The sequence below is a fragment of the Pinus tabuliformis genome, chromosome 8 (genome assembly GCF_031772625.1).
Source record: "Pinus tabuliformis cultivar Carrire ecotype Pingquan chromosome 8, CPIR1, whole genome shotgun sequence".
Classification (NCBI taxonomy): Eukaryota; Viridiplantae; Streptophyta; class Pinopsida; order Pinales; family Pinaceae; genus Pinus; species Pinus tabuliformis.
In genome coordinates, this window is record NC_142294.1 from 1035356979 (window position 1) to 1035501157 (window position 144179).

The 144179-nt window shown below is 40.0% G+C and overlaps 1 protein-coding gene across 2 annotated transcripts; it reads left to right on the forward strand.

The window, feature by feature from the left end:
• Nucleotides 1-33046: 33046 nt before the first annotated feature.
• Nucleotides 33047-96362, forward strand: LOC149238897 (ras-related protein RHN1-like). Of its 2 annotated transcripts, none has more exons than XM_089373219.1 (7): nt 33047-33396; nt 33793-33870; nt 33957-34124; nt 46678-46726; nt 46899-46972; nt 92270-92363; nt 95959-96362. In XM_089373219.1, exons 1-7 carry the CDS (start codon nt 33343-33345, stop codon nt 96057-96059), a joined length of 618 nt encoding a protein of 205 aa, XP_089229345.1. In that variant the 5' UTR covers nt 33047-33342; the 3' UTR covers nt 96060-96362. The 2 variants fall into 2 exon arrangements, with proteins under 2 accessions (XP_089229345.1, XP_089229346.1); XM_089373220.1 differs by having other exon boundaries at nt 33054-33381.
• The last annotated feature ends 47817 nt before the right edge of the window (nt 96363-144179 follow it).

Here is a 144179-nt window from a genome sequence, read left to right on the forward strand (position 1 = left end):
GTTCCATGGAGGAAGGGATGAGAGGATAGGATGCACCTTAACTCATTCCTCGTCCATTTTTGAGCTCATAGGAGTTGATAAATGAGGGAACCTTCTAGATGACTTCAAAAGATAAGAATATTCCCCAAACCCTATGTGAATTTCACTCATTCTCACCCAACGCAGGTGAAAGGAAGCCTAAGTGCTCTGCAGAGCACCCTGGCAGTGGACTCAAATGCTCTACAATGCACCTTCACAAGGACTTATCTACGCTGGTCCCTCTAGATGTTGTTTCTAGATGTCTTCGATCATGAAACTGTCTGGGAAGGAGGCATTCAAAGGGGTGACTTGTTTAGGGCATGAAGCAACTGAAATTAGGGTTTGATGAGCCCTAAAACACTGATCTGGATGTTGGGAATTGATGTGCCCAAATGGATCTGTAACAGCTGTCCCCTAAAGCATGAAGTCGGAAAAATGCCAATGTCAAATGAAATTCTTTACAATGTGATGAGGAGGTATCGAAATGGAAGGTGACCGACATCAATTACAATACATGTATCATCATATTTGATTTTACATGAATTTCTGAGGGAAGGCATACCCATGCCCAGCCTATAAACTTTCATTACATGTACATAAACAGTCATCTACAAATATAGACCCATCATAGGAATGGCCATCAATGTAAATCCATTGTACATATGATTTAGTACTCCTGAAATCGCAGCCCGGATGGATGAAACTAGATCCGGGGTCTTCTATCTCGTTCAATCGTTCGCTCAAGTACGAGTCTAACTGTGTGAATATGTAATCTGAAGTCAAACATGGGAAGACACCATCTGATTACCAACCAATGATGTAAGTTGTTAACAAATGCGAGAGAAATCGCTGATAATGACAATGATCCTCAAGGTACTGCAGCACATTTTGCATGGTTTGAATGGATGATTTGATGTCGAACACCATACAAATTCTTTCGATCAAAGGCCATTGATGTATGCCTATCGTCGAAAGCGAGAAACCTGCCATTGATGCATGCAAGCCTCAAGGTATTGGAAGGGTGTTTCTAAGTCAACTTCTTGGATAATGTGTTGATGTTGACAAGAAGCGACTCGTCGTAGGAGGGCCTTGATGTATCCCACATCAACGCACGAAACAAGTGTAGTGATTTTTAGAGATGGAATTTGACTGATGACACAAGGTTTAGGAATGACAGTCATGAAAATGAAGGTTTATGGTATTGCAAAGGATGGATTTTGACTGAATGAATTCTCTTGAACATGTTGGCGACACTGAAATGAACTGTAGCATTGACCCAAAACAAAGTGACAGATGGTATGATAGAACAACGGTGTGATAACTGTCAAGCTAACAACCCAACCCAAATAGTCACGGTGATGGAATGAAAGTGTCATGTTCAAGAGCGACCTGCTACCATAAAGTGGTTTTTCCCCCTTTTCCCATTTTCCCCAGTCATTGCTGACTAGTACCTCTTTATTTTTAGCAAGCTTGAGGAGGATAACATATGTTTGTTGTATAATTTCACCCTTTGGGCGAATCCATCGCTATTTGATGTTTTAATGAGTCTAGCGAAGGTGAAACTCGATCTTGTCTAGATGGACAAGTTTGTCGCTGATTTGAAAATCACTCGTGAGTGATCTCAGTTAATTAATTAATGAATGAAGGTATTACAGACTCATGTGCTGGTGTGTGTCTATGTTATCTTAGGCAACGGATCGATCAGATTGCAAAATACACAAACACTGGAAAATGGAAAACAGTAAGAGAAACACAGTAAGCAAATACAAGAACACAACAAATTAATAAGGAGTTCACCCAATCCTCCTGGGCTACGTCTTCGATCCAGATTTCAATGGTGGCCTTCTTTTATTGTGTCTTTAAAGTAGAGTTTTACAATGAGGAGCTCAACTTGAGTCTCCTGAAACAGATGATGCTTAGTAGGGTGGTTCTTGGATTCCCCAAGCCACTAGAGTGCACAGACTCTTCCTTACCAAGTCTCGACCTCACTGGTCTTAATGGGATGAGTCCAATCTGGTACTCAATTCCCAACAGATATCCTCACAGGGATCGCTTGAACCTCTCAAGCCTGGTTCTATCTGCTCGATCCTGCCTTAACTCTGCAGGTCAAATCGGCTCTTTGTTTTCTGCTTCTTGCTTTTACTGTCTCCTTCTTTTTTTCCTTTCCATTTTCTATCTATTCATGGCTTAAAGGCAATTTGTCTCATGACCGTTCGCTTCCTCTTCTGCCCCTTCAGATCGCCTGCTGCTTTTCGCTTGGAGTTCCTTGCCTCTACGTCATCACCACTATGTAACGTCTCATAGGGAAGTGACCACTTGTACTCTCACGAATTGCACCAGCTCTTCCTCAAACGGTTCGGTATTTCGGTTACGCTGTGTAATGATTCATCTGCCAACTCAGTGGTCAAATCAGAGTTCAGAATTTTATATACTGCAACTTAATGCTCCCTCAAGATCCAGTTTCTCATAGGGCGCAATCTTCGCCGTTAGATCTGGAGCCCCCAGATCCTACGGTGTTCACTCTTATCCCGCGGTTGACTTGCTCGGACGTTAGACTGCGATGAGAGCGGTTTTCTCTCTCATCTGCCGAACACGCGTCGTGCAATGTGGAATCACTCGTTTTCCTGCCAAATCCGCTTACGGCCCAAAATGCCTCCGATATTCCGCCGGTTTTGGAGTGCGGGACCCACCTTTCTCTTTGAGCGCTTTTCCCATGGTTTTCGGCTTCCCTTGTGACCGAGCACTCAGGGCCTTTCCATTTCGAGGGACGGCCTCCGTTTTCCTGATCTAGACTTCCTAACTGCTAGTTTGCATCCTACGCAGTCTCCATGGGCCTCGGTCAACACGCTTTGACCGAGGTCCTCGTCGTTCCTTGCTGGCTACAAACTGCCACCGTCTAGAGGTCCTTCCTGATAGCTCTTTGTTCACAAGTTTTTGAAGTCTGTCCTGATTTGATACAATCATAGAACTTTGATAATTTTCATGGATCCAATCCGGATCACGGCCTTCTCACTGAAAAAGCTTTTGGACCACCAAAAGTTGGTTTTCAAGCTCGACTAAGGGTACAATTGTCTCACTTGTCAAATCTCTATCCACTTTGCACTGCTCGGCTTTCAACCCTTGAGCCCAACTCTGAGGTACTCAACATCTCCCCTACGCGTCGTCCTTACCTTTCTGTCCAGAACTGTGTCTTCCTGTAATTCATTAAGATATTCAGGTAACAGGTCATCAATAGAAGGCAATTGACTCTGCTCTTCGGGATCCTCAACTAGTGAAGGTTCAAATAATCTCAAGCAATCTACATTCACAATTAAGTAGATGTGCATATAAGCTAATAGATCAAGGCAAAAATCATTCTCACCAATTTTCTCAATTATCTTGAAAGGTCCATACCTGATAGGCTTTAACTTTTTACCTTCACCTTGCATCCTATCCTTGCTAATATACAACAAGACTTGGTCACCAACTTGGAAACTATGCTCCATCCGATGCTTTTCATGCCTTGCCTTGTATTTGGCTTGGCTCTTTTCCAGTTGTTCCTGTACTGCCTGGTGGATCCCTTGGATCTATTCAATGAACCTAGTTTCCTTGTCCACATCACTGTGTCCCTCAACTGTGGTGTCTTTACCAAAGACAAAATCCAAAGGAGACCTTGGTGTGAAACCAAAACAGGTCTCAAAAGGAGATCTCTGTGTAGAGGAATGTTTTTCTCTGTTGTAAGCATGCTGCACATAACATAAATGTTCATCCCAAAGCTTAGGATGATTGCTGCAATATTCTCCGAGAAACTGGATCACTGTCTTGTTGACTACTTCTGTCTGGCCATCAGTTTGTGGATGAAAAGTTGTGCTTTTCTTCAGTTTGGTGTCCATCAGTTCCCACAGACTTGACCAAAACTTCCCCACAAATCAGGTGTCTCGATCAGATACAATGGAAGTGGGTAATCCAAAATGAACCCATACATGTTGAAAGAACAATTTTGTAGTTTGTTTAGCTGTATTCTGTTTATTACAAGGTATCAAAATACACATTTTGCTGAACCTATCCACAAAAACATACAGATAATCATGACCTTTCCTAGATTTAGGCAGTCCTCCAACAAAGTCCATGGAAACACTTTCCCAAGGATGAGAAGGAATTGGTAATGGAGTGTACAAGCCTAGTTTTTTGTTGCTGGGCTTGCTTTTAGCACACATAGTACACCCTCTTACATATCTAAAAACTGTCTCATTCATTTTTGGCCAATAACAAAATCTTTGCAGTTGTGCAACTGTTTTACTTACCCCAAAGTGACATGATATTAGAGAAGTGTGTGCTTCTCAAACTATCTTTACTCTTTCAGTTTGTGGAATGCATAACTTACCACAATGATATAAGAGTCGGTCCTTTACATGATAATCCAATTCTTCTACTCGTTTGCCTTGACTTAAAGTTGCATATACATCCTTAAAGTCTATATCTTGAGCATATTGTTCCATGTAACTCTCATGTAACACAGAATTATGCTTAAGTATAGTAGATGCATTTATAATGGGTCTAGATAACATATCTGCAACTTTATTATGTATGCCCTTTTTATATCTGATGACTAAATGAAACTGTTGTAGAAACCCCATCCATCTATAGTGTCTTGATTGCTGCTACCTAGTTTGGGAGTGTAAATATTGAAGTGGTTGATGATCAATATGTATTACTGTCTCTTTGCCCATTAAGTAAAGTTTCCACTTTTTCACACTCTGTACTAATGCATACAATTCTTTATCATATGTAGGATAGTTAACTACTGCAAAGTTAAATGTCTCAGAATGATAACATATGGGTTTACCGTGTTGTGTCAACACTGCTCCCATGGCATAGTCATTGGCATCTGTTTGGATCTCAAATGGTCTTTGAAGATCAGACAGTGCTAGTACAGGTGTTGTGCTAATCTTTTCTTTCAAGGTGTCGAAGGCTTTCTGCTGTTTGCCTCCCCATTGAAACACCTTTTTCAATCCTATTAATGCATGTAAGGGAGCCGCAATTGAGGAAAAGTTGGAAATGAACTTTCTCCAATATTATGTTTCTCCTAAGAAGATTTTAACTTCTGCAGCAGATTTGGCTTTGGGCCAGTTTACAGTGACTGCCACCTTAGAGGGATCTATCTTCAATTCACCACCCCCTAGTATATGTCCCAAATAATTCAAAGATGTTTTGCCAAATTCACATTTTGAGAGTTTAGCACGAAGTTTTTCTCTTTTCAAAACATCTAGTGTCTGCTCAACATGCTTTAAATGTTCTTCCCATGTTTTGCTAAATATCAGAATGTCATCCAGATACACAATAACAAAATCATCAAGAAAAGGTCTGAGTACATCATTCATTAATCTCATGAAAGTAGCAGAAGCATTAGTTAAGCCAAAAGGCATAAATAGCCACTCATACAATCCCTGCTTTGTTTTGACAGTCTTCCATGCATCTTGTTCTGCAACTCTAACCTGATGGTATCCACTATGCAAGTCTAACTTGGAAAAATGAACAGCTTCTTTCAATTGATCTAAAAGATCATCTATGTGAGGAAGGGGATAACGGTTTTTTATTGTTATCTTATTCAGTGCTCGGTAATCAATGCACATTCTCCACGAGCCATATTTCTTTCTCACCAATATGATTGGTGACCCACATGGTGATGTGCTAGTTCTGATGAACCCTTTCTCGAGCAACTCCTGCACCTGCTTCTTGATTTCTGCGTTCTCTAAAGCGGACAACCTGTACATTCCAATGTTAGGCAATGGAGCATCTTACTGCAAAATAATATCATGCACTATTTCCTTTTTGGGTGGCAGACCTTTAGGTTCTTGAAACAATATATCATACTCTGAAACAACCATTTCTAAATCATCTTTTTGTTTAGCATTACAGCCCTCAAATACATTGGTTTTATCATGTTTCTTTTCCTTTACAACCATCAGTAAGAATTGTTTACATGAATTTATCATATGTTTCATCTGCCCTGAGTTTATGAGAGTATCATTATTCTTGAGCTTATGAGCTCTTACAAAGTATTCATTCTATCTTTAACAAGTAGATACTTGTTCTCAACTCTATAGAAAATAGTTTTTCTGTCATACAAGTAATGACTTCCTAAAACAATTCCACATATATCCAAAGGAATTATGTCTAACTCAACCTCATCTACAAATGTTGAGCCAAAAGAAAACTTGAGTTTGCATTGTCTAGTCACTTGTAGTTGTGCTTTATCATTTAACCATCCTAATGGGTATGGTTTCTTGTGAGGTGTAGTCACTAATCCCAACTTCTTTACAATTGTTTCAGAAATTAAATTTACTTGTGAGCCACTATCAACAAAGTATCAATCTTTTGATGTTTGGAAATAGCTCGAATATGGAAAATCTCATGTCGTTTTCTCTCATTTTCTTCATCAATGATAGATTGTGCAGAATTACTAGTAGATGCTTCAGAATTCTTACCTTTTATACCTATGGTTGCAATGGTTATTTCATCTCCTGAGTCTGACTGCAAATCTTTCTGAATAGCTGTAGCAGTATTCTTCTTCTTGCCCTCGAACTTCTTAGGTCTCAGCTCCAGATGCAGAATCCAACAGTGCTCATCATCATGCCCATCCTTTTTACAGTGAGTGCATGAAGCCTTGCTCTTATGTGCAGTGTTAGCCTTCCTTGCTTTCCATTTCTGCTTTCTTTTCTCCTTATTCTTGCTTGCAGTTGGTTGGGATGTTCCCCCAACTTCTGGACTTCCATTCTTTCCTCTAGCTTCTATATAAGTAGCTTGAACGGATACCTCATCTATACTAGTGGGATTAAACATGAGGATAGTGTGCCTCATGTAGCTATGTAGACCACCAATGTACTTCAACAGAGTCTCAAGTGAGTCTAATGAGATTCCTAGAATCAATGCTCTCTTTCTAAATTCTTGGGTGTATCCTTGTACACTTTGCCCTTTCAACTGTCGAAGAGTTTTCCAGCTCATCATGGCTTGCTGCATGTAGGCCAATGGATAGAACTGCTTTTTGATTGCAGAAACAAATTCACTCCAGACAGAGATAGTCTTACCATGTCTCTTCAGGTCAGCTTGGGTCCTGCCTTCCCACCAAACCAAGGCAGTGCCTCCAAGGCATAGGCTTGCCAGCTAAATCTTGCTCTTGTCTGAATCAATACTCTGCACTCTGCAATAAACATCAATTTGTCTAATCCAATTGTCCAGCTTTTCTGCATTCAACTCTCCATCATATATAGGTAAATCAAATTTGACATCTAGTTTAATCAAAGATGCCTTCTTTTTATGTTCAAGGCTATTAGGAGGTGTGAGAAAGCTTTCTTCTTTCCCTTTGCCTTTTGAGTGGTCATGGAAGTGAGACTCATCTTCTCCTTTGTCTTGTTTGGAGCCTGATGAATCTTCATCCTTGTGTTTTCTAAAGTCCCTATACATTTCCTCTACCATGGACTTTATGGCTAGGAAACTATCTATGAATTGAGGGTCTGGCCCCATAGAACCTTCCTCTGACATTGTCTTTCGAGGATAGACTCTCCCAATTTCAGGATTAGTTTCGACCAACTCTCCTTCTCCTAATTTGAGCTTTGATCTAGTTAGCATTCAACAGCTAAATCCAACACAAGCTTGTCTAACCTTAACAGCCTAAAGCTCTGATACCACTTGATCTGAAAATCACTCGTGAGTGATCTCAGTTAATTAATTAATGAATGAAGGTATTACAGACTCATGTGTTGGTGTGTGTCTATGTTATCTTAGGCAACGGATCGATCAGATTGCAAAATACACAGACACTGGAAAATGGAAAACAGTAAGAGAAACACAGTAAGCAAATACAAGAACACAACAAATTAATAAGGAGTTCACCCAATCCTCCTGGGCTACGTCTCCGGTCCAGCTTTCAGTGGTGGCCTTCTTTGTTGAAAATGCAACAAGATGATGGAGCTTAGTGGAAAGGAGTCGCCTTCACTAAGTGGGCCCGCACGCTTTTTTTGGCGCAAAGTCTATTTTTAGGCTATGTCTATTTTTAGACATATGGATCATGGTCTATGAGTTGCAGGATGCTATTTGTGGATGATTGGTCATGTTGGTAAAAATAGATGGACTTCTATTTTTAGACATATGGGCGGAGTCTATTTTTAGACTGCCAGGCTAAAAATAGAATAGTCGAATATTATTAGCTCTTAATAATATTTGGATTATAAACATTATCTTATCCTCTTGGAGCACTTCAGTTTGAGCTATGGATGTGGCACATGCAGCTGTCAGAAGGAAATACGCTTTTCTTGTGAGTCAGTTGAGCTATTGCATGGTGGACTTCAGTTAGAACTCAAGTGATTGAGTTTGGTGGAGTTGATTGAGGAGTTGATGGAGTTGTGTTCAGTTTGACTTGGTTGAACTAGTTGTATTTAGTTTAACTGCAAATACACTAGTGATGAGTGATGTGAATTAATTATTAATTAATTCACTAATTATTAACTCATAAATCAACTAAAGAATACATCAGTTAACTCAGTGCATGGACAGTTCAGTGGAGACATGTGTTAGAGGTGAGTGAAAGGGCAAGACAGCTGTCAGTTGTGATTATAGTTGTGCATGAGTTTTGCACAATCAGTGGGATTGAGTAATGTCAATGAGGATTGCGTGGTTCAGCCAAGGAAATAGGAGTTTGCTTCATCCATTCATCATCTATTCTCATGCAGGATTGCGCAGTGGAGGCAGGCAAGCAGCGGAGGAGATTTGAACCTGTGATTGATTCAGATCTGAGCTAGTTTGTGTGTAACGGGTGGAGATAGTACTGAGTACTCGTGAGGAGTATTGTACTATGTATTGTTACATGTTCTCTATCATTATAATATACAGATAGTTGGGGGTTTTCAGCTGTATACTTTCCCCGGTTACATACTGTGTCGATATGTGTTATTGATGTGTTTCAATGTGCGCATGCGAATGTTTTGATTCTACAAAGTGATGATCAACGTAGAGGAGGTTATGTATTATGCATGCATTCCGAAAATAGTGTATACTCAGGACAATCTCTATGAATAAGAGTTATATTATTCAAAATTTCTACATTCTTTTATTGTGTCTTTAAAGTAGAGTTTTACAATGAGGAGCTCAATTTGAGTCTCCTGAACAAGATGATGCTTGGTAGGGTGGTTCTTAGATTCCCTAAGCCACTAGAGTGCACAGACTCTTCCTTACCAAGTCCCGACCTCACTGGTCTTAATGGGATGAGTCCAATCTGGTACTCAGTTCCCGACAGATATCCTGAGAGGGAACGCTTGAACCTCTCAAGCCTAGTTCTGTCTGCTCAATGCTGCCTTAAATCTGCAGGTCAGCTTGGCTCTCTGTGTTCTGCTTCTTACTTTTACTGTCTCCTTTTTTTCTTTTATGTTTTCTGTCTGTTCATGGCTTAAAGCCAATTTGTCTCATGATTGTTCGCTTCCTCTTCTGTCCCTTCATATTTCCTGTTGTTGTTCGCTTGGAGTTCCTTGCCTCTGCGTCATCGCCACTATGTAACGTCTCACAGGGAAGTGGCTGCTTGTCCTCTCATAAACTGCACCAGCTCTTCCTCAAACAGTTCGATATTTTGGTTACGCTGTGTAATGATTCATCTGCCAACTCAGCTGTCAAATCGGACTTCAGACTTTTATATGTCGTAGCTTAATTCTCCCTCCAAATCCGGTTTCTCATCGGGCGCAATCTCCGCCATTAGATTTGGAGCCCCCAGATCCTATGGTGTTCGTTCTTATCACGCAGTTGACTTGCTCGGACGTTAGCCCGCGATGATAGCAATTTTCTCTCTCATCCGCCAGACACGCATCGTGCAATGTGTGGAATCGCTCGTTCTCCTACCAAATCCACTTACCGCCCAAAATGCCTCCAATATTCAGCCAGTTTTGGAGCGCGGGACCCGCCTTTCACATTTAGCGCTTTTCCCACAGTTTTCAGCTTCCCTTGTGACCGAGCGCTCGGGGCCTTTCCATTTCGAGGGGTTTTGCCCAGCGATGCGCGATTAGCGCTAATCGCGCATCAGAAACGGCCTCCATTTTCCTGATCCAGACTTCCTAACTACTAGTTTGAGTCCTGCGCGGTCTCCATGGGCCTCAATCAGTGCACTTTGACTGAGGTCTTCGTCGTTCCTTGCTGGCTACAGACTGCTACCGTCCAGAGGTCCTTCCTGATAGCTCTTTGTTCACAAGTTTTTGAAGTCTTCCCTGATTTGATACAGTCATAGAACTTTGATAATTTTCATGGATCCAATTCGGATTAGTCGTTATTTGATGTTTTAACGAGTTTAACGACAAAGATAACTCAATCCTTTTCATATTTAGAGAGTTTGAAAAGGGAGAAAAAGAAAACTCCACAAGTTCTTTTTTGTAAATTAATCTCTCAAGCCCGAAAAAGCGTAAAATAATACAAGAGAGATATCAGTTCCAATTCGTTAACGAGCTGGAAAGGACAAGCGCTCGACAATCTTTTCATGTTTAGAGAATCTAAAAATAGCTTAAAGAGGAATCCAAGGGGGTTCCCTTTTCATTTTTAACAAAGCTCGAAAAAAAAGATAAAAGTGTGCTCTGTGGTCAAAGGTACAATTTACAATCGAGCATGTTGAATTCTATAAGTCAGTTGCAAAACCTACTCAAAAAACCATCAAATGGATTAAAAATATTTGTTTCATAGGCAAAAAATAGGTAAATACTAATGTTTACTTGATTAATGAACATGAAATAAAGATAAAACAAGTTTTTACCATGACATTTTGCCATTTGGAACTTACCATTCAATTTTGTGCTCTAAGCTTAGTTTTTACCTCGATCTTCACCAGCTGATTGCGAAAGATTGTGTGGATCATTTCTCGAGCCGTCCAGACCAGGTAGGAACTAAACCTCTCTACTTTCTTTTCAAGTCATTTTTTTGTCATTTCACGCAAGTTTTAGAGTTTTTTGGGCCCCCTAGGGTTTCATTTTTTTGCCCTGGGATCAATGCAGGCTTTCACATCGAAAACTGCACTGAAGAGCACCCAGATATAAGGTTGGATGCTCTACAGTGCACTGTCTCTGTGCATGGGCTGCGCTGGGCGAATTTCCCAAGTTTGATTTAGTTGTTTGCTCCAAAATTTGTCTTGTTTTTTGCATGGAAAGAATTCTAATTAAGCTTATGATTGTGTTTCAGGCTTTCATCGGATCAGAATGTCGATTACATGGCAAGAAAGAAAGCACGAAGAACAAGACATGGTTTCCCTAAACAATCCAAGTACAGTTGAGCCCCTCAAAAACTGCGAGTTACTCAAATACTTTAAGTTGTCCGAAATGAGGCAACAAATAGAACTACTGTAGTTCCTTGTTTTTGCATGGGATCCGACAGATCAGAATTTTCGCATTAGGTAAAGATGGTCCCTACTACCATTGATGATATTTACTTTCTTACCGGACTGTCGAGGCGAGGTGCCCCGATCTCACTTTCTAGATTTTCCTGTGGAGGTGAATTGGTGAGATATTATATTAGAAAGTTTTGTCAGCCAGGTACATAGCCTAGCAAGGATGGGAAAAGAAACATCAGGGATGTAGGTGATTTGCCTTTGAAAATGATCCTCTTCACAATCACAAAATTGGCTGGCAGTGTGACACTACATTTGGCGAACAGATCTTATATGCAGTATGCACTGGATTGTCTAGAGCCAAAAGTTTTCAACTGGTGCGAGGTTGTGCTTTCTTCACTAAAAGAACAATTGACTAAGGTAAAAAGTGGTAAGACGAAGAATTTTTTCTATGGTTAGATCTTAATCGCTTTTACCTTAGAGAGAATCCCATGGATGCAACCACAACATATATCACTGGGTGTAGCTGGTCATAGAGATCCACGTATGCAAAGGTGAGTCGAATTGATGGCTCGACATGCGGGTTAGTCAACAACCATTTTTTCCACTACATTCTTCAGTTGGCTCGAGCGACAACATCTTGTCATCGAGGAGCATCCATACTCAGGGATGGGTTTCCGTGGAGATCAAGATTTGATTCTACCAGTTGGAGCACATTGGGGTGCTATGGGTAGTTGTTTGACCAAGGTGTTCTTTTATTTTTCAAGTTTATAAATGTTTTTTGTGTGTTTTAAATGTTTCCAAGACTAAACTAAAATTACTCTTATGCATGCAGATGTGGGTATTGTTCGACCTGTGGGACACCAACAAGTTGCAGGTGGGCTAGCGCGGAGAAACATCGGGAGAGCAGTTCTCCAGGATTTGGATTTGGCCGAGACCTTAGTAGAGTTGCAGGATCACATAGAGGGATTAACCCTTGATATTTCGGATATCCGGATCGAGGAGTTACCTATGAGGCTGCAACACAACACTATTGGTGTTCTTAGCCGTTGGGTGAAGCTTTTGCGCATGATAGCACAGGTTCTGACCTGTTACCATGAGCACCACTAGATCTACTTAAGATGTTTTGCATGCATTTTGAGTTTTTGGGTCAGATGACCAAACATGTCTTGGACAAATTTTTTTTTTAAACTTTTAAAACACCTATCTATTTTACTTTCAGAGTTTTCTACCGTTATATGCAATCCTATTCAACTGATGATGTAAATTGAAAATATTACTTTCACATGTGTCGCAAATGTCTATTTAACACATAATTTGCTAGAGAATCGGTTAATGTGTTAAGATTTCCGGAAATATGTTGATATTAAATGTGTTCAAAATGTCTTTCCAAAATATGAACTCTAAGGAACATACAAAAAATTGTTGGATTTTGGACAGTATAAATGTTTGTTAGTTGTAGTACAACGAGTTGTGAGTCAGCCTAACGATGATTCGGCGAATGCCAAGTGAAATGGCATCAAAGATTAGTTCAATCAACACATTATACTCAGCGATGTTGTTCGTCGATCGACCGATACAAATCCCTTGGAAACTCACTAACTCGCCACTTGGAGTGAAAATAGCCCATGCTGCAGAAGACAAGTTTTGCGTACTACGACTAGCACCATCGATGTAACCAACAAAAGGTTCCGAAGACTCCGACATCTGCAACAAATGCAAAGTGGATTACTAACCAGATAAAAATCTCTAAAAGATACACACACACACACATATGCAATGAAAGCATATATACAGTGAGTTTTACTACACTTAATCAAGCATAGTAACATTTGAGTTACAACCCGTTTCAGGGCTGCAACAATGGAATCCCATTGTAATCTACTAACTCATAGACACCTTTTTCCAGAACACAGTTGATAATGTAAGGACCCATCCACGTTGGTTTGAATTTCCCTGCTCCAAGTTTATCAGTTTCCTGATTATAAAGCAAGACAAGGTCTCCTTCTGAGAAGATACGAGGCTTGACATTTCTATCATATTGCACCTTACTACGTTTCTTATGTGCTTCGTTAGCCAACGCAACATCATGACGGGTTTCATCTGGATGGATTAATTCTAAGAAACACGCTTCTTCTTCAAAAGTATCGAGTAATAGGTCAATCACTAGTTTGAGCGATGAAATTTCGCATTGTATCGGTAAGATTGCTTCCAAACCATACACCAACTGAAAGGGTGTGAATCCAGTTGCATTTCTCACCAAGGTTCGATATGCCCATAAGGCAGAGTACAAGATTAAGTGCTAGTTTCGCTTATGAACCCCTATCATTCTCTGCAACATCCGCTTTAGGACTTTGTTGATGTCCTCAACTTGTCCATTCACTTGTGGGTAATAAGGGGTAGAACTATCATGTGACAGTCCCAACTTAGCAGTCAACTCAGCCATCTTTTGCTTGCAAAAAAGTGACCCATGATATGTAACTATGGCTTGTGGTACACTAAACCGGGCAACCACATGATTAAAAAAGAAAAGAGCAGTTGTTTCGCTGTTGTTGTTCAATGTTGGCATTGCCTCGGCCCATTTGGTAAAATAGTCAACGACGATTATAATATACCCATGCCCACTGGCCAAGGTGGGGTTACATGTCATAAAGTCAATGCCCCATTTGGCATTTTGTTAGGGTCCCACCCTAACCCCCTTATTTATGTAATGGGATCACGTCATAGTTAAGAGTCAATAAAGCCCATATTAATAATTGTAAGTGGTTAATCCGTAATTAATGACGGAACCACAATTAGTTGCAAATGGGTCGTAGTATTAGATAGATGGTATTAATAAAACCCACGGTATTGGTCCGTGGTATTGCATGTATGAGTCATATATAAAGGATAGAGACTCCCTGCGAGGAGCATCGTGTCTTATTTTGTAATCGAGCTCTGCTCTATTGGAGGTTGCCCCCTCGAAGAGGCAAGTGAACATTACTCTCTGAATAATAAAATCATTGCTATTCTGTGTTTCGCATATTCTGTATTTGGGTATCATTTTGCAGGTTAAGAACATAACAAGTGGTATCAGAGCACTTTCCAGGGCCAATTGGATCTCCATTTCTTAGCAAATTTTTTTTTTGGCTAGAGACGTGTTACGGCGTCTTTAAACCACTGGATCTGTCGTTGAGCGCATAAACCTGCGGATTTGGGGAGGCATGCACGCAGGAAATACAAGAGGTGGTCACGTCTGTTGGACTCCCTTGTAACCCACGTGGGTACCCCTTCGAGTAGTAGCGCATTCGACAAAACCGCGCATGGACTGTCTTCCACGTACCCTCTGGGTATATCGGAAGCCCCCTAGGCTCCCTTGAAACCTCGCCATAGATAAACCGTCGACCATCGTGCGGCTACAGTACATCGAGAACAGCGCTCGGAGAGATTACTCGCCCGTACGATAGGGTAGTCGGGTTGTACGGCTAAGGGTACGGTTGATCCTCCTTAGTTAGAGCCCTGAAACATCGGGCCGAGTACTACTACTAGACCCTTATGTATATTGCGATCTGTAGCACCTGACACTCCTTAAGACCATAGTTCCCTTTTCTATCGGGGGATCACACATCATCTCTTCCAGATCAACTTGTGCAAAGGGGTGCAGCAGCAGCAGACATCAGTCCCGCAGTCTCGAGTTCGTAGATCAGCCATTCCGATCTATTAGATCCATCAGATCTGTAGAAGCAGTCTGTTCCGCCGCCCAGAGCTATCAGATCCGCCATTCAGATCTCTCAGATCCACCAGATCGGAGTCGTTGTGAAGGGTTCCTATACCGGGGTATAATTTTCGCAAGAATTTTGGCCGCATTGACATTTTGAGGATTTGGCGACTCCAGTATGGTACCATTCACTTCTTAGTGGAAATTTTTTTTAGGCGGTCCCCAATTTTTTTTAGTAGAAACTAGAGCTCAAGCGATGGCCAATGAAAGGATGGACAAACTTGAAGAATCAGTGCAAAACCTCCACATTCAGCTTAGCGGACTATGTAGCATGGTCGAGAAAATAATCCCGAAGGGCAAGGAGCAAGCCCACGAGGAGGAGTATAATGGCAATGGACACAATGAGGGTGAGTCTAGCCACTCTCCTCACGTCTAGCACACCCACCAACAACTCAGTCAACGACCTCCCAAGTTGGATATGCATAAATTTGACGGTTCTCACCCGTCAGCATGGATAGCACAAATGGAGCAGTATTTCAAACTGAATCACATCTTAGATGATGAGACTCAGCTTATGTTGGGGAGCATGTACTTGGACAATGAAAGGTGGCAATGGTGGGAATGGCATCAACGTTGCACTGGACCTTTTAGGACTTGGACCAAATTCACCAAAGCTCTTCAAGACCGCTTTGACCAAGAATCATCTTTTTTGGGTTGTCTTACTAAGCTCCGACAGACTGGTACAGTGGATGAATATATTACAACTTTTGAAGCCTTAGCCTTCCGCACTTGGGGTCTCTCAGATGTGTTCTACATGGAATGTTTTATCAGCGGTCTTAAAGAAGCCATCAAAGCTCAAGTCCTACTGCACCACCCTCCCACATGGACGGAGGCTTGCAAGGTAGCTTGTAACATGGAACGTGCATTAGCAGCCCAATACAGTCGCCCAAATTTCTTCGCTAAAGGTCGCCCCCCACAAGCTCACAACACGACTCAAACACTTCAGGTCCAAAAGGTGTCCCCTGCGGAAATGGCCGACATAAGAAAGCAAGGACTATGTTACTACTGTGATGAAAAATACTCCCCAGGTCATAAATGCAAGGAGCCCAAATTTTTTCAAATTGATGCCACTGACTACAGCTCAACAGAGGAAGGTCCACCACTTGAGGAACATGAGCCGCTAGAAGAAGACAACCAAAAGGACAATGTCTCTGACGAACCAGTTATTTCGTTGCATGCTTTGGTAGGGATTTCTTCCCCTCAAACTCTCAAAATCAGAGGTTTTATTAAACATCACCCAGTAGTAGTCTTGATTGATAGTGGAAGTACACATAATTTCATCCATCAAAAAGTCGCAGAAGCAGTGCATTGTTTTGTACAAGTAGTTTCTAACTTCCAAGTTCAAATTGCGGATGGAGGCACAATGAAATGTGAAGGCCACTGTGAAAATGTCAAACTTCAAATGGGGGATTATCAGTTGAAAACCCACATGTTTGCCATACACATGGGGGGTTGCGACATTGTCCTCGGCGCTGAATGGCTCCGCACTATTGGGCCAATCACAATGGATTTCCAGGAGTTATATATGAGTTTTAAGCAGAACAACTACACACATACCCTCCGTGGACTCCAGGCGGGAGCCCCCTCTATCATCAGCTCGCATAGGATGGAAAAATTGTTAAAAAAGGGTAATCATGGAGTTGTAGCTCAATTTAATGCCATCCAGCTAGTCGAAACCAAGCCTCTGCCAATTCATCCTGAGATGCAACAGATTTTAAATAACCATCTACCGGTCTTTGACAAGCCTCATGAGCTTCCACCCTCACGAGGGGAACATGATCATAGCATCACCTTGGTTCCAGGGGCCCAACCCCCAAATGTTCGCCCATACAGATATCCGTTCACCCAAAAGAATGAAATAGAAAAAATCATCAAGGAACTTTTGGAAGCAGGTGTCATTCGTCCCAGCATTAGTCCTTATTCATCCCCAGTGGTCATGGTGCTCAAGAAAGATGGGGAGTGGTAGATGTGTCCCGACTTCAGGGCCCTCAATAAGTTGACAGTCAAAGATAAATTTCCCATCCCGGTGATTGATGATTTGCTGGATGAACTCAATGGGGCTCAATTCTTCACTAAGCTGGATCTTCGCTCAGGCTACCACCAAATTCGCATGAAGGAAGTCGACATTCCCAAGACTGCTTTCAGAACTCATGAAGGCCATTATGAATTCCTGGTCATGCCATTTGGTCTTTGTAATGCCCCCTCTACTTTTCAGAGCCTTATGAACCACATTCTCAAACCATATCTCAGGAAATTTGTCCTTGTCTTCTTCGATGACATCCTCATCTATAGTTGCACTTGGGCCGCACATCTTCAGCATGTAGATCTACTCTTGCAACTGCTCTGCAAGCATAAATTATTTGTCAAGATGTCCAAGTGTTCATTTGGCATGGCAGAAGTAGAGTATTTGGGCCACATTGTGGGGCGTGATGGTGTCAAGGTGGACTCCAAAAAGATCCAAGCAATGCAAGAATGGCCTAAACCTAAGACCTTGAAGAGCTTGAGAGGATTTTTGGGTCTCACAGGCTATTATCGTAAATTTGTCCGCAACTATGGTCGCATAGCGAAGCCCCTCACCCAACTCCTAAAGAAAAATTCATTCTTCTGGAATGAGGAAGCACAACAGGCCTTTACAGCTCTAAAAAATGCCATGTGTTCCACTCCAGTCTTAGCACTACCTAACTTCACCAAATCTTTTGTCATTGAATGTGATGCTTTGGGTACAGGTATTGGGGCGGTCTTAATGCAGGAAGGGCGACCGTTGGCCTTCACAAGCCAACAACTAAGTGGGAGGAATCTGGGCCAATCTACCTACGAGAAGGAAATGATGGCCATCTTACATGCAGTCGAGACCTGGCGACCTTACTTATTGGGGCGACGTTTCCAAATCCGCACAGATAATCACAGTATTAAATATTTTTTGGAGCAACGCCTATCCTCCCCACAACAAAATAAATGGCTCGCCAAAATGCTGGGATATGATTATGCGATCATTTACAAGAAAGGGAAAGACAATAGTGTAGTAGATGCATTATCTCGCCAATTTGAGGAGGAAAGTACTCTGCTAGCAATTTCCCTCCCCATTCTAGAATGGATTGAAGAGGCTCGCAGGGAATGGTTTTCACACCCCGGGCTCTCCCACCTCATTTCTCAATTGCAGGTAGATCCAAATTCCACCAAGGGCTACTCATGGCAGGATGATATTCTTCGCTACAAGGACCGAGTCGTAATATCACCAACATCCACCGTTAAAAGTCGCATTTTGGCAGAATTGCACTCATCTCCCATTGCAGGACATTTGGGCTTTCAGAAGACGTATGCTTGCACCAGAAGATCATTTTTTTGGACAGGCATGAAAAAGGACATCCTTACTTTCGTATCAGAATGCGATGTCTGTCAACGCCACAAAGGGGAAACCGTCAACACACCAGGCACATTACAACCATTGCCCATTCCGGCATCAATTTGGACGGAGGTTTCTATGGATTTCATTACAGGTCTTCCAAAGTCAGGGAACAAGTCAGTCATCATGGTGGTTGTGGACTGACTGTCGAAGTATGCTCATTTCTGCGCCCTACCCCACCCGTTTACACCAACTTTGGTCGCTCAATCTTTCATGGATCAGATCTTCAAATTACATGGCATGCCCACTTCTATTGTGTCCGACTACGACCCGATCTTCACCAGTAATTTTTGGCAAGAACTCTTCAAGATACAAGGCACTCAACTAAAACTCAGTACTTCCTATCATCCGCAAACAGATGGTCAAACCAAAGCCGTCAATAAATGTCTAGAAACCTACCTTAGGTGTTTCACTTCAGAAAAGAAACACCTTTGGGTACAGTGGTTACCTCTGGCTGAATGGTGGTATGACACCAACTATCATGCCACCACCAAAATGACTCCCTATGAAGCAGTATATGGTCAACTCCCGCCTTCACCTACTTCGTATCTCAAGGGGTGCTCAAAAGTAGAAGCAGTGTATCAACTCCTAAACACCGTGCAACCATGCTCGCCCATCTTCGAGAGAATCTTCATCAAGATCAGAACCGCATGAAGCAACAAGTAGACCAGCATCGCTCCGAGCGCCAATTTCAAGAAGGGGATTAGGTCTTTTTACGGCTACAACCATATAAGCAAACATCACTCAAAAACAAGGGGTGTCAAAAACTATCTCCCAAATTCTATGGACCATATCAAGTACTTCAGTGCATTGGAGAAGTGGCTTACAAGTTGGCCTTGCCACCTACTGCAAAAATCCATCCAGTTTTCCATGTCTCATGCCTCAAGAAAGTGATTGGGAACAATTGCAAAATTCAGACCAGTCTACCTGAATTGGACGAAGAAGGGTCCATCTGGCTTCAACCTGAATAGGTCCTAGACACACGAGACAAGCAACTGCACGGCCGCATGATTAAGGAAGTCCTCGTCAAATGGAAAGACACCTCTCCAGAAGATGCAACTTGGGAACCAGCCACTATTCTTCAGCAGTTTCCGCAGCTTCAGCCTTGAGGACAAGGCTAGTCTTAAGGGGGAGGGCATGTTAGGGTCCCACCCTAACCCCCTTATTTATGTAATGGGATCACGTCATAGTCAAGAGTCAATAAAGCCCATATTAATAATTGTAAGTGGTTAATCCGCAATTAATGACGGAACCACAGTTAGTTGCAAATGGGTCGTAGTATTAGATAGATGGTATTAATAAAACCCACGGTATTGGTCGGTGGTATTGCATGTAGAGTCATATATAAAGGATAGAGACTCCCTGCGAGGAGCATCGTGTCTTATTTTGTAATCGAGCTCTGCTCTATTGGAGGTTGCCCCCTCAAAGAGGCAAGTGAACATTACTCTCTGAATAATAAAATCATTGCTATTCTGTGTTTCGCATTTTCTGTATTTGGGTATCATTTTGTAGGTTAAGAGCATAACACATTTGGGCCAACAAAAATGACTGGATGCAATGGTGCAGGTGGTAATCTGGTTTTTCGGTCATATATCTGGCATGTGTGACAGCTTCTGATAATAATATTACAATCTTTGAATATAGTTGGCCAGAAGTAACCAACACAAAAAATTCTCTGTGCAGTTTCATATCCAGATAAGTGTCCATCACAGGCACCTGAATGGCAATCATTCAATGCTTTCTCGGCTTCCTCATGCGCGAGGCACCTCCGTAAAATCGTATCGATACCACGCCGATAAAGAGTGTCACCAATGATTAGATAATCTTTGGCTTGGTATTGAATACATCGTTGTTGCAAGCGAGAGGTATCAGGCTGGAAAGTTTGGGTCTGGAGATAGATTAGTATATCTCCATACCATGCGTCAGATGACGATATCAAAAACAGAGACTTATCCAAAATCGATGATTCAGATGTTGAATCAATGGAGGTCGAAGGAAAGTCGCAAAGTAACTCTGCGAAAACTAGATATTTCTTTGATTTGGACTTGATGAATTGCAAATCAAATTCCTGTAAAATAACTATCCATTTTGAGTATTTTCCCCCCAGGAATTGACGTGACAAAAAGTATGTCATAGGGTTGCAACCCAAAATGATAGTTGTTTTCCGTAGCAGGATGTAATAGCGAAATCTTTGAACAGCGTGCACAACTACAAAAGCTAGTTTTTTGACATAAGAGTACTTAATTTTTGTATCGTTGAGATTACGACTCAAGTAATAAATCAGATGTTCAATCCCATTTTCTTCCTGGACTAAAACCATGTCACTGGCTGTATCTATAGACGCGAGATACAAGTAATAGTCAATTTGGTAATTTGGAGAATGCATTAATGAAGCTCTAATTAAGGTATCTTTAAGAGCATTAAAGGAAGCTTACGCAACTTGATCCCAATGGAAGGGTATCTCCTTTCTCAAAAGACATGTAAAACCTTTAGCCATTTCAGCGTAATTAGGAATGAACCTCCTCAAAAAGTTTGCTTTCCCTTGGAGTCTCTATAACTGTAAAAGACTTGAAGGTGGAAGTAAATTGAGAATTGCCTGAACCTTTAACGAATCGAGTTGAATCCCCTCTCTAGACACTACAAATCTGAGCAATCGACCAGAACCAACACAAAGCACACATTTGTGCAGACTGAGTTGTATCTTGTAGTGTTGGCACCGTAAAAATATTACTCTCAAATGTTGCGGGTGATCAGTCCGCTTTCGTGAATGAGCAGGTAAATCGTCAAGGTAAGGTTGAACAATGTGCTTGATGTCATGGAAGGAATAATTCATTGCCCTTTGAAATGTGGCCCCAACATTCTTCAAACCGAATGGGAGTTTCCTGTAAGCAAATGTGCCCTATGGAAAAATAAAAGTTGTTTTAGATTGGTCTTGTGGGCGGATATTGATTTGATTGTAGCCAGAAAATCCATCCATAAATGAAAATATTTCGCATCTGGCACATTCATCAATAATCTGGTCGATAAAACGAGTAGGATAATTGTCCTTTGGACATGCTTGATTTACATCCCTATAATCGACACACACTCGAATTGTCCCTTGTTTCCTCATGACGGGAACAAGGTTGGAAACCCAATTAGTAAGAGGTACAGGGCAAATGAAACCAACTCGCAAAAGTTTTTCAACTTCTACTTTAATTTCAACAACTTTCTTTGGATGAATAGGTCGAAGTCGCTATCGAACTGGCTTGACATCAGGGTACATTTTGATTTCGTGTTCAACAATACTAGAGTCAATGCCCAACATCTCCTCGTAAGACCATGCAAAGATATCTCTAAATTCACGAAAGAGAGTACGGTAACTATCGAGTTCTGATGGAGAACAAGATTTGCCGACATGAATGTTCTCTACAATATTAGGCTTGGTCGAAATATTAATAGAAATTGTTTCTTCAATATTTGACAGGTTTCGCTCAGATTCTACTATGTTTATGAAAACTAAATTCGAAAGGAAATCAACAACTGAAGGGTGGTTTAGTTCATTTGAATAATCTTCAATGTTACGTGGAAGATAGGAACGATGATGATAATATTCCCAAGGTTCTTTTCCTATCATCATTGATTGGATGATTCCTTCATCCGTAGAATGTATACGTGAGAAAGGATCTGAGGAAGTACCATATTCTAACGAACGGTCTACCCATACAATTGGTGAATGCGGATTTGGGTTTGCTGCACAAGCCCAAAAAATTGATTGTTATGCTAATTCAATGGGGCTTAATGGCATTACCTCAATATTACTATCAACTTCAAAATTGTTGGTAATCCTCCTTAAATCAGATGATGCGGAGGAAATCATGTTGCAAGTCTCTACTCTTGCCACCTCTGCCAAATTAGATGGTGACGGTAGCGTAAAAGTACCCATTAGGGAAGGATATTTAAAGAGACCTACTCCAACGCTTTGAAGTGACAGTGTGGGTCTGTGTACCAATGGAATGCTTCCCGTAGCCCGTGAACTATTAGAAAAGAAGGCTAGCTGATAGATGACTTTGATTCCACCCTTATGAGGGAATGCAATAGTCCGAAAGTACGTGGAAATCACAACAACCATAGCATATACCCATGGCCTTCCCAATAAAATTTTGTGATCGAGGGGCCCGTCAACTACCTCAACTTCAACAATAACTGTTTTTCCCCTAGTTCGATTTGCAAGTTACTCAAAATCCCACAAGGAGTATATGTTCTTCCATCAAAAGCTTTTAACATGGTTGGTGATCGTGACAACGACGGTGAACCGAGTGTTTTCCAGCAGCTCAATGACATAATTCAAGTAGACGCCCCCTCATCAATAATAGTATGGTGAACATTCTTATTGAGAGCTTTTACTTGAATTAGGAAGGCTAACTGCGCCGATAACTGTGGTGTATTCCCCGCATGGTTAAAAACCACAAGATTAGAATCCGTAGGATCTACTCTGCCTCTTGTTGACAGTAAAGCCTGCTTCTGGGAGGGACAATTTTGTAACACCTCGAGTGTCGACATAACAGAAGGTGATTGAGCAAGGTCTTCCACCATGTTATAGTTCTGAGCTACTCGAGCCCAAGGGTTGATGTTGATTTATGCAAAACTCCCTTTGGTGGTTTTATTGTCAATTCTGGTACAATAGGTGGAATATTTTCAGATGAAGTCGAAGTCAAATGATTAGGTTGATCAGTGGCCTGATTATTTGACGATTACGGTGGATTTCCATAATATTTGTTTCTCGTTGACACCAAAGCTTCGTTTTGTGGCTTTGTGATGGATAACATGAGCACTTGGGATGTGGAAGCATGGTCTGTCGCAACCAATTGTGTCTCTGGGTTTGGAAGCAGATCAATCAACACTGCATATGTGTTTGAAGTCTTTAAAAGTTTAGAGACTTCTGAGCGGTTTGAACAATCTCTTGTAAAATGCTCGTCATTACAGATTAGACATGGATAACGAGGTTTCCTTGCCAAAGTAGAGGAATTAGATGATTTCTCTTGAGAGAATCATCTCGTTTCTTTTTGTTTTTCCCCTTTTTCTTGCCACCTGGTTGCTTTTGATTTTTGCCTTTGTCAAATGACACGACATTAATTTTGAAAGCAAGAGTATTTTCTGATGCATTGGTAATTTGATTGGTAATGGCAAGAGTTTGACGAGATGGTCTTCCTGCCGTTTGCGTGCTCGAAGAACCAATCACATCATCACCGACATTGTTATAGACATTTTTGGGCACTGCAACCCCAATCAAACATGTCCATAAACCAAGGACTCCTAAGTCCCTAAAAGTGTTGTTCCATCCCCTAAAAGAACAAGGTCAGCTGATTGCATCATCTCCCAGAAGTTCTCCATGAAAAACTACTCAGAACTGGTCAAAGCTGGACCATCTCACCTTCTCCATGGTCAAAGTGCGCTGCATCCCACCTAAATGCACACGGGAGGTGCAATGCATATTGAAAAGCCCTTCTATAGGGTGCGATGGGCGAGAGTGGACAAATGGGAGAGTCAATTTGCGAGGTGGATGATCATGGAATCTTCCAGAAACTTCTCCTGTGACACTTGCCTCTCTGCATTCGCCCAGGGATGAGTAAGAGATCATCAATCTCCAAGTGGAATCAAGAACTATCAGAGAGAGGACACTAATCAAATCTTAGAAGCTGACTCACCTCCCTGCAATCATCTATATATGGATCCCTCATCCCAGAGATCCAGGGGCTGGAATTTTGTATCTTGTAAGGAAGTGCTGCTGGTTTCTTGGAGTAACATCATAGTGTTGGGTGATCTAAGCTTTTCATGAGGTGAAGAAGGGCTTTCTTGCTTAGAGGATGACGCTGGGTCAGAACAATTGGTTGTAATCCTCTTTGCTATTCTTGATATTAATAAAGCTATTTAAGTTTTCCTCCACATTCTTGTATGATTGATGATATATTCATTTGTGTGGTCAATATATATCTGGTCCTATATTGTTTATGATAGTAGATTTCTATTCTTGGATAGTGTTATGCTGCTTTGATTCCACAGGTGCTCTTTGAAGCTGGGTAGACGAGGAAGCGAGTGGCGGAGATCTATCAGAAGGGGGAGGAATCAAGCAAGGAACCAAGCGCAAGGCAGAGGTTGGTCTCATTTGTTGCCCTCTTATCTACTTCTCATAAAGGAAAACGAAAGTAGTTTTAGTTTGTTTGTTTCTAAGATAGCTACCAGTCTTAGTGGGACTAGCAGCTCTGCATAGACACTAGATTTCCTGATAACATGCATGAGAGTCCTTACTCGATTGTAGAGGAGGAGGAACAATGAAAGCTTGTCGGGGTGCATTGGGAATTTTGTCGTGGAGCGTGTCGAATTCTGTGTAAATCAAATCCAAGTATTGGGCATGAGAAATTACTTACTCTTCTGTGACAAATCCACCTTTTTCCACATCCTCGGTGATTGATGGCAACAAGGATTTTATGAACCACTCAGCTAAAAGTTGATCGGGAACATATGTCTTAACCATTCAACGTCGCCACTCATGAATATGATGTAATATATGGGTAGTAGTAGTTTGTTTAAAGTTGGTTAGAAGTTTCGTTCCAGTCTTGTATCTGATAGGTAACTGGAAGTGGGTTAGAAATGTAGTGGCTAAAGTCGTAAAGTTGTCGAAAGAAGCTCTTGGTAACTCGATGTACCATTTAGCAACTGGACCAGTAAGTGTTCTTTAGAAAAGACGGAGTCTAACCGAATCATCATTTAAGGAGTTTGATGAACACCACAAATGAAAGGTCTTGACATGATTTGATGGGTCTTCTCCGAGATTTCCATTGAATTTCGGAATGTCAGATGATAACTTATGCGGAATTATCGGCCACAAAGGTGCATATAAGATTGGATCATTAGTGAGCCGATTTAAATCGGGTAATTCTAAAGTTGCTACAAATGGCAACTGTCGATTCAAGTCAGGTTGAGCATACTTAGGATATGATGGAATTCTTGAGCCATAGGTCTTTGCATACCAACATAGAGCATCTGCATTTGATAACTTGGGTAGGGTTGTTGTTGAACAAACCCGACATAAGGTGGTTGTTGATAACGAGTTTAAATCTGTGGTTGTCCATAACCTACAAAGCCTTTTTGACCAGGACCTTGGTAAGCTTGATATTGTCCAAACCCATGTTGAGCCTGTTGGGCAAGTCCAAATTGGGGTTGGGATTGCAGGAATTGGGGTTGTTGAAATTGAGGTTGCCACAGTTGTTGAATCAACTGTTGTTGTTGTTGGTACAACTGTTGTTGGTTTAACAGTTGTTGTTGCCCAATAATGAAAGGTTGTCCAGGTTGTGAATAAACTATACCAATGTAAGCTTGAGTCAGTCCAAATAAGGGTATACTAACCTGAGGTTGTTTTTGAACCCCGGAAACAAGTGGTTGTTGTACAACAACCTGAGGAACCTGAGGTAGAAGGACCAGTTTGTACCGATTGAGATACAACAATTTGAACTTGTGACTGTGGTACAATAATAACAACAGGTGTTGTAGGAATAGCTGACATAGTTTGCATTGGTTGTGTTGGATACACAAGCCTTGGTTGAACTAGCATTGTTGGTTGCCATTAACAAACTCTAATTCCAGGTTGACCTAAATACTGTGGGATATTACCATATGACGGTCCTCTGGAATAAGGAGGATACGGTGAATAAGCATATTCCTCTCCATATGGTGGAAATCCAGTATTTAATGGATACATAGGTCTTTGTTGACCGAATGCCCAGCTTGATATTGATATGCAGGATCAAATTTTTGAGTTCCCGTTAGAGAAGAATGAGGTTGAATTTTGATTGAGGACATGGGTGATGACCATGGTGTAGAAGCAACCCCTGAGAGGGTTCTAGATAAAGATTGGTAACCAACCGGGACGGACGATTCACGATATAGGTGCGACTCTGGTGTGGTAGAAAACATCGAAGAGGTTGTAGCAGAAGATTCTACCGTAGCTGCATTAGATGATACTTTCTGGGATGTTGATGGTTGTTAAGCCATAGTTAGCTAACCCAAAAGTTGTCCTAAAGAATCGACGGGTACTTGAAAATAAGCAAGATCAAATGGAGTGGTAAAATGAGGAGTATTAGGGTAAATATAAAGCCCAGCTCCAAAGTGGAATGGGGTTCCAGGTGTAGAATCTTCTTCCAATTCTTCCTCTATAGCAATTAAACCTGGTGGAAGAACTTCATCGTTTGGTCCGTAAAAGATTTCCAGTGTTTGAGTTGAAGTTTCAGTAGTTACTGATGTCTGAGGGGTAACTGGTTAGTCGTCTTCCGGTAAAGTAACAACTTCTGAATGTTCAAATTCGAAGTCCATATGTTCGACTAATTGAAAAATAGTTTCAGAAAGAGGTTCCTGAACAACTTCAAGTTTAGATGTAACTTTTGTTTGAATTTGGATAGGTTCTGGATTAACTTCTGGTTGAACTGATTTAGGTTCAGAAGTAATTTCTTGTTGAGCAACTTCAAGTTGAGGATCAACTTGTTGTTGAACAAACTCGGTTACTGTTTCACTAGGATCAATGCTAATGTCCCCAGGTAATTGTGAAACTTCTCCTTCAGAAACAGATGTACCAAAAATTGTTGGAGTAACTGGAGTCTCAGTACTTACCGAAATAGATGATTCAAGTAATTCAGATGAAGAACTAGGAGTTCTTGATGTACTTGACTCAGTTAAACGAGACCGCTTTGACTGAATAAGTGTAGCTTTGAGGGGCAAAGGTGGTTTGCTCGTTGTTCTCCGCGAACGACGAGGTAAGGGTTGATGTTCCTCCACGATTGCTGATTAATTTTATTATCAAAAAAGAAATAAACAAAAAGGGGTATACTAGGCAAAAGGTTTACCAAGCAACTGTGAACTACGTAATACATCTTGGCAAACCAAGAAGTACGGGCACGCAATCTCCCCGAATGCTATGTTCGGTGTATCACAGTATACAAGGCGGCCGACTCGGTTACTTAAAGATGGATAGCAAACTAAAGTTGTCCTCCCATATATACCCGAAGGTACGTGGAGGTCCAATCCGTATAAACATTGTCTAATGCAAAACCGCATAGTGAGAGCATTCTCATATACTTTACGTACTATAACACCGCCCTATATACCCGAAGGTATGTGGATGAGCTACGATATACTCACGTACGTGGAATGAGGTATCACACTCGAGATGTATTGTAGACAATTTAGTGACAACTACTTTGTTTTAGGACGCCAGAACACATCTCTAGCCTAGAACCACTAAATGTTGTCGTTAATGACAATGCTCCATTAGGTAAATTGATGTTAAGTTTACATTGATCTTGCTTAGGAATTTGGCTTTCAAGTTCACCACGTGATGTATTATGAAATTCTTAGGAATGCAACTATCATGATAAGCATTCTTTCGATTCAATTTAACGATGAAAATCCTAGCTACTTAGGGATATAGCAATCAGATTTCTTTCGATTAAAGAGCAATGAGCACATCTAATGCAATTTCCCTACACTATTCCTATGAACACACACACAATTTTCCAATGCAACATGCATGTATTTCTTTTCGATTTCCTTAATGTCAATATGAACAAAAGGACATATGCACATACAATCAATCAATCTTTCATAAGAACGAAGACTTTTACAACAACTCTAATTCGAAGGAAGAGAAGACTTTACGACACTTTCTTTCGAATGAAGATTAATCAACCATATTCTAACTTTGACTATTGATCAATAATGACAAAGAAAACATTAAGAAACATTAATCAATCAAATCAAAGTTGGGCTAGTCCAGGAGATAGAAACTTATTTTCTGAGACATAACATTCATTGATCAAACAACAAACAAACCAACAGAGAAAAGTTGGCAAAAAAACTTTCCAAAGGTGGGAAACTGATCCTAGGAGGATCAGCGTAGCCCAAAGTGGGAGACAGTGCGCTTCAGAGCACTGTCCCTAAGCCAGGGGTGCTCTGCAGCGCGCTGGTGACAGTAAGCCATTTCAAGAGGCAATTTGACACAATTTTGACCAATTTTTCAATGCAAAGAGCTGAATTACAATCTATGAACACAAATAAGGTCTGCAAGGATGTCCTAGGAGGTGGATAAGCTACTAGGAAAGAGGATCTTTCCATAGTGGAGTCGCCCATTGTTTTGGAGAATTTGGTATCTGCGGATAAATATTAATTCCCTAGATAAGTAGCTATATCTAGAACAATAGTTTAAAGTGTTTTAGACTTTTCCTATAAGCAATAGATAAGATGAGAAGATAAGAAGACCTACTTATAGTTCTGCTTTTCTCTCGTCTCCCTTGTATCGATCCTGTCGCTCCTTCCCGTACTTAATACACTTGAGAAGTACCCAGTAAATATAACAAAAAATAAAGAACCAATCAAAGCACACGATTTATTGAATATACGTGAAAGGAATCATATGCAATTCACACATATAAGCATTATGAAACAATACAAACATATGGGAAAAAGGTTTAAACACTTTATTAGATAGAAGAAGGAATTACAACCATTGGTGTCTGATTCAAAGCCATTCCTCTAGCTTCGATTCCATCCACATCACATTAAAAGCATGACAAACTTGTAGCATTACAATACTTGCTTCAAAGCCAAATCTCATAGCAACATTATCTCCTTACAATTCAACATAATCTAGCCCCTAATCACTTAGATGAGTGGTAAATTTATAGGAAGATGAAGGAGATTTTGTCATAAATGGTGGCATTGGATGGCCTTCCATACTTAGAATTAGTTCCATGGAGGAAGGGATGAGAGGATAGGATGCACCTTAACTCATTCCTCATCCATTTTCGAGCTCATAGGAGTTGAGAAATGAGGGAACCTTCTAGATGACTCCAAAAGATAAGAATATTCCCCAAACCCTATGTGAATTTCGCTCATTCTCACCCAATGCAGGTGAAAGGAAGCCTAAGTGCTCTGTAGAGCACCCTGGCAGTGGACTCAACTGCTTTGCAGTGCACCTTTACAAGGGCTTACCTGTGCTGGTCCCTCTAGAGGCTGTTTCTGGATGTCTTCAAGTCATGAAACTGTCTAGGAAGGAGGCATTTAAAGGGGTGACTTGTTTAGGGCATGAAGCAACTGAAATTGGGGTTTGATGAGCCCTAAAACACTGATCTGGATGTTGGGACTTGATGTGCCCAAATGGATCTGTAACACATAGGTCTGTATCATATATACATCATATGTTTGTAACAAAAACTGTGTAAAAAATACTACAAAATTAGGCCATGTTGGCCCTCATATCGTGTTGTTCTATATACGAATGATGGTAATACTAGAAATGATCCTCTCCCTGCTGTTCCTTTATGATCCAGATGCCCTTGGGCTGGATCATCGCCTCCTTGGATAATTTGTCGGCAACTTGGTTGTGCTCCCTGCAAAAATGTTGGCAAGAAATAAATTCAAATCGTGATTTGAAATACAATGCCTCATCTAAAATATTACTGAGTGAGTGCATATGACAAGTGAAAAACTGAGTTAGTTGAAAACTAAAATCTAATAGGGAAAAACAATAATTATCACCCATGAGTGAATAGACAAAGGATCGATACGAAAGAAGAAAGATTCTTCTTTCACGTTCAAAAGAACGGAGGGAAGATGGGATCGGGATATTTCTCGAGAAGAAATATGAAATACTTCATATTTATCACATATTTGATAAGGATGCATTATTAAACCAATTTATTATGATTTTTGAGTCCCCAAAGATTTTTATTTGTTTGCAGCCATGTGCAAGTGCAAAGTGGAGCAGGTGATAGAGCGTGATTAATTCAACAAAATTATTTGTGCCTATGCCCAGTCCCATTTGGATATGGAAGGTGTGATTTTCAGATTTGTGTAGCAAGATGCCCCCACCACAACCCTGTTCCTGAGCCGTGCCATCAAAGTAGGCCCAAGACATACCACAATTAATGGTCTCAACAGTCACTGTACAAACCGAGGTTGTGTTATCGTCCTCAGGAATATCATGGTATCTGGATAAAATTCGAGCAACGGCCAAAGGCCAGTTGATGGCCTTGTCTCTAAAGATAATCCCATTTCGAAGCAACCATACAGACGAACAAATAATCAATGGAATACATAGTTGTTTTTTATTCGTGGTCCCCAATCACCAATGATTCCAGGCATTCACAACGTGAGTCTTGGCCCATCGGGCATTAATAAAAAGTGCTATGAGAACCAGATTCCATAACTCAATAACTGAGTCGCAGAGAAGGAAAAGGTGGTTATTTGATTCTTCCGCTTGATTTCATAAAACACATCTAGAAGGACCATGGAATGACCTGTGCATGAGATTGATTCTGGTAGGAGTTTTGTTCTTCAAGATGTTCCACATGAGTAGTCTCATTCGAGGAAACTTAGCACATAGTTACAACCCAAACCCATAGTATTATACCTCGTGGCATAACTCGTTACAACCACATCGAATATAACATGTGAATGGCAGAGCGGTGGAACTGTTGCGGTCACGGTGGATTCGGAACACGTCACGTCGTTTGTTCCCATGGTTTGAAGTGGAGATTCTGTGGCAAGTGTGTTGAACTACGTATTAAACATAGTATAACATTCTCGGTGGTGGTATCACATTAGAACCCGTGGCATGTAAAAACGGTGGAGCAGTGGGATCCTGTGGCTTGGAGCGATGATAACAATGGTGTTGTCGAGACCGAAAGGCTCCAATGTGTACCAACTCCGCGGTGGTGTTGTCACATGGTTTAACACTTTAATATTAACCTCCACCATGCATTGTAACATGTAATTTGTAATATATCCATTTGCGCCATTCCACTACATAGTTTGTTTACATAGTTTTTTGTAAACTATGACATTTTAATTTATATGCCATCACCACGTAAAAATCACCTTTTAATCCATTCAACTCATTATTTCACCTTGCAATCAAATCGAAGATGTTGCACCTTGACCTGTTGACTGTAAATGCCATGTGTTGAGCACTAAAAATTGTGACATGCATTGATTCGTCAAAAACTTCAACAAGTAGTTTCTCATTCATCCAGAGGCCAAATGCACCCATTCAAGTTGCGTTGGAGTCGTTTCTGCGAGATCTACGTAATGAAACTGCTTCCACTTGAATCTGATATCTTTGTTTTTTAGGCTTTTCTAGATCCTTGATCATAAACGTTCGAACTTGATTAGTCCCTCTCGACACTTGGTAGAGCTTGAGTTAAGATGGATCTAGGTTGGCTTTATTATTTTTTTTGTTTTTTGTTTTTGTTTTGTTTTTAAATTTAATTTAATTTTTATCTTTATGTAACTTGACCAAGTTTACAAAACATAACATAATTTTTTTTTTACAACATCTCTTCCATATTAGGTTAGGGAGCACTTTTTGACGTAATGACTCTCATGTTATTACTTTTGTCTTCTATAACTAAATTTGTGCAATCTTATTCGCAACTACATGTTTGTATCTACTTCCATTTTTTGAGAGAGCATTCAATAAGGATGAGAGGAATGAATAGGAATAGTAACATTAAGATGTTAGATCTCTAATCCAATCAATATAGGAAGAAGGTGATCATGGATGAATTGCTTGAGAGGAAGCATAATTATTAAGGTTAATTATATGAAGGGATAATATGCAATGTTCATATAAAGCATAAGGCATTAGGAATAATCATGGTGGATGTTTAGACTTGTAGAAGACATAGTTATTAGACGAACTGGTGTTATATAATCATGTATTGATTCCATATTTATTTTTAAGTACCCAGTTTCTCACACTTGCCATTCACTTGTGTCTTATATCTATCACCACTAAATCATTTAGGGTACTTGTTTACGAAGATGAACAAATCTATGTGAAAAGAGACACAAGCTCTCTAACATGGCTAAGCCACTAGTTATTTAGGGCATGCACATATAAAACATATATAAAATAAAATTGAAATTTAAATATTAAGAAAATAAAAATCGAAAAAATTAACAATGAAATATTCCTTAGAATATAGTATTTTGAGTCATTACAATAAGACTAACTTTTGAGTCATTACAATAAAACTAACTTTTCAGTCATTAAAATTGCAACTAATCCTTCTCCTTTTTACAAAACACAGACATCAGATTTAGTATAATATAAATGTATTAAAACAATGTATCTCCCACACTTAACTCATACTCTTAATTCCTACTCATAAAATTTAACTCCTAATAATAACCCATCCCCACCCAATAATATACACCTTATAAATAAATACATAAATTTATTAACCCATCCCCTCACAAACCAAGTAATATACATCTTAAAAATAAATACATAAATTTAACTCTATTTATCATTAAATCCCTTTAGTAGAAACAGGTTCAGATGTGAACAACCCTATCGTGATTAGACTATTAAGAAATAAATTTTTAAGGATATCCATTTTATTTTTAATTTTCAACTTTCACGGAAAACTTAGGACAAATGTTTTTTAAGACCAACCACGCAAATATAATAAAGAAGTCCAGGTTGCCACGTTGTGAAAATAGTGCCCTGGTCTTGCTTGGTTGCTATGCCTAATTGGGAGAGATTGAGTCCATATTTATAAGTTTAGCGTAAGCGAGGCTCCACCCTTAAAAGGGAACACCGTTTCTTTTGATTAGTAATTTTGCGGTGGGGTGCAGGCATCGAATAATTGAATAGGAGTAAATCGATTTGGAGCGGGCCGAACGGAAAACGATCGATTTGGTTTCGTGAAGAGAACAGAGGGAGAAACGATTTGCCAGCCCATCCTCTCCGTAACTTTTGACTTTTGGAATCCTGATCGGAGCATCTTCGGACGGACGTTAATGGCGACTGTGGGCAACAAGAATGTGCAGGCCAAACTTGTAAGCGTGTATCAGGTTTTATTGTATTCTTTGAATTTATCTTGTTACAATCCATCTAATTTTCCTCATTATCCATCCTAAACCAAAACATGCACAAGAATCACTAAAGAAAGTTCCAAAATATGCACAAGAATCACTAATGAAAGTTCCAGGGTTGGCTTGGGAAATCATCACCTATTTTTCTAGGGTTAACTAGTCTACAAATTTATGAACAATTGTTGTTTATGTATTGTGGAGACTTGGTAAATGATATATGGTAATCAAGGTCAAAGTATGGAGAGGAACTTTTTCGTCTAGTTATAACTATTGATAATTTCTGGGAAAATCGTAAATTTTATTTCAAAGAGTTAGCTAATGTATGAAACTTATTAGCATCTTTGCAAAATTGAAAACAGTTTTATAATATGACAGGTGCTTCTGGGTGATATGGGGGCTGGTAAATCTAGCCTCGTTCTGAGATTCGTCAAAGGTCAATTTTTTGCCTATCAGGTATTAAATATATTATATGTAATTTCCATCCGTTTTCTACAAAGATTGTAACGCTTATTGATGTGTTGTAAGTATGTGAAATGCAGGAATCGACAATAGGGGCAGCTTTTTTCTCTCAGACACTAGCTGTGAATGAAACCAGTGTGAAATTGGAGATATGGGACACTGCTGGGCAGGAAAGATATCATAGCTTGGCTCCGATGTATTACCGTGGTGCTGCAGCAGCAATAATTGTTTACGACATTACAAATCTAGTAAGCAACAAATTCATATTTCTTCTTTTCTTTCAATTTATTCTAGATGGTGGCAATACATAGATTACTGTGACAAAAGCAAATGACCTGGGGTGGGTTTGACTTTGCCTCCACCTGAATTGAGATGAAATCACGATTTATCCGAATCAATAGAGGAATCATATAGCTAGCATGCAAATTGAACCCGCTTGCACCCCATCACATATCTACCTCTAATGTATGTTATTTTGCCACAAGCACATTCACACAATTCGTTTAACTTATAATCTTCTCTTTTGAAATTTGGAAGACAGTCTATATTTACTATACTAGCATCTTTTTTATCTTTTCTCCACTCTCTTTGTCCAGTTGTTTTTCTGTGGATATCAATATGGATGCAAATGTTCAGTAGGAATAAACCAAACTCCTCCAAAATAGAACAAGAATTCCAAGTACTCATTTTCAAGCTGTTGATGTGAAGTTAGTACAATTGTGATGTTTCTTCTAGCGACAAGCCAAATGATGGTCAAGAATGTTACCGGAGAAACTTGCAAAGGTAGATGGAAGAGATAAGTAGCAAGCTTTATCATTTGCAGAAGAACAGATTTTGGGGTCTAGACTCTATCGGTGTGAGTCGTTTTAATTCAATATTATAAATTACACTATGCATGGAAAGGATAACTTGTATATTAAAACCATGATCTTGTCAAGTAAGATAGATTTCTAGCCTTAAAACAAATGCTATGAGAACCAATCTGGTCATTGAACCAGTCAACCCCCTGAACTGGAAGCAGTCCGCACTGGAAAAAAACCAGACCAAAAAACTGGTCCACCAAAAAGTACATAAAATATTCAAATTTTAAAGAGAAACAAATGTATTCATGTGCATCCACATGTATCCAAACCATTTATACACAAACAAGTAGAAGTTTTTATTTATAAATCAAGGGAGAGTGAATATAACCAAAATAGCACTTAGATGCAATACATCTCTGAACCAAAAATACATCAACAAAGAGGCTCTAGATGACCTTTAATGTCAAAAAATATATCTTGCTACTACAAATACCTACATATCATCAAAATTATTGTCTGTATTGGGATCCTAAACATATACCGACTAGAAAGTGGCTGACTACCAATTCAATTCTTTCTAAAACATATTCAAATTTTCCTAAACTTGAATATGTTTAATATGTTTAACTTGCTGTTTTGTTTTGTCTGCAAATGTATTTTTCCTATACTTGAAAGATAAATAAATTTGAAGAGCTATCTAACAAGTTTTCCCTGGAGAAGATTGAAGGGGTTTTTCTTGGGTCTAAGTTGACCAAAAATTTGTGTGTATTTTTATGTGTGGTTGCTGGTCTGTTTATATCCATATTTATTTTCAGCATGTGTTGACAGTCCCATGTGTTTTAATCTGAAAATTTCATTTCCAGAATTCTATATGTTGAATGTATGTTTATGACAGTGTTACTTGGGAGCGGGAGTGAAAATGAGTGTGGGAGCGACATTTTCAAAAGCTCCTGGTTTGGGAGCGAATCCCGAAGCGATTTTTATATAATATATATATTTTTATATTTTTTAAATTTTGATACATATATGTCAACAAAAACATGTAGAATGATGAATTAGATATAAAAAACATAAAAAAACATAGATTGATCATTGAACCATATAACATCAATCATCTAGAAGTTATAATCTTCATCAACCACGTCCACAAGTTAGTAACATACAACATATTGAGTCTCGTGAATCATGATTCATCAATTTTAAAGTTTCAACTTCAAGCTTTCAAAATTGGAAATTCAATATATAACATTTATCATCATTGATCACCAAAGTTGTACTTGTAAGGTAAGTTTAAACTTTAACCATTACAAGAAATAATATCTAACATGAAATGAAATGTTATAAAATGAATTATGAAATGAAATGAAACAACTTTCATGAAGCATCATATTTATAATTCAGAATCATTACCAATGAGTTATAATTGCCAACTTCAAGCTTCAAACTTAAATTGTCACAGTCATATATTGTTTACAAAAAATATCATTATGATATGAAAGAGTCAAGACTCAACAATTATGAAAACTAATAGAAACTAGAAAAGACAAGTAAACTGTAAATCTATTATCTACTACTTCATGTGGCCTTTGCCACGAGAAGTAGCTGATGTATGAGCAGGTCGTGGTGGTCTTCTAGGAGTCTCCTCCCGCACAGACCAACGACCAGAACCAGAAGGCACATGCCCTCCACGTGAGGGTGTAGATGGAGGCGGCGACAGCAAAGGAACAAGACTCAGAACTCAAGCACTGCTACTGGATGGTGGAGGTGGCATGGTTGTTGTTTCATCTTCCTCTCTCATAAGTTCTGCTTCTAGTTCTTCAAGATGTATAGTGCCATCCTCCAAATTATCATCCTCTGGGTGGTTGTCCCAAATTTTATATGTTGGATCCTCATAAGTCCGATCACAGTAATGACTCAACAACCTCAAGTTGTAGTGCACATAAACCAAGCTTTCTGCTCGGTTTTCATTGAGTTTGTTTCTTTTCACATTATGTATGAAGTTGTAGGTGCTCCAACACCTCTCTGCAGAAGAAGTATTTACAACATGTGAGAGAACTTTTTTTGCCAATTTTGGCAGAAGTCCATGGCCGCCATATGATTCCCACCATGTGAGAGCATCAAATCTGTTTCTATCTTCCATTGCATGGAAGGTACCAAACAAACCAGTGCAACTGAAGTATCTACCTAATTCAAGACGCACACTAGCACATTCCTCCCTGTTAGGTATCAACTTTTCTAATGCTTGCAAATATCCTGTAGATACATCTTCATCTATATGGGGTTTGACCCTAACCCCACCCGCTGGTGCAGGTTGGCCCAACCAAGATGTAGAGTGGTATTTTGGCGTAAGGACATACGCCAAGCAATGTAGTCGAACATTAAGTTTATCCCACCGTATACACACACAATCATGAATCAATTTATACAAGTTGGGATCATTGTTATGAACAATATCTTTTATTTGCCCCAACATGGTATCCATCTGCTCATACACCTCGCCAATCATTGGTTTATTTGTATCTGCAAACTGAATCATGTGATAAATGGGCTTGGTGAAATCCAATACTTGCCTCACACGTGCCCAAAACATACCATCAAGAGCGGCCTCCTCCACCTGTTCAAAACCTTGCCTGTCAGCTGCATTTGTAGCCCTTTCCTTTAATACCTGCCAGTGTGGACTTGATACCATGCTAGCCAATGACTCTCTGACCTTCAAAAGGCGCATGAAGGTGAGGTAATAGCTACCAAATCTAGTCCTCGCAATCTTCAAAAACTCCAATCTTGAGTGATTACGGAAAAGGGCATGGGTATTGCTATGATTTGTAATGAAATTTATCATTTGTTTGCCTCTCTTGTACAAATCACCAGTCCATTTGTGTTGTTCGTTTTTGTTCTTAACAATATAATGCATCAAAAGGTTCATTGTGTGAACCAAACACCCAGACCAAAATATGTTGGGGTATTTATCCTCAATAATTGCTCCCACTGCCTTACAATTAGGAGCATTATCAGTGATGACTTGGATGACATTGTATGGCCCAATACGCTCAATTGTTTCAAGTAGTGGTTCTGCAATGTTGATGCTAGTCTTGAACTTGTCTGAGTAATCATATGCTGAATGAAATATGTCACCACTAACAGACACAGCGAGAACATTTATCAATGGCTTGCCTTTTACGTTTTTCCATCCATTAGGTGCAGTGAACACCCCATGGTCAGTCCAAGAACTTGTCATTCTATTCAAAGAATGTGATATTTTTGCTTTTTCATGATCAAGTCCAACAATTATTGCCTTGTCATACCCAGGGCTCTTGTATCCTTTAGGGGCATCATTTATGGCAGAAACCATTTCGTGCCAATAAGGTGAGCGAAGAACATTGAATGGTATCCCACATGCAGAGAGAAACTTGTAAACTTATGAATCCACATCATTCCTACACCCTTCATCAAGGAAATCTGGTATGCTTCTACGCCTTAAACCTAGTGACCCTGTGCCTCGATATCCACTGCCTTGGGAGGATGTTGAAGGAGTTCTTTGTGCATGTGATTGTGAGCTTGGTTCAAAGAAACCCTTTGATTTTTTAGATTTGTATTAGGCTTCCTCCTCTTCCCTTATGTATTTGGATCTATTTGCTGCTGACACACCTGAACAAGTTTTGATTCCTATTTGTTTATCTCCATTCCATGGCCTTTTCCCATAGAGGTGCTTTCTGGCACGGGTGTATCAACCTGTGTAATTATTGTTGCAATGGGGGCAATGAAATTTAGTGGTTCCACCCCCTTTCCCTGCTTCAGGCCTATTAACATATTTCCACAATGGAGTTTGGTTTTGTTTAGTTTTTTGAGCTGACTCATGTTCACTCTCCTCCAGCTCCTCCTCGCTGGGGTTTTTCATCAAATCCACTATGACCTCCTTCATTTTCAACCCTCATTTTTCTACTCTCCAACACCATAATAACCAAAAATGGAACCAAGAAGAAGAAAATGCCAAGAAATATAACCATGATGTTTGAATTTGAAGTTTTGAATCTGCAAAATTTAAAAAAGTGGAATGGGAATAGGAATGGGAAATAGAGAAAAAAATTTATTTATTTATTTAGGAATGAAGTTTTGAACATTAAAAAAAAATTGCTAGACACTCTATTCAATATTGTAGAGCCTACCTCTGTGGCGTCCAATCTGCCCTTGCTCCTTGCTTTCTCTTGCTCTTTCACTCTCTTGCTCCTTGCCCCTTGCTCTCTCTTTGCTCCTCACTCTCTTTCTCTCACTCTCACTCTCATTACAATGATGAAATGAATGAGGGAGGGTCTATTTAACCCTCTGTCCCTCCCTCACTTTATTTCCATAGAAATCATTTTTTTTTTGTCCATCGATTTTTTTGTATCTACGCGTTTTTCCAGGCGTCGCTCACCGCTGCCAGGAGTGGTTGGGAGCGGGAGCGACGCTCCCTATATCGATTTGAAAAAAACCAGGGGGCGGAATTTTTTTTAAAGGAGCATGCTCCCGACCCACTCTCGAGTTGCTCCCGCCCGGAGCGCGGATTGTGAGCGGGATTGGGGGGGGGGCTCCCCCGTAACACTGGTTTATGAGAAAGGGCATTTAACTAAATGGGAGTGATAAGGTGAAATTAAAACTGGGTTGGGATTGCAAGAAATTTTTTAGTCATCAAATTTCAACATGGTATCAGAGCTACAGGCTGAAAATCGCAGTTTGAACAACAGACAGTAGTTTGGGACAACAAACAATGGTTTGGACAACAAATTGAAGTTTTGGACAACAAACTGATATTTTGAGACAACAAGGTGAAATTTCACATAGACTGAACATTTGGGACAACAAGGTGTGTTGGAAACTTCTTTTCTCCATTTGATTGGTTTTGTAAATTTTGGGTAGCAGTCATGGCCATGTTTTTAAGGATAGAGGACAGATTGGATGAGATATCCAACTATGCCGTTTGGAAGGACATAATTTAGGCAGTGTTTGAGGAGGCAGTAGTTTGGGACATAGGGCGACAAGTGGTTGTACCTCCTACTGTTGCAGATGAACGTGCTGAAATCACAAAAAATAATGCAAAGGCTAAAAGGATTTTGATGGATAGTTTGAAGGATCATGTGGTTCCTCAGGTGAGAGGAAAGACATATGCATATAAGATGTGGAGAGCTCTAACCACTCTCTATCAGAGTACCAATGAGAGCAAGAAGATGGTACTCAAAGAACAATTGAAGAACATCAGGATGACAAAGGCTGAAAGTGTAGTTCATTATCATGGCAGGGTCAAACAGGTACGTGATGATTTGACTGCTCTTGGTGAGGCAGTTGCACCCACAGAGTTAGTTAGGATCGCTGTAGCGGGACTTCCTAAGTCTTGGGAGGTCTTTGGAGATGCTGTTACCTCTAGGGAGAATATTCCCAATTGGGACAAATTCTAGGATGATTGTGTGCAACATGAGATACGAAAGACTGACAATGGTGGGGTGAAGATAGCAGATGAGGAGGATGTAGCTCTGACAGCCAGGGGGAAGAACAAAGAGAAGGCCAAGAAAGGGGCCTCAACAGGTGGGGCTAAGGGAAAGGAGAAGAAGAAGAAGAAAGATACGAATATGTCCAAAGTCAAATGTTGGACATGTCAGAAGATGGGACACTATGCTGCTACATGTCCTGAGAGGAAAAACAAGGGGAAGAAGAGTACTGCAGCTTCAATAGAGGTGGAGTATTTTGCTTCATAGTTTAACAAGGACTTTGCATTTCTTACTTCTACATCTAGTAGGAGTACATCATCTGATGTGTGGTACATAGACAACGGGGCTTCTTGCCATATCGCAGGTGCACGGGAGTTCTTTTCAGAGTTTGCAGAGAGGGCACTTGATATTGAGATTGTACTAGGCGATGACCACATTGTGAGGGAAAGAGCTAACCAGCCATATATTGGGTATTTAATGCCCTCAGAGCAGCACGCGACTTAACGCGATAACACGGGAGCGGGCAAATTCGACATTAAATAATATTTGCCCGCTCCCGTGTTATCGGGCTAAGTTGCGCGTTGCTCTGAGGGCATTAAATACCCAATATATGGCTGGTTAGCTCCAGCCCATTGTGAGAGCTGTTGGTGTGGGGACTGTGACCTTTGAGAGGTTGTTTTTGCCTCCTTTGAAGGTCATGGATGTTTTGTATGTTCTGGGGATGAAGAAGAACTTGATTTCAGTGTTTGCTAGGAGGAGAAGGGGTTTGACGTCACTCTCTCAGGAGGGCAGTTATTGATGGATCCTAGGGAAGCTTCCATCACTTCGGCTAAAGTGATGGAGTTCGCTCTGGGAAACTATACAGGTTCAATTTTCAGTTGGCAAGAGCATTGGTGAGTAGCACATCCGGTAGCACTCACGCTAGTACCACCAACAGTAGAGACTTGTGTGAGTTATGGCATCGAAGGATGGCACATATGCATCATGGAGCTTTGAGAGTACTGAGGGAGATAACTACTGGAGTTCCTGATTTCAGCGTCGAGCATTATGAGGTTTGCAAAGGGTGTGCTTTGGGCAAGTACACCAAGTTACCATTCCCAGCGAGCGACAACAGATCTACAGGTATACTAGACTTGATTCATACCAATGTTAGTGGTCGTATGTCTCATGTGTCTTTGGGTGGTTATGAGTATTATGTTATATTCATTGATGACTACTTTAGGACTTGGATATATTTCTTGAAGACCAAGGGTGAGGTCTTCAGTCGCTTTAAAGAGTTCAAAGCTCTTATGGAAAAGCAGACAGGTAGGAAGATTCGGGTCTTGAGGTCAGACAATGGTGGTGAGTACACCGATGGTGGGTTTTTTGACTTCTATGCATAGGAGGGCATTAGGAGAGAGTTCACGGTTCCTTACAACCCCCAGCAGAATGGGGTGTTTTAAAGGAAGAACAGAGCTATTGTTGGGGCTGCTAGAGCGATGATTCATGATCAGGGTTTGCCTTTGTTTTTGTGGGCTAAGACCTGCAATACTGCTGTATATCTTCATAACAGGAGTCCTCATAAAGTATTGCGGAATATGACTTCGGAGGAGGCTTTCATTGGAGAGAAGCCTCACGTGGGACATCTTAGTATCTTTGGATGCCTCACATATTCTTAAATCCCCAAGGAGAAAAGGATGAAGCTGGAACCCATGGCAGAGAAGGGTATCTCTATGGGTTACAGCTAGACTTCAAAGGCCTATCGGATCTTCATTCCTTCTAAACGGAGAGTGGTGATTAGGAGAGATGTGAAGTTTGAGGAGGAGAGGGCCTATTAGAGATCACGTGAGTATGATGAGAGAGAGTCACAAACTTCTCCTCAGCAGGGAGGTCAGGTACAGGGAGCAAGACCTTAGGGTTCTTGATCGACTGGTACAAGAGGTACTTCAGTGTTAGTGACATCTGGGGCACTAGTGGTGAGTTCATCGAGCACTTCTTTAGGGTGTCCACTGGTTCAAAGTTCACATGACATTTCAGCTAACACAGGCACATCTACCGGTACAGGGTCTTCGAGGACAGGTGCTGGTAGCCTGGTACAGGCACACCAGGGTTAGTTGGGAGACCTTCAGGTTCACCAGATTGGGGGGCAGAGGATGAGGTTCCCTATGGGGAAGCTTCTTCAGGGAAGAGGAGGCCCATGTGGCTTCAAGACACCTTGAAGGAAGTGGAGTCCGTTGGTCCTTCGAAGAGGGTGAACAGGGAGAGTGTGCCACCTGAGGAGTTTTGCAGTTATGAACCATGGGTACCAACATTGTTGACTTTGAGCCTAATAGCTATGAGGAAGCTGCTAGCCAGGAGGTATGGAGAGAGGCTATGGTGGAGGAGTATGCCTCTATCATTAAGAACAATGTCTGGGAAGTGGTGCCTAGGCCTAAGGGCAAGTCAGTTGTGACTTCTAGGTGGCCGTACAAGATCAAGCATGCTGCGGATGGCAGCATTGAGAAGTTCAAGGTGAGCTTTGTGGCTAGAGGGTTCTCATAGATAGAGGGAGTTGACTATGATGAGACCTTCTCTCCCGTAGCTCGGTACACTCTATTTGGTCCCTTATTTCTATTGCTGCAGAAATGGGTTGGAAGATCCATTAGATGGATGTGAAGACCGCGTTTCTAAACGGAGTTATAGAGGAGGAGGTGTATGTTGAGCAGTCATAGGGCTTTGAGGTACTTGGGCGGTAGACCCATGTATGCTGGTTGAGGCGAGCACTCTACGGACTTAAGCAAGCTCCGAGAGCTTGGTATTCAAGGATTGATAGTTACTTGCAGCAGATGGGTTTCACGAAGAGTGATGCAGATCTAGACCTATACTACATTGTTGTAGGGGATGATCCGCTCATTCTTGTGTTGTATATTGATGACTTGTTCATTACTGGGGCAGAGAGATTGATTAGTGGTTGCAAGGAGGATCTTGCTGTGGAGTTCGAGATGAAGGACATTGGGTTGATGCATTACTTTTTGGGGCTTGAGTTGTGGTAGGAGGAGGGGCATATCTTTCTGGGGCGGGGGCAATATGCTGTGGATGTGTTGAGCAGATTTCACATGGTAGACTGTAGACCTATGTCTACACCTATGATCACGAACTAGAAGAAGCTTCACGCTTTAGATTCTAGTATGGTGGATCCCACATTGTATAGTTAGCTTATTGGGTCCTTGATGTATTTGGTCAACACTAGGCCAGATATATGCTTTGCAGTGAACACACTTAGCCAGTTCATGGTTGAGCCCAGGAGGGTGCACTGGGTAGTTGCAAAGCACATTCTTTGCTACGTGCAAGGGGCTGTTGATTATGGTCTGGACTATAGGCGGGGAGATGGAGTGAGGTTGGCAGGTTACACAAATTCAGATTGGGCAGGGTGTGCTTTTGATAGGAAAAACACTTTAGGGTGTTGCGTTGGATTGGGTTAGGCAGTTGTGTCGTGGTTCAGTTGAAAGCAAAAGTCAGTTGCTTTGGATTGGGTTCGACAGTTGTGTCGTGGTTCAGTTGAAAGCAAAAGGCAGTTGCTTTGAGCTCTTCTGAGGCTGAGTATATGGCTGCTAGCCAGGCTAGTTGTGAGGCCATTTGGCTTCGCAAGTTGTTGTATGGTCTATTTGATCAGGAGTTGAGTCCGATGGTTATTCACTGTGATAATTAGAGTTGCATTAAACTCACGGAGAATCCAGTGTTTCATGATAGGTCAAAACACATTGACATTAGCTATCATTTCATTAGGGACTATGTTCAGAAGGGGGCAGTGAAGCTGGAGTATATATCGACAGATGAGCAGGTGGCCGATGTTCTCACGAAGTCCTTGCCAAGAGGCAAGCATTTCTATTTTAGGGGCAAGATGGGTGTGGTGAGAAACACTTTCCTTGGTAAGAGGGAGTGTTGATTTTTAATGTACCTTGGACAAGTGGTTTCCCATGGGTTAGTCTCTATCGAGGGAAAAGTGTCCAAAATAATTCTTTTCCTAAGTGTGACTTTATAAAGTGAAAGTAACTTTATAAGTGGTAAAGTCAATTTTAAATTATAAAGTGAAAAGTGATTTTAGACATAAAGTACAATGTAGGTACTTTATTTAATGGGTGAACTAAAAAATAGAAAGTGAGAATGAAATGCACATTTATTCTCATCCCTTGATCTAAATGAATCTAAGCCATTAGATCTTAGGGTTGCCCAAAAATCATTTAGGGAAACAAAAGGGGAAAAGAAAAGAGACACTGCATTCATTCTTCATGAGAGCAGATTGGAGAAAAGAGGCTGAGAGCTGGAGAGAAGTTTTGAAGGAGAAATTTGTTGCAACTAGCTGAAGGAGTGATTTCTGGGCGAAGCCAGGCAGGGAAATCAAGGCATAGAAGACAACAAAAGGTACAGTACGAACAACATTTAATGATGTGAGTTGCACGCCGTTCGAGAGAAGTTTTTGGATTTTTTGCTGAAAAATCCGTACTGTCCGTACAACGGTACATAAATCCATACAGTCACTACAGTTCGTATCTATACAATACATATTTTAAGCTTCAAGTGGGCATGGAAATCGGGCAAAGTGGACACAGTTTTCAAGGAGTTTTGGGCTGAAGAGATAAGTTGTATTTTGCTGTTTTGTTTTGTTTGCAAATGTATTTTTCCTGAACTTGAAAGATAAATAAATTTGAAGAGCTCTCTAATAGATTTTCCGTGGAGAAGATTGAAGGGTTTTGCCTAGGTCTAAGTTGATAAAAAAATCTGTGTATTTTTATGTGTGTTGCTGGTCTGTTTATGTTCATATTTATTTTCAGCATGTGTTGACAGTCCCATGTGTTTTAATTTGAAAAATTTATTTCTAGAATTCTATATGTTGAATGTATGTTTATGGGAAAGGCCATTTAACTGAATGGAAGTAATAAGGTGCAATTAAAACTGGGTTGGGATTGCAAGAAACTTTTTAGTCATCAAATTTCAACAAATATATTTGTGAGTAGCTGTTCTCTTTTTGCTTCTGTAGTCCAGTGTGTGATGCATAATCATGATATTTTTATGTTGAGATAAATTACCCTGCTATATGGAAAATTACTGATGTTCCACAGGGATGTTTCCGTGCTCCCTGAGCATGACAGTGTCCTTTCAGTCACAGCCCCCCACCCACCGGTGAACCAGGATGTCCCTGGTCCTTGGGGGTGACATTCCTAGGTACTGGGTATAGACATATGCACCCCCATGGAATACTTCTGGATGTTCCTCTTCTAAAAGTGACCTCCAGGCATATAAGCTGGCATAGATCTATCTTGACTCCTGATCAATTAAGCACTGAGAGAGATTAAAATATCAGGTGCAGATCTCTTGCTGCCTAAAATATCGGGGTTAAAATGCATCTATAACAGTTTATTTTTTAATTTGTTTTAATGGTTATGCAAATTAAGAAATGGTTTGCTATTTCTTTTTTCTTTCTTTTCCAAGTCCTTCCCATTTATTTCATGAGCATCTAACCTGGTGTGCAAGAGCACTTCACCTCTCTTGGTGCAAACATAAAAATATGTAATCAAAATAAAAATAAAAATTTTCAAGTTTCTTTTTATCTTCTATATGAAAGAAAAGTAGTGTCCCACTCCCAAACCCTATTGTCACTTATTTAAGTGACCCAATTCATCCCTTGATTTATTTTCACCACCTGCTTGCTAGTGGCAGTGTACCAAGGAGTTTGAAGATTGATTTATTTGAACAGCAAGCTCTCAGAAACAGAAAAGATTGGGCAGTAGCATTTTCAATCATATTCAATGTACATCCAAGTCCCAACATTCCACAAAATAAATAGTAAAGAAAATTGCTGCTGTCAGTCTTGTTTCATCTCATATTTTTTGTACTTTTCTGTTTTTGTATTTTTCACATATCTCATATGATAGGACCTTGACATTTCCTATGACATCCCCTGAAATTATGGGGATGTCCACGCATTCCCAAGATTTGTCTTCATGTTCCTTTGTCCCCATGACTCAGAATCTTGGTGGAACATAGAAAAATACTACTTAACATAAAATGTATACAATCTGCAGCACATGATATATCTGATTTTGTTTAGAAGTTATTGTCGCGCCTGAACATATCTTTCACAAAATTTAAATATTCAGAAGTTACATCATGTACTTGTAGCTTGCAGTAGACTCACTGCCAATTGGCGCTGGCTCTTGTGTTGTGTGGATGTGATAGGAACATCCCTGAAATCTGTCCGGAACATCCCTGAAATCTGTCGGGAAGGTCTTGGGGACGGCTAGCAAGTCCCCAAGTCCCCAACAGTTTGGGGACGTTTCCTAAGGGTCCAAAAGTCTCCGGAATGCAGGGATGCAGGGTATGTGAGTATTTTTGGAGGGGACGGGTCCCCATGCAACATAGTAAACCATTGGATGTAAATGTTCTTTATTTTCAGTCCAGTATTTTGTTGTTGAGCCTGTTTATGGTGTCATTTATCATAACGTGACATTATGTAAAGCTCCGCTTGTGATGAAATTTGTTATCTGATATGTAAGTTTTAAGTGGAGAAGCTTTTTGTGTAGGACTCATTCGTTCGAGCAAAGAAATGGGTTCAGGAACTTCAAAAACAAGGTGAGTTCTTTCGTAGGCACTGATGTTTTCAATAAAATTGCAATCTAGATTTTTGTTTGATTCTTGAGTTTTTAAATATTCAGCAGGTGCTCAATATGCACTGAGATATATATTTCAATTGTCTGTTCAATAGGGATTTGGTTTGTATCTAAGGTGTGAACATAATCTGCAGGTAATCCAAACATGGTGATAGCACTTGCAGGAAACAAGTCTGACATGATAGAGAATAGCAAGGTTTCACCAGAGGTATTGCTATTTGTTTTCATGTCATATGTAATTATTAATAAGATTATTTATATGAATTTGCTTTTATTGGCAGATATGCGTGATATTAAATTTACAATGGTGTAGTTAAATTGGCATGCCACACTTTTGATTCTATAAAGGTCTCAAGGGTGCATGTCAGTTGAGTAATTTTATGTGTTAGAAAATGGATGTTAAGAGATTGACATGGAGATTTGTATCCCAAACCCAGATTCTAAATTGGCAGCATGCATATTGTCTTGTGAAGATTTTGAAAATGGTGTAAAAATCATTCTTTTCGCCTTGGAATACATTTCATGCCACCCTCAAGCTGGTAAGCAAGAATGACATTGCAATATGTTTTTTTTTATAGGAATGCTGTAGCCCACCCAGTTTCAAATTCTTGCAAGGTTTAATGCCTAAAACCCATAAGAAACATATGACTGATATACACATCATTTTCTGCATTTTACTTGAAACAACATAAAGCTACTCTACTATTTAACTTTCAGCTGACTAGAGAAAAATAAGCCGGCACGCATGATTTTTTACACTCTTCTTTTGGTCAATTAGACCCTGGAAAAACCCCACTGTGGGGAAAACCAGTCCTGAAGGAGGATTTTATTTTGCTTCTTTAGAGAATTTTTACAACAAAATACAATAGAGATTCTACTTATCTCTTCCCTTGAAGCTACTTCTCTGAGGTTTCTCATGCACTGAGTTCTTGGACTGGTATTTATTTCACCCACAGTCTGCTCTCCTCAGTGAAATTTTCGGCCTCTTTACAACTTCAGAATAGTCAAGGTTCTGCTCTGTAGCACGGACTCGTTTAGCTGGGAAAATACCCATGCCTGAAGCACACATCTCCACTGGTCCACGAGCTAACACTTGCTCAGACTACCACCCAAGAAACTCGCTGTTACTTGCTCAGAACAGTCCGAAAAACAAGCTGTCATATATTCAGAACAGCCTGAAAATACGCAGGACAGGTGCGAGTGCCTAGGATTTCATGTGGCAGTTTAGAAGGAGAATATTAGCTATCTGAACGCTGGAATATTCAGACATGAAACAAATCATTAACCTGTGAGCACTGAAACTTGACAGACTACTAGGCTGCTCCTTCAGCACAGAAATGGAACCACAGAACAGTTACATAATCTCGCTTGAAACTCGAATTTCTTCAACAGAAAATGAGCCTTCAACTACAGGGATTCCTCCCTGGACAAGACACTGAACCACAGGCTGAGAATCCACTTAAATCTACTCAGGAAATAAGCTCGAAAATCTCGCTGTTCATGCCTGAGATTTTCGCCGAGTGTGCACAGTATCAAACAGATATGAGAATACTGCTGTTAACACTGATTTCCATAAGGTAATGGCTCATTCTAGCCTGGAGATACCCTCAACCTGTGTACTGATGGAGAAATGACTGTCCTCTTTGCAAATTGACTTGTTCTCAAGCTTCTAACTCGGCCTTCTAGAGATTCGATTCACTGTAGCGAGGTTCGTTGTTCTCTGCTGTGGAATTTCTCTCCAAGCTCTCCTCCCTCCTTGCTCCACTCTATGGTCTCATCTTTCCTTTGAGAAGAATAATTAGTGTCATTCTTTCCTTTACCTTTTGCCGTTCTTTTGAGAGGGAAACCTAACCGTAAAGATCAAGGGCTGAGATTAAATCTCAGTGCATGAGATCTATGGTTTAGATCAAGCCCCCACTTGACCCCTTTCTCATGATGACCCTCTCACTTAAAACACTTCCTAGTACCTTGTAATGTTTTAGTACCATGGTAACTTTTTCTCTCATAAAGCGACTTTTAAAAATATAAAAGTTACTTTAAGAACATAAAGTGAACTTCAGTACTTTTCACATAAAGTCACTTTATAAGCCATGTGACTTTAATAAATTGAAATTCTTAGTACTTCTCTTCATAAAAGGTACTTTAGCCCATTGACATTAATAAAACACATAATGTCAATAAACAAAAAGATTATTAAAGTGTCTTCCTAGGCCAAGAGGATAAATGCCTAGGACACAATACACCAGTACCTTGCCAGCTCCATCAACAATTTGCTCGTGATTAGCTCCAATCAAAAGTTGGCTCATAAAGTGTGAACATATCACGAGACGGATTTGAACCTCGGTGGAGAGGATGACATTCCTTCTCTCAACCACCCGAGCTAGACCCATTGAGACATGGGTAAGAACATATGAAAGAATTGAATAATTTATATCAAGTGGCATATTGTCAGTATTATTTAAAGAGACATATCAGAGTGGGATTAGATACCCATCAACACATACACAGACCGATCGATAATGTGAATTATTCATGAACTAGAGAGATTTGCTTATTCTTTGGGATTATTTGTATTTCTGAGTAATGTGTATAATTTACATTCTAAACTTCCCAATATTTTTTGAAATCTTCAAAATTTCTTAACCTCCCCCCACCTGATTCTACCAAACTTGTAGAACCTGGTAGGTTGTACCTATGAGCAAAACCATGAAGTGATGTTAGTAATAGCAGTGGGAAGAGGGAGGTTACTTACTTATCAATCTCATGGACTTTTGGATTGAGGCCTCAAGATGGCTCGGCAGTCTAGGCATGTTGGGCTGAAACTTTGGAGCTAGAGATAAATCTCTCCAGTCAACTCCTTTAACTACATTTAAATGTATACCTTTCTCCTTCTTTTGAATTAATAGAATAGAAAATTTTAATTGAGTGGAAACAATAAAGCCAATTTGTTAGTGTTATGTATATCCTTAGGGTTATCAAGAGTATACAAATATAATTGTACTAATAACACAGTATCTGTCACAACCTTTGCCAATGACAATTAAGATGCAACAATGAACAGATAAGCAACATCAACATAATACATCGGTTTATATTTCTCATAGGTTTACTTCCTAATGCAGTTATAAACTTATAGCACTGGACAATTAGGACTAGTATTATACTAGAGATTGCATTTCATACCATCCACAGTTCATGAACATGAAACCAGGTCTCCATACATATGGGATTTAACCCACAATCCTTCACACTACAATTGAAGTGCATATAACTGCTAAATTACTAGCTATTCTACTAGCCTACTAATCTGTCCTGAGCTTATAATCAGCTTCAGAAATCAATCAACTTTGCTGCCGCCTTGTTGTCTCTTGACACCAATCCCATACCATCCCAAATCCAACCCTAAATCCATAGGATGTGAGCCGTGTTGATTTTTCAAGTGCAATAGGAACAAGCACAAATTCCTGAAACTGATAATTACTTCTAATAATTTTGATATTCTCTTTAACACTGTCATTTTATCATTAAGCAATTATACATAAGAAACTCAACCATAGAAAAACAGTAGGACAGTAGAGATCACAATATAACAATGATGCACAAAGACAACACAGATTTTATTTTGGGAAAACCCACTTGGGGGGAAACCCAACAACCTTTTCCTTATAGAAATTATTCAATTCAACAGGAGATACAACTGATCTTTTCCAGTCAAAATAAAGTCAAACAGAGCAGCAATAGAACCCTGGTCAAACCTGATCAAACAGAGATGGAATCCCCACGTGTAAAGTCAAATAGAGAGAGAAAAGAAACTTGGTCAAAGGCTGGACTGTCTGGTCAACTTCGGCTTCCTTGTCTTGGTCTCCTTTGCTTAGATGAACAGATGATATTGTGAGTGATCCATATTTACCCAAAGGAGGAGAGTGAGTGGTCTATATATAGTGATTGATGAGGCCGAAAGGGTGTTTCTTTGTTGAGGGCTGACTTGATCATTTTGGTACCAAAACTTTCATAATGACTTCCTTAGATGAGGTATTCACAACGACTTCTTTAGATGTTCTCTTGTTGAAAAATTTCACTAAGAAAGGTTGAATGAGCTTGCTATGTTGATGTATCCATCCACTACATGTGGAAAACATCCTACATCAACATCATGCTCAACAAGTCGTCACTTGGAGCAATTCACCAATTATCCAAGTCATCACTTGGAACTTGGTCAACACTTGTGACCTATGGTGAAACCCTGGGCTATTACCATTCTTGCATGCTGATTTGAAATTTTGAATAGTAACTCTCATGCTTGATGTTATAAGGCACTCACTCAACCCACTAGCCAATTAACCCTTGAAAATATGGTCAGGTAACCCTTGACCAGGGGAGCACTCTGGGCCTTGATGTTCTTTGGGCCAATCACCCTAGCCACATTGCATGCCCTTTGGTCAATAACCTTGACATGGTCAAATACCCTTGACCCTAGGGAGATTGCCTGCCCCTTGATGCTACAACATCAACACTCCCTCTGATTGAGGGAAGCATTCTCAATTAAACTAAGCTTGTCTTTGAAGTATACAAACTTCACCCTGTGACAGAGGCTTTGTGAGAATGTCAACAGCCTGCTCGTCTGTAAAAAAGCATTCAACTACTTGGAGACAATCTTGCGATGCTACAGGAACTTGCTGTTACAGAGATAGGTCTTGAGCAGACTAGTTGAAATCATTAAAAAGATGGCCTTACGTTGTGGTTGCCACAAAAATACTTTCGAAGGTAAGACTGCTGCCTTCTGTCACTGCTTGGAAGAACCACGATGAGTTGAGGAGATCCGTTGCCTCTTGAGATTGTTTCACTTCCTTAAGGGAGTGCTAGGAACCTCATTATTGCAGGACAACCACACAAAACCCCACGCTGATAAAATTAAGCTCTAGAGGGGTCCTTGCTGTTCCAAATTGTCCTAGATTAGGTCTTGGTGCCTCATAATAAGGTGTCTGGTAAGTGGGTGAGGGTTCGCTGCCCTGGAATGATCTTAGCTCAGCCCTTGTTTTCAAGATTCGACCTCCAAATAATTCCGCTGCCTCAAGTGATAAGTCTGAACTTGTGTTTAGGGCCATTTTGCCACCCGCTGACCCTCATTATTCCTTAGATTTCCTTTATAATGATACCGCAGAGTAGTCTTTAACAATTCCATAGAAAACACAGTACGTCAATATCCTACATAAATTTTCCCTTGCTTGGCCATAAACCAAATGTAAGATGCCTCAGAAAATTGTTCCAAACAAATGAGAGAAGAGAGGATTCGCTGGGGTGGGATCATCACCAACGAAAGCAATCAAAAGGAAAAAGGGGTCTTAAAACCCTTAGAACCTCAACTCACAAAACAGAAATATCCAATCCACAATTATGAGAAAATGCTTTCTCCTCTCTCTTATTTATATATTTCTTATGGTCTCTTTTCCTTATTTTAATATGAGGGGTTACAAGTTTCCCTCCGCTTAGCCCCAATTCTAACTACTTCCATAAGCTTTTCCCCAATTACCCCAAATTTACCAAGGTTGGCCCAAAACATTGGATAACAAGTTCCCCCCTTTATCTTATTTATAGATTTCTTATGGTCTCTTTTCCTTGTTTTAATATGAGGGGTTACAAGTTTCCCTCTGCTTAGCCCCAATTCTAACTTCCTCCAGAAGCTTTTCCCTAATTACCCCAAATTTACCAAGGTTGGCCCAAACATTGGATAACAAGTTTCCCCCTTTATCAATGACTATAGCCTATGGGGTTGAATAGGCTACTTCGTTCTCCATTGGGCAATTAATTAATAGAGAACATTACAGTGCCCCTTCCTGACATTGCTTGGCCTCGAGCAATTGCAAGTTTGGGTGTTGCAAAATTTGTGCCCTTGCTTTCAAGAATGAAGAGTGCTCACTTGTCTTGTATCCTTCATTCGGGTCACTTCCAAACCACATGCCTCCATTCGAAACAAGCGATGCAACAGTCCGTGGCTCTTCTCCAACTTTGTCACTATCATGAATATTTGCAATTGCAAAAACTACCCTTGAATGCCTTAAAATAAACAAGTGACTAGTATTGAAGTTCGAGGTGATGCTAATGTTAAAAAACCTTCATAACAATGTTTTTCCCAGCCATGAAGCTTTAGCTGTTGTCTGTTAATAGACCTCACTTGCTCATCTCTTCTATATTCAGAATGATTCCTTCTATCTCCAGATTTAGTTTTACAGTTGTCACTATTTGAAATATTGAATAGTGGCTATCATTTGCCCCTGATCCTAGTAACTCTTTTTGGGAGTTCAACTTTTGCCTTTTTGGTGCCTTTAATGCTTCTTGTTGAACATTTGCATCATTATGTTGATCTTGCAATTTCCTTAAACCAAAGTTCAAGTTACCAAATTGTTAATTTTAGGTATGTTCTATGCTTACAGCAATTTATTTCAATTTTCACAGTTAGCTCAATATCTTTTTCAGATTAGCAATCACATCAGCATTAAAGTAAAGTCCAGATAGAACATAAACATAAATTGCAAAAGACAAGCCAAGACAAGAGGACACAAGATGTGGCGCTAGCCAGGGACAAACCCCAATGTGGGGAAACCCTTGATCAATTCTTCTTGTAGGTTCTTCAATAGTTCATCAGAGAGAGAGAGAGAGAGAGATAGTACATTTACAACAGAAGTCAACACTTTGACTTATCTAGATAAGAGCATAGATCATCTCTTAAGAAGATGATACATGAGATCAGTTGAAGACATGCTTCTTCAACTGATTCTCCAAGGTGACTCCTTCACCTATCATTGTGCTGCATCTCCTCGTCATGCTGCACCTCACCGTGCTGCACCCATCATCACAATGCTGGACCTCATGACCATGCTGTACACTTCATACTGCTGCACTGCTGTCCATTGCTGTACCATGCTAGTCACTGCTGTCCTATGAGGCATACAGCTGTCCCACTGTTCATTCCAAGTTTGCTTGTTGTCCCATGCATTTTTGCAGCGCTATGTAGCCTGCTGTCCCATGCATCTTTGCTGCACTAGTCACCTTGTTGTCCCATTTACTTTGCTGCACTAGTTAGCAGCACCATGTAGCCAGCTGTCCTATTTAGCATAATGTTGTCCCACTGTTAGTGACATGGCCATTCCATGTTTGCTTGCTTGCCATGCTGTCCATGCTCTTTGCCTTAGCATACCTTTGCTGTTGTCTAATAGCCTTGCCATACTGCTGTCCATGACGCTGCACTACTGCACTGCATCACTGGTTAGGGCATCACCCTACAACCCTTTATCTAGTTGTTGGCTACGGCCTCACACAACAGTTGTTGTAGCTTTCAACCTCCCTCCAAACCTTCACCACACTGCCCTAAAACAACGTCAATCTGTCCTTAGGCTTTGCGGCCTTAGAGCCCTTCAATCGAGCCCTTAAACAATACTTGTGAAGCCCTAAAACCAAGGTTGCACAAAACGGGGAAACGGGTACGAGTTTCCGAAACGGGAAGCGATACGAAACTCGACCTCCCCAAATTTTGGAAATGGGGAAACGCGAATATATATATATATATGTGTGCAATTATAAAGCATAAATGATACATTATAATTTATTACATTTAAACATTAAGATTAAATTTACATCACAGTTACTCATGAATGATCACATAATGAAAATAAAAATATCGGAACATTCAAAAGCAACCTTTATTATATATCCAAATCTCAAAATCAACGTTTATTTATATTAATATATGAGGCTGCAAGTACAATAAAGACTATAACGCTGCAAGAACTATAGAGACAAAAGACTAATCCTCATCATAACAATCCTCATCAAAAATAGAAGCAGTACAATGCTCAACAGTGGATGGTGGTGCTGAAGAAGATGATGTGCCAATTCCACTTCCAGACTTAGCCTCAATATTCAGGGCAGCAAGAGAGAGAGATCCCAATCAGGATTTTCTGCATCCACATCCCATTCTTTAGAAGGACCACTGTTGTATTCTGGACCCCTACGAGATGCAAGGCGAAGGTTGGAGTTCACATAAACAAGATCCTCTGCCTTCTATGAGCCCAACCTATTGCACTTCACAGAATGAATAAAACCACAAGTGCTCCAATTCCTTTCTGCGGATGAAGAGCTTGCCACTTGTGAAAGAATACGAATGGCAAGGTTTCGCAAATGTACACCATTTGCTCCATGACAAATCCACCACCTAACCGGATTCATGGTGCTTCTCTCCTCCAAAGTTGATATATCTGCATAATTATTTATTCCTGCAACAAAACTAGCAAATTCCTCCTTTACCTCCCTCTGTAGATGAGAAGGAAACATTCTCATAAGGGTTTTTTTCACCCCATTAGCCACCTCTCTATCCTTATGGGGTGCCTTCCTCTTCCCATTACTTTGAGCAATAAGCTCCTCATCATAAAATTTGGGGTTCAAAGCATGTGCTAAAGTGTGCAATGGAGTGTTGAAATTGTTCCACCTATCAACAATGATTTTCTTGACCAAACCAGCAAAATGATCATCAACAAACAAAAGTTGTGGAAACTCTTGCGCAATGATTTCTATAGTTTTCTCAACCATGGAATCCATGCCATCATATACCTCTCCTAAGAAAGGTTGGTCAGTGTCAGCACTCCGGAGAAGCTCAAATGCAGGGGTTGTGAACTTTAGCAAGAAATCTACCTTGCTCCACCAATCCTCATCAAGGTACAATCTACGCACCATAGATCCCTGCTCTGAATTTGCTTGTCTCCACTCAATCCAAAGTTGACTCACCACCATAGAAACTAATGCATGCTTAACCTCAACAAGGCATATCTTGTTTCAACAACTTTTAACAACTCCAATTTGGAGTACTCTCGAAATATGGCCTGAGATTGGTGGTGGTTGGTGATGAATTTGACAATCTCCCTTGCTTCCCCTGTGAGTTCCTTTATCCAGGAAACTTTGTTGACCTCCTCTAAGATCAGATTTAGATTATGGACAATGCATGGTGTCCAAAAGATGTGGTCATACCTCCCCTCAATAATTAAACCTGCAACTTTGCAAACTGGTGCATTATCCGTGATAACTGGCACCACCTTGTTAGGCCCTATTTGTTCAATATATTTTATAATAACATCAACAATGAACTGTGCATCTTTCACCTCTCCTGAGCAGTCTTCTGCCTTGATAAACATTGCTCCGTTGGGGGAAGTGGCAATGATATTTATCAATGGTCTGCGCTTTGTATCTGTCCATCCATCTGAGACTATGGTAACCCCAGAGCTACTCCAACAAGAACGAATTGGAGCTAAAATATCCTCCACAAGCTCCTTCTCCTTTTTGAGAAGCTGGGTTCTGACTTTCTCATAGTTGGGTCCCTTGTACCCTTGAGGAGCTTTGTTAATTGCCCTTATCATATCTTGCCAGTAAGGAGAGTGAACAACATTGAATGGGATACCACACGCATAAATGCACCTAGCCACTCTGGAATCAATTTCTTCTCTTGCTTGCACATTCACCAATTTAGCAATTCTGCTACCCTGAACTGAAGGGGATGCCTCTCCGGTATTTTTGGGTGCTGGTTGTTCATGTTGTTGAGTGGGACCGACTCTCCTCTTTCTTGCTTCAACTACAATCCTTGGCTCAATGTTAGATGGAGCTTGAGTAAGGTCAGCATGCCTTCTCTTAGTACCATTCGCCTCATCTTGCTCTCTTTGATATGCCCTCCTTGCCAATGGATCTGTTGATTTTGTGCAACTTGCAATCCCTTGTCCTCCTCCATGCAAAATATGTGCCTTCACTCTTGGGTAGGAGCCCTTGTACGAATTATTGCAAAGACTGCATCGCCATTCCCATGAGCCACCACCTGCACATCTTTGAAGCTTCGTCACATGCCTCCAAAGAGGATAATATTCAGACCTTGGGTTGGTCCTAGGGCTTGAACTTGCAGCAGCATTTTGGTTGGAAGCCATTGCTGCAAAAATAAATAAAAAAAAAACAAATTTGTAAATAAAAAACGTTTTTCATATTTTTGGCAGCATAAGCCGTAGAAAAATTGAAGAAATAGTAGGAAAAAACTAACAAAATGAATGTTGCTTACCCAAATTAATTTTGTCGCTGAAGCTACCCTAAAATGCCAGAAAAGAGGAGAAATATGGCTGTAGCTGAGCCAAAAAGCCAAGAATGTCGTAGCTGGAAACTTTGCACTCCAAATCTGCTGCTGAAATCTCTTTCTCTTGCTGCTGAAATCTCTTGCTCTTGTTGCTGAAATCTACTTTGCTCACTGCTCAAAACATCCTAGCTGAAACAACTGCTCTCTTCCTCTCTTCTCCTTTGCTAAAATCGCCAGTCTCCAGGAGAAACGACTTGCTGAATAGTGTGATGAGAGAATGAGACAAAGTTACTTTTATAACTTTAGATAGGCATCTAGAAGCAACTAGAAGTCATTAGGAAAACCTAATAATAAATTAGAAAACAAATTAAGAAAAAATAAAAAAAACACAAGTTAAAGCTGAAACATGCATCGCACAACCGTGAAACGCGTTTCCGGCCGTACTGGCCATGTTTCCGCATCGTGAAACGTGCCAGTATGGTCAGAAACACGTTTTACGGCCGTACCACACGTGTTTCAGCGTTTCGTACGGAAACGACCTCCTAGCCTACGTTTCCTGCAACTTAGCCTAAAACAGATCCGTTGCACCTACAACAACTCGGCTTCTCTTCCAGAACTGCCACGCTGCTCCTCGGCCTCCACACTTGCTGTTCCTCGGCCTAGTCTGCCCTGTTGTTCCTCGGCCTAATCTGCCCAACAATACACACTAGGAACAACCCTTAACTTACCCTCAAAACTGCTCTTTCTCACCACGCTGTCACCACAGCCCTTCACGTTGTCTAGGGCAGCCTCCACACTGTCCCTTTGACCCTTCATACTGCGGCTAAGGCTCCGTTGTCCACACAGCTCTTCACGTTGTCTAGGGCAGCCTCTTTCTTGGCTGCGTAGAGGCCAACGTATAGGCTAGGGCTTCTTCTTGATAGCGTTAGTGCTTAGGCAACATATTTCTTCTTCTAGACTGCGTAGATACTAGGGTTGTCCTCCTTGTAGCATTAGGGCTTCTCACTTGACTGCGTCCTCTAGATTAGGGCAACGTTCTTCTTCTTGACTGCGGCTAGGGCAGCCTCAATCCTCCAACGTCTAGGGCTTCCACTCCTAGATTTCTCTTCCACTAAAAACCCAAGACAAGTGGAGAGAAATCAAGATAGAAGTGTGTATGAGAAATGACTCTCAAGTCATCTCCTTTTATACTAAAACGTTGAGCACATGTGGGGTTTATTTGGTTGCTGGCCGACCTTGTCGAATTGTCTTATAACACAAATAAATTCATAACTCCATGAATACTTATTAGAATCAGATGATCTTTAGGTCAATCTTACACCTCTCGATGAAAGGGATCCAATAAAAATATCAACTGCCATAAATAAGATGACCCACATGGAGTTTGGCCTTAGTTGCCAATTTTAACACTCCCTCTCAACTAGGGAGAACTCCATTTGCTGATCCATCTATCCGATTGTACAATCTTTGCCATGAGTGCCCTGCACTCCTCTGCTCTGCTCTACTAAACCATGAAGAAGAAGAATTGGTCGAGAAGGTCTGATACCATTCTCTACTGACCCGAAGTCAGTTTTATTGATCCTAGATCAATATTACAAGAGAGTGTCTCAAACCACTCGTACTGATCCCAGATCAGTTACATTGATCCTAGATCAATGGAGGTCATCATAGCATAGAGAGTATGGTAGATACAACGATGTGTCCATCGATAGTACTACCATGGTCCCTAACCCCATTTCCTTGCTCATTAGCCAGATGAGAGGTACTTCCCATGAGTCCCACACTGCATGGGTAGGATGCCTCGACAGGAGAACCATTCATCCTGTCCCTAACTTGCCTTGAGGTATCACAGGGCATGACTGAACCATTCACCCTGTACACAACATACCACTAGGGGAGGGTGAGTCGCCCTATGGTCGTTGGTTGCTCAAATAAGTACCCCAAGCCCCCCGGAGCTCCCAGAGCTCAATGCATGCAACATGCAGGACCCTAATAAGAGGGTCTTTCAATGACTCTAAGTCATTTGGGAAAGTCACAAATTTGACCTCTCCCTGGGGCTTTAACAAAATGTCTGCGACCTGTACATCAATCTCAATGCGATGGAGCCTCCTCGCTCATTGACGTACCATATCCCAGATAAGGTAGTATTTGATGTCTATCTGTTGGAACAATCATAGAATATGGGATTCCTCAACAATCGAATCCCCCCCTGGTTGACACAGAGGATCACGGTGGTATCCATCATGTGTACAAACAATGTGCTGAAGAGCTTCCACAACCAAGCAACGTCACACGAGATCATACTCGTAGCTATGTATTCGGTTTTAGCGGTGCTTATAACAATCGACTTCTGCTTCCTGCTCATCCATGATATCGAAGTAGAATCCAAAGAGCACCAACACTCGGAAGTGTTCTTGCGATCCTTCACACTCCCTGCCCAGTCAACATTCGAATAATCACGCAGCTTCACATTTCCGGCAGTGTATCTCAATCCAGGAGAGATTGTGCCCTGAAGATATCTCAGAAGATTCTTGGCACCAATCCAGTGAGGCTAAACCATATATGAGCTCATCATGCTAACTGCAAAACATCTGTTCGGATGAAAGTTCACCATGAACATCAACGCAAATGAGTTTATGAAACTCAGAGGCATTTCCCAAATCAAGTCCGACATCACTACCATATAACTTCTAAAAGTTAAGATCCTCGAGGTTGTCATGGGCTTGCAGTTTATCATTCCACATCCAGAATCCAACTCCCTCTTACTTCTGCACATGAGAGGGTCTGCACCTGTCAGAAATAGGTCGTCTTCAGAAGGTGTTAAAATTGGCAACTAGGGCCAAACTCCATGTGGGTCATATTATTTATGGCAGCTGATATTTTTATTGGATCCCTCTCATTGAGAGGTGTAGGATTGATTTAAAGATCATCTGATTCCGATAAGTATTTATGAAGTTATGAATTTATTTATGTTATGGACAAATTGTTAAGTCAGCCAGCACCTTATGTAGGCTTAGAAGCCCAACAGTCATGTCTATTCAACCTCTACGTTTTAGTATAAATAGAAGAGGACTTCAAGTCATTTCTATACACACTTGGATCTCTTCCTCTCTCTACTTGTCTTTGGGTTTTAGTAGGAGGAGGGATCCCAAGGAAAAGTCGACACTGTCAAAAAAGCCGGAACTGCCGGAAAAGCTGGAATAGCCGGAATAGCCGGAACTATCGGAATTGCCGAAAAAGCCGGAATTGCTGGAAAAGCTAGAAACACTGGAAAAGCCGGAAATATCGAAAAAGCCGGAAAAGCTGGAAATGCCGGAACTGCCGGAAAAGCGGGAAAAGCGGGAACTGCTGGAAAAGTCGAAACTGCTGAAACAACTGGAGCATTTGTCTCCGAAGGAAGGCAACATGATGTATGAGATCATAGGTAACATAATAAGCAGCATGATGATATGAGCATGGGCAGCATAATGATGCATGATGACATGATGTATGGGCAACATGATGAAGATCATGGGCAGCATGATGTATGGATAACATGATGAAGATCATGGGCAACATGATGTATGGACAACATGATGAAGATCATGGGCAGCATGATGTATGGCCTACATGATTTAGATCATGGGCAGCTCAGTGATGTATGAGATCATGAGCAGCATGATGATGCATGATGCAACATGATGGTACTACACGGTAAGGTGCAGCAAATGGACGAGATGCAACACTATTATGGGTGAAGGAGTCACCTTAGAAAATCAGTTGAAGCAATTTGTCTTCAACTGATCTTTGCCGATATTAAAAGTCAAAGTGTTGACTTCTATTATAAATGTACTATCTCTTTCTCTGCTGAACTTTGAAGAACATAAAAGAAGAATTGATCAAGGGTTTCCCCACATTGGGGTTTGTCCCTGGCTAGCGCCACATCTTGTGTCCTCTTGTCTTGGCTTGTCTTCTGCGATTTATATTTATGTTCTATCTGCAGTTTACTTTACGCTGATGTGATTGCTAATGTGGAAAAGAAATTGAAATAAATTTTTTCTAGCATAGAACATACCTAAAATTAACATGGAATCAGAGCTGAGGTGAAGACAATGCCCAAGCAAGAGTGAAAGAGAAATCACCAAAAACAGTTGGGACAAGACAAAAGGATCAATGGGTTCCTCATAATTCACCTAGGGTGAAGTCGAAGTAGAGAATGTTATCAGAATGGCACAGCGGAAGGTTCTGATGACCTATCTAAAGATCACCTCATTAGGAAGTTCGGATCTAAGGTTGGAAGGAAAGGCGGATCCTTTGGTTGCAATACGTACGACCATCATGCGAAGGAGTGTCCGAAGGATAAGGACACATCTCTTGATGAAGATAACAATCATTCTAGGGGCATCTTCAATGATCAAAGGAATGACTGGTAATGCAGGTCATCAAGGAAATGGTCGACTCTTCAGAGAAAGCAAGGAACCCCAGGCTCTTCATCGGATAGATGGGTACACTCTCTAATTTGGTAGAGATGGAAACAATCGTGGAATTATACTTGGAGCTGATGCCACTTATCCCGGAAAGGATGTTGGGAATGTTATCCCTCAATTGAATGAGGGTAACTCGATTCATATACAGAAACACTTTTATGTACCTGATTGCAAGAAGAACCTGGTATCCATTTCAGCAATGGAAGTCAAAGGTTCAGGGTGGCACTCATCGATGGAAAGGTACGTGTTTGAAAATAGATTTTTCAAAGATGTTTTTGAGTTCAGGGTTGTATCAAGTTGTAGGAAGTCCACTGGGGACCATGTCCATTGACACAACATCGAAGGTCTGTGAGTGAGATGGTGACAGGAATGCCTGAATTCAAAAGAACATGAAGGTACATGTCTGAGATGTACCGAAGGAAAATCTTACAAGGGGACCATTCCCCTCATGTAGCAGGTCCACAAGTTTGGAACAACCCATGGAGTTTGAGATTCATGAACAGGAATCTCATGTATACAAAAAGCCCTCTATGGCTTGAAGCAAAACACCCCGGGCGTAGTATGAGAGGATTGATAGCTGTTTGATGAAGCTGAGATTCACTAGGAGTGAAATCAATCCAAACCATTATCCGAAGGTTGTGGATGATAGACCTCTCATACCGGCACCTTATGCGAACAGACTATTTCTGACGGGTGCAGACCCTCTCATTTGCAGAAATAAGAGGGAGTTGGATTCCGGACATATGTTTTGCAGTTAGCATGATGAGCTCATATTTGGTTGTGCCTCACTGGATTGGTGCCAAGAATCTTCTTAGATATATTCGGGGCACAATCTCGCATGGATTGAGATACACTGTCGGAAATATGAAAACTGCATGATTATTCAAATTTTGACTGGGTAGGTAGTGTGGAGGAACATTAGAGCATTTTTCAGTGCTGGTTCTCTTTGGATTCTGCATCGATATCATGGATGAGCAGGAAACAGAAGTCGATTGTTATAAGTACCACCGAGACCGGATACATAACTATGAGTATGACCTCGTATGAAGTTGCCTGGTTGTGGAAACTCTTCAGTGAGTACACATGATGAATACCACTGTAATTCTCTGTGACAACCAGAGGTGGGATTCGATTATTGAAGAATCCCGTATTCAATGACTGCTCCAGCAGATAGACATCAGATACTGCCTTATCTGGGATATGGTAAGTCGATGAGCAAGGAGGCTTCATCACACTAAGATGATGTACAGGTCGCTAAACTTTTTCAGAGCCCCGGGAAAAGACCAAATTTGTGATTTTCCCGAACGACTTGGAGTCGTCGAGAGACCTTTGTAAAAAGGTCTTGCATGTTGCATACATTGAGCTCTAGGAGCTTTGGGGGCTTGGGGTTCTTATTGGAGCAACATACGACCAAAGGGTGACTCACCCTCCCTTGGTGGTGTGCATTGGGACAGGATGATTCGCTCTCTTGTGGACAAGATGATTCACTCTCCTGTGGACAAGATGATTCGCTCCCTTGTGGGATAGGATGATTCGCTCTCCTATAGACAGGATGATTCGCTCTCCTGTGAACAAGATGATTCGCTCTCTTGTGGGACAGGATGATTCACTCTCCTATGTAGTAGGATGATTAATTCTCCTGCGAGGTCTAGATGATGTGTTCTCCATGATCATTGTGTAGCAGGATGATTAATTCTCTTGTGAGGTTTGGATGACGTGTTCTCCATGACGATTGTATAACAGGATGATTAATTCTCCTGTGAGGTCTGGATGATGTATTCTCCATGACAACTATGTAGCAGGATGATTAGTTCTCCTGTGAGGTTTGGATGATGTGTTCTCCATGACGACTATGTAGCAGGATGATTAGTTCTCCTGTGAGGTCTGGATGATGTGTTCTTCATGACGATTATGTAGCAGGATGATTAACTCTCCTGTGAGGCCTAGATGATGTGTTCTCCATGGCGATTGTGTAGCAGGATGATTAGTTCTCCTGTGAGGACAAGATTGATTAAGTTCCCCTGTCGAGGCATCCTACCCATGTAGTCTGGGACTCATGGGAAGTACCTCTCATCTGATCAATGAGCAGGGAAATGAGGATAGGGACCATAGTAGTACCAATGGATGCATCGCTGTATCTACTGTACTCCCTATGCTAGGATGACCTTCATTGATCTTGGATCAATGATATTGGTCTGGGACCAATTGTAGGAGTTGTACCTAATATGACACTGACTTTGGGTCGGTTGACACTGGTCTGGGACCAATGGTACATACTCTGAGACTGACTTCGGGTCAGTGGAGGACTGGTCTGGGACTAGTGAGAGTGGCACATACTCTGACGCTGACTTCGGGTCAGTTGAGACTGGTCTAGGACTAGTGGTACATACTCCGAGACTGATGAGTACTGGTCTGGGACTAGTGGTAGGAGTTGTACCTACTATGACACTGACTTCGGGTCGGTTGAGGACTAATCTGGGACCAGTGGTACACACTCTGAGACTGACTTCGGGTCAGTGGAGAATGGTATGACACATTCTCGATCAATTCTTCTTCTTCATGGTTCAGCAGAGCTAAGTTGAGCAGAGTAGAGCCAATAGAGTTGAGCAGAGCCAACAAAGCTAAGCAGAGCAGAGCAGAGCCAACAGAGCCAACAGAGTAGAGTAGAGCCAGCAGAGCAGAGCAGAGCAGAGCAGAGCCAGGAGAGCTGAGAAGAGCTAGTAGAGTTAAGCAGAGCAGTGTAGGGCACTGATGGCAGAGATAGTACAGTTGGACATATGGATCAACAGATGGAGTTCTCCCTAGTTGAGAGGGAGTGTTAAAATTGGCAACTAGGGCCAAACTCCATGTGGGTCATATTATTTATGGCAGCTGATATTTTTATTGGATCCCTCTCATTAAGAGGTGTAGGATTGATCTAAAGATCATCCGATTTCGATAAGTATTTATGAAGTTATGAATTTATTTATGTTATGGACAAATTGTTAAGTTGGCCAACAACTTATGTAGGCTCAGAAGCCCAACAGTCATGTCTATTCAACCTCTACGTTTTAGTATAAATAGAAGAGGACTTCAAGTCATTTCTACACACTTAGATCTCTTCCTCTCTCTACTTGTCTTTGGGTTTTAGTAGGAGGAGAGATCCTAAGGAAAAGCTGGAAAAGTCGGAACTGCCGGAAAATCCGGAGAAGCCAGAACTCCCGGAAAAGCCGGAACTGCCAGAAAAGCCGAAATTGCTGGAAAAAGCCGAAACTGCCGGAAAAGCCGGAACTACCGAAAAAGCTGAAACTGCCAGAAAAGTCGGAAACACTGGAAAAGCTGGAAAAGTTGGAAAAGCCGGAAATGCCGGAACTGCCGGAAAAGCTGGAACTACTAGGAACTGCCGAAACAGCTGGAGCATCTGTCTCCAAAGGAAGGCAACATGATGTATGAGATCATGGGCAGCATAATAAGCAGCATGATGATATGAGCATGGGCAGCATAATGATGCATGATGACATGATGTATGGGCAACATGATGAAGATCATGGGCAGCATGATGTATGGACAACATGATGAAGATCATGGGCAGCGTGATGTATGGGCTACATGATTTAGATCATGGGCAGCATGATGTATGGGCAACTCAGTGATGTATGAGATCATGAGCAACATGATGATGCATGATGCAACATGATGGTACTACATGGTAAGGTGCAACAAATGGATGAGATGCAACACTATGATGGGTGAAGGAGTCACCTTAGAAAATCGGTTGAAGCAATTTGTCTTCAATTGATCTCTGCCTATATCAAAAGTCAAAGTGTTGACTTCTATTGTAAATGTACTATCTCTCTCTCTCTCTCTTTCTTTGCTAAACTTTGAAGAACATAAAAGAAGAATTGATCAAGGGTTTCCCCACATTGGGGTTTGTCCCTGGCTAGCGCCACAACTTGTGTTCTCTTGTCTTGGCTTGTCTTCTGCGATTTATATTTATGTTCTATTTGCAGTTTACTTTATGCTGATGTGATTGCTAATGTGGAAAAGAAATTGAAATAAATTGCTCTAGCATAGAACATACCTAAAATTAACAGAAGGTGCTGATATGAGAGGTCTATCATCCACAACCTTCGAGCAATGGTTTAGATCGGCTTCACTCCTAGTGAATCTCAGCGTCATCAAACCGTTATCAATCCTCTCATACTAAGCTTGAGGTGTTTTTCTTCAAGCTATAGAGGGCTTTCTTCCACCTGCACACATGAGATTCTCGATCATGAATCTGAAACCCCTCAGGTTGTTCCAAACCTGTGGACCTGCTACATGAGGGGAATGGTCCCCTTGTAAGATTTTCTTTCGGTACATCTCAGACATGTACCTTCATTCTCTTCTTAAATTCAGGCATCCCTATCACCATCTGACTCACATCGGGTAGGGCCCCATAATAAGTAGACCTCTAGTGCTATAGATGAGATGTGACAACTAACATGGTCCCCAATGGACCATCCTGCAACTTGATACAAATTTCCAACCCTGAACCCATGAGTAAAAGCATCTTAGAAAATTCTATTTTCAAACACATACCTTTCCATCGATGAATGCCACCCTGAAACCTTTGACTTCCATTGCCGAAATGGAAACCAGGTTCTTCTTGTGATCAGGTACATAAAAGAGATTCTATAAATGAATCGAGTTACCCTCATTCAATTGAGGGGTAATATTCCCTACACCCTTTCCGGGATAGGTGGCATCGACTCCAAGTATAATCCCACGATTGTTTCCATCTCTACTAAATTAGAGAGATCACCCTTCTATTCGATGAAGTGCCTTGAAGCACTATAATCAATAAGCTAGATTCCCACAGAATCTGAAGGAGAGGGCCAATACAAGATAACGCTTCTTTATCTTATCAGAAACAACATTTGATCGTCATACCTGGGGTTCCTTGCTCTCTTTGAAGAGTCAGCCATTTCCTTGATGACTTGCATTACCTGTCATTCCTCTGATCATTGAAGATGTCCCTGGAATGATTGTTATCATCATCAAGTGATGTGTCCCTGCCATTCGGACACTCCTTCGCATAATGGCCGAACTTATTGCAACCAAGGCATCTGCCTTTCCTTCCACCCTTAGATCCAGACTTCCCATTGAAGTGATCTTTAGGTAGGCCATCAGAAACTTCCGCTGCGCCATTCTGATAATATTCTCTGCTTTGACCTCCCCCTCGGTGAATTTGAAGAGGGATGAGGAATCCACTGATCCTTTTATCCTTTCCCAACTGTCTTCGGTGATTGCTCTTTCACTCTTGCTTGGGCTTTGTCTTCACCTCAGCTCTGATACCATGTTAATTTTAGCCATGTTCTATGCTTAGAGCAATTTATTTCAATTTTCACAGTTAGCTCAATATCTTTTCCAGATTAGCAATCACATTAACATTAAAGTAAACTGCAGATAGAACATAAACATAAATTGTAGAAGACAAGCCAAGACAAGAGGACACAAGATGTGGCGCTAGCCAGGGACAAACCCCAATGTGGGGAAACCCTTGATCAATTCTTCTTATATGTTCTTCAATAGTTGAACAGAGAGAGAGAGAGAGAGAGAGATAGTACATTTACAATAGAAGTCAACACTTTGACTTATCTATATAAGAGTGTAGATCATCTCTTAAGAAGATGATACATGAGATCAGTTGAAGACATGCTGCTTCAACTGATTCTCCAAGATGACTCCTTCACCTATCATTGTGCTGCATCTCGTCATCATGTTGCATCTCACCGTGCTGCACCATGCTGCACCCATCATCACAATGCTGGACCTCATGACCATGCTGTACACTTCATACTGTTGCACCTGATGTTGCACTGCTGTCCATTGCTGTACCATGCTAGTCACTGCTGTCCTATGAGGCATACAATTGTCCCACTGTTCATTCCAAGTTTGTTTGTTGTCCCATGCATTTTTGCAGCGCTATGTACCCTGTTGTCCCATGCATCTTTGTTGCACTAGTCACCTTGTCCCATTTACTTTGCTACACTAGTTAGTAGCACCATGTAGCCAACTGTCCTATTTAGCATAATGCTGTCCCACTGTTAGTGACATGGCCATTCCATGTTTGCTTGCTTGCCATGCTGTCCATGCTCTTTGCCTTAGCATACCTTTGCTGCTGTCTAATAGCCTTGCCATACTGTTGTCCATGACGCTGCAATATGGCACTGCATCACTGGTTAGGGCATCACCCTACAACCCTTTATCTAGTTGTTGGCTACGGCCTCACACAGCAGTTGCTGTAGCTTTCAACCTCCCTCCAAACCTTCACCACACTGCCCTAAAACAACGTCAATCTGTCCTTAGGCTTTGCGGCCTTACAACCCTTCAATCCAGCGCTTAAACAATACTTGTGAAGCCCTAAAACAGATCCGTTGCACCTACAACAACTCGACTTCTCTTTCAAAACTGTCATCCTTGGCCTCCACGCTCGCTGTTCCTCGACCTAGTCTGCCCTGTTGTTCCTTGGCCTAATCTCCCAACAATACGCACTAGGAGCAACCCTTAACTTACCCTCAAAACTGCTCTTTCTCATCACAACCCTTCACTCTGTCTAGGGCAGCCTCCATGCTGTCCCTTTGACCCTTCATACTGCGGCTAAGGCTTCGCCGTCCACACAACTCTTAACACTATCTAGGGTAGCCTCTTTCTTGGTTGCGTAGAGGCCAGCGTATAGGCTAGGGCTTCTTCTTGACAACGTTGGTGCTTAGGCAACGTATTTCTTCTTCTAGACTGCGTAGATACTAGGGTTGTCCTCCTTGTAGCGTAGGGGCTTCTCACTTGACTGCAACCTGTAGATTAGGGTAGCGTTCTTCTTCTTGACTGCGGCTAGGGCAGCCTCAATCCTCCAACGTCTAGGGCTTCCACTCTTGGATTTCTCTTCCACTAAAAACCCAAGACAAGTGGAGAGAAATCAAAGATAGAAGTGTGTATGAGAAATGACTCTCAAGTCATCTCCTTTTATACCAAAGCGATGAGTACATGTGGGGTTTATTTGGTTGCTGGCCGACCTTGTCGAATTGTCTTATAAAACAAATAAATTCATAACTCCATGAATACTTATTGGTATCGGATGATCTTTAGATCTATCCTACACCTCTCGATGAGAGGGATCTAAGAAAAATATCAGTGACCTTAGATAAGATGATCCACATGGAGTTTGGCCCTAGTTGCCAATTTTAACACAAATTCTTTTTTCAATAGCTTGCACATTCCTTTTTGCTTGAAAGATTTGTTTTTTTTTTTCAAAAGAAAAAATCTTCTTCCATTGATGAAAATGAAAGAAAGTTACATATGCCATTTTTTGTATACATCTATTAGTCCCAATTATCTTCAAAGACTGTGAACTAGATCAAAATGAAGCCAACACAAAGAATAAACCATACAAAAAACAAAATGTCTCCTTGCTTCAACAAAGTTCTGAATGATGTAGCCAACAGGTCCGAACAAGGTATGCGCCAAAAAGAAACAGAACATAGCCATCAGTAGAAAAAGAAAGCCCCCGAACTATTGATAGATCTGTTGATGAGGCTATCAAACTGAATTTGCCTAGGAAAGATAGAAGCCCCTTGCTTAGAGAGTAAGTCTGCCATAACATACTGCTCATGGAAAATGTGGTAGAAGGAGATGGAATTAAAAGTAACCATCATGGATTTAATTTGCTCCAATCAGTGAAATAATGATGGCACATCAAATGTAGATTGACCCTTGGCCCAATCAATAAGTGCCTTTGAGTCCCCAATGATCGAAATCTCCTCAACAACTACCCAGGTTGCACAACGCATCACCCTCCAAAGAGCCAACACCTCTGCTCTAACATTGGTGTTATGCCCCCTGACCAGTAGAAATGGAAGGCTTGAGAAGGTTGGAAGATGATAATAGCTCCACACTGAAGCATAAAACTTCTGATACGCATAATTATATGTAAAAATATTCTATTAAAAAGATGAATAGATAGATGATGATGATTACAATGGGGTTCCTAGCTTATATATCGCCATGGGCACCCTTTGGGAAAGGGCATGATCTTATGATCGTGCCCTTTCATCTAATTAACCCTAAAATTAAATAATAAACCTAAAGTTAACTAATTTTTTACATAACATTGCCTTCCTCTCGAAAGAATGCTTTGTCCTCAAAGCATAAGTAACGACGGATGTTGTTGAAGAATGATTCATTCTCCTAGAAAGCGTCTTCTTCGGGTAAGTCCTTCCACTTGATCAGATATTCCAAGATGATCAAGGTCCCACACTTTAAAAGGTCTTGGATTAATCTCTCAAGTTCCGTTTTTTTGGTGATGTGGATATCGGTATGGCTTGATGTTGACAGGGTCTGACCCTGCCTTGACTTCTATCGTATGCTCAATTTCCCTATTAGGCGGCCTCTTCATAGGTAGGTCTTGAATTACTTTTTCATGCTTCCGAATCAGATCTTGTATCCCTGGTGACTCTTCTCTAGTCATATTTGCAGATAACATTTCTAATTGGTGACATTGTACTGCATAAGCGGGTGCTCTTCTTCGACTCAGCTTCATCATCTGAGATGATGATACAACTTGATTTTCTGGTGCTTGGAATCCGTGTAGTTTGTACTTTTGACCTCCCCATTTGAATTTTATAAATTGTACTTGATGGTTGGCAGCATAAGTACCTAAAGTTTGTAGCCATTGGATACCTAAGACTACATCTACTCCTCCTAATGGTACCGTGAAGAATGGAGACTCTAGATTAAAGTCTTGAATCTGCAAATTGACCTTATGGCATTTCCCTCCCTTTTCAATCTTTTTACCATTAGCTACCATCACTTTCATGTTTGGTAAGGGAAATGAAAAAATATTGAGTCTCCTTGCCATGGTTGCATCTAAAAAATTATGTGTGCTACCTGAGTCGATGAGAACCACTACGTTGTTCTTCCTTATGTGTCCTTTTAACTTTAAAGTCTGAGGTTGTGATATACCTGTCATAGCTGATAATGACACTTGCGGAATACTTCTGCCATCTAATTCTGGTGAGAATTCTGGGGTGTCTTCTGTGTCTTCTATATCATAATCTTCACTGTTTGAATCATTGGTTGCTTCACAATTATATAGGTTCTTTGGTTCTTTTCCTTTAGCACATCTATGTTTGGTGTCCCACTTCTCACCACAGCGTTTACATTTACCCTCTTTTATCCTTTGCATTTCCATATTAGATTTTTCATCTTCACGACGATGTGGTGGAACATATCTTGTATTATTTGAGTCCACATACTGGGGTATCCTTCGTCTTGCATAAGTTTTTTCCGCTTTTGACCAAAATATTGGTTCAGATTTCTTTTCGGCTGTTTTTGCTTTTCGTCTTGCTACTTCTATAGATGTAATGTCATGCATCTCAAGTTTTGCTTGTAAATGGGTTTTGAGTCCCGAGATGTATGACTGAATTAGACGAGATTCTGATAACCCAGGTACTCGTGTTACTAAGGTCTCCCATTCTTGAGTGTATTCGTCCACACTTCCTTTTTGTCGTAGTTTGATGAGTTTTGAAAAGAACTCTTCTTCCTTTACACCTTGGAATCTTTTGAAGAATGCATCTTTAAATTTCCTCCAGCTAATGACGTGTGTTGTCTTTTTCCACCACATATACCAGTTATATGCTTCTCCCTCCATTTTCATGGATGCATGCTTGAGCTTTTCGTCATCGTCATTGATGTCATATATCTCAAAGTATTCTTCTGCTTTATTTATCCATGCAACATTGTTTTTTTCGTTTCCATCGAATTTAGGCATCTCAACTTTTGCCCTTCGCTAGTATGTTGCTAATGGTTGAGCGGAAAAAGGGTGTTGATTGGTAAAGTTATCCCAGAGTTGCTTGTTTGTAAAGGCTGTGTTACTCGCTTCTTGGTGGGGTGTGGCTGATTTTTTTGGGGATTCAACTTTTTCATGAGAGTCTGAAGACTTTGTTGAATCTGACGAGATGTGTTCTTGATTCTCTTCACCTTCTTTTATTAGTTGTTCGGGTGTACAATTCGACCTTTAACACAGAATTTTCTGCATTGTTAAGACCTCTTTGATGCTTGCTTCTGTTTGGACATGGTAATTTTCCATCTTTATTTCTATTCGATTTGTCGTATCGTGAAGATTTTTGATTTCATCAGCGTGCTCCCCAAGCTTGATCTGGAATTCATTTAATCTTTTACTAACCTCGTCGTGGTTGCTATTTATCTTATGCTCTGCGTCCAACAATTTTTTTTGGAAATCCGCCATTGTCATTGTCGACATTGAGCGGGTTTGCGGTGGCGTGTATTTATTTGCTAGCTAAAATGTTTTTCCTCTCCTTTTTTTTTATAGCAAAATAAATTTTATATATATAACTTTTAATTAATTAAAATAGATTTAATTAATTAACTAACTTATATATATATATATATATATATATATATATATATATATATATCTATATATATATATATATATATAACTTTTAATTAATTAAAATAAATTTAATTAATTAAATTATATGTATTATATATAATATAATTATATATATATGTTAGTTATAGATATTATATGTCACGTTATATATATATATATATATTATATATAATATATGTCACGTTATATCTATTTCAAGTCTTTGCCGACCGTCACGTCCGCCGGTGGGGTCACCTCCGGCAGCAAATGACACTTACAGCAGACCGATTAATATAATCGTGGTGGCAGAGCTCCCGCAGAGGTTATTCCACGCAGCTATAGGTCACCCTCACTGAATCACCGCAGAGATTTATTCCGCGCAGCCGCGGGTCCACCACACGAAACCACCGCAGCTGGTTTTTATGAGGTTTTGGTCACCCGGAAACCAAGTGTGAGCTACAGAATTGAGACCGTGTACGAAAAGAATGACAAACAACGGAAGTTTGAATAGGAATGAAGACAAGGACGTGGGTACGAACAGCGTTGGGGTGGACGGGTTTGTGTGGAGAATTGTATGGCGGAAGAAAAATTGGCTTGAACTGCAGAGATGGACTATGAGCACAGCAGAAGTGGGGGATAACTAACTCGCTCTGATACCAATGAAGCATAAAACTTCTGATACGCAGAATTATATGTAAAAATATTTTATTAAAAAGATGAATAGATAGATGATGATGATTACAATGGGGTTCCTGGCTTATATACCGCCATGGGCACCTTTTGGTAAAGGGCATGATCTTATGATTGTGCCCTTTTGTCTAATTAACCCTAAAATTAAATAATAAACCTAAAGTTAACTAATTTTTTACATAACACACATCGATACTCTCCACTCACAGAGGCTCTGTAAAAAAACCAACAATAGAAAATTTGTCAAGGTTCTTGAAAGTCCATCAACGCTTATGACAAATTGGTCTCCATTGACCTATTTCCAAAAACTAGGCCACAATTTTCAGGGATGTGGATCTCGATTATGGTGCGTTATTCTCTAATATGCAGTGGTTCCTACAACACCAAATGCCCCAAAATGTATATAGTGATATTGCCCTGAATTCTTGATGGCAATTTGCCCAGTTTAGGAGGCATGATGCAGTAGAAAACCTGTCCACTTGCGAAATGAACTTAAGAGAATTGGAGACCTCCCAAATGGAGATTGCAAAAGGACAACTCAAGAATAGATGAACAACCTCCTTATATGCCGATCGACACAGAGGACAAACCCGGACCCTGAAATCCTCTATTGGCAAGATTTTCCCAGGTGAGGATTCGATCATGTAACACTAACCAGGTGAAGCATTTTAATATTGTTGGTAATACATGAGGATACCTCTTTGGCTGAGATGTTACCTCCATGGGAGTGACCAACCCATGTGAGCCTGTTTGCCTTCTTAGATAGAGCAATCTTTGCGTGACATAGTTTAGATCAGTAGATTTCACATTTGACAACATGCACTGGAGGGAGAGTCAACTCATCTGCATTCGACCATTTAGTAGAGGGAAAAGTTACGTTCTGTGGGTAGCCAATGTGTGCTAAGGTGAAGAGCCCACGCCCATTAAGAAACTGAATAATGGGGAGAGATAGGATACGATTCCCCACTAGTCCAATCATAGCATCTAAACCAATGAATATTTTGTTACCACAACTAACCACCCAACTAAGATTGCCACACATCCAAGGTTTTGATCTCATCAAGCTGTGCCATATGAATGAGGCATTGTTCTTTATTGACGCCCCATCTGAGACCCAATCTTCCAGATTATAGTGATTAAGGTATTTTCCACTTATAATGTCATGTCAAATGCTAGGACACATAAAAGCCCTCCACAAATTTTTGGTAAGCAGAGCAAGGTTGAAATTCTTAGTGTCTTTTATGCCCCAACCCCTCGCTCAATAGGCCTGCAAATAGAATCAAGTTTAGATAGATGAAACTTCGGTTTGCTTCCAGTACCAGTCCATGTTGTTTTTCCATGATACTGGTGTCTAGGATAGAATCTTAAATCATTGATGCTACCAAACCAAGTATCACAAGTCTACTTTGCACAACGTAATATAAACAATAGTAAATCTAATAGTGCACAAAATATACACAACCTTTTACACAATTTTACAACATCCCAACTTCGTTATATTAATCAATTTGATAATACAACATTCTAGGGCCCCTGTACAGGATACAAGATACAAGATACAAGATACATTGACAATCTAGTTAATGTAGCTAACAATCACAACAACTTTGTAGTATTCTGTACACTGTGGGTCTTTCGCTTTCGTTCTGCATCACTGGTTATATCAATGCACCAACTCCTTTAGGCCACTGAACCTCGACTATCCAATCTACCCTCTAGCGGATCATAAGTCCATCTATCATCAACACATAGGGTCATCACGCTCGCTAGATACTCCTTCATCCTTCAAGGCAACAACACGTTGAGACTTCTACCCATTGCTGCTCCTCAACTCTTTTGAGACTTGTCTTCCCATTATAGTCTTCTTGTGCTGCTCCAACAAAGACTAACATAGGGCAGGAGGGCTGCCACCTATCATCATCGAATGTCGCTCATACAACAATGAATAAGGGCTGTCAACAACTGCTCCTTCTGCTTCTTCTACTCCTAGCATCGACCTTTGTCCTTCATGGTGTTGCACATAGGGCTCAGACTTGGGCACTTTCGTGCTGAACTCCAACAAACCTCAAATTCTCAATACCGTACAAAACTTGTCCAACCTAGGACCTCCACCTCGCGTCAATTCAAATTTAATACATCAATCACACATACCTTTTGACTACTCTTGGACTGGTGTTTGCTGATGTTGTTGAGGCTGCTTGGTTAGGGCTTCTAACAACCATTGGTTAGCCTTCTTTTTCACCTCCAAATAGCCTCCTACGACTGTGGCATAGCTTGCTTCCTTTGTTTCTGTACCTTGTTGAGTTGTAGGGCTAAATTCTAGCCCCTGTTCTCACCTAACAACCCTCTGTTTAGGGCTCGACCTACTTGTCCAGACTCCTATACCAAACGCTGCCCTAAAGAATGATTACATATGCCACAAACAAATCTGCAAACAACCCAGACCTGCCCCTTGAGGCCTCGACTTGCCTCTGCTCCTACTCGGCCCTTGGAAAAGACAAGAACATACCCAAAACACACCTCCTTTCCAGCCTGAAACTCCCTTCTTGAGCTGTGGCTACGCGATCACCTCAATTGATGAACTATGAATTGTGCACTTGGGATGTGTAGAAAAGCCTCACACATGACTCTAATTTATATCTGCTCATGTGGCTCCATCAAAACATCCAAGTGGGCTTGTCTAATTGTCATTAGGCCTCTTAACACTAGGCCAACTTGAACTCTCCTTGTGCAAGCCCACACATATACTTAAAAAATTAATATCTCAAGATCTACAACTCGGATTTGAGTGATTTTCGTTGCCTCTTTCTTCCCTCGAGGTCCTCTATCATCCCAAATCATCACATGCCAAAATCTCCTTGTCGTTTCACACTCACAAGCTTTGGTGCAAAGCCCACACCTTGGATTCCAAGCCCACAAAAGGATTTTGTGGTGCTTCAACCTTTAAACCCCGAACCCTAGGGATTTTAGTACCTCCCAAGCTACCAAATCTCAAGACTTCCTCTTAGTGAGGGAGGTACTACCAAGACTAGGAAGTAGCTCATCATCATCACTACTGTCACTGCTCGCAACACTCCCTCAACTACAACAATTCTTGTAGCATGGAATGCGCCTCCCTCGAAAGTGTCACTGTCATTGGAAACCTCTTGCTTCTTCTTCTTCTCCTGAAATGATTTCCACTCTCTCCATGATTCCTTCTTGGCAGATTTAGAAGCACCCTTGCTTCCCACTGACCACACGCTCTTCTTGGGTTGCAAAGTCTCCCTCTGAACCTGCAAACTACCTCTAGAACTCGACTCCCTTTAAACCTCTGGAACCTGGACCTTCTTCTCTAGAACCTATCCTTGCTCCTCTGAAGTTTGCACTTGCTTTTCTGGAACCTGCACATAGTCCTCCTTCTTCCCATGATCTATAAGCTTTCCCATCAGCGTGTATAAACCATGCTCTTTAACTCCAATCACGACTCCTGCGGAGCTAGAGCCTCTGGGCCCGAGTCTTGCCTTAGCATCCTGGAACAAGACCTCAAAATCCCTTCTGCTCAATCGCCGAGACAAACATCATGCTATATCTGAGTCATGGTACAAACAATACGTCTTGAACTTGCATCACTTGTCCTGACTCCATCTTGAATGGCATGACCCCTAATCCTCTAATCTCTTTTTGACTCTTGTCACCCAACACCATGTGTAACTTCGAGTCCCACCCAACTAGAGTCTCAAACACATCTGTGACCTTATCATATGCTTCGATGCACCACTGTCCATGTACCATGCAACCTCATCGACAATACCCTATGAGAAATGAGAGATCAAATCAAAGTCCTTCTCCAACCTCCTGGAGAGATCATCTATCTTTGTAGAAGTGGTGACACCTGCGACTTGCTTCCCTCTCTTCTTCTCATCATCTCCCTTCTTCTTCATCAGATATCGTTGAAAAATGGCCGATCTCGCTGCAATTGAAACGCTTGATCTTACTCAAATCCTTCTGCTTACCCTTCATTCGTACTGCAAGTGCCACGTCATCATCTGAAGCCCTCTTCTTCGGATGAAGATCCTTGTCTCGCAACTCTTCTTGAACGAAATTGTCCCACAACCTATTCCAGTTTGGTAACTTGTCCTTGCAACAATCCCCTTGATGAATGGCTTCCATTCTGGAGTAAACCTCTTCAAGGCAATCCTTACCATCTCAGAATCTGCAATAGTCACACCGACGACGGCAAGCTCATTTCGAACCTAAACAATCTCGTCAAATGCGAATTCACCCTTCACCCTGTATCATCTTGGTTGACTTCAACTTATCCTCCAAGACCAATATTTGGTTCTCGTTCTTATTGTCGAACAAATTCTGAAGAGCTACTTGTTACCGCTCAAACTAGCAAGGGTCCTAGGAGGGGATCTTATGGAGCAACTACTGGTCGAAGGGTAACAATGGAGCAGTAGCCCACTGTCACCTCGGCTAAGGCTCCCTGCTCTTTACGAATTTTCACCGATGGGAGGAGACCCAATATAAGGGGAATCACTAGATGAATGGATCAATATGAGGATAAGGATTGATTCCTAAGGCCTATTCACAAGAGAGGCTCAATAAAATAACTTTCTTGCTTGGAAAGCAAGGTGATATGCTCTCTAGGAAGGGCTAAGAGGATTCTTGAAGCTAGGGTTTGGGAATATATCTTGTCAAGAGGTTTCCTAGACTTGATAATCCTTGTAGAGAATTGGTCTTTATGTGATCTTTGTGAATTCAGAGTTGAGAAGTTGCGGGACCACAAAGGACCAAGTGGGCCCAGGATTAGGTCAAGGGTATGGAGTTGATTATCCAAGGAGAGGATTGACCTAATTTTGGAGGAGAAGAGGATCAAAGGACAAATTTTCTTTTGAGGATTGAATACAATGATCCAAATGAGGACAATAGTTGAGGGAAATTTAGAGCAAGAAATGGTCCTTGAGCTAGGGCTTGCTATATCTCAAGATCCCATCGTTGAAATTTCTTGAAATTTGGAGGGCCTCTGGAGGAAATCCTAGCACAGTGATGGACAAGAGATCAAAGTCTTTTGATGGCTATAATGGGATAAAAATGATGCCCTATGTGAGCTATGGAGGCTAGGCCTAGAAAGAGAAGGGGAGGGGAGAGAAATATTCTTTAAGAGTGATCACCTATGGAATGATCAATGCCTTATCCTTTGGGAGAAATGGAGTTAAAGAGAATTTATTGTTTGGAAAGGATTTACCCAATCAAGGAGGCATTCAAGCAACTTTGTATGGCATTAGGGCCTGAGTTCAGCTACTTAAGGTCTTTATACTTCAATATGCAATTATTGATGACTTTTCAGAGATTAATCAACATAGTTTACCCCCTAGGAACATTCTTTCATTATACATGATACATGTGATGATGCAATGTTTCACAAGATCAAAATTTCCACAATTTCGCATAGAGCAACAGTAAATTTCAGATCTATATAGTGAAAACCCCAACAACATACATGAAATAAGTTTAAACAAGAGTAAACATAAAAAGATAGATCACTTACATGTACAATGAGTATATCCAATCATCAACTCATGCCAATGATGAAGCTCCAAGACAAGAGAAATAGATCCAAACATCAAAATTCATCCATGAAATCCAAACTCGTTCTCCAAAAGTGAATGCAAAATTCTCAAGTAGCTACTAAACCCAAATGCAGGTGATGATCAGAGAAATGAATCACCTCTCATCTATTTATACAATCTAGCAAAACACCTAGCCAAAAAACTAAAACACCTAGCCAAAAAACTAAAACCTCTAGTGGGAAACACAGACTCTTTTGTTAAAGACTCAACCCATTTCATTGAAGAAATCAAGAACATCAAACTTGATCAAGATGACATTTTAGTTAGTTTTGATGTCACCTCGCTATATACCAATATCCCCATTAATGATGCCATGGAGGTTATCTGCAAACTGACAGACCCTGACACATCTAAGCTCATAGAAATTTGCCTGAGATCAACCTTTTTTAGCTTTATGGAAGATATTTATGAAAAAACATGTGGAGTCGCCATGGGGCCGCCCCTGTCCCCCATTATTGCCAATTTATTTATGGAGGACTTTGAAGACAAACCCCTTAAAACAACACCCCTAAAACCTAAATTGTGGAAAAGATATGTGGATGACACATTCATCATATGGCCTCATGGAAGAGAAACCCTACAAACTTTCAAGCAACACCTAAATAGTTTATCCCCTTCCATAAAATTCAACAAAAGCCTCCCTTTCTTGGATATCCTCATCACTAGGAATGACGATGGCTCTATATCCCACCAGGTATATAGAAAAAGGACTCACACCGAACAATATTTATATGCCTCCTCACATCATCACCCGACCCACAAACTAGGAGTCCTCAACACTTTAGCAACCAGAGCCCTTAGAATCTCTGATAAAGAACACCTAGAAAAAGAAATAGAACACCTTATTAAAGTTTTCCTAAGAAATGGATACAATAAACATCAAGCTATCACAACCATAAATAAAGCAAAAACGCGACCTAACAAAAATAAAAACTTTGACAATATAAAAGGTAAAGTCAACCTCCCTTACATACAGGGGTCTACAGACAAAATCTCCCGCATTTTGAAAAACAATGGAATTCTAACCACTTTCAAACCCTTAAACACGATCCGCAATTGCCTTAATCCAGTGAAAGACAAAATTGACCCTAAATGCCATAAAGGTGTCTACTTAATTCCCTGCTCGTGCGGCAAACCCTATGTAGGTGAGACTGGAAGATCCTTTAACACAAGGATCCAGGAACACTCAGCTGACATTAAACACAATTGATCCAAATCCTCAGCTCTAGCTGAACATTCTGATAAAACTAAGCACCAAATATGTATAGAGGACACCCGGATCTTAGCCAAGAGCGATCACTACTTCATAAGGAAATTCAGGGAAGCCATAGAAATTAGCAAACACCCTAATAACCTCAACAGAGACGATGGATGGACCATAAGCAAAAACTCGGTTCCAATCTTATCATCCAAATCTACCCCTAACAAGAATCCTCCCATAATTAACCCAGAACAAACTTAATAAATCTAATCCATTTTAATTTAATAACACACTTTGACCTAAAAAAAAGAAGAAAAAAAATCATAGGAATTAAACATCTATCAATAATAATAAACACTTCAACATAGAACAATATATAGGGAGCCTTAATAAATAATCACGATATAAAATATATATATATATATATATATATAAAATTAGTAAATAAATATAATTACAACAATTGAAACTAAAATTATAATTAATAAATAAATTAGAACAAATATAATTATAACAATTAACAATTAAAAATTAATTAGAATAATGATTAAAATAAATAAATAATCAAAATAAATACAATCAATACAATTAAAATTAATAATGAATAATTAATTAAAATAAACAAATAATTAAAATTTGCATAAAACAATTATAGAATCAATATAATTATAACAATTAAAATTAATAATTAAAATAATTATAATAACTAAAATTAAAATTAATAATTAAAATAACTAAAATTAAAATTAACTAAAATAAATAATAATTAAAATTAAGATTAATAATTAAAAGAATTATAATTAAAATAAGAAATAAGTATAATTAAAATAAGGAATAATTAAAATTAAATTAAAATAATTATATAAATTAGAGAATTAAAACAAATATAATTAATATAACCATAGACCTAAAGTAAAAAAGAATAATTAAATTAATTATATCTGTCGGCTAAGCATCTCTATATATATAAGAAAAATAAGACCTGTCTTTCAATATTTTCTCACATCCTGAAGATGAACCATCGTTGCTGGTTCGAAACGTCGATGGAAAAGAATTCTTATGCGATGAATCCAGAAGATAATCTAAACAATCTATAATGAGTTAGATTTGCCTAATTGGCCTAATTAAACCCCAAGTAATAAAATAATGTACAATAATAACATCCCTTGGTGATATTCCCACCAAGATAGCTCAATAACATAATAATAAGCCTCTTAAGAGGGAAAAATGATCAATATAATGAGTAGTTAGGGCAGTGTTTGGTACAAGACTTTGGACAGGGAGGTCGAGCCTTGAACAAAGGGTTGTTAGGTGAGAACAGGGGCTAGAATTTAGTCCTACAACTCAGCGAGGTATAGAAGAAAAGGAAGGAAGCTATGTCATAGCTGTAGGAGGCTATATGGAGGTGAAAAAGAGGGCTAATCAGTGGCTGTTAGAAGCCCTAACCAAGCAGCCTCAACAACAACAGCAAACACTAGTCCAAGAGCAGCGAAAAGGTATGTGCGATTGATGTATTAAAGTTGAATTGATGCTAAGTGGATGAGGTCCTAGGTTGGATAAGTTGTTTTGTATGGTATTGGGCATTTGAGGTCTGTTGGAGGGCAATATGAATGTGCCCAAGTCTGAGACCTATGTGCAACACCTTGATGGACAAAGTTGGCTGCTAGGAGTGGCAGTTTGAAGGAGCTAGGTTTGGCCAGCCAGAAGGAGCAGTTGTTGACAACTTGTGTTCATTGTTGGAGAAGCGACATTCAATGATGATAGGTGGCAACCCTCCTGCCCTATGTTAGTCTTCATTGGAGCAGCACAGGAAGACTATAGTGGGAAGACAAGTCCCAAAAGAGTTGAGGAGTAGCAGTGGGCAGAAGTCTCAAAGTGTTGTTGCCTTGAAGGATGAAGGAGCAGCTAGTGAGCGTGAAGACCCTATGTGTTGATGATAGATGGACTTATGATCAGCTAGAGGGCAGATTGGATAGTCGAGGTTCAGTGACCTAAAGGAGTTGGTGCATTGATAGAGGCAATGTTGCAGAATAGAAGAGAAGGACCCACAGTGTACAAGATACGATGAAGTAGTTGTGATTGTCGATTACATCAGCTAGACTGTCTATGTATCTTGTTTCTTGTATTATTGAACTAGTGGATATTTGAGGGCCATTATCCCTGGTACGAGAGCCCTAGACTGCTGTATTATTAGATTGATAATATAACGAAGTGGTTGTTGTAAAATTGTGTAAAAAGTTGTGTAAATTTTGTGCAGTAGTAGATTCACTGTTGCTTATATTTCGTTGTGCAAAGTAGACTTGTTGTGATACTTGGTTTGGTAACGTCAATGATTTAAGATTTTATCCTAGACACCAGTGTCGTGGAAAAACAACATGGTATCAAAGCTACTTTGAAGGGCCATTGAATCAGAGTGTGCATGATGAAGTACAGCTTGAGAGGGAGTTGGTTACATTGTAGGTGAAGGGCTCACTAAAATGTTGAAGTTGCAGGTTGGTCTTTGGTATGAGCACAAGTTGGAAGGGTTGTCCAACTATAGTCCATGGAAGGAAAGGAAGTTGGTCTTGCAGGTCAACAAGATTTGGGAATTCACCCAAAAAGCAATCAAGAAGCCAACAGACCCTAAGGAGTTGGAAGTGTACGAAGAGAGGGAGTTGGTTACATTGTAGGTGAAGGGCTCACTAAAATGTCGAAGTTGCAGGTTGGTCTCCGGTATGAGGACAAGTTGGAAGAGTTGTCCAACTATAGTCCATGGAAGGAAAGGAAGTTGGTCTTGTAGGTCAACAGGATTTGGGAATTCGCCCAGAAAGCAATCAAGAAGCCAACAGACCCTAAGGAGTTGGAAGTGTACGAAGAGCTGGATACGAAGGCCAAGTTGATATTCCTAGATGGTGTGAAGGACTCCTTAATACCTCATTTGTCCGGGAAGAACACTACACATGAGATGTGGGTAGTGTTACCCACCACCTGTGGGTAGTATATATAGAAGAATTTCTTTCTCCTAGATGGTCCTCAACTAACAACCTCTTGCAACCACCAGATAGCTCGATGTGCCAATATCTCTGCCCCCTAAGCCAATGATGTGGTCCCTCGCCCATTTGTTATGAATATATGTTTGAAGTTGGACCTTCCGACCTCGAAGGTATGGCTTTTCATTGGTATAGTTGTGTTATTTTGCTTGTCATGGGCTCTTTTGGGCATGGATTGGTGGGGGGATTCAGTGGAAAGAGTGGACTAGGTCTGTGATATTATCTCTAATGCCTGATTTTGTGGTTAGCCTTGTATCCTAGGCCCGTGGGATCTCCTTTACTGGCCATCAGCTTTACGGTTGGCACTACATGGGAAATATTGATTTTGATTGCGTGGTCCCGCTTCCCGACACCATATGCATCACTCTCTTCCACTCATTTTAGCCCAATTCATCTCTTTTCCCATCCAGGTCCACATGTGTCCACTAGGTCCACATTGGGTTAGCCTCCCCCTCCCCTTGTCCACACCTTGGGTTGGACCTGGAACGATGCCTCAGAGGTTGATGCAACTAAAAAAGAAATTAAAAAGCATAATTTGGCCACTCTCAACAAGAAATGTACCTCAAAATGCAAAAGATGGTCGAGGCATACAAACTTAGCAAAGCATGTGGGCAAAAGCCAAACATGATCTCTACCCCTTAGTTATGGCCATCACCTTGGTTCCTATGGGCCCTAGATGAGCCCCCTCCACATTAAGGAACCCATGATAGTCCCAAACCCCTGGTGGGCAATGAACTGCCCCACCTCAAAATCGGGTATCTACTGCTATATCCCACACTTCATGCTCTCATTCCCTGGAGCCACAAGCAGTTATAAAGAAAAATCAATCAAAGGCAAAAGGCATATGAAGAAGGGTGGTAAAACAAAGGTCGAGGTAACTCATGTACCACAATTTGCTCCCTCATACACTCATATACTCAGGTGTGGGCTTCCCTTATTAGTGAGTTTATGTCTAATAGTCCACAAACATATAGTTTCTCCCAAAATTCTTTTCTATTGGTATATGGTGCATGTAAGTTTAGGATGTGCATTGTGCATGCGATTGAGAGTTCCCCTGTAATAGCCAGTCAATATAATGCCAACGAAGGATTTATATGCCTTGAGAGAAAATATCTTGGGATACTACATTGTTGCTAATCCCCCAAAATTGCCCAGAGCATTAGTTGCACAAACTACCCAATTTGGGCATATAGAATATCATGAGATTTCTCCTTATCAATCATAGTTTCTTGAAATAGTACCACACCAGATCTTTTAGAGTAAATGATATTGTGTAGTGATCGTTGAGATTGTGACGATCCCAACCCTCTGATATTGAATGGCACGATCTTCATTTAAAACGGGTTGCGACAGGTAGGTCTTCTGTAAGGACCCACATGTGAGTAGTCTCTGGTGTGTCATCGATACCATTTAAAGGTCCTGGGGGATAAAGAGCCTCTTCTAATGTTTTGGAAGAACGTGAATTGTGATCAGACCTCGAACCAATGCATGAGGAAATCTTTTTATACTTCATGCCCTTCTTTTCCTGTTGGATCCGCTCCTCGTTTGATCTAGGCTAGTAAAAACCACCTTGTCTTGGAAGAAGCCCTTTTTCATGGTCAATGATTCGAGATCTATTGATTCATCGCTTGCAAGATTTTCCAACTCTGCATCTGCTGTTAGAGGGGAAGAATTTTCGTCCAGTGTAGCCTTATATCAAGAGGAGATGACCCCGAGTCAGGGATTATTGTATGATCCTTACCTTTAGATCGACAATAATACGTGGATGACATCAGACTGGGGTTGATATCCAGTGTATTCCCCTATGCTTTGTGCCTAAGTTGCAGGAAACGTAGGGTAGGTGGCCATTTCCGTACAGAAACGAGTACGAAACGCTGAAACACGTTTCCGGCTGTACTGGCACGTTTCACGATGCGGAAACGTGGCCAGCACGGCCGAAAACGCGTTTCACGGCCATACGACAGATGTTTCAACTTTAACTTGTGTTTTTTTTAAACTTTGTTTTCTAATTTTTTATTAGGTTTTCCTAATGACTTCTAGTTGCTTTTAAATGCTTGTCTAAAGTTATTAAAGTGAACTTTGTCTCATTCTCTCATCACACTATTCAGTGAGTCGTTTCTCTTGGAGATTGGCGATTTTAGCAGAGGAGAAGAGAGGAAGAGAGCAGTGGTTTCAGCTAGGTTGTTTTGAGCAGTGAGCAAAGTAGATTTCAGCAGCAAGAGCAAGAGATTTCAGCAGCAAGAGAGAGATTTTAGCAACAGATTTGGAGTGCAGAGTTTCCGGCTCGACATTCTTGGCTTTTTGTCTCGGCTACAACCATATTTCTCTTCTCTTTTCTGGCATTTTGGGGTAGCTTCAGCTACAGAAAATTAATTTGGGTAAGCAACATTCATTTTGTTAGTTTTTTCCTACTATTTCTTCAATTTTTGTAGGGTTTATGCTGCCAAAAATATGAAAAACGTTTTTTATTTACAAATTTGTTTTTTTAATTTATTTTTGCAGCAATGGCTTCCAACCAAAGTGCAGTTGCAAGTTCAAGCCCTAGGGCCAACCCAAGGGCTGAATATTATCCTCTTTAGAGGCATGTGACGAAGCTTCAAAGATGTGCAGGTGGTGGCTCATGGGAATGGCGATGCAATCTTTGCAATAATTCATACAAGGGCTCCTACCCAAGAGTGAAGGCACATCTTTTGCATGGAGGAGGATAGGGGATTGCAGGTTGCACAAAAACAACAGATCCATTGGCAAGGAGGGCATATCAAAGAGAGCAAGATGAGGCGGATGGTACTAAGAGAAGGCATGATGACCTTACTCAAGCTCCATCTAACATTGAGCCAAGGATTGTAGCTGAAGCAAGAAAGAGGAGAGCTGGTCCCACTTAACAACATGAACAACCAACACCCAAAAATACCAGAGGGGCATCCCCTTCAGTTCAGGATAACATAATTGCTAAATTGGTGAATGTGCAAGCAAGAGAAGAAACTGATTCCAGAGCGGCTAGGTGCATTTATGCATGTGGTATCTCATTCAATGTTGTTCGCTCTCCTTATTGGTAAGATATGATAAGGGCAATTAACAAAGCTCTTCAAGGGTACAAGGGGCCCAACTATGAGAAAGTCAGAACCCAGCTTCTCAAAAATGAGAAGGAGCTTGTGGAGGATATTTTAGCTCCAATTCGTTCTTCCTGGAGTAGCTCTGGGGTTACCATAGTCTCAGATGGATGGACAGATACAAGGCGCAGACCATTGATAAATATCATTGCCACTTCCCCCAAAGGAGCAATGTTTATCAAGGCAGAAGACTGTTCAGGAGAGGTGAAAGATGCACAGTTCATTGCTGATGTTATTATAAAAGCTATTGAACAAATAGGGCCTAGCAGAGTGGTGCAAGTTATCACGGATAATGCACCAGTTTGCAAAGCTGCAGGTTTAACTATTGAGGGGAGGTATGACCACATCTTTTGGACACCATGCATTGTCCATAATCTGAATCTGATCTTAGAGGAGATCGACAACAAAGTTTCCTGGATAAAGGAACTCACAGGGGAAGCAAGGGAGATTGTCAAATTCATCACCAACCACCACCAATCGCAGACCATATTTTGAGAGTACTCCAAATTGGAGTTGTTAAAAGTTGCTGAGACAAGATATGCCTCAAACTTCCTGATGTTGTGCTGCTTTGTTGAGGTTAAGCATGCTTTAGTTTCTATGGTGGTGAGTCAACTTTGGATTGAGTGGAGACAAGCAGATTTAGAGCGGGGATCTATGGTGCGTAGATTGTGCCTTGATGAGGATTGGTGGAGCAAGGTATTTTTCTTGCTAAAGTTCACAACCCCTGCATTTGAGCTTCTCCGGAGTGCTGACACTGACCAACCTTTCTTAGGAGAGGTATATGATGGCATGGATTCCATGGTTGAGAAAACTATGGAAATCATTTCGCAAGAGTCTCCACAACTTTTGTTTGTTGATGATCATTTCGCTGGTTTGGTCAAGAAAATCATTGTTGATAGGTGGAACAAATTCAACACTCCATTGCACACTTTAGCACATGCTTTGAACCCCAAATTTTATGATGAGGAGCTTATTGCTCAAAGCAATGGGAAGAGGAAGGCACCCCATAAGGATAGAGAGGTGGCTAATGGGGTGAAAAATGCCCTTATGAGAATGTTTCCTTCTCATCTACAGAGGGAGGTAAAGGAGGAATTTGCCAGTTTTGCTGCAGGAATAGATGATTATGCAGATATATCAACTTTGGAGGAGAGAAGCACCATGAATCCGGTTAGGTGGTGGATTTGTCATGGAGCAAATGGTGTACATTTGCAAAACCTTGCCATTCGTATTCTTTCACAAGTGGCAAGCTCTTCATCAACAGAAAGGAATTGGAGCACTTATGGTTTTATTCATTCTGTGAAGCGCATTAGGTTGGGCTCACAGAAGGCAAAGGATCTTGTTTATGTGCACTCCAACTTTCGCCTTGCATCTCGTAGGGGTACACAATACAACAGTGGTCCTTCCAAAGAATGCGATGTGGATGCAGAAAATCCTGATTTGGATCTCTCTCTTGCTGCCCTGAATATTGAGGCCGAGTCTGGAAGTGGAATTGGTGCATCATCTTCTTCAGCACCACCATCCACTGTTGAGCATTGTACTGCTTCTATTTTTGATGAAGATTAGTCTTTTGTCTCTATAGTTCTTGCAGACTTATAGTCTTTATTGTACTTGCAGCCTCATATATTAATATAAATAAACGCTGATTTTGAGATTTGGATATATAATAAAGGTTGCTTTTAAATATTTCGATATTTTTATTTTCATTATGTGATCATTCATGAGTAAATGTGATCTAAATTTAATCTTAGTGTTTAAATGTAATAAATTATATATATATATATATATATATATATATATATTCGCGTTTCCCTGTTTCCAAAATTTGGGGAGGTTGCGTTTTGTATTGCTTCCCGTTTCGGAAACTCGTACCCGTTTCCCCGTTTCGTGCAACCTTGGTTTTAGGGCTTCACAAGTATTGTTTAAAGGCTCGATTGAAGGGCTGTAAGGCCGCAAAGCCTAAGGACATATTGACGTGTTTTAGGGTAGTGTGGTGAAGGTTTGGAGGGAGGCTGAAAGCTACAGCAACTGCTGTGTGAGGCCGTAGCCAACAACTGGATAAAGGGTTGTAGGGTGATGCCCTAACCAATGATGCAGTGCAGTAGTGCAGAGTCATGGACAACAGTATGGCAAGGCTATTAGACAACAACAAAGGTATGCTAGGGCAAAGAGCGTGGACAACATGGCAAGCAAGCAAACATGGAATGGCCACGTCACTAACAATGGGACAGCATTATGCTAAATGAGGCAGCTGGCTACATGGTGCTGCTAACTAGTGCAGTGAAGTAAATGGGACAACAAGGTGACTAGTGCAGCAAAGATGCATGGGGCAACAGGCTACATAGCGCTGCAAAAATGCATGGGACAACAAGCAAACTTGGAATGAACAGTGGGACAACTGTATGACTCATAGGACAATAATGACTAGCATGGTATAGCAATGGACAACAGTGCAACATCAGGTGCAACAATATGAAGTGTACAACATGGTCATGAGGTCCAACATTGTGATGATGGGTGCAGCACGGTGAGGTGCAACATGATGACGAGATGCAACACAATGATAGGTGAAGAAGTCACCTTGGAGAATCAGTTGAAGCAACATGTTTTAAACTGATCCCATGTATCATCTTCTTAAGAGATGATCTATGCTCTTATCTAGATAATTCAAAGTGTTGACTTCTGTTGTAAATTTACTATCTCTCTCTCTCTGTTGAACTATTGAAGAACATATAAGAAGAATTGATCAAGGGTTTCCCCACATTGGGGTTTGTCCCTAGCTAGCACCACATCTTGTGTCCTCTTGTCTTGGGCTTGTTTTCTGCAATTTATGTTTATGTTCTATTTGCACTTTACTTTAACGCTGATGTGATTACTAATTTGAAAAAGATATTGAGCTAACTGTGAAAATTGAAATAAATTGCTCTAAGCATAGAACATACCTAAAATTAACAATTTGGTACCTTGAACTTTGGTTTAAGGAAATTGCAAGATCAACATAATGATGCAAATGTTCAGCAAGAAGCATTAAAGGCACCAAAAAGTCAAAAGTTGAACTCCCAAAAAGAGTTACTAGGATCAAGGGCAAATGATAGCCACTGTTCAATATTTCAAATAGTGACAACTGTAAAACTAAATCTGGAGATAGAAGGAATCATTCTGAATATAGAAGAGATGAGCAAGTGAGGTCTATTAACAGACAACAGCTAAAGCTTCATGGCTGGGAAAAACATTGTTATGAAGGTTTTAACATTAACATCACCTTGAACTTCAATACTAGTCACTTGATTATTTTAAGGCATTCATGGGTAGTTTTTGTAATTGGAAATATTCATGATAGTGACAAAGTTGGAGAAGAGCCACGGATTGTTGCATCACTCGTTTCGAATGGAGGCATGTGGTTTGGAAGTGACCCGAATGAAGGATACAAGACACGTGAGCAGTCTTCATTCTTGAAAGCAAGGGCACAAATTTTGCAACACCCAAACTTGCAATTGCTCGAGGGCAAGCAATGTCAGGAAGGGGGACTGTAATCTTCTCTATTAATTAATTTCCCAAGGGAGGACGAAGTAGCCTATTCAACCCCATAGGCTATAGTCATTGACAAAGGGGGAAACTTGTTATCTAATGTTTGGGTCAACCTTGGTAAATTTGGGGTAATTGGGGAAAAGCTTATGGAGGAAGTTAGAATTGGGGCTAAGCGCAGGGAAACTTGTAACCCTTCATATTAAAATAAGGAAAAGAGACCATAAGAAATCTATAAATAAGATAAAGGGGGAAACTTGTTATCCAATGTTTTGTGCCAACCTTGGTAAATTTGGGGTAATTGGGGAAAAGCTTATGGAAGAAGTTAGAATTGGAGCTAAGTGGAGGGAAACTTGTAACCCCTCATTATTAAAATAAGGAAAAGAGACCATAAGAAATCTATAAATAAGAGAGGAGAAAGCATTTTCTCATAATTGTGGATTGGATATTTCTGTTTTGTGAGTTGAGGTTCTAAGTGTTTTAAGACCCCTTTTTCCTTTTGATTGGTTTCGTTGGTGATGATCCCACCCCAGTGAATCCTCTCTTCTCTCATTTGTTTGGAACAATTTTCTGAGGCATCTTACATTTGGTTTATGGCCAAGCAAGGGATAATTTATGTAGGATATTGACGTACTGTGTTTTGTATGGCATTGTTAAAGACTACTCTGCGGTATCATTATAAAGGAAATCTAAGGAATAGTGAGGGTCAGCTGGTGGCAAAACGACCCTAAACACAAGTTCAGACTTATCACTTGAGGCAGCATAATTATTTGGAGGTCGAACCTTGACAACAAGGGCTGAGCTAAGATCATTCCAGGGCAGCGGAACCCTCACCCACTTACCAGACACCTTATTATGAGGCACCAAGACCTAATATAATTTGGAATAGCGAGGACCCCTCTAGAGCTTAATTGTATCAATGTGGGGTTTTGTGTGGTTGTCCTGCAATATTGAGGTCCCTAACACTCCCTTAAGGAAGTGAAACAATCTCAAGAGGCAATGGATCTCCTCAACTCATCGTGGTTCTTCCAAGCAGTGATAGAAGGCAACAGCCTTACCTTCGAAAGTATTTTTGTGACAACCACGACGTAAGGCCATCCTTCTAATGATTTCAACTAGTCTACTCAAGACCTATCTCTGTAACAACAATTTCATGTAGCATTGCAAGACTGTCTCCAAGTAGTTGAATGCTTTTCTACGGATGAGCAGGCCGTTGACATTCTCACAAAGCCTCTGTCCCAGGGTGAAGTTTGTATACTTCAAAGACAAGCTTCGTTTAGTTGAGAATGCTTCCCTCAATCAGAGGGAGTGTTGATGTTGTAGCATCAAGGGGCAGGCAATCTCCCTAGGGTCAAGGGTATTGACCATGTCAACGCTATTGACCAAAGGCCATGCAATGTGGCTAGGGCGATTGGCCCAGAGAACATCAAGGCCTAGAGTGCTCCCCTGATCAGGGGTTACTTGACCATATTGCCAAGGGTTACTTGGCTAGTGGGTTGAGTGAGTGCCTTATAACATCAAGCATGAGAGTTATTTTTCAAATCAGCATGCAGGAATGGTAATAGCCTAGGGTTTCACCATAGTTCACAAGTGTTCTTAGGAGAGGTATATGATGGCATGGATTCCATGGTTGAGAAAACTATGGAAATCATTTCGCAAGAGTCTCCACAACTTTTGTTTGTTGATGATCATTTTGCTGGTTTGGTCAAGAAAATCATTGTTGATAGGTGGAACAATTTCAACACTCCATTGCACACTTTAGCACATGCTTTGAACCCCAAATTTTATGATGAGGAGCTTATTGCTCAAAGTAATGGGAAGAGGAAGGCACACCATAAGGATAGAGAGGTGGCTAATGGGGTGAAAAAGGCCCTTATGAGAATGTTTCCTTCTCATCTACAGAGGGAGGTAAAGGAGGAATTTGCTAGTTTTGCTGCAGGAATAGATGATTATGTAGATATATTAGCTTTGGAGGAGAGAAGCACCATGAGTCCGGTTAGGTGGTGGATTTGTCATGGAGCAAATGGTGCACATTTGCAAATCCTTGCCATTCGTATTCTTTCACAAGTGGCAAGCTCTTCATCCGCAGAAAGGAATTGGAGCACTTATGGTTTTATTCATTCTGTGAAGCACAATAGGTTGGGCTCACAGAAGGCAGAGGATCTTGTCTATGTGCACTCCAACCTTCGCCTTGCATCTCGTAGAGGTCCAGAATACAACAGTGGTCCTTCTAAAGAATGGGATGTGGATGCAGAAAATCTTGATTTGGATCTCTCTCTTGCTGCCCTGAATATTGAGGCCGAGTCTGGAAGTGGAATTGGTGCATCATCTTCTTCAGCACCACCATCCACTGTTGAGCATTGTACTGCTTCTATTTTTGATGAGGATTGTTATGATGAGGATTAGTCTTTTGTTTCTATAGTTCTTGCAGCCTTATAGTCTTTATTGTACTTGCAACCTCATATATTAATATAAATAAAGGCTGATTTTGAGATTTGGATATATAATAAAGGTTGCTTTTGGATATTCCGATATTTTTATTTTCATTATGTGATCATTCATGAGTAAATGTGATGTAAATTTAATCTTAATGTTTAAATGTAATAAATTATAATGTATCATTTATGCTTTATGATTGCACACACATATATATATATATATATATATATATATATATTCGCGTTTCCCCGTTTCCAAAATTTGGGGAGGTCGTGTTTCGTATCACTTCTCGTTTCGGAAACTCGTACCCGTTTACCCGTTTCGTGCAACCTTGCTTTGTACCTATGTAGAGCCACCCGAGTGTCATGTGATTTGCCAGCCTTGTCAAATGTTTGGAGATTTGTCTTAATACTATGAGTGAATGTGGGAACCTCCTCAATCTGAGGATTGATAGCAGACACTGGTGGACTTTGTTCCAGATTGTGACTATCAGAACCCGATTCATAAAAGAGGCCTGTCTGTTCTTTTGAAGGCAATCCCCACCATATTGATCTAGCAGCAAGGAATACAATGTGTCAAGCTAATGAATACATCCCCTCCCAATGTGTTTTAATTGTATCTGATATTCTATGCTGGGATCTTCAGACTCCAGAGTGAATAAATTATCAGTCCATTTTTAATTTTTTCAATGAATCATCCAATATTTAGCTTACTACTTTGCTTTGATGGCCTTCAATTTAGCTAGATTGTTTGTTCTTTTCAGCCTTCACGGCAATGAAAAAGCTACCATATTTAATTTATGTGCATTTTTAAGAACTTTATTTGGTTTCCAGTGACGGTGATATTAAATCTTGGCTATTTCTTTGGCTATATGAGAATCTGTTCATAGACAGAACTTGACTATCGAATTTAAGTTTTTTCTGCAGGAAGCTAAAGTGTATGCTCAAGAAAATGGGCTATTTTTCATGGAAACCTCAGCAAAGACTGCACAGAATGTGAATGAGCTGTTCTACGAAATAGGTTAGCTTCTGTTTTCTTGCTTGAATGCGATGCTATTTTTTCTATTGAAAGCCTGCATCTGCACATTAATGTTATGACGGTAATCTTGTTTTGGTGACCATTTGTGATTTTAGATGAATTTGGTTAATAAATTTGGCCTGATCCACAACCCTCTTTATTCAATCAAGTTTGCCAATGTCCTCAAAGATGAGGTCCCAAGCAATGAGCAATGTATGGAGCCCAGAAAATAGTGCAATGCAACATATTACCTGCCAGAACATAGTTTAATTGCACCTGTTTCGAGTCTCGACTTGAATTGTATTCTGTATCCCCACCTCCATAAACACACCGCCCAAGCATTCAAATAAAATCTTTGCATCCTTCTCCTTATTGGGTGCATCTTTAACTGATTACAGGGGCACGACTCCTCATGGGCAAGAATGATGTAATTAATGATGGCCAGAGACTTGCCATTAGTCCAACCATCAGACATGATTGTACATTATGTTCTGGTCTAAAATTGTCTACATTCCTTCAAGGATTTATTCATTCGTTCAAAATTTTCACCTGTTATAATATCCACCCTCTCAAATCATAGAAATTATGGCTTTTAAAGCCCAGACCGTCTGCAGCTATAGCATCTATCATAGGCTGATAATAAGGGTGGCAGGGAACATTGAATGCTATATCTACATGTATCATATTAAAATTGGCTAATATATATCGGCAAGCAACTCTTCTTGCCTCTTCCCATTGACTATCAATGGTGGGCTGAGAATTCAGTGTTGCTGGGTACAAAGAAGTTATCCAATTTTTTCCTCTCTGGATTGAGTGTGGATTCCTGAGCCTTTTCTCTTGGACAGGTGAATCTAAAGTGGTCTTAATTAGGGTGATTAGACAAGGTTTTGTAACTAGGGTTTCCAATTCCATTAGAGTATCGAGAGATCTTAAGTTCTCTCCATATCCTTCTGAAACTCTCTCCTTAGCTTTCTCTATTGCAATGGCTTGACACCTTACCTTTGGGCAGTTTGTAACTCTCCTTAAGTGGCGTTCCATCCTTTGCATACTCCCCTCTTTTAATTAAATTTCTGCAATAATTTATTTGTGGCTAAAGGCTTGTAATACTTCCATGTAGGTTTCTTCTCCCTCTTCAGAGCCAGGGGATTATGTTTTAAACAGTAAAATGAAATCTGCAAATGAAAATAAAATGTCTTAATTTTTAAGGAACAAATATGGAAATACAATATCTAAGTAAGGGTTTGAAATTTAATAATTTACCTCCAACTGGAAGTTGAATGGGCTTTCAACAAAAGATACTCTTCAATATGCTATCAAATAGGTAGACAACCAATGCATAACGAAACCCCTTCTAAATCAGCTCAAATTTATCCTAGAATAGGCTTCAGCAAGACTACGGCGAGAAATTCTTCAACTCCAGATGTTCCAAACAGTCACAAAAAGAGTGAAAGAGGTAAGTATAAAGGTGGATTAGAGCTTTGGGGACCTCGTGTTCCTTAGTTTTTGTTTCTCTATTTGTTTTTTGACTAGCTGGGCGTGTGGGTAGGTGTCTAAGTCAGCTTGATCAGGCTTGGGCGAGTTGGATGCTGGGTGAGTCAATGACTGATTTGGAATGGTTTGGTCCCAAAACGGGCTAGACTGGGTTGAGGCAAGTTGACTTTGTTGAGTCTGATAACATTGGTTGAGGCTGATTGTAAAGCCCAACAAGAAATTTGGGTCAGACTACATGGACCCTGAATGGCTCCACTGATGCCAAACGAACGTTTTTGTTTTTGTTTTTGAAAAGAGGTTTCACAGAAGTTAAACAGTGAAAAGAGCATTCAGTAAGGTTCTCATAGCATAGAGATTAGATCTTTCACAGCAGAAGGTGAGATGACGGATTCCTCCGAAAGTGTTGGAGGATCCAAAGCATTAGCTTCGACCACAGTTTCAGGAGGAAGAAACATGAACTCTAAATCACACCATTTGATGAAATATGTGACAACGATTACTAAAAGAACCAAGAACACGGGACGCCCACCTGCATAGATGTAATTTGTGAAACAAGGATTTCCAAGGTAAGCTATACAAGAGTGAGCTGAATTGCTACCTAAAATTTCTGTGGCAGGTCGTGTCCTAGTTGTAACCTACATAAACTCTAATGCAATGTTTCTTTGCATCTCAGAATAGTGTGCACAAAATTACAAATTGAAGTTCTATTTGTTTTGCATCTCACAATATTGTGCACAAAATTACAATTCAAGTTGATATCTGGCTGCAAACCTTTCTGTTTATGGCCCTTTTTTTTCTCCAACAATCAGAAAATAGTGGTTAGGTTTACAGACCTAGGGTGTGTGCCTCTGGACGGTGGAACTACCATGGGATCCTTTTTCCTTCCTTAATCAAGTCAAAATGGTTTTGAAGATAATTCAAGAAAAGAGAGGTGTCCTTATACGTGTTGCAAAATATTTAGTGCATCTCTAGGTAAATAGTTATTGTCGATGGTATTTACAGCTAAGTTACCGGAAACTCTTGAAGAATTTTCCAGAAATGCGGATCCCCTTTTCCGATACATAAACGGATACGATTCTTGTCCGAAACGACGTAAAAATGTTTTTGTGCTGTTTCAAAAAATTGGAAACTTTAGATTTGGAATTGGATATGTTTCCAAGGGATTTAAATTTTTTTGGCACGAAAATTGTGATCAGAATCCACCCTTAAAATGTTAAAAAGCTTGAAAATTTGTATAGCCATAAATAAATAATAAAAATGAAGAAATCAGAGTTGCAAATAAACTCACTATAAATAGAGTCTCATAAAGTCTTTTCTAAATCTTTAGAAACAACGACACTCCATATATTTATCAAGGATTCTTACTAAGAAAAAAATAGATGTTAAAAAATGCAAATAAAAGGGTTTGATGAATGTCTTCATAAAGAGATTTATTTGAGCGATTAATTTTCATTTTGGTTAAGGTTTTGTTAATTGTCATTGATTTTGCTTTTGATTTCATAAATCCCTCCAATATAACAAATCTACTCTAGCCAATCTTGTGCCTTCATATAGTCATGAGACCAAGCTGACATTGAAGATTGAAATGTTCAAATAGGTCTTGATGGAATATCGCAATGATCCCATGGGCCTTTTAATTGTCATGCAAGGAAGATAGATATCATCTGCCATGCATGACATGTTCTTTGAAGGAGTTGGACCCAAAAGCACAAAGGCTGTAGCATTTCTGATTACATTATTAATGATGATGATAATCTGTTGAATGTTATAATAATCACTAATGATAATGACAATGTTTATTCTGAATTGATGATGATGATTTGTTTATGTTGAATTCATGACGATGACTATGTATATCACAGACAGTTATATTATCTTAATATAATCAAATCTTGCTTTTTTCTCTGAAAAAGACTATCCATTTTTAGATATAGATTCTAGATTCTAAATATGAATGGTAATATGATATATATATATATATATATTTTGAAAATTTGTCGTATCTGTTTCAAACCCCGTATCTGTACCCGTTCCCGTATCCGTTTCAGTGCAACTTAGATTTACAGTTGTACAGCATGATAATGCTGTTTTGGTGCTTGGCTTGCAGCACGGAGATTACCGAAGGCCGAGCCAGTGCAGCATCCTGCTGGTATGGTGCTTGCTGACAGGTCTGCAGAAAGAGCAAGAAGCAGTTCTTGCTGCTCATAATATAAGGGACATAAATATCAATGATCAGAGGCCTGGAAACCAAGCTGGGATAATATTTGTATCGTGCTATGCTTGAATTTAAGTAGATTGGAGCTGTGAGACAGATGATTTTATTATTGACTTTTCTGTTGCTAGACTGGCTTTTTTTGGGGGAAAATCATTATTATCTGCATATTTTTGCATTTTTCCTTAGGTTACTATTTTTTCGTATATCCTGGACACTGTTGAAGACTTGCCACGAAGATCACTGTAGTTAAACTGTACATAATGTATGTCAATGTATGTAAGAAATTGATTTTATCATTTGCAGCTCCTCTAATTTATGCATGTGAGTAAATGCTTGTAATAGTAAAGTTCTGGTCAGTTCTGCTGCTTTCCAGGTTAATATTTTGGAACTGTGAAAATATTGTCTAAACGGTGTTCTGTTTTTCCATACTGTTTCAGTTGGTGATTTTATGTTATAGAAAATCGGTTGTGCATAGAATGGAGGATTTGTAGTCTATTATACATAGATTTTGGAATTTGTTTGTGCTTTTGGTATATTCTTCGAGTAAGGTACTGGACGCCAAGCTAATATGGAGAAGGGTACATGACAGATGGTAGATTCAATGTGGTCTCAAATAACATCGAGTAACAGTGAAGGGTGATTTGATGCCTCCAGTAAAAGGAAAGGCATGTTGATTATTGTCTGCACAACTATCACACAAACAGATGGTTATAGTTGTGCAGACAATAACCGTGCTGTCTGGTCATTACTGTGATGTCTGTATTATATATACTAGCCAAAGAAGTAAATATTTAGTGTTTGATCTATATGTGTGCCTATTATGAGATACAAAGGCCATTTTATTTTTGGTTTTGTCGGGCAATCTCAGCAATATGGTTGACATTTTGACGTCGAAATCAAGTGCTGAAGTTGGATTTAATTCTTTTAGGATCCATGGGTTCTGGTAAGATCCTCTAGTTTAAATTTCCTGATCAGGTGCTGTGAGGGAGCATGGAAGCATCTTGTCAGTTATGTGCGGTGATGCATCCCACATCACTGCAGAAAGGAACGCAATAAAGTTAAAGAACTAGGGATAACCTTAAAAAAATAAAACATTTTATAGAAGAAGCTGACACGTGATTATTTCATTCATTTTTTTACCATTTAATTTTTCAGTGATAAAATGTGAAATATATTAATTGGTATACTTTCTATCTCATTATTTTAAGGTGGTGTTTAACTACTACGATTTGGAGTTTTTAGCTGGAATTCGACGAAGCGATTTTTTTTAGATCATGAGTTTTAATTTTTCAGTGATAAAATGTGAAATATATTAATTGGTATGCTTTCTTATCTCATTATTTTAAGGTGGTGTTTAACTATTACGATTTTGAGTTTTTAGCTGGAATTCGTCAAAGCGATTTTTTTTTTGGTTAGATCACGAGTTTTTGTTATATAAAATGTGTTTGAATGCATAGTTTTTGTTATATAAACCGTGTTTGAATGCAAAAAAAAATTGAGCGTTCTAAAAAGTCTCTCAGGTACTCAAAAGTTCATTGTGTGTCAGATTGTGAAGAGTTTATGGTTTAAATTTGTGATTTCAACAAATTTCTATTGAAGAGTTCATAGTTCAAATTGGCGATTTCAACAAATTTCTATTAAATTTCAGGCAAATTCTCTAAAAAAAATATATTTAAAAAAATTCAAACTTAAAATAAGTAAGCCAGGGGACAAATTTCCAAACCTTATATGCATTTAATTACATTGATAACTTCGTATTCTCTAGAGGAGGAAAATGGGATGGTCAGAAATCTTGAAAAGTCCGACTGATATCGAGAAAACAGTGCAAATTTAATAGAGTGCACCAAGCAATTTGGTCCAATCAAGAAAACAAGGCACAAATTTAATACAAGAATGTTGAAGGAGCATTGGTAATATGACAATATTATATATCGGGAAGTGTATAATTTTGAAAAGTTTAGAATTAGCAAAGCAAGTACAAATTTAATCAAGATGTGTATAAACTTGGTAATGTGTATATAAGATGTGTATAAACTTGGTAATGTGAAAAGTGAGTATATAAGATGTGTATAAACTTGGTAATGTGAAAAGTGGGTATATAAAATATAAAAAGTTCATGATTTAAAATATTATTTATTTGTTGTCATCGAGGGATTAATTTAGTCATAGACATGTAATGTTAAATATGAACACAAACTCACTATTTTTGAACATAAATACATCAAAAACTAACAGATGAAATGATATTTTAATAATGATTAAATTGGGAGACATGGGAAGATGTTTGTTTTATTTGTACCTTTAAAATTGTTAAGTTTTTTAAAACAATAAATGATATTTTAATAATGATTAAATTGGGAGACAACATAAGAAGATGTTTGTTTTAGTTGTGCCTTTAATTAGAATTGTTAATTTTTTTTAAAACAATATGTTAGCTGGTTCTTGTCAATTTGTGTTACGCCAGGACTAATTTTGTTCTAGACAAATTTCCAAACCCTATATGCGTTTAATTACATTGATAGCTTCGTATTCTCTAGAGGAGGAAAATGGGATGGCCAGAAAGCTTGAAAAGTCTGATTGATATCGAGAAAACAATGCAAATTTAATCGAGTGCACCAAGCAATCTTGGTCCAATCAAGAAAACAAAGAACAAATTTAATACAAGAATGTTGAAGGAGCATTGGTAATATGACAACATTATATATCGGAAAGTGTATAAGTTTGAAAAGTTCAGAATTAGCAAAGCAAGTACAAATTTAATCAAGATATGTGTATAAAGTTGGTAATGTGAAAATTGAGTATATAAAATCGAAAAAGTTTATGATCAAGAAAATAATCTTCCCTCTTCCCACATAGATAGAATTAGCATTGGTAATGGTAAAATTGTATCACATATTTATAATTTTAATTTGTGAATTTTGATTAACATTCTTGGTGAGTTCGGGATGTGACAGAGTCTGAGAAAGATTGGTGTAGGCTTAAGGATGTGCATTCTTATGATTTGAGCATGATAGTTGGACTGATCACCCGACTAGTTCGAGTCATGGGGGCTAGCAATGTGCAGAGAGATGTGTTGACATTATGTTGGAGTATCTTGACGACATTTTACAGGATGGGACAACACATTGTTGAGACGGTTGTTTTGCATATGTTGCAGGGATGTTTGCAGTATATGGACTGGTTGATATCATGGACCAAGGATGAGATGATTATCTTGGTGGCAGATGGTTACTGGGATGGTATATTGTCGAGGACGACAATGACTTCAGGTGGAGGAGGATGTAAGGACCTGCGGTTCGAGTCCTTATCACCGTGCGAAGTGCGAGCAGGAGACTTATGGAAAATGCGAAGTGAACAGGAATGAAGGCGAGTTTATAGGCATTGGGCGAGTTGAGGGGGCGGTCCCACGAGTTGGGCGGGCCGACCCACCTCATGGGTGAGACAACACGCTATGGACGAGTCGGCCGGGCGAAGTTTGGAGGTCGGACGGGTGGCATGACCTTGCCACCGCCCATATACATAGGCGGGCGGATGGATGAGTTGAGACAATCATTCGGACAACGCAGTTCATATCTACAAGCTGGGTTGGAGGTGCGAGTTAGGCGCAAGTTGAAGAGGTGTGAAGGGCGTAGGTCTATGTGCTCGCACTTTGGGCAGGCTTGCTGGTGAACAGGTTTCAGGTGGATTGCGGGTGCATCGTGCAGGGCTGCACGACGACGAGTCAGGGCGGATGGGCGACCTGGGTGAGGGCGCGCCGTGCACAACCGTCGTGCGAACGGGTGGATGATGCGACGGGCAAGAGTCGAGACGAGCGTTCGGGTTGATACTTGGTGGGTCGGGTAGGAGGCACGACGGGTGTGCCCGACCGACGAAACGAAGTGTGCGGTGAACGGTGAACGGGTAGGACGTGCGGACGGGCGACTGGGTGTAAGCGCGCCACGCATGTCTGAACAGAGGAAACAGTGATTCGTGTGGTGGGCGAGAGGGAAGATTATTTTAATGAAACAAAAACCTAATATTTATAACTTAGAATGAAATACATAACTAACCTGGAAGAAAGTTGTAACTAAAATGATGATGAAGAAAATATTATTTATTTGTTGTCATTGAGGTATTAATTTAGTCATAGATATGTAATGTTAAATATGAACACAAACTCACTATTTTTGGAACATAAATACATAAAAAACTAACAGATGAAATGATATTTTAATAATGATTAAATTGGGAGACATGGGAAGATGTTTGTTTTATTTGTACCTTTAATTATAATTGTTAAGATATTTAAAACAATAAATGATATTTTAATAATGATTAAACTGGGAGACAACATAGGAAGATGTTTGTTTTATTTGTACCTTTAATTAGAATTGTTAATTTTTAAAAAAATAATATGTTAGCCGGTCCTCGTCAATTTGAATTGATGTTTGATTTTAATTGATTCAAGATATTCTTATCAAATAAGTAACACAAAGTTTAGGATCATGATTAGCTTACTAGCTTGATTAGCAACATGGATGTGTATTTAATATTTTTTATGAGTTGTACACTAGTGTTTTTTTAAACATGATAAATTATTAAGAACATGGTAGATAAATAATTTGTAAATATTGTTTTCATTTGCAGTATTTAAGTGTCTTGATAAAAGGTTCACACAAAGTACGGTCGAAGGTAGCTCAAGGTGTTCAACTCTGGTATTGTTAAGAGATCAAAAGATTACAACAAAGGCAAGCAAAAAGGAAAGCATTTATTTTTTGAATAAGTTGCACATCAAGGAAGCTCAAACCTTAGTGCACTCAATTTGATAAGTTTTTCCCACATTTATATGGAGTAAACTGATTTTTTTTACATGCTACTGTCAAAGGTATTAGTCAATTAATGTGTTGCCCTTACAAAGCAAGGAGGCTTGTGCATTGATTAAGATTTTATGTGAAGATGGGACAAAACAACCAATTATAGTAATGAGAAACTCCATTGTAACCAAGAATTAGGGTCATTCACTAGTCAAGCCCTTTTGGAGGCTCCACAAAGTTTAATATTAGGGTCCCCCAATATGGTGGTATCCATTTGTGTTAGATTGATTAGTCTTCCTTATTGTTATTCCATTAGTTTAGTCCATATGAATGTGGGAAAACCTTATCAAATTCAGTTTACCTTAAGCTTTGAGCTTCTTTGATGTGCAACTTTATCCAAAAATAAATGCTTTCCGTTTTCCATGCCTTTGTTGTAATCTTTGGATCTCTTAACACCACTAGATTTGAACACCTTCAACTACCCTTGACCCTACTTTGTGTGAATCTTTCATCAAGACGCTTAAATATTGTCCCTCCTAATCTATGATAAAATCCCAACAAAAAAATAACCTTCAAGCAATTTTGGAGGCTCCATAAAGTTTAATCTCGAGGCCCCACATTATGGTGGCATCCATTTGTGTTCGCTTAATTAGTCTATCTTCTTGTTATTCTTTTATGTGATGTATCTTCTTCTGTCTCAATGTTAATTGTATTTAATCCACTATTTCTAAATATGCAATATCACTTAAGATTTTGGCCCAAATATAATATTTCATGGTCCATTTCTTTAGCTAGAGCTTTTGTGTTTTGATGAGTTTCTGTTCCTTTTGCTCCAGAGGTTAAGCAAATCAATGTTGGTTGGACACAATTATTAGATGACATTCAATTGCAAACTATTTCCATTAAGGGATGTCTATTTTTATTAATTATTCCAACTTTTCCTCTATTCACCACATCTAATATAGTAGGTAAAATAAAATATCTTTGACGTTACATTCATTGTGCCCTGTTTTCGCTAAATTTCTCTAAGAAGATCCGTGTTATAATCTCTTATTCAACCTTTTTTTAAGAAATTCTAGTGGAAAAGTTCCATTGCTATCTCCATTTAGTGAGTTTGGTTTTGCATGACTCCTGCAAGCTTTCATAGGCTATGCAATTGTTTTCTTTCAATAACTCTTTGGATTGTAGACCTGGTAAATTATATCTCCCAAATTTACCATTCACTTTCGGTTCAAAATTTCACTTTCATGATGCTAGTGTTCTCTTATGATCATTATATCTTAAGATGAATCATTAAACTTTATCCATAAAAATGATAGAAGTTCTAAAAAATGAAGCCCAAAAAATTTGAAGGTGTGTTATAGACATATTTGGGCACTTCAACCCCAATATTATATATCGATAAAATAGGGCTCTTTAACCCCTAAAAGTGTTGTTTCATATCCTAAAGGATCATGGTCAACTGATTACATCATTCCCCAAAAGTTCCACCTAAAAACCACTCAAAACTGGCCAAAACTGGACCATACTGACTGCTCCACTGTCAGGGTGCGATGCATACTGACTTCTACACTAGCCAAGTGCGATGCATACTGAAGAGGCCTTCTGTGGGGTACGATGAGCGAGAATGGACAAATTTCCGAGACAGTTTGCTAAGTGGATGCTCATGGAATCTTCTAGAAACTTCTCCTATGACACTTGCCTCTCTGAATTCACCTAGGTATGAGTAAGAGATCCAAGAAATCTCCAAGTGAAACCAAGAACAAGTGGAATGACACTAATAAAAAACCTAGAGATGACTCACACCCTTGCAGACATCTATAAATGGATCCCTCATTTGAGAGATCTTGAGGCTGGAATTTTGTAATTTGCAAAGAAGTGCTGATAGTTTATCTTTAAGAAAGACCATTGTATTGTTGGGTGATCTTGTTTTTCATGAGGTGAAGAGGGCTTTGATGCTGGGAGGATGATGCTGGATTAGACAGCTGGGTTGTAATTCTCCCTTCATATTTAATAAAGTTCTTTGAGTTTTCCTCCATACAATCGTGTATTTGTGAATGCCATTGTATGTTCATTGTATTTCTAATTCTACATTGTTTATGATATAATAGATCAAGATGCTTTGATGGTGTTTTGTTACTTTGTTTCTACAAGTATTCTCTAAGCGGGATAAGTAGGAGAGGAGTTGCAAGCTCTATCAAGGGGGGGAGAAATCAAGCAAGGAGTCAAGCAGAAGATCCAGTTGCTTCCTTTGCTTCTTTCTTATCTATCATACATAGAGGAAATCCCAAATTGATTTGATTGTTTGTTTGCTAGGATAGCTGCCAATCCTAGAGGGCTAGCATATTGAAAAGACACTAGTTTTCCTAGAAACAAAATGGCGACTCCACTGGGGATCAAATAGATGTTTGTTTGTTGTTGTTGTTTGCTTTATAAACTATAGACAGAGCCTAAAGTTAGCCAGATAGCCTTCGAACTGCTCTCGCTCTGCAATTGCAAAGTAGATGAATGCTGCTTAAGTCAATCTCCAGTTTAGTTTATGAATTGAAAATCTGACTTACAAGCATTCTAGATGCCCTTTTGGTAGCTCAGTAACCTCTCAAGATCATACCTCTCTACTTTGCTCTTTACTGTCCATCATAGCTCAGGTTAACTCACTGAAATCAACTGCAATTTTGAGCTAAAACCCATCTCAATTGCATTCCCTGGCCCATCGCACTGTCTGTCACTGTCAGCCAGTATGCATCACACCTCCCAAGCCTAAAAAGTGTGATGCATCCTTGTTTCTATGAAGCCCAGGTGCGATCATTGACTGAGCCTATTTCTCTCCTTGAAATTTGGGGTTTTTTGTCCTTGTTTTCAGCTCTGTTTAGTTGTTTTGCTGCTTATGAAAAATATCTTATTGCTGAAGCCTATTTGCTTTACATACTTCAACCTCCATTGGTTGGGATTAGTAAATGCTTTTATGTATTTGTCCATCATTTATAATCCTTTGTCGAAAAGTTACTTAAATCGATCTGTCGTTTTGGTGCAAAAAGTGTCGTAACTGTCGTTTTGTGTCAAAAAGAAAAGTGTCGTTTAGTCTTCCTTTTCTAGATAGTCGATTGAACTTTTTGTCATGCACTTAATTTGATTTGTTCATATTTGAAGTGTCGAAATCATTTTCTATTCGAAATCGAAAAGTGTCGTTTAAGTCTTCCTTTCATTTTGAAAAAGAAATTGTTGAAATGTTGCTTTGAGTAAAATATTTCAGATCTTTTCTATACTTAGTTTCCATTTTTGGTATTTTTCACATTAAGGAGAATGAAAAATAAATACATGCATTTGCATTTTCATTTAGACTGTGTGCGAAAAATGATTTAGGAAAAGTGCATTTAGTGTGTGCTCTTTACTCTTTGTTTAAAAGAATTGTAATCTTCTTTCCTTAGTAGCTAGGATTTTCATTGCTCAAAATAAACAATGATTGTTTATCATTGTAGACTGCATATTTAGGAATTTCACATCTACATCACGTGGTGAATCATTGCAAAACAAACTTCTAAACAAGATCAGCTCTAAAATAAATTTCAATGAACTTAATAACGCTTTGGAACCTAATGCAACACATCTAGAGGTCTAGGCTAGATACGTGTTCTGGCATTGTAAAAACTAGTAACTATCGTTTTCATCAAAGGTTGGGTGATTCTTCCTCTTTGATACGACAAGTGCTAGCATGGACTTGTGCTCCCTGTACCGTCGAGTATATATTGGGAGACCATAATAGGCTTATATCTTTTATCCATAGGAAGCCGTGTCTTCTGCCCTATCGATCGCAATGCACTGAACACAACATTCAGAAAGATTGACTGCCATACATAAGTCCTTGGTAATTTCTCTTTAATTTATCACCAAGGTGTATATTGCAGTTTTGCGATTGGTTTGGTAATCCCTCTGTCTAGATTTCCAGAGTAGTCACTTTCGTTTCTTTTCGACTCTTTAAAAGAAAAGGTCCATCTGAGCACTTGTCACTTCAGGCTCATTAAAAATTGAAGGGGACTAGAGTCATTTTTAGCTTTTTCTCGACTCTTAAAAATTGAAAAAGCAAAGTTGTGTCAAAGCGTCATTAAAATTTATTTAATTCGGAATAACATCCCTGTTCCTTCGTTGATCTTAGGTTGAGATAATGGAGTCCACCAATCAAGGAATCCCTTTCGAAGGGAATCCTAGTCCATTTTCTTCTTGGGGAAATATTGGTGCTCCATATATGGCTACATTGTCCCTTCTAGGAATCACAATTGGCCTGCTAGTATGGCTATTCTCGACCTCCGTCATTCAAAATACCGTGATTCCTCAGCAATCGAATCAGCGACTAGTTGATATTGAAGTTGACCCTTCACCTTCTACTTCGTTTGTTTCTCCCTCTCCTTCTTCCTCTTCGCTTGGTGAAAATAGTGATGCTAGTAACGAGGTGACTGAGAAGAAGAAGAAAGGGAAAGAGAAGAAGAAGAATTTAGTTAAGCAAGGGGGAAACCATGCAACATCTTTTGAAAATCCGCACACTAAGCTTTTCAAACCCAGGGATCCATGCATAATTTGTAGAGGAGACCATCTTCATCGAGAATGTCCGTGCATTCCTCAGATCTTGAGAGAATGGTCTCCCCGTTCACACCAAATGGTGTCATAAACCTCTGGTGATAAAGTTGACAACACACCATCAAATAGTAATAATGGGCAGAGAAGAAAAGTCCAAATTCCATGTAAGTTATGTGAAGGGGACCATACCCTTTTTGGATGAAGCCAAAGGAGTCTTGCATAACCATCCTGCTTCACTGCAGCGACTTCCACCTGGATATAGGAAACTCTCCCCAAGTCCTTTACTAGTTGAAAATCAAACTGACATAACTCAAGCGTCTGTCGAAACACCTCTCACTGAAAGTGAATCTTCCAAGTCCATACCGGACCAAAGTCAACAGGCCGAAATGGCAGTCGACCAAGTTTTACCTTCAGAAGATCATATCCTTCCCAAAGAGAATGAGAACGATACCATTCAAATTCTTTTTGTTACTTCAGAGTCTGATGAACTTGGGGGAAATCCACCCATTCCTTCACAACAGGAAGAGAATCCCCCAGTTCTCGCTACTCAAGAGGTTAATTCTATCGTTTATTCGATACCCTCTCCAAGTAGTCTAGTCACTTCCTTTGATTGGAATCGACTAGCAAGATCCCGCCTTCCTTCTAATGTACCATTCCGGATCATAGTACAAGTTTACAAAATGATCGTGTCTGGCACTATCATAGATGAAGGGGCTTCAGTGAGTATCCTTTCCTCAACTGCTTGGAAAGCGCTTGGTTCGCCATCACTTATGCCTGTTACATAGAAGTCGTCAGGGTTTAACAAAGGAAGCAGTCAACCGTTAGGGATCTTCCCTAAGTTACCGATAACTTTGGGAAGGAAAACCATTCACTTGAATGTGATGGTAGTCCAAGGGCCATTAGATTACAATATACTCCTTGGGCGTGACTATGTTTACTACATGAAGGCTATTGTTTCAACACTCTTTCGGGTGATGTGTTTCCCACATGAAGGCAAAATTGTCACTATTGACCAGCTTTCATTTCCGGGCTCAAGCATAGCTCCAAGTCGATCATCATCCCTAAATGGTATTTTTGCATCAGGAGTGTCTCTTCAACCTTCATTCCATCCACTTGATTGCCGGAAGTAGTTCGGTGAATGTAATGAAGCTTAGGGGGCATGCACCCTTGTCTATTTTGAGACAAACCTCGCTGAAAAGATAGGTTTCCCTATAGGTTATGTGATTGGAAGTGCCGTCCCACACCATTCACCTTTGTCCATTATGTGGACAAAGCCAAGGAAGCGTTTTTTTTCTAAACGCTGACAAAAAACCATCCTGCTTAACCACAGTGATTTCCATATGATTACTGGAGACTCTCCTTTTCTCGATGCATGGGGGAATGCAGACCTTTTTATGCAAGCTAAAAATGACTAATTTCATTTTTTAAAGCTTTTTAGCTTTTTAGCTTTTTAGTTTTTTAACTTCTTAGGTTAGGTGATTGGTCTAACACACCATTCACCTTTGTCTGCTCCGCAGACGAAGCAAAGGAAGTGTTTTGTCTAAATGTTGATGAAACTATCCTACCTAACCTCAGTAGTTCCTTAGCTTTTTAGCTTTTTAGTTATGTCATTTCTAGCTTACATAAAAAGAAATATGAGCATATGTTATCACATGGTTTAAGCTCGTTAAAAAATAAACCTACCATCCTGAGCAATGTTATCGCATGGTTCAAGCTCGTTAAAAAATAAACCTACCACCCTGAGCAATGTTATCGCATGGTTCAAGCTCGTTAAAAAATAAACCTACCACTCATCATAGTTCCCTCCTGTTCAAGCTCATTAAAAAATGACTCCACCTTCGGTAAATAACCTTTGTGATTGCACTGCTATCAGCCTTTTGAGCCTTGGTTGTGTTCCTGCCATCACCTCCATTCTTTTGGCTGATCATACGCTTCCACTTGATTGTTTACCTTTTTGAGGAACAGCTGCGACGAGTGGTCCTGTTAGCCACCCTCTTCATATCACCATGTTTTGAGAAGTTCGAAGCTTACTCATAACCAGTTGCTACCCTAAACGCCACTCATTCTTAAAAAACGAGTCTCCTTTAAACTCTTTTGAGACTCGTTAAATATGAAAAGATTGTCGAGCTATTGGCCTTTCCATCTCGTTAAAGTAAGGGGAAGTACCATCCCTCCTGTATATTTTAATCTTTTTTGGACTTAAGGGATTATCTCATGAAAAAGTTCGAGCGCTTGTCTTTTCCTCTCACTAAAGTGATCGAAGAGTCATCCATTTTGTATTATTTTATCCTTTTTCGGACTTAAGGGATTATGCTACGAAAAATAACTGTTGGAGTTTCCTTTTCGTCCCTTTTCAAACTCTCTAAACATGAAAAGGACCGAGTTATCCTTGTCATTAAACTCGTTAAAAAATAGCGACAAACTTGTCCACCCAGACAAGAATGAGTTTCACTGTCGCTAGGCTCGCTAAAACATAGCGACAGGTTTACGCGAAGGGCAAATTATAGAAAAAGCATATGTTATCCTCCTCAAGCTTGACAAAAATAAAGAGGTATTGGTCAGCGATGATTGGGGAAAAAGGGAAGAAAACTTGAAGAATTTTATTGGTAGCAAGTCGCTCTTGAACATGACACTTTCACTCCATCACCATGATTGAGTCGGGTTGGGTTATTCCGCTCACCGGTCACATCACCATTGGTCCTCCATACCATCCATCTTTTGGGGTTAACGCTACCAATCCATCTCAGTGTCGCCAATATGTTCAAGAGAAGTCATTCAAAGAATTTACCATCCAGGTAATGCCTCATCCACTGCAATACCTTCACCCTCCATTTTTCATGACCGCCATTCCTGAACCTTGTGTCGTCAGATCGTTTTCACCTCCAGAAAATCATTTGCTTCGTTTTGTGTCGTAGATGTGGGATACATTAAGGCCCTCCTATGATGGGTCACTTCTTGTCAACATCAACTCATTATCCAAGAAGTTGACTTAGAGACAACCCTTTTAGTACTTTGAAGCTTGCATGCCTCAATGGCAAGTTTCTCACTTCCGGCGATAGGTTGACATCAATGGCCTTCGATCGAAAGATTTTGCGTGGTGTTCGACATCGGATCATATATTCACACCACGTGAATTCTACTTTAGTATCTTAAAGGTCATCATCATTATTGGTGATTCCTCTCGCGTCTGTTAACAACTTACATTATTGGCTGGTAATTAGGCGATGTCTTTCCATTGGACTTCAGGACATCTTTTCACATGGATCGACTTGTACATCGAGCGAATATTGAACGAGTTTGAAGACCACGGATATAGTTTCATCTATCCGGGCTGCTATATATTCAGGAATATAAAGACATCAAATGTACACAGAAGCTACACAGATGATCATCCAAGCTAGGGATGATGACTCTACATACAAAGAATCACCAGTCTGCAACTGTAGACGATTATCTGTTCTATGTACATGAAAATGAATTTATAAAGTTGAGCATGGGAATGCCCGCCTCAATTAGATCATGAAAACAATATGATGATGATGTATTGTATTGTATCTTATACAGGTCACCTTCTAGTTCGAATACCTCGGATCCTCATGATAAATCATTTCACCCGACATCAAAAGATTTACGACTTCATGCTTTAGGGGGAAAATGTTATAGACATATTTCGGAACTTCAACCCCAATCTTATATGTTTATAAACTAGGGCTATTTAACCCCTAAAAGTGTTGTTTCATACCCTAAAGGATCATGGTCAAATGATTACATCATTCCCCAAAAGTTCCACCTGAAAAACCACTCAGAACTGGCCAAAACTGGACCATACTGACTGCTCCACTGTCAGGGTGTGATGCATACTAACTTCTACACTAGCTAGGTGCGATGCATACTGAGGAGGCCTTCTGTGGGGTGCGATGAGCGAGAATGGACAAATGTCCGAGACAGTTTGCTAAGTGGATGCTCATGGAATCTTCTAGAAACTTCTCCTATGACACTTGCCTCTCTGAATTTGCCCAGGGATGAGTAAGAGATCCAAGAAATCTCCAAGCAGAACCAAGAACAACAAGTGGAATGACACTAATCAAAAACCCAGAGATGACTCACACCCTTGCAGACATCTATAAATGGATCCCTTGTTTGAGAGATCTTGAGGCTGGAATTTTGTAATTTGCAAGGAAGTGCTGATAGTTTGTCTTTGAGAAAGAGCATTGTATTGTTGGGCGATCTTGATTTTCATGAGGTGAAGAGGGCTTTGATGCTGGGAGGATGATGCTGGATCAGACAGCTGGGTTGTAATTCTCCCTTCATATTTAATAAAGTTCTTTGAGTTTTCCTCCATAAAATCGTGTATTTGTGAATGCCATTGTATGTTCATTGTATTTCTGATTCTACATTGTTTATGATATAATAGATCAGGATGCTTTGATGGTGTTTTGTTACTTTGTTTCTACAGGTATTCTCTAAGCGGGATAAGTAGGAGATGAGTTGCAAGCTCTATCAAGGGGGAGAGAAATCAAGCAAGGAGTCAAGCGGAAGATCCAGGTTGGTTCCTTTGCTTCTCTTTTATCTATCATACATAGAGGAAATCCCAAATTGCTTTGATTGTTTGTTTGCTAGGATAGCTGCCAATCCTAGAGGGCTAGCAGATCGAAAAGACACTAGTTTTCCCAAAAACAAGGTGGGGTAACACCATAATATGATCCTTGTGGAAGCTTAAACTTCATATCTTCTCCTAAGAAAGATTACAAGAATAATTCTCTTCATAATTCCTAAGGATTATCATTATTTATAGCCTTATAACAAACCCTAACCCTAACCATAGGTGGGCCATATTTAAATACCTGTCGTGCTTTATTTAATTAAGTGGACCTAGTCCACATTATGTTGAATGACCATCATTAATTCTAGTGGTCCCTTAGGTCCTTAAATCATTAGTGAGATCATTGCTTATGGTGATCCATAAAATTCTGTGGATATCCCATTAAAGAATTTGTCACAACAAATCTAATAAAATATATTAGAAAATCCAAAATCTACACTATGAAGTTTTATTTCTCCTTAGATTTATGGATATGCTAACTATTGTTTATTACGTATGCATGTAAATTATAATTATATATAAAATATATAACAATGAAATAAAACTTACAAACCACAAATTAACACAAGATATAACCTGGGAAACCCTTTCAAGAGAAAACCTAGCTAGAAGGTGAAGTTTCTCTGCTCTCTTTCTCTTAATGGAAAAATGGATGCAAGTATAAAGAAATAAGGCATGTGGCCCATGGGATGCTACAAGACATGAATCCTATTTGTTTTCTCTCTCCCTATCTACTCATGGCTATATGCTCATCTATGGAACAAAATGCACTCGAGCATAATGAAATCTCTTTTCCTCTTGGTGGCTTTGTTATAACACAACCCGATAGCCTACTAGTGGTTAAGTTTGACTCTAACTCCTAACAAGAGTTACAAGATGGACTCTTCTAGAATTCTATTCATCATGACCACATGGCTAGCCCATTTTTAATGAATAATGGGGGTTTATGTGGCATTCTCTTGAATTATATTGGTCAAAATAGGAAGGTCAACTTTCGAGTGACATAACTTTTGCATAAAAACTCTGATTGAGGCAATTCTTGTGCCGTTGAAAAGGTATCTATGTGTAGAATAACATGAGAAGATGCTACAGTTTATCATACATTTTTTAAGTCCAAAAAAGTCCATTTGATGCCTCAACTTGCACTTGGAAGGTTTCAGACCCTAATTTGCCAAAATAGGTCTTGTAAGTAAAAATAGACAAGACTATGAAAGCATCAATATGGATGAAAAAAATATAATGATCCAATCTAGATCACACCTCTCCACTTTGGTAGGATTTTTGTTCCCAAGAGGTTCTACTGAATGAAGTGATGAAAATTTTCCTCCACCTTCTCACGGGTGTACCATTTAGTTTTGCATTGAAGTTGTCCTTTCAACCTAATTTGCCAACGATTATGTTGCCACTACCTTTTAGTTATGGAACTCATCTACAAAATTGTATCATTTGTCAACTCTTCCTAGAATCTCGTGCCAAATCCTCTATAGAAGGGAGGTTTTGTTTCTCTTCTTGATCTAACATGGAAGGCTCCTAAAGTTTCAAATTTGCTACATTCACCACTAAGTAAATGTGCATATATGGGGGTAGACTAAGTCTATAGGTGTTATCCCCACCTTGTTAGTATCTCAAAGGGAACATATTGCATGGCCTTGATTTTCATAACAAGACATTGTAGCCTCTCCTTTTTCAATTGTAACCATACTCCGTCTCCCATGTTGAATTACCTCTCCGTTTCGTGTTGACCATACATGGACTTGTATTTTTCCTGTGACTTTTGTAGTGTGCCTTGTACCTATAGATGGATCTTCTTGATTTTCTCAACAAAATTTTCCACCCTTAAGGCATATCCTATAAGATCCTCCTTCACTCCTCCTTGTTTCCTATATGTAATATCCAAAGGTGATGGGACCAGCCCGTAACTTATATTTTAATATTATTAACAATGATACACCAATGCTTTAATCAACAGTTGCATGATTAGAAAATAATCGGGGGTTAATACATTTGATTAGGCGCTAAACAAATGATTATTCTGGATATTTGTTGGTTGGAATTTATGTCGGAATTCAATGATGGTTTGCTGGCTGTACCCGCCTCGGTTACTGTTTTCCCGCTCATTGTTTTTACCAAAACCCTTGGTTCTTTGTCATTCGGTCATTTCTCACTTGCGTTTTCGCTGTGCCGAGGGTTTATGTCTGCAATGAGGGTTTGTACTGCGACTGTGTAGAATTTGGCAGCAAGGTTCTGTGTGCGCCCAACTATGGGTTCTTTTGTCTGTTGGCGAGATATCTCTACCTGCACTTGTGGCTTCGTCGCCTGGTTTCCTGGGCACTGTATGGAAGGTTTCTTTGTCTGTGTGAGAGGGTTATTGCTGTTTCTGTCTGCTTGGTGATTATACCTTCCCCTGTTCCATTGTTTCGTTCTGTTACCGTCTTTCTGGTTGTTAGCTTATGGTTGGTGGTTGACTGTTCTGTATTCTAATAGGTTGCAGTCACAGTGGCTTCCTTAACTTCGTGGTCCTGGCAAGGTAAGATGTTCTTTCATGCTATTGCTTACCCTCTTCAGTTTTCTCTGACACTAACAACGTTTGCTCCTTGGTCTACAAGGTTTCACCGTTGACTGTGGCTCAGTGGGGTTTCACTCCTCCAACGCAAATTCTCTTCAGGTAAACGATTTTCTTGACTGTGCATTCAGTTCCCTTTTTCTTTTGTTACTTCCTGGCTATACTCGGCATACATTTGACTGACAATACTCCGTTGGCTCACTGTGCAGGTGAGGGTTTGTTCCCAGGCGTGGTCTACGTAACTGCTATTAGCAATGGCTCCAGTAGGCTTGTTCTCTACTAATGTTGTCAATTTTTAGTTTGGTTGTCTCTGTCAGGTTACTGGGCAAAGTCCCAATACTCCTTCATTGGATTTTCTTTGTTGTTGTGCGACCTGGGATTCAATTTGTATATAAATTTTGATTGTGCTCTGAACACTTGTAATTTTTGTCTGCCTTTCTATGGTGGCTGACTAAACCCTCACTTTCAGGGTTTTGCTATATCGTGTTATCTTTTCCTCCGTTCTTAACTGAGTATTCGGGACTGTTTGAATGTATACAAATATTTTTGGTTATAAAAGGAATTAATAGGAAAATTTTTGTGTAATCTGTTTACCTCTGTTTTGGGGTCGTTATTCAGTGATTACATTCTCGTTCGATTCCGAACTGCTCGTATTGTTGTTTGCTTTCATTTATTTTCACTCCGTTGTGGTTGTTTTCGGAACTTCGTGCTAGGAATGCTCGTTTGGTTTCTCCGTTTGCTCTCTCTGTTTTATAGAAGGGAAACAAAAATACAATAGATAGGAATGCACAATGCTATTTAGTTTGCTTACTCAATAGTTAGAGGAAAGTAAATGAACGTCATGGACAAACTGTTACAGATGGATTCAGATATTTGGATGAAAAATTACTTTCTCTTTATTGTATATCTATTCTCATGCATTGAACCCCTCCAGAATGTATTACATTGGTTTTGTATTATATTTAGACAGTTACTTGAACTGCTCTCGGTTACCCTTTAGTTACTTTTATAGTTACAAAATTGATGATTATGCTGGGTTTTCTTGTGCTGTAGGATTTACAATATTATATTTTTTTTTATGAACAAAGAGATGTGAAAAGGATTAAGAAAAATGACAGAACAACGTAACTGTAATGACACTATCCTAACTGTACTGTTCCTAATATTCCTTAACTAATAAAAAAAAACTAGTTTCTAGACACTGTTTTATTTAGTAAATGTAAATGAAACTAAAAGACATTGAACATGTACTCCTTAGCTAAGACCAACACCCAGTCATGGCCCTTAGCTGGATGCTCCTGCATCAGGCTCCCGGGGTAAGAAAAATTCCTGACTCCGGTCCATGAGCTTCTCGACTGAATAGCTCACCTGATCTATCTGTCTGCTCTTAAGCCACGAACTGTCCTCAATGGGACGGTTCTTCCACTTGACTAGATATTGCAGATATTCTTTCCACCAAGTTCACTTGGCCACCTGAGTGTCGAGGATCCTCTCGATCTTGAGGGGCTGAGCGTAAGGCATTTGTCTCATCCAAGTCTCACTCCCTTCCTGTGTGTCCCGTGTAGGCCATGCTGTACTGTCTTCCTCTGGATTGGCAGTATATGGAAACTGGTCTACCACATTGAAGATGGGCGAAATGCCTATTCCTGGTGGCAGCTGTAATTCATAAGCATTTGCTGAAAATTTCCAGAGAATTTTGCAGGGGCCTATCTTTTTGTACTTTAGTTTGTTGTATGCACCTCTAGGAAAACACTCCTTGCACAAATGTGCGAGGACTTCATCCCCCACATTAAACTATACCTCTTGTCGTTTCAAATCTTCTTGCTGCTTATATTTTTGACTGCTGTCCTGCAACTTCATTTTCACTTGCTCGTGTAGATCATTCATTGCTTTGGCGAAATATTCCCCATCAACACTCCGTCTTTCCTGCTGTCCTAGATCTCATAACTCATGCACTCCGCGAGGATGCATGAAAAATAAGACCTGAAAAGGACTGTAACCCATCCTGCGATTGGGCAAGTCGTTGTAAGCAAACTCCGCCTGGGCAAGTACTCATTCCCACATTCGTGAGTTTTCCCCGATCAAAGTTCATAGCAGGTTCCCCAAGCTCCTGTTTACCACCTTTGTTTGCCCGTCGGTCTACGGGTGATAAGCAGAGCTGAAACTTAATTGTGTGTCCATCTTATTCCAAAAGGTGTGCCAGAAGTGCCCTGTAAACTTCACATCCCTGTCAGAAAGAATGGACTTAGGTAGGCCGTGTAGCTTGACGATCTCTGTGAAGAACAAGTGGGACACGTGAGTGGCATCGCTGGTTTTTCTGCAAGGGATGAAATGTGCCATCTTTGAAAACCGATCTACTACTACCATCACCGAATCATAACCTCGTTGCGTCCTTGGAAGACCTAAGACGAAGTCCAAGCTGACTGAGTCCCATGGTCTACTCAGAATGGGCAATGGTGTGTAGATTCCTGTATTCTGACTGTTTCCTTTTGCCAACTGACACACTTTACATCTGGTCACAAATCCCTGCACATCCCTTCGCATTCTTGGCCAATAATAAAAATGGTTGAGTTTCTCTAATGTTTTGTCTATGCCTAAATGTCTGGCTAGACCTCCACTGTGCTTCTCCCGAATGATATTCTCTCTCATTGAACAATCAGGAATGCATAACTGTTATAGACGTTTTTGTGCCTTACAGCTCTAAGCATGAAATGTCCATAATCCAAGGGATCCAAAGTCCCTAAAAGTGTTGTTCCTGCCCCTAAAGGAACAAGGTCAACCAATGACAGCTTCTCCCAGAAGTTCTCCACCAAAAACTACTCAAAACTAGTCAAATTAGGATCAATTCAGAAGCTCCACTAGCTGCCTGCGTTGCAAAGCACCCAAATACACTGGCTAGGTGTGTTGCAACACACTTGAATGCACTACCCAGGTGCGTTGAGCGGGAAATGACAAGTGGCAGAGTCATTCAATGAGGTGGAGAGACAATGGAAGCTTCCAGAATCTTCTCCAATGACACTTGCCTCACTGAATTCGACCAGTGATGAGTAAGAGGCTCTCAATCTCCAAGTGGAAGCAAGAACTGACAGAGAGAAGCCACAAGTCAAAACATAAGCTGACTCATCCTCTCTGCTTACATCTATATATGGATCCCTCATCCCAGAGATCCAGAGGGGGGAAATTTTGTACTTTGCAGAGAATTGCTGTTGGTTTGAGATTGAGATTAGTGCATAGGGTGATTTATGCTTTGTTGGAGGTGAGGAAGGGATTCCTTTGCTGGGAGGTAGATGTTGGATCGGGACTCACTTGGTTGTATCTCCTCTTGGACTTTCTTATCATATCAATAAAATTGTTTGAGTTTCTCCTACATGCTGTGTATCAATGATGTTTTGTTATATTTGCATGTTTAGCTTAATCTGATCCTAAGCTTTTTATGAATGTAAATCTATATCTTCGTGTAGTTTTTCTCTCTTGTGATCTTGCAGGAATTTGGTGAAGCTGGGCCGGTAAGGGAGCAGGGAGCTGGGAGCCATTGAAGAGAGGAGCGATTGGATCAACAAACTAGCGCAAGACACAGGTTAGTTTATCCTTCCTCTTCGTTTACATTTCATAAAGAAGAATACTCAAGTAGTTTTCCTTGTTTGTTGCTAAGGCACTGTCACACCTTAGAGTGGGATAGGGGCGTTCTGAATAGATACTTTTCCCAACAACAGAATGGCGACTCCGCTGGGGATCGTATCTAGTTAGTTTATTTGTGTTTCTATTGTTGTTCTTCTCATAAACTTAGGAGTGGCGAATCGAACTGCATTTGCCATTTACAAATGCAAAGTAGAGATCTGCTACTCTAGTCCATTCACTGGGCCTGTTTATGATCTGAACAGCTGATCCACAAATGCTCTAACTGCCCTTTGTGATAGCTCTTAGTCCTCCTTTAAATCATCCTTCTAATTGTACCTTATTGATAGCTTTTATCCGACCAAAAACCATAGATTAAACTGCAAACCGTGACCCAAACCCAGAGAAAATTCTCGTTTCTGCTTCAGTGCAGGCTCTGTGAAGAGGTTCTGCATTTCAACGCAGGTCCTGAGAGGGCTACCTGCGCTGCAATTCAGTTTCTCTGTGCAACAGGTGCGCTGATCAGCCTTTGCCCTGTGCAGCTGTGGTTCTTTGCTTCATTTTGTTCAGTCTTATCTCTGATTTTTGCAGCCTGTTATCAGTGTGTGTACCTATCTGAAAACCCCTTTTCTTTGCCTTAATTCCACCTCAGTTGTATAAAAGAAACTGTATTTGTTTTTGTGTATTTGTTACATCATTTTCAGTTTCCCATTACAAAAGTAAACTAGTCATACTGTCGCCCTTAGATCTAGACCTGTCGTAAGTGTCGTTTTGATCTTAGGAGTAAATTTGTTTGCTGTTGACAGTTGATTGTGCTTTTAATTTTGTCTTTTGGTTTGAATTTGTGAATTTCTAGTGTCGAAACAAGTGTTTACTTCAAAATCATAAAGTGTCGTAATCGTCTTTTTGATTTCAAAAAGAAACTTGTTTGTGTTTTCACTTGAAATCGAATTCAAATTTGTACAACAGCTTTCTTTTTAGGCATCAATATTAAGAAAGTGAAAACAAATACATGAACATGTGCATTTGCATATTGATAGTTTGTATGGTTTGATTTAGGAAAAGTGCATTTACAATGTGCTCTATGCTCTTTGAGAAAAGATTGTGTCTTTCTTTTCCCCTTGTAGCTAGGATTTTCATTGTTGAAAAGAGATAAAAGCTTGCTTATCATCTTTAGACTGCATTTAGGAATTGTATCTACATCTCGTGGTGATCCAAAAAGGCAAACTTCTAAGAAAGATCAACCTAAAATAAATTGAATGAACTTAACAACGCTTTGTAACTTAACGCACAACATAGAGGTCTAGGCTAGAGACGTGTTCCGACGTCGTAAAACCTGGTGACTGTCGGCCTCAATGATGGTTGGGTGATTCCTCCTGAGAGACGATAAGTGCCAGTACGGATTGTGCTCCCACGTACCATCAAGTATATATTGGGAGACCCCTATAGGCTTAAAACCTTTTATCCATAGGAAGCCGTGTCGGCCGCCCTACTGATCGCAATGCACCGAACACAACATTCGGGAAGATTGACTGCCGTACCGTAAAACGTATCCTGCAGTTTTGTGATTGGTTTGGCACACCCTCTACCTAGATCTCCAGAGCAGTCCCTTTCGTTCCTTTTCAGACTCCTTAACGGAAAAGGTCCATCTGAGCACTTGTCACTTCAGGCTCATTAAAAATCGAAGGAGACTAGAGTCATCTTTTGCTTTTTCTCGACTCTTTAAAATTGAAAAAGCAAGTTGTGTCCAAGCGTCGTTAAAATTTATTTTAAACGAAATATTCATACCCTTTTTTTCCGTGTTGATCTTTAGGTTGAGAAAATGGAGCCTACCAACCAAGGAATTCCTCTTGGTGGAAATCCTAGTCCCTTCTCCTCTTGGGGAGATGTTGGTGCGCCCCATATGGCCACATTGTCGCTTCCAGGACTGACAATTGGCTTGCCGGTCTGGCTCTTCTCAACCAATGTCGTTCAGAACACCACTATTCCTGAATAGTCAAATCAGCAATTAGACGAGTCCAGAGTTTCCCACCAACCTTCTACTTCTTCTAATTCTTCCTCTCTTCCTTCCTCTTCGCTTGACGGGACTGGTAAAGCTAAAAACCAAGTTCCTAAGGAGAAGAAGGAAAAGAAGAAGAAAGAGAAAAAGAAGAAGGAGCCAAAGGCAAATAAGGGAAAACGAGTGTCGTCTAACGAAAATCCACACACAACACCGACCAGGCCTAAATCGCCATGTGTCATTTGCAAGGGAGGCCACTTTCACAGAGATTGTCCCTGCATCCCTCGGATACTAAGGGACTGGTCTCCCCGTTTGCACAATCCGGTGGCGTCAACCTCTGATTGCCATGTTGAAAGCACACCGTCAACTAGCGAAAGTGAAGTCCCAGGACGAAAAGGGAGAACTAGATCTCCCTGTAAACTGTGCGAAGGCAATCACGCCATCCACCGTTGTCCCTTCTTAGACGAAGCTAAAAGAGTTTTGGATGATCGTCCGGTTCCACCGTTACGACTTCCTCCTGGATATAAAAAACTCTTGCCGAGTCCTTCGTTAGTTGAGAATCCAGCTAGCCCGCTCAAGTGGTCAGCTGAAGCGCCAGTCATTGAAGATGAACCAGCTGAATCCATACCCGACGAAAGTCAAAAGGTCGAGCGACAGTTGACCCGGTCTTGCCTTCAGAGGTTTTATCTTCGAATGATACAGTCACTGAAGATGATAAAGATGACACCATCCAAATTCTCTTCATCAACACAGACTCCGACGAGCACGGGGGAAATCCACCCATTCCTTTATCGCAGGAAGGAAGTTCGTCAGAGCGATACCCAGCCGTCTACTCGGTCCCACCACCAAGCAACCTAGTTGTATCCTTCGACTGGAACCAACTAGGCAGACCCCGTTTGCCAGCAAGCATACCATTCTGAATTATCGTCCAAATATATAGAATGGTCATGGCTGGTACCATCATAGATGAGGGGGCTTCTGTGAGTATCCTTTCCTCTATTGCTTGGAAAGCGCTTGGTTCGCCATCACTTTTGCCTGAAATGAGAAATCTGACAGGCTTCGATAAAGGAACCAGTCGACCTTTAGGGATCCTCCCCAATGTGCCCATAACATTGAAAGGGAAGACCGTTCAAATGAACGTGATGGTCGTTCAAGGACCCTTGGATTATAACCTACTCCTTGGACGAGACTATATTTATTGCATGGGAGCCATCGTCTCCTCAGTCTTTAGAGTAATGTGTTTTCCGCACGAAGGAAGAGTGGTCAAGCTCGTCGACCAGCTTTCATTTCCCGGATCATGCATCGCAAATAGTCATATACCATCCCTAAATGGTCTCTTCACACAAGAAATGTCTCAACCCACGGTCCGTCCTCCCGATGAGCGCGAGTGATTCAGAAGGATATGACTGGAACCCAGGGGGCATGCGTCCTGGTCTGCTTCGGCAGGAAAACTTTGGGTATAGGGTAGGTTTCCGCGGGAGAATATGACTAGTCCATACCCCGTCCGTGATTGGAAGAGGGGTTGTTCTAGAATAATATTCTTTTGTCAAAGTTATGTGAATCGGCGAGCGTCGTCATTCACCTTTGTTTATCTCGGTAGACATCGCCGAAGAAGTGTTTTGTTTGCTGCGCAAATGAGACAATCTTTGGTAACCTGAAAGAGGTAGGCCTTTCCTGGTAGAACAAATGTTTTATCTGCAAATTGAGGGGTAACCTTGAAATCGTACTTTATACCTGGGGGCATGCAAACCTTTTGGAGTGCAAGCAAGGGGCGGCTATTTATTTTTTAAATTTTTAGGACCTCTAACCCTTTAAACTCATAGGATTAGTCGTTTCCGAACTTGCATAAAGAAAGGATGCGGGGCATAGCTTTGTAAGGCGCAAGCTCCATAAAAAATGGCATCTTATATGAGACATTCTTATCATATGACTGGATTATCGAGCAGTTTTAGCACATAGTTCATGCTCGTTAAAAAATAAACATAAGATCGAGCAGTTTTAGCACATAGTTCATGCACGTTAAAAAATAAACATAAGACCGAGCAAGTGTTTCAATCCACGTTTAAGCTCGTTAAAAAATGAACTATCCTCCGGTAAATAACCACCGTGAATGTAACATTATCAGCCATTAAAGCCTTGGTCGTGTTTGCATCATCACCTCCACTTTTCCATTGGCCGATCATTCACCTCCATTTGATTGTTTACCCATTTTGAGGAACAGCTGCGAAGAGTGATTTCACTAGCCATCCTTGTGACACTGCCGTGATTGGAAAATTCCAACCCTTACTTGGAATCAACTGCTACCCGTTTTATCACTCGTTCCTCAAAAGACGAGTCTTCTTTAAGCTCTTTTCATCTGACTCGTAAAATATGAAAAGATTGCCGAGTTTTGGCCTTCCAGCTCGTTAAAGCGACCGGAAGTGCTATCCCTCCTTTAGATTTTAATCTTTTTGGACCTGAGGGATTATTGCACAAAAAGATCGAGCGCTTGTTTTGTTCGGCTCGTTAAAACTATCGAAAATTCATCCCTTCTGTATTGTTTTATACTTTTTTGGACTTAAGGGATTAGATGACGAAAAAGAAATTTCGGAGTTAACTTTATGTACCTTTTCAAACTCTCTAAAAATGAAAAGGACCGAGTTATCTTTGTCGTTAGACTCGTTAAAAACATTAATAACGACAAACTTGTCTTTAGACGAGAATGAGTTTCACTATCGCTAGGCTCGTTAAAACATAGCGATGGGTTTGCCCGAAGGGAAAATTATAGAACAAGCATATGTTATCCTCCTCAAGCTTGACAAAAATAAAGAGGTACTGGTCAGCAATGACTGGGGAAAAATTGGGAAGAAACTCAAAGAACCTTTATTGGTAGCAAGTCGCTCTTGAACATGACACTTCCACTCCGTGCCTGAGTCGTTTTGGGTTGTTTCATTCACCGGTCACATCACCATGGTCTCGCCATACCATCCACCTTTGGGGTAAATGCTACCAATCCATCACATAAGTGTCACCGACATGTTCAAGAGAAGTCATCCAGAGAAGTCACCCGTGTCCCATCCACTACCATACATTATACTTCATTCTTTCATGACCGCCACCCTAAACCATATATCATCAGATCGTTTTCACCTCCATCAAAATCATTTGCTCCGTTCCGTGTCATTGATGTGGGATTCATAAAGGCCCTCCTTTGACGGATCGCTTCTTGTCGACATCAGGTCATTATCCAAGAAGTTGATCTAGGAACACCCCCTTTAGTACTTTGAAACTTGCATGCCTCAATTGCAAGTTTCTCACTTCCGGCGACAGGTATACATCAATGACCTTCGACCGAAAGATTTTGCGTGGTGTTCGACGCCAAGTCCTTTATTCACACCACGTGAATTGTACTGCAGTACCTTGAGGGTCATCATCCTTATCGGTGATTCCTCTCGCGCTTGTTAACAGTTTACATCATTGACTGGTAATCAAGCGATGTCTTTCCATGTTCGACTTCAAAACATTTCTCACATGGATCGACTTGTACTTAGAGTGAAGATCGGACGAGATTGAAGACCCCAGATCTAGTTTCATCCATCCAGGCTGCGATATATATTCAGGAAAAATAAAGACATTGACATGTACAGCATTGCAGAACAGATAATCATCCTACCAAAAGGATGATGATTTCATCAGAATCATCAGTCTACCATCAGATGATTGTTTGTCCTATGTACATAAAAATGAATTTATAAAGCTGAGCATGGGAATTCCCGCCTCATCTAGATCATGAAAACAGTATGAAAAATAATGTATTGCATTGTATCTTATTACAGGTCTCCTCCCAGCATTGAAAGAACTTCGGATCCCCCTAATAAAGCATTTCACCCGATAAACGGCCTCATACTTTAGGGGGCAACTGTTGTAGACATTTTTGTGCCTTACAGCTCTAAGCATGAAATGTCCATAATCCAAGGGATCCAAAGTCCCTAAAAGTGTTGTTCCTGCCCCTAAAGGAACAAGGTCAACCAATGACAGCTTCTCCCAGAAGTTCTCCACCAAAAACTACTCAGAACTAGTCAAATCAGGATCAATTCAGAAGCTCCACTAGCTGCCTGCGTTGCAAAGCACCCAAATACACTGGCTAGGTGCGTTGCAACGCACTTGAATGCACTACCCAGGTGTGTTGAGCGGGAAATGACAAGTGGCAGAGTCATTCAATGAGGTGGAGAGACAATGGAAGCTTCCAGAATCTTCTCCAATGACACTTGCCTCACTGAATTCGACCAGTGATGAGTAAGAGGCTCTCAGTCTCTAAGTGGAAGCAAGAACTGACAGAGAGAAGCCACAAGTCAAAACATAAGCTGACTCATCCTCTCTGCTTACATCTATATATGGATCCCTCATCCCAGAGATCCAGAGGGGGGGAATTTTGTACTTTGCAGAGAATTGCTGTTGGTTTGAGATTGAGATTAGTGCATATGGTGATTTATGCTTTGTTGGAGGTGAGGAAAGGATTCCTTTGTTGGGAGGTAGATGCTGGATCGGGACTCACTTGGTTGTATCTCCTCTTGGACTTTCTTATCATATCAATAAAATTGTTTGAGTTTCTCCTACACGCTGTGTATCAATGATGTTTTGTTATATTTGCATGTTTAGCTTAATCTGATCCTAAGCTTTTTATGAATGTAAATCTATATCTTCGTGTAGTTTCTCTCTCTTGTGATCTTGCAGGAATTTGGTGAAGCTGGGCCGGTAAGGGAGCAGGGAGCTATTGAAGAGAGGAGCGATTGGATCAACAAACTAGTGCAAGACACAGGTTAGTTTATCCTTCCTCTTCATTTACATTTCATAAAGAAGAATACTCAAGTAGTTTTCCTTGTTTGTTGCTAAGGCACTGTCACACCTTAGAGTGGGATAGGGGCGTTCTGAATAGATACTTTTCCCAACAACAATAACCATCCCCCTTTAAACAATAGCTTCTCCTGCAAGTTATAGTCCAACCATGGACTATTGTTTCTTAGCAAAGGATTTTGACAGGCTTCGTAAGCCTCTTTGAAATCTATGTCAGTCTGATACAAGTCTTTCAAATGCTCAAAGCCCAGCACTTGTTTCGTACTCTCCTGCAAGAGCAAGGCTCCTCTGCTCAATGCATCTACCACCTTGTTGGCCTACCCGCTAATGTGATTCAACACAAAGGTGAAACTCTACAAATATTCAACCCACTTAGCATGCTTGTGATTCAGCTTATGTTGTTGCATCACGTATTGCAGTGCAGAATTATCCGAAAATAAAACAAACTCATTCCCCAGCAGATAGTGTCTCCAATGCTTCAGTGCTTGGACGACAACATAGAATTCTTTGTCATAGGATGAATACTTCTGCCTGCTCTCATTCAACTTCTCGCTGAAAAACACAACAGGTTTGTCTTCTTGAATAAGTACAGCTCCAATGGCCATACCGCTTGCGTCACAACAAACTTGAAAAATCTTTTTAAAATCTGGCAATCTCAGGATCGGTCTTTTTGTGATCTTCTTCTTCAGTAGCTAAAAACTCCTCTCTACTGCCTCGGTCCAACGAAAATACTGACTTGCCTTCTTTATAGTGTCCAACATAGGTGCATATTTCACTGAAATTCCTTATAAATTTACGGTAAAAACTTGCCAGCCCATGAAAACTACGTACCTCAAATAGATTTTTTGGGGATGGCCAGTTGACAATTGCTGTAATCTTCTCTGGGTCCATCTTCAACTCATTTTCTGCAATAAAAAAACCCAGATAAACCAATTCTTTTTGTAGAAAAGTACATTTTTTCAGATTTATCAGCGGCTTATTCTGCTGCAATTTTTCCAGCACATTTCAAACATGTCGAAAGTGTTCCTCCCTTGTCTTGCTGAAAATTAATATGTCATCAAGATACACTATTACAAAATTTCCAATGAATTCTTCCAACATTTCGTTCATCAGTCGCATAAAGGTACTGGGTGCATTACTCAGTCCTAGTGGCATTACCATCCACTCATACAGTCCTTCATCGGTCTTGAACGCTGTCTTCCACTCATCCCCTTCCCTGATCCGAATCTGATGGTAACCACTCTTCAAATCAATCTTCGAGAAGTATGCTGCCCCACTCAGGCAGTCCATCATGTCGTCCATCCGTGGTAGTGGAAATTTGTACGTGATGGTAATTTTATTGATGGCCCTCGAATCCGTGCACATTCGCCATTCTCCTCCTTTCTTGGGAGCAAGAACTATTGGAACTGCGCAAAGGCTAAAACTCTCTCTTATCAACCGTTTATACAGCAATTCCTGCACATGTTTTCTAATTTCTTCATTTTCTTTGGGGCTCATTTGGTATGATTCCTTGTTCGGTAGACTTGCTCCAGGTATAAAGTCAATATGAATTATACTTCTCTTGGGAAGTCGTCCACTACTATATCGCTGAATTTTTGTGTTACATCTCCTCAGGTTAGGGTTTTGTTTGTTTAGGGTTTTCTCTTATTGTTCAATAATGAAAAGGCCCTTGGGCCTCATTGTAACGCAGTTCGAAGGCATGTAGCCGCCACCTCTTCTCAGAGATAAGCTACCATCGCCCGAGCTAGTCTTATTTTCCTTCTGTTTGTAAGCATATTTCAGTATTTGATATTAATGAAATGAAGTGTTATTTCTACTGCATCTTTGTATTTATGGTTATATCTGTAATTTGTTGCGTACCTGTTTAAATCCGTCCGGATCAGTGTTATCAGAAGGGTCTGCTCTTTCTCTATTTTTCTTTGCATGTCCTTCCGCAGGAAATCTGACACCTATGTGTGTAACAACATCGTCTTTTCTCTTCTTACAACAACATATCTCACTTCACTATCTTCAATCTGCTTCAAAAATTGTTTTCCACCCATTAGTAACACTCTTGTTTCACTTGTTTCTGCTGCATCCTCCTCCTTGATGGGCACAAGTGTGTGCTTGATCCCATCCTTGAAAAACTTATAACAGTTTGTCTTCTCGTCATGCACTACCTTCCGGCCATACTGCCATGGCCTTCCTAGCAGTATATGACATACGTCCATTGGCATAATATCACAAATAACCTTATCCTTATTCTGCCAATATGGAAATCAACTTCACACTGTTCGTCCACCAACAGATGATGGCCTTTCTGCAATCATGATACCTTGTAAGGAGTGGGGTGCTTCAACCGCTTCAAACCCAACTTCTCTACCATCTTCATGGCAACCAGATTATCCGTGCTCCCACTGTCGATAATCAGCTTGCAACATTTTCTGTGCGACTTACAAACTGTCGAGAACAATGCTTTCCTTTGAGTTTGTTCAACTGTTTCTTTGGTTGGTTTCAGCAACAGCTTGTTCAAAAATAAGGCTTCCCCTATTTTCGGTACATTTTCTGCTTCTTGGGGAGGTGCCTCTGCTTGGCAACATATGCCCCTCTTTGACCAGCTTTTTCCACTTCAGGACACTCAAAAGATCTGTGCCCCCACTTGTTGCACCTGTAGCATTGATAGTTAGCTCCTTTGCCTCGGCCATTTCCTCTTCCTTGCTGATATGGCCTGCCACCTCTAATGCTGTCTCCTTTTTCTATTGTCCTAGAAGTTTTGGAACTGCTGCCTTCTTCACTATTGCTGGCAGTTCGTCCTCTGCCATAAGATTGTCCTCTTCCTTTGCCGGTTCCCCGTCCTCTCCTATAATTTTTTTTTCTGGTGATCTTCTCCTCCGCCTTCATGGCACTCTGGTATGCTTCTTCTATATTTTTCGAGGAAAGAATGCTGATTTCATCTAATATTTCCAATCTCAAAACATTTACATACCTTGTTGTTTTCTCTGGGGTGTCCTCTGTATAACCAGTTCTTAAATTTACCCAGTAGAATTCTTCAGTATACTCTCTTACTGTCGTCCCTTTCTGTTTCAAATTCTGCACTTTCCGATGCAATGCAATATGGAAATCCTTGGGTAGAAATCTGCCTTTCAACTTGGCCACCATCCTTGGCCATTTCTTTATTGGCAACTTGTTCATCCTTCTTCTCTCCGCTTGGACACTGTCCCACCACAAGGCTACGTGTCCCTTCAGCTTTGTTGTAGTGAACTTAACTCTCCAATCTTCACTGACCTCTTCACACTCAAAATATTTGTCCAGTTCGCTGATCCAATCCAACAGAACTTCTGTGGACAAGATACCGTCATAATTTGGAATTTCTGGTTTAGGCTTACTACTAGCGAATAGGACCGACCTCAACAATCTCATTTCCAACCCTTCTTCATCTGATCCATCTATTGTCACTATGGCTTCTTCTTCACTGTCATCTCCTACCTCTGGATCCCTTCTCCTTCCTGCTTCAACTGCCTCAAAATGGGTAGTAAGGATCCTGATTTCCTCTCGCAATCCTTCCTCCGCTGCTCTTCATGCACCTCTTCTACATCCTCATCTTCCAACTTCCATCTCCCAGGAAAACTCGAAATCCTGCTCTGATACCACTATGATAGGACCAACCCATAACTTATATTTTAATATTATTAACAATGATACACCAATGCTTTAATCAATAGTTGTATGATTAGCAAATAATCGGGGGTTAATACATTTGATTAGGCGCTAAACAAATGATTATTTTGGATATTTGTTGGTTGGAATCTATGTCGGAATTCAATGATGGTTTGCTGGCTGTACCCGCCTTGGTTATTGTTTTCTCGCTCTTTGTTGTTACCAAAACCCTTGGTTCTTTGTCATTCGGTCATTTCTCACTTGCGTTTTTGCTGCGCTGAGGGTTTATGCCTGCAACGAGGGTTTGTACTGCGACTGTGTAGAATTTGGTAGCAAAGTTATGTGTGCGCCCAACTATGGGTTCTTTTGTCTGTTGGCAAGATATCTCTGCCTGCACTTGTGGCCTCGTCGCCTGGTTGCCTGGGCAATGTATGGAAGATTTCTTTGTCTGTGTGAGAGGGTCATTGTTGTTTCCGTCTGCTTAGTGATTATACCTTCCCCTGTTCCATTGTTTCGTTCTGTTACAGTCTTTCTGGTTGTTAGCTTATGGTTGGTGGTTGACTATTCTGTATTCTAATAGGTCGCAATCATAGTGGCTTCCTCAGCTTCACGGTCATGGCAAGGTAAGTTGTTATTTCATGCTATTGCTTACCCTCTTCAGTTTTCTCTGGCACTAACAACATTCGCTCCTTGGTCTGCAGGGTTTCATCGTTGACTGTGGCTCAGTGGGGTTTCACTCCTCCAACGCGAATGCTCTTTAGGTAAACGATTTTCCTGACTGTGCATTCAGTTCCATTTTTATTTTGTTACTTCCTGGCTATACTCGGAATACATTTGACTGAAAGTACTCCGTTGGCTCACTGTGCAGGTGAAGGTTTGTTCCTACGCGTGGTCTACGTAACTGCTACAAGAAATGGCTCTGATAGGCTCGTTCTCTGCTACTGTTGTCAGTTTTTAGTTTGGTTGTCTCTGTCAGGTTACTGGGCAAAGTCCCAGTACTTCTTCATTGGATTTTCTTTGTTGTTGTGCGACCCGGGATTCAATTTGTATATAAATTTCGACTGTGCTTTGAACACTTGTAATTTTTGTCTGCCTTTCTATGGTGGCCGACTAAACCCTCACTTTCAGGGTTTTGCTATACCGTGTTATCTTTTCCTCTATTCTTGATTGAGTATTCGGGACTGTTTAAATGTATACAAATATTTTTGGTTATAAAAGGAATTGATAGGAAAAATTTTGTGTAATCCATTTACCTTTCTTTTGGGGTCATTATTCAATGATTACATTCTCGTTCGATTCTAAACTGCTCGTACTGTTGTTTGCTTTCACTTATTTGGACTTTGTTGTGGTTGTTTCCGGAACTCCGTGCTGGGAACGCTCATTTGGTTTCTCCATTTGCTCTCTCTGTTTTATAGAAGGGAAACAAAAATACAATAGATAGGAACGCACATTGCTTAGTTTGCTTACTCAATAGTTAGAGGAAAGTAAATGAATGTCATGGACAAAATGTTACAGAGGGATTCAGATATTCGGATGAAAAATTACTTTCTCTTTATTGTATATCTCTTCTCATGCATTGAACCCCTCTAGAATGTATTAAATTGGTTTTTTTATTGTATTTAGACAGTTACTTGAACTTCTCTCGGTTACCCTTTAGTTACTTTTATAGTTACACAATTGATGATTATGTTGGGTTTTCTTGCGCTGTAGGATTTACAATATTATATTTTTTTTATTATGAACAAACAGATGGAAAATGGATAAAGAAAAATGACAGAACAACATAGCTATAATGACACTATCCTAACTGTATTGTTCCTAATATTCCTTAACTAATAAAAAAAAACTAGTTTCTAGACACTCTTTTATTCAGTAAACGTAAATGAAACTAAAATACATTGAACATGTCCTCCTTAGCTGAGACCGACACCCGGTCATGGTGCCCTTAGCTGGATGCTCCTGCATCAAAAGGTGAGGGTGGAAAAGTGGACTACTTTGCTATAAGAGTGCTATATAAATACCAGATTTTCATCATAGGTCTTTGAATGCTCCTGTTTGTAATCCCTCAAAAGTTGCACCAAAGTCTTGTTGATTACTTATGTCTGCCCATATGTCTACGGATGGAATTTTGTAGACCTCTTTAACTTCAAGTCCATCTTCTCCCACAATGTAGTCCAAAATACATTGAGAAATATTGTGTCCCTATGTGAAATGATACTCATTGGTATCCCAAAATGCACCCAGGCCTGTGCAAAGAACAACTTCGCTGCTTCATGCCCTTTATGGTCATTTTATAAGGATCAAAATACATAGCTTGATGAAATTTCTAACTACCATGAACATGTAATGATGTCCCTTCCTAGTTGTTGGTAAATATCCCATGAAGTCCATGGAAATGATTTTCCAAGGATGATTGGGTATATGCAAGGGATGATATAGGTCCTCTTTCCTATTACTAGGCTTGCTGGTATAACAAAACATGCATCCTCTTATGAACATAACTATTTGTTCTTGTATCTTGGGCAAATACACATACCTTTGCAAGTTGGCCATTGTCTTCCCTACACCAAAGTGCCCTACAACCTTGGAGGTGTGATCCTTTCTAATCAGCTATAGTAATTCGTCTTGGAGATGGTAGTCAATTGTGCTATCACCATTGTGCACATTACACTAGCCATGCAACTATTAAAACTCCTTGAAGTCCTTATCATCTGAATATTCCTTTGTATGGATCCTAGGTGAATTTCTCCATGTGCATTAGAGTTCCCAAAGATATGATATTTGATGTGGATGTCCTTGAAAGCATATAAGCCAACTTGTTTGCACTGCACTTTTTATACTTGATGAATAAATGGAATAGCTGTAGAAACCCCATCCACTTGTAATGCCTAGTTTTTTGTAGCTTAATTTGAGCCTACAAATACCATAGTGACTGGTGATCTGTGTGGCTTACTATCTCCTTTCCCATCAAATAGTTTTTCACTTCTTCACAACTTACACCAGGGCCAAAATCTCTTTGTCGTATGTAGGGTAGTTAAGAATTGCCCCATGAAATACTTCAGAATGGTAGCATACAATCCATTCTCCTTACATCAAGACTATTCACATATCATAGCCACTCACATCTGTCTTTACTTTGAAGGTTGTTGCAAGTTAGGTAATGCCAAAATTGGTTGTTTACCAATCTCTAGGAACTCCTCAAAATCCCTCTGCTGATCCTCTCCCCATTGAAAAATCTTTCCAATTGTTGTTATGGGGTGGAGTGGTGCTGATACTATTGAAAACAAGGCTATGGATTTCCTCAGGTACTGTGCTGCCCCAACGAAACTCTTGAATTCATAAATATTAGTAGGGCTCATTGACCACTTCATGATGACCTCCATCTTGGAAATATCTATCTTCAACTCTCCTCCATCTATCACATACTTAAAATATACCAAAGACTATTTTGCAAAGTCACACTTCTTGAGATTTTCTACCAAGTGGTGCTTCTTTAATGTCTCTAGCACTTGCATCAAATGTGAGATCTATTCCTCCCAGATAGCATTGTACACCAATATATCATACAAATAGACAATAACAATTGGATCTATAAAAGACTGCATTATATATTTCATTAACCTCTCAAATGTCGCTGGTGTGTTGCGTAGGCCAAATGACATGACTAACCACTCATACAAAACTTGCCTAATTTTGAAGGTGGTCTTCCAAATGTCTTCTTCTCTAACATGAACCTGGTGATATATTGACTTTAAGTCCAATTTGGTGAAGTATTTGGCTTGTAGCAATTGATCCAACAAATCATCTATCCTAGGCAAGGGGTACCGGTTCTTGAGCATTCTTTTGTTTAACACCTTGTAATCAATATACATTCACCAAGACCCATATTTCTTTTGCACAATGATGATGGGTGACCCACATGGTGAGGTAATTGGTTGAATGACACTCTTTTTCAATAGCTACTGCAACTACTTCTTCACCTCACTTAATTTTATAATGAACTTGTAACCCCCAATGCTTGGCAATGGTGAGTCTAGAAATAGCTTGATCTTGTACTCCACTTCCCTTTTTCGTGGTATACCTATAGGCTCCTGTAACACATGCTTATACTCTTATAACATCTCTTCTTTTCCATCCTTGATGAGATAGTACTAGTTGGATCTTCTCATGAAGATTGCACCCTGCATATACATATAGAGATTTCAAAACACCACTCCACATACATCAAGAAAAACTACATCTACTTCTACTTCATCATTTAAATCAACATTGATATAAAATATGCTATTGCATTGTTTGGTTACCTTTATTTATGCATTCTTATTTACTTTTCCCAATGGCTATGGGCTTGGATGATGACAAACCTCCATTCCCAATTTGTTGACCAACTTCGCTGCAATGAGATATGCTTATGATCCTGAGTTGACAGAGCATCAATATTTGTCTTCTTGACATGTACTTTTATATGGAAGGGTTTGGACTTTCGTTCTCTTCCTATTGCCAAAGAATACTCAGATTCATCTCCTTCTGCACTAATATACAAACTATCTTCTCATCCATGTACGAGCTACTTTCAACCTAGTTGCTCGAATCGATGGGCATGAGTTTCTTCTTCCTTTCATTATTCTTTCTATTCTTCGAGTTAAGCTCTAAATGAAACTTCCAAGACTTCTCCTTTGTATAACCGTCAATGTTACAACGATTGTTAATATCTTTGCAATAGTGTGTTGTGGTTGCTATCTTCTTATCTTTTCTCCTTTCCACTTCTTCTTCCCCTCCTTAGAAGTGTTCTCATGCCCTGTCTCCTTCAAGCCACTTGATTTCCCTTTCTTTTGGCCTAATGTTCTCTAGGTAATTTCCCTGTAAACAAGCCTCATCCATTGATCTAGGTTTGAACAATATCATTTTCTTTCGCAGATGGCTATGTACACTTCCTAGATACTTGAGGAGTACATCTGGGTTTTTTGGGGAGATGCCTAACATTATGACCATATTTCTAAACCCTGTGTACTCTTGTACACTCTGCCCTTGCTTCTGCTTTAAGTAATGCAATATGACCTTCTAGTCCTCTCTATACTTGATAGGGTAAAATTGTGACTATGAGCGTTTTGAAATCCTCCCACTTAGTCACTAGAGTACTTCTCTCCAACCTTAAGGTCTCTATATGGATTTCCCACTAGGTCAGGGCATGACCCTCTAATTTTGGCCAAACAAATGAAATATTTTGTTCGTCATCTATATCATAAACACTAAAATAAAATTCAAATTGCTGCAACTAGTGACTTAGCTCCAAAGCATCAATCTTACCCTAACATAATTTGATGTTGACCTTTGCTTACATTTTTAATAGAGGTTGTGAATGGTTCACATTAATCGAATTGGGTTGATCCATTTTGGGTTCTTTCTTAAATTCCTTCTTTGGTTATTCTAGATTTGCAGATTTCTCTTTCGATCTGACCTTTGCATAAGAATATCCATCTTCTCCAAATAACCCAAGCTTATTGGTTAGGGCCACCATGAGGAGGTTCACATTATAGTTTATGTCTGTGACTTGTGCTTTCATCCGCAGACAAGCCTCATCCATTGATCTAGGTTTGAACAAAATCTCTTGCTTCCGTAGATGGCTATGTAGACCCCCTAGATGGTTGTGTAGAATCTCCATCTTCTCCAAATAGACCGAGCTTATTGATCAAGGCTTCCATGTAGAGGGTTCACATTACGATTTATTTATGCGACTTGTATGTCCAAATGTAGACAAGTCTTGTCCATTAATCTAGGTTTCAACAAAAACACTTGCTTCACAAATGGTTGTGTATATGTCACAAATACTTGAGGAATAGGTTCTTTGGGGAGATGCCCTACAGTATGGCCATATTTCTAAACTTTGTGGTGTACTCTTGTAAACTTTGCCCTTGCTTTTTCTTGAGGTAATGCCATCATATCCACTGGCCCTCTACATGCCTAATAGGGCAAAATTGTGACTTTATGAGGGTTTTGAAGTCCTCCCACTTAGTCACTTGAGGATCTCGCTCCAACCTCAAGGTCTCCATGTGGTTTTCCCACAAGGTAAAGTCACAACCCTCTAAATTCAACTGAGCAAACAAAATATTATATTCTTCCTCTATATGATGAACACTAAAATAAACTTCTAATCACCACAACTAATGCTTTAGCTTCAATGCATTAATCTCACCTTGATATGGCTTGATTTCAACATTCACTTCCATTTTGATTAGGGACTATGAATGGTTCACGATAGTCAAACTACGTTGATCCTTTTTGGGTTCTTTCTTAGATTCCCTCTCTGGTTCTTTTCAATCTATCGATTTCCCGTCTGATGTTACCTCTATGTTAAAAAATCCATCTTCTATGAATAACCTAAACTTATTGGTCAGGGCCACCATAAGGAGGCTCACTTTACAGTTTAAGTTCACGACTTGTGTTTCTAGTCGAGTAAACCTCTCGTTTTTTGGTTCATGAGGGTTATTGAAAAATTTGTTCGTCATGGTTGGGGTTTTATGAATTTCATCTTAGCCTATATGGATCCCATATAAATCCCCATAATACACCTAAAGAACCCTAATTTGATACCGATATGATACGTAAAATTCTGTGGATATCCCATTGGATAATTCCTCACAACAGGTGTAATAAAATATATTAGAAAATCTGAAATCCACATTATGAAGATTTATTTCTCCTTAGATTTCTAGATATGTTAATTACTTATTATTGTGTATGCATGAAGATTATATGTATAAAACATAGAACAATGAAATAAATTCACAAACCACATGTCAACACGAGATATAACGTGGGAAACCCTTTTCGATGAAAACCTAGCTAGAAGGTGATACTAATTTGCTCTCTTTCTCTGAATGGAAAAATGGACGCAAGTACAAAGAAGTGAGGCATGTGGCTCATGGGATGCTACAATGCATAAATGATCTCTATTATCTCTCTCCCTATCCATTCAAATATAATGGAATCCCTTTTCCTCCTGGTGGCCCAGTTATAACACAACTCAATAGCCTACTAGTGGTTAAGTTTGACTCCTTCAACTCTTGAATAGATTTAGAATATGGAATCCTCTTGAGTATTCTTCATCATTATCACATGGCTAACCCTTTTTCCATGAATAATTGGGGTTGATGTCACATCTCAAATTATGTTGGTCAAAATAGAAAGGTTAATTTCTGAGTGGCATAACTTTTGCATACGAACTCTAAATGAGGCGATTCTTGTGCCATTGGAAAGATATCCATGTGGAGAATAGTATGAAAAGGTGTCACATTAAAGTGGCTAAGTTTTACTCCAAAAAACAAGGATTTTGATATTTCAAAATACTCCTGAAAGGTTTCAGACCACAATTTCCAAATTGTGTTTTGCTGGTAAAAATGGTCCTAAGAGATGATTCCTCTAATTTTTCCACTGTTAGGTCCCTATACTACTAGTGTAACCCCTTATTTTTATTAGTACAACCCCCTTATTATATTCTTGTGCCCATGTAGTCCCCATATTGTTATTATTATGCCCCATAGAAGCTGACTATTGTTATGATTGTTCCCTTACATTATTATTGTTATGTCGACTCTGATTATATTATGACCCCGTAGACTCCTATATATAGAAAGGAGGTATTGTCATTTGAATCATCCTAGAATTGTTCATTTATGTAATGTAAAGGAGGTTGCCCCCTTGAAGAGGCTGAATTCTAAGGCGTTTATCTCTCTTTTCTATCTTTTATTGAGCTGATTTCATAACTTTTGGTATCAGAGCTTTGGATTCTAGGGTTTCATTGCTCCAAACAAGTCATCGTGGAATTTTTGCTATAACTTTTTTCTGCAACATTTCAGAAGCTAAAAAAGAAACTCATTTGAGCTGACATCGTTCTGAACTATGGGTCGGAATTTCAGAGCTTGTATCACTATATGTTAAGAGATATGATCTGAGGAAGTTATGATTTTTGCATACTCCCGAATTACATTCAAAACATGTGTCTTGGGGAAAAACGTCATAACTTTGGTTTTGAGCATCAGATTGAAATTTCATAAGTTTCAGAAAGAGTACAACCTGCAGTTTTTTGTATATAAGTTTCACGTATTAAAGTCGAAATAGTGACACGTGGAACTTCGTACAAGTTCGCTCTACTGAACTAGTCCATAATCAGGTCACCATGGAAGATTTGGCATAACTCTTCCTTGGAGAATCCAATTGCAATCAGACTTGCAGAGTTAGAAAGAGGACTCAGAGGGATATTATAGGCCGAAATTGCAGAACCTAAAGATCATAAATTATAGAGTTACAGTCGTTTCAAGATCAAGCTCCTAAAATCAAGAAAAAACAAGATGAGGAAGTTTGATGACAAGGATCTGGTAAATTGGATACTATAGATGGAGAAATAGTTTGATCTACATGGTGTAATGGTGAGCTCCAGTATTGCAGCAATAATGCTACAACTGTTGGGACTCCCTTCTTTACTTTTATCAACCCGCTAGTTCGTAACAAACTTGGAAGCGACGGTGCTGTATGCACAAGTACTAGCTCTTGCCACAACTGTCACTTGGTCAGCTGGCACAAGTCCGCTAGGGGCTTAAGCCAACTTCTATGAAATTTGAGAAGAATATTTTTAACTGATGGAAGAAAGATAACTCAAAGAAGGCTGATCTACTTGCAGAAAGAAATTGGAAAGCTGAAAGGAAACGTAACCCTAGCAAACCCTAATTTTACCAGCTATCCCTACCGATGCAAGAAAGAGGATGCAAGCTACTGAAAGAGATGCCATTGACTTCTAGGAAGGTAAATACATGTATCTAAGCTACTTCTACAGTAACATCTGAAAAAAACATCTTTTTGTATTTTTGAATAAGTTGTTAGAATTATCATGCATGCAATTTGACTGTTTTGACTGTGCAGAGGTGGATTGGTGAGGGGAAATGCTTGGATGAGGTCGGGAAGGTTCAGAGAGGGCCTAAGGGGTCCCTAACATCCTTCCAAAGAGTTTCACAGAGTTTGGCTATCAAGAAACCTCATTCGTGAGCTTCTACAAGAAGTCTGCAGGGGTTCTACAGGATGTCTGTGATTTTCTACAGGATGTTCTGTAACTTTCTACAGGATGTTCAGAAATGGGATTTTGGAGGATGGATGGATGGAGAAAGATGAAGGAGTGGGTATGGAGGTAGGATAAAGGTTGGAGGTGGTCCAGGACTTGGTGGATGGAGTTGAGGATAGAGGTAGATGGTTGGATTTGTTCAAGGAGGACTGAAGCAACGATGCACAAAAACTAGGGTTATGTGAGCAAATGGAAAACGTAAGGCTAGAAGCTGAGCTGAGGGATGGAGCAGATGGGTTTGATGGAGTATGGGCAGGTGGAGGAGTGGTACAGGTTCTCTGCAAGTCATTTTTCCAACTAAACCGATGAAGACTTGTAAAATCAAAAACCTAGTTACGTTGACCTAATCTGATCTAGCTGTCAGTAAAAAGAATGAACAGAAGTTGAACTGCAATGAAACCATGTATACTAACTCATGCAACTAAGCAAGCAAAAGTCTGAACTTGTAACCAACTTCTATACATGAAAATCAAACACTAGTGATTGCATGGCAAAGCAAAATCAGTGTTTTTGTGGGCAGCAAGGTTATCCTGATCATAGCTCCTGATCCCACTGAGGGAGAGGTGAAACCAGAGATGGTTGATGGCCCTTTTTTGAAGCTTTTCCCTGTAAACAACCTATCAACTAAATCTGAGCATCAAAAGTCTTTCTAACCATTAACAGTGACCTAGTTAATCAGCAAGATTTAATCTACTTTAACAGAAATAATTTTGCAAATGCATGAAGAACAAATAAAAATACATAAAGGATGCCTTAGCACTTGGGTTGGGCCCAACCCCAAGAGCTGCAGGCTCCTATAAAGAACTCAGATCTGATGCCAAGTAACACTGCTTCTCATTACTAAAAAATAATCATCACAAGAAAGTTTGCACAACAGTAGCTAAGAAAAACGAGCTGAAGAAAGGACAACGCTATAGTGCAAATACCAACAGTTCCAAAAGTAAACTACGAAGGCTGAGGCCTTCCTATTTGTACAATATGAGGGGGCTAGCAGACCTCCTAGATTCAAGGGACTCGGCTGTCCCAACTGCTAGTAAACAATCACTCTTCCCAAAACTGCTTGGCTGCCTTTAAAACTCATTTTGGTGGCTTGTGGAGCTTAGAGTTGAGGGTGGAGATTTCGAGGAAGGCCATTTAATGCAAGAGACAACCTCCCTACGAATCCTCCCATCAAGCTTGGCTGTCAGCTGACCCATGATTGCTTGGTTTTGCTCCAAAATTTGTCCAAAAATCCTGAAATAACCACGTATTAGCCTCCTAGGTAGAGTGACCACCCTTATTCGTTCAAATAACATAAACATACTAGAAAAACATGCATAATCTATGAAAAATGGAGGATTGAACAAGGAAAATTAGGCAAAATGAGCCCAATAAGTTACCCAATTCGGGGCTCATCATCACCCCCCTGCTAAATGGGTTGCTCATCCTCTGAGCAACTAGTCCCACTCATCATCCTTTATGGCTTTTATCACCTCCCTCACATCCCAGGCCTCTGCTACGATATCCTCTTCCTGGTCGTGGAATCCTGCCTTCCTTTCCACTTCCTCCCATTGTCTACCTTCTTCCTCTTCCTTCACTCCTTCTAGCAATCCCAAAAGTAAAGGAGGACTGAATTTCAATCCAATCCAATTGGCCTACAAGTTCTACATCAACTGTTTGTAGAGGGGTACCCTTGCCAAGGCTTCCCTCATCCTGGTGGGAGAGTGGTATTCTTTTGTCTTCAGGCTGTGAGGCAGTGTGTTCCACCGCCTTGTGCAGGCATGCATGCAGTTTTCTCCCAACAGTCTCTACATGTCCTCAAAGTGGGCAATGGCTTGAGCCTATTGCTCAATGAATTCCAGTAGATCCCGAGGACTGTTGGCCAAGTGCTGGTGGGCGCTTATCACTGCTGATGGGTCATCTAGCTCTGCTCTGATCATGAGAGGCTCACTGAGCTCCCTGCCTATGATACTGCGGACCTCTGCTGCTCTCTTCTCCTCATGGCTCATCCAAGAGGCCATGGCCATATGTTGGACATCCCATACACCGTGTTAGGATCCCATGCGTTCATGTCCGGAAGGGCAAAGTTGTGCAAGTAGAACTCTGATAATTTGGCCCTATCCTCAGATGAACTACTGCCACATGGAGCTGCAAACTGATGATAATTTTGGAATGGGGTGATGCCCCTTTGATCCAAGGTATTGATCTGAAACTGTAACCACTGATCCTTGAGGTATAGTGCATAGGATTTGGTAGGCTGTGTAGAGCCTCTACTTTACACCTGATCATCCATCATTACCTACTGTTTTCATCACTTTCCTCTCTCTTTTGCCTCACTTTCCACCCAGATCATTACATTAGTTGTCATTAAACATGATCAAGTGAGCTTTGCTAATGGGTGACTGTTTTGTTTAGTTTTTGACATATTTGCAGAGATTCCGCAGCTGTCTGGCAATTCCGCAGCCATTCAGCGATTCCGCAGCCATCTGATGATTCCGCAGCCATTTTGTTGATCTCAAGGTTCCACGTGCTATTTTGCAGAACAAGCCACGTGGGCATGTTGGAATATATGTGCTCGAGGTTCCTGTGCCATCAGTTCAGCCAGCCACGTCATCTGTACCTCCGGTCAAAGGGGGTCAAGTTACGGTCAAATAAAGGCAGCTTAATGTTGATGCGTAAGCTGTTTGGTCACGTCGGTGGAAAAGATGACTTGTCCGTGTTTTGTAAGCCGTGGGGAACATGATCCAACGCTGGATTCATTGCCCATAACGACTAGGACCTCCAGCTCGACCATGAAGCATATGACGTGTTCACTGCACCTTTAATACGCATGATATTCAGTTTATTTTCTGTTTTATGCTTTACGCATTAGGCCATCTTGCAGATGCCTATAAATACTTGCGTCTGCGTACGCTTATGTTAACTTTTTAGCTGTTGTAGTTTATGAACTTGTGAGAATTTTAGCACCTTTCTGAACTCTGTTTTTATAGAGCTGTTCCAGCACTTTTGACTATGTATTTCTGCATATGAAGTAATGGAAACAATGTTGTTTTGAAGTTTTAAAGCATCTGAGTTTTCTGTGGGTTGTATGGATGGAGGGCCCCCGTTCATGACTGCCCTTGTATAAGTATTTCATGTTTATACTTCTGCAATTTCTTTATTTCACATACAACATTTCCTTTTCTTGAGTTATGTACAGCTTGATTTCTTTTCATTGCTGCAGCCTTTATTTTCACTAATCAGATTTGCTTCTTTGCAGGTTTTAACCCGGGATTGAGTGTGTTGTATTTGCTTTAATATCTAATGGTAGTTGTAGTTGTCTTATTCGTAATGCTGCCCTTTTTACTCTGTTTTCTAGATTAGTTTTTAGCTTAGTTTTACAAGTTGGATGCTAACTAATTTATGCTCTCTTTATCATGAATGGTTTATCTTTCAGAGAACATAACACTAATTAATTGCAGCTTGTTTTTAAGTAGTCTTGGCTTGTGGCACTAATACTTTTTCCACTTGTTACACATAATCACATATGTAGGAAGCAGTATGATGGAAAAGGCTTAGTAGTGTTATAATTTGTCATTTAGAGTTTTTATCAATTCTTGGATTTGTCTTCAGCTACTTCCTAATCGTGTTTTACACAGTACTATGTGGTAGAAACAGGGAGTTAGGAAGAGATAACCATTATCATCAGTCCTTGAAGTGATTTTCTTGTTTCTTTTATTTGCATCAATATGAGTAGAGACTAATGCCATTAGAACGTGGTCATTTACTTTCAAGTCATTTCAAGTTATTCATTTCTTTCAAGTTCTTTTCCTTTACAAATTCAGCAAGTAATTAGAAATCACCAATCACACACTTTCACTCATCTAGAACTCACTTTTCACACACTTGCACTCATTTGTCTATAATCATCACTCCATCTTAGGAAGATAAGTTAACCATAAACAACACCCCAAACGACAAAAGCTCTAAGAGGTTGCTTAAGTACATATAGTACACCTTCACTTCATCAGCTTACGAGCCCCGGGTTGACAATTAATGACATCAATTTAGGAACACTAAATTGACTAAACATTTTGGCGCCGTCGCCGGGGAAGTGAAATTAAGTAGCCATACTTAGAAAAAAAAACATAAAAAGATTTCAAGGAAAGAAATTGATAACCTATCAAAGTATGCTCTCCTCTTGCACTGCAAGGTGATCTGGAGGATCAGAAAAGAGAAAGTTATTGATTTGGTAGTTTCTTGAGTATGCTCTCTTCTTGCACCTAGAGTGACCTGGAAGATCAGAAAAAGAACTATTAACTTGACTTGAAGAAAAAATAAAAAAATGACATGCATAGAGCTAGAGATTCTAGAGGACGGTTTTTAGCTAGAGCTCGAAGTTCAATTTTTACAAGTCCATCTACTTCAAGGGATAGACAAGAGACACCCCCCTTATCTCCAACCGAAACTCCTAGTCCTAGAATTCCTGGAATTCAAGAGCCAAGAGTTGACTCTCCTACACCTTCTATTGAGTTTGAACTAGGAAGAAACTCTTCTCTTTCTCCTACAGGAAGACCAATTGTAATTGAGGAATTGGAATCATCTGAAGAAGAAGGAGAAATCTCTTCTCATTCACCTTTTGTAGAGGAACCAGAAGATTTTGAAATCCCTAGGAGAATCATCATGGCAGAGGAAGAAGGAGGAGGTAGAGGTAGAGGTAGAGGAGGAGGAGGAAATAACAATAACAATAATGGAGGTAGAGGTCCCATTGGAGGAGGAAATAGAAATGGGGATAATTCATTTGGGTTTCCCATTGTTAATGAGGATTCCCGAGCCACTATGAAAAACATATCACCATCTGTCCTCCCTAACTTCCATGGGTTAAGGACTGAGGACCCTGAAACATTCTTATTTGAGTTTGAAGTGGTGTGTCGAACTTATGACTACCTGGATGACTCTCAGAAACTCAAGTTGTTCCCTTCAACACTGAAGGATCAAGATTTGAAATGGTTCATGGGGTTACTCACTCAATCCATTAGGACTTGGGATGAGATGAAACAGACATTTTTGGATAGGTATTTAGACTATTGCATGCCTACTAATCACAAGGACGAGGTTTTTAAAATGATACAAAAAGAAGATGAGAGTCTAGAAGATTTACTTGAAAGATTTCAATATAACTTGAAAAGAGCAAAAATGAATACCTTGGATGAAGAGACCTTAAAAGCCCTCTTATTAAAGGCCATTAGGGATGAATGGATAGACATCTTAAACATGATGGGGAAAGGGGATATTTCTCAACTTTCTCTCAATGACATAGCAGAACTTTGTATCCATCTCTCGAGGGGCAAATCAAAAACTCAAAAAGGGCCTAGAGATCCTTCTCTCCTTAGGGCAAATAAATCTGCAACAGGATCAGTGAGTAGGGCTGAAATCGGCAGTATGCTTGATGAATTTAAAACTAATATCTTAGGGAGTCTTAGTGAACAACTTGATACCCTTAAGAGTCACAATAAACAAAAATCAGAAGCTGAGGCTTTGGCTATCTTTTGCCCGAAATGTAGAAAGAAACATGCTTTAAGGGAATGTCCCTTAGATGCACACGTTGTAGAAACATGTGTAATTTGCTCAGAAAATCATGAGACCAAGGATTGTCCTTCAATTCCTGGCCTCAAAGCAGTCTTTCAAGAAGATCCAGATACACTTGAATCTCTCTGTTTTATTGCAAGGAGACCTTGGCAAGGACAACAGAATCAAGGGTTTAACAACTCTATGAATTCTCAATCCCAACCAAATTGGAATCCTTGGCAACAACCTTGGCCTCAACCTCAAAATGCTTTCCAAGCATGGATGCAAAGCATGCAAAATCCTTATGGGAGATTTTCACAATTCTATCAATATCCTCCATCATTTCAGAATCAGCAAGCTCCACAACTTCCAAACCAAGGTCAACAACTATCATTGTCATACCCTCAACATCAACAACCTCCTCCACAAAATCAAAATTCTCAATTAGCACTTCAATCCCAGCAGAAATCCAATCAACTTCCCTCTCAGCCATTACCAAATCCAAATAATAGGAACCCTCAAAATGCTTACATGATGGAAGGTCAACCATTCCCTACCTATATGGTTGTTCCTCTCAATGAAGTACAACTTAGATCAGGTAGAATCCTAGATCAACCTTCCACAAGTGTTCAACAACCAAGCATTTCTGAGGAGGAATCTCTCAAAGTCAATAAAGGTTCTGAAGTATCACTTCAAAACCAAAATATCCAAAAATAAAAAGAAAAAGAATCAACCTCTACAACTCCCATAGTTGAGCAACCTACACCTTTAGCTACACCTCCCTTTCCTGAAAGATTGCAAATTGACAAAGGGGTGGAAAAGCAGATATGAGTGCCTGACTATAGCTTCCTAGATGAATTGAAGAATGTATGTATCAAGATCCCCTTGTTACAAGCCATTAAGGAAATTTCCGTTCTAGCGAAGACAATAAAGGAGTTGAGTTTGAAGAAAACAGTAAAAAGAACCAGAGATACCAAAAGGATACACCTAGTTGGAAAAATTGCAGACATTATGATGGGCAAAATTACCATGCAAAAGTATGTGGATCTCGGTAGTCCTATTGTCAAAACTCATATTAATTGAAATCCCAAATACTTTAATTGACTTAGGAGCCGCTATCAACATCATGAGTAGACAGACCATGGATCAGTTAAAGCTTCCTAACCTTCTCTTTACACCTACTTTGTTGCAGCTTGCAGATAGATCAATCATTAAACCTGATGGTGTATTGGAAGATATTCCAGTCTCTCTAGATTCTTGGGAATATCCCGTTGATTTTATGATTTTAACTCCCAAGAACAATCTAGGAGGACATCCTCTTATCTTAGGAAGACCTTGGCTGGCCACAGCTGATGCTTTCATAAGCTGTAGGTCTGGAGACATGTATATATCAGATGGTAATTCCACCAAGAAATTCAACTTGTATCCCCCAGAAAAAGCTATAACAGAAATAGGAGAAGATGAATGGGTAGAGGATGAAGATACTATACAACCAGTTCTAACCATCTCTGAGATCAGTGAGGATAGTCAAATTCTAAATACATTAGAAAATTTTGAAGTATCTTTAGAATATGACTCTGAACATTTTCAGATAGATGCAGACATTGAATATCTCTCCTCTAGACAAATGTCTCTCTTCTCAATGGAAGAGTTTGGTAGTTCTACAGTTGAAATCCTTCTAGGAAAAACATTAAACATTAACAAAAACTTGGGAAGACCACAACAAGAAGAATTAACTAAACTGTTGCAAAAACATTCCACTGCCTTTGCATGGGAATACACTGACATGAAAGGAATCGATCCTAAGACTTGTATTCATCACATCTACATTGAAGAGAATAGCAGACCTATTAGGCAACCACAAAGAAGGATGAATCCAAACCTTAGGGAAATCGTGAAAGAAGAACTCCAGAAATTGCTCAAGGTAAACTTCATTTACCCTATTTCAGATAGCCAATGGGTTTCTCCCTTGGTTATAGTGCCCAAAAAGAATGGTAAATGGAGAGTTTGCATTGATTATCGAGAATTGGACAAGGCAACCTTAAAGGATCATTTTCCTCTACCTTTTATTGATCAGGTACTAGACACTTTAGCAGGTAAAAAGTATTTCTCATTCTTGGATGGTTTTAGTGGGTACAATCAAATTCAGGTAGCACCTGAAGATCAAGACAAAACCACATTTACTTGTCCTTGGGGAACTTTTGCCTACCGAGTACTCCCTTTTGGATTGTGCAATGCACCTGCTACATTTCAAAGGGCTGTATTAGGCATCTTTTCAGATCTGATTCATGATTGTGTAGAGGTATACATGGACGATTTCACAGTTTATGGTAATACATTTGAAGAAGCTTTGGAAAATTTGGAAAAAGTACTGGTAAGATGTAAGGAAACAAATCTTTCTTTAAGTCATGAAAAGTGTTTTATGATGTTTACTGAAGGGATTGTTTTAGGACATCATATTTCAGGAGATGGAATTAAGGTTGATAGATCCAAAGTTGAAGTCATCTCTAAGTTACCTGTTCCAAATTGCCAGAAGGATGTTAGAAGTTTTCTTGGGTTTACTGGGTATTACAGAAGATTTATTGAAAACTTCACTAGGATAGCATCTCCTCTTTTCAAATTGCTTACCAAAGACTGTGAGTTTAAATGGGATCCTGAGTGTCAATCTGCCTTTGAAGCTTTAAAGTCTAGAATATCTGAAGCACCCATCTTAAGGGGACCAAATTGGAAACTCCCTTTCCACATCTCTACTGATGCTTCAGATACAGCTCTAGGAGCTGTTTTGGGACAAAAGGATTTGATCCCTTATGCCATTTATTACACAAGTAAGAATTTGACTCCTACGGAGTTAAATTATACTG

Bases quoted from the DNA above. Each gene is read 5' to 3' on its own strand.
- LOC149238897 (XM_089373219.1), top strand. From the start codon at position 33,343: ATGGCGACTGTGGGCAACAAGAATGTGCAGGCCAAACTTGTAAGCGTG. The intron at 34,125-46,677 runs GTAAGCAACAAA...CTTTTTGTGTAG, and splicing joins TTTACGACATTACAAATCTA to GACTCATTCGTTCGAGCAAA. The intron at 46,973-92,269 runs GTATTGCTATTT...TTTTTTCTGCAG, and splicing joins ATAGCAAGGTTTCACCAGAG to GAAGCTAAAGTGTATGCTCA.